Source organism: Mesocricetus auratus, unplaced genomic scaffold (assembly GCF_017639785.1).
Source record: "Mesocricetus auratus isolate SY011 unplaced genomic scaffold, BCM_Maur_2.0 Super-Scaffold_15014, whole genome shotgun sequence".
Taxonomy (NCBI): Eukaryota; Metazoa; Chordata; class Mammalia; order Rodentia; family Cricetidae; genus Mesocricetus; species Mesocricetus auratus.
Window position 1 is genome coordinate 3305212 of NW_024429186.1, and position 143742 is coordinate 3448953.

General features: G+C 48.1%; 2 protein-coding genes across 4 annotated transcripts; both read right to left on the reverse strand.

Annotated features, from left to right (window-relative positions):
• Window positions 1–21621: 21621 nt before the first annotated feature.
• Vipr2 (vasoactive intestinal peptide receptor 2) lies at window positions 21622–102956 on the reverse strand. Its single transcript, XM_005084456.4, has 13 exons — window positions 102769–102956; window positions 100543–100642; window positions 87213–87320; window positions 85235–85332; window positions 52261–52358; window positions 38058–38199; window positions 30900–31050; window positions 30459–30519; window positions 29027–29096; window positions 28540–28631; window positions 25093–25222; window positions 24980–25021; window positions 21622–23999 (listed from the first exon to the last, which is right to left on the reverse strand). The coding sequence occupies exons 1-13, from the start codon at window positions 102814–102816 to the stop codon at window positions 23826–23828; spliced, it is 1314 nt and encodes a 437-aa protein (XP_005084513.1). The 5' UTR covers window positions 102817–102956; the 3' UTR covers window positions 21622–23825.
• A 19378-nt stretch (window positions 102957–122334) lies between these two features.
• On the reverse strand, window positions 122335–137603 carry LOC101842910 (zinc finger protein 391). Of its 3 annotated transcripts, XM_040742327.1 has the most exons (4): window positions 137452–137577; window positions 135835–136705; window positions 127911–128037; window positions 122335–123922 (listed from the first exon to the last, which is right to left on the reverse strand). In XM_040742327.1, exons 3-4 carry the CDS (start codon window positions 127942–127944, stop codon window positions 122382–122384), a joined length of 1575 nt encoding a protein of 524 aa, XP_040598261.1. In that variant the 5' UTR covers window positions 127945–128037; window positions 135835–136705; window positions 137452–137577; the 3' UTR covers window positions 122335–122381. The 3 variants fall into 3 exon arrangements, with proteins under 3 accessions (XP_040598261.1, XP_012979404.1, XP_021091205.1); XM_013123950.3 differs by lacking the exon at window positions 135835–136705 and having other exon boundaries at window positions 137452–137585; XM_021235546.2 differs by lacking the exons at window positions 127911–128037; window positions 135835–136705 and having other exon boundaries at window positions 137452–137603.
• Between the last annotated feature and the right edge of the window lie 6139 nt (window positions 137604–143742).

Here is a 143742-nt window from a genome sequence, read left to right on the forward strand (position 1 = left end):
GTACCACCTTTAGGCATGGATATCTTGCCATGCTAGCCATGGAACTGGGATTTCTTACATGATGTCAGAATGCCAACATTGCATATATCCCTCAGATATATCAACTACCTCCGAAACTTACGCAGTTCAGATTCAGACCCAAGGTGGACCTCTTGTTGCGGATTTCCCATAGCCTCACGTTTTGACATTTTACAAACCTCCTTTCTTCGATGGACAGCTTCAGAAGTCACACTTTCAAGTGTGCTCTCGGAGGAACGAAGCTCCCAGGAATGTTTCATCCCGGTCTCAAATGCCGTACTCCGAACTCTTGCCGCTAGTGTCTCAAACCATGGGCAGTAGCAGTTTCTGTACTTCCCCCTTTGTATGGTCCAAATCATTCGTCTTGCAAATACTTGTTGAGCAGTTGCTTTGTGGTAGACACTGAGCTGGAAAGCAAGGATGTGAGACTGAACTTCGTGTCTGCAGGGATGGAGGAACGCCATGGGTCTAGGCTTGGGCTGTTTCAAAAGGGTCCCAGGCTGGTGAGATGGTCCCTCAGGTAAAAGCACTCGCTGTGCAAGCCTGACAGTCTTGAGTTTGATCTCGGGGGGGCCCATGTCAAGGCGGAGTGAGAGAGCTGACTCCACAAAGCTATCGCGTGGCCTCCGCATGGCTTGAGTGTGTCACTTGCATATATGTTACATACACACACACACACACACACCAAACAAACAAACAAACAAACCAAAGACCGGAAATTATTGTGATGACAAGATGACTCAGTAGGTAAAGGCTTGCTGCATAAGTGTGGTAATATGAGTTCACTTCCCGGAATCCGCGTGGTGGAAGGGGCGCACTGAAGGCGGGGTATTAACGAGTCAACCAGACCCAAGATAAGTGATAAATGGGTGTTTTTATTGGGGAGCGACTCACACAGATAACAGTAAAGGACCGCTGCCGCGGGCCGCGTTCCTGCTCCGAGGATGGAGGATGCAGTCTCTACCCTCCGGATGCGACCTAAGAGAGAGAGAGAGCCCGCCCCTACCTTCTGGCCACGCCCAAAGAGGTGTGGCCACGAACGCAAATTCCCTGGCAAGGGGAGGTGCTTCCACAAGAGAACCGAGTAACTCCACATTCACACTGAGGCACAAACCTCCCCTCCCCGCCGCCAGCAAGTAAGTAAATTCAAAAAGAAAAAAGTGTCCTGGAAAAACCGATCCTTGAGCAATGCAGACTGAGGGCCCAGCTGCTGGTTCCCACTACCTTCCCCTGAGACTGAGGCGAAGGTGTCACCACTGTGGATGTACCCAGGGCCCAGGAACCGTGGCCTGTCTGGTGCAGGTTTTTCCCTGCCTATCTCTGCCCCTTCCATCACAGGTCGAGGTCCAGTGATTGCAGACTTGTTATGAGCTGGCCTTACAGATTCAAGATCACCGCCTGGCCTGGAGGGATTTGGGGTTGGGAAAGCTCCCTCCTGGCGTTTCGGATGCAGAGCCCATGCAGTAGGGAGCCGCTAAAACACTTTCATCTCTCCTTTGAAAAGTTTCCCGGTCAGCTGATAGAAATGATGGAGCCATGGCAAGCTAATGACCCACGCAGTCCCCGTGACCTGCTCAAGGGTACCAGAGGGGACCATCGTCTTACAAGCACGGAAGTGGAAGCTCGTCAAAGCTTTTCCGTCTGTCTCCCACACAACAAAGCAGCGCGGTCGGACTCTTTTCAGGTTGGCAGTGGGTCTGGGAAGCCTGGCTCTGCTGCCTGTTGGCTGTGATTGTGAAGAAAATCCAGGGAAACACTCTAGTTACTTTCTGGTGTGTGGAGTGGAATGTGTGTGCTGGGTGCTGTCTGTTTTTCTGGGCACCCTGACCGGGTTCGGCGCTCAGCAAACACAGCTCCCTCTGGCACAGACTTTCTTGGCATGCTCTTGATGAGACTGTGTATCTCATCACGGCCAAATAAGATATGTTTTCATTCTTTCCACACCACCTGCTCCATTTCTGAAAATGCCGTATTTCTGTTTTGGAACGAGGGGGGGGGAGGGGGAGGGGAGATGGATGAGCACTTTAACGATGTGTTTTCAGGGGGGTTGGCCTGCCCCCGGTGGTGAGAGATGCCTCCCTGCAGAGCTGCTACATCCAGACTACAGTTTTCACACGAATGCCTGCCAGTGCCCATGCCCTCTCATTCCACCGGGCGTCTCTGGGCTTCATCAAGCTTTCTGACTTCCAAGTGGGTGTCGTCACAACTGCTTTACCCAGGAAGTGCCCTGCTCTCAGCACTGGCTTGTGGACGTGACTGTCCAGTAGCTTTGTGGGGCTCAGACTATTGCGTGTGTTGAGTCCTGGGGCCCTTTCTTGTCTGTGCATGTGTAGGCTGACTTCCCTGGGTAGCCATGGCCAGTCTTTGTCCTTAGAGCTTCAGGTTTGACTTTCAGAAAGACATTGGCTCACTCCTGGTTCAGACCTCTGAAGTACAAGAAAGTCGGCTGGCCAGGAAGTCCGCTCCTGGGAGCTTGTCATTTCCTTTACCACATCTTACTCGGCGGGGAAATGAACAAAGGATTGACAACGATGTTGTACTTAGTCAGAATTTCCCACGTTCCTTGTTAACAATGCCCACGATAACAAGGACGCTGTCTCTTTGATCATCCCCCATGGGAGGCCTCACCTTCCCTGGGGAGTGGATGGGGGTGGGTGGGATGTGGAGTTGGTGGGGGGCCATGGGAGGATGGGAGGGAGAGGGAACTGGGATCGGTATGTAAAGTAAGATTGTTTTTAATTTAAATAAAATAAAAAAAAACAAGGATGCTGTCTGAATCTCTATCTAAACAGGCAGCCGTTGGGTGGACAGCCACCAGTGAGTGCCAGGAAGGATGGAAAGCATCTTAATTAGGGTTTCTATCGCTGTGGAGAGACACCGTGACTACAGCAATTCTTATAAAGGAAAACATTTAATGGAGGCTTGCTTATAGGCTCAGAGGTTTAGTCCATTGTCATCACAGCAGGGAGCAGACATGGTGCTGGAGAAGGAACCAAGAGTCCTTTATCTGAATCAAGGAAGAGAGACAGACACTGGGCCTGGCTTGAGCACTCAAAACCAACCTCAAAGCCCACCCCCCAGTGACACACTTCCTCCAACAAGGCCACGCCTCCCCATCCCTGCCAAAGTAGTGCCACTCCCTCATGACCAAGCACTCACATCTATGAGTTGTGGGGCCGTTCCTACTCAGCCCGTCACAGAAAGCTGTTTCATAAGCCACACACGGAGAGAGTCCCCAAGACACCTCCTCTTCTGGGCTGACCACACTCAGTTTCAGAGCCTTTGCTGTCTGGCTTTGATCGTCTCTTCCGAGAGGGAGGGACTCTCTTCACGAGGTGGCCGATAGTGAAGAGAGGCAGCCCACTTCCTCTGCTGGACTCTTTCTCCGCAGGTCCTGACTAGCAGCCGGCTTTGTGTTTTCTGTTGGTTTCATGTGGGGAGCCGCCCCTACATTCTCCATTACAAGATGGTGCCGACACCCAGCCGTTATGCCCTGCAAACGAGTAGAGTGCGCACGTGCGTGGTACTTTTCCATCCCTTACTCTCTGCCTCTCCCGTGGCGTCACATGGGCTGATGAGCAGGAGCCAGTCAGGAGATGACACGTCCGAGGCGGGGACTGCTGGGCTATATAAGGGTTGGGCTTTTCACTCCCCAGGATCTCCGCTCTGTAAGCTTATGCTCTCCCTCTCAAGACGCATTAAAGCTGTTCTGCAGAAGGATCCTAAGTGTGCCGCGTCGTTCTTGCTGGTGAGACGGCAGCACGGGACAGTTTCACTTTTTTGTAGAGGGGCCCTTTGTTTCCTCACCAGACTGTGGCCATCGGTACCGCGGTTGCTGGCGCCTGTCCTACTGGGTCTTGGCTGTCTCTGGGTGTAAACGGTGTTATAGTATACAGTGACACACTCAGGAAGCTGAGAGGACGGAAGGGCAGACGTTGTACCTCCTCTTCATTCTTCCTCGGAGTCCCAGTTTACCCTTTACTTCTCACAGAAAAGCTCTCGTCTTGTCAACCTGGCTAAGCGATAAAAGCATCCTCTCAGATTCAGCAAAGGGAAGCACTGAGACAGAATTCAGGCGAAATTTTCTATTCGCTTCTTGATCCTCACAAGACGCCCTCCTTTCTCCAGTAACCTGCTGCATGGCGCTCTTGTCTCAGGCTCTTAGATTCATTTTACTCCACCTCGTGCTGTGCCTTGAGCCTCAGGGGTGTGGTGGGGGGCGGTCAGACATACATCTGACCATTTCCTTCCATTTATGCATAAACGTAGGGCCACAGCACCAATCATTTAGTCTTAGGAGCTTAACACGCAGTGCAACATTCATCGCAAATAAGAAGTTTCCTTCCACGATGCTGACATGGCAGTAATCTGTGTGCAGATGCACAGTGTTCAGAAGGCAACTTGATGAACACGTCGCATCTATCTAACAAAACAACAGTCATGGTCTGTCCACCGCATCCTATGACCTCACTAGCCATGGGCTTTTAACCCTGGCTTCTAGTACCGCATGTGAGTTCCCTCCTATTGAGGCAGACTTCAATGTAATTGGAGAACAGCTGGTTGCACCAATTGCACACATGGCACTATCATTCCGGTGGGCACATATCGTGTGGAATGTCAGTACTGCAGCCTTTAAGGTTCACGTCTAGCAGAGCTTCCAGCAGCCCACATGGTGCCTCCCAGCACTGAAAGCCAGGCTACCAGGGAAAGGACTAACAGCGGTCAATTAGGAGTCAAATCCCACCCCCCAATATCTTAGCTTATTTAAAGAAAAATAAACATGAAAAATGGTGCTTACAGCAGAGACATCATTCACATTGTGATTCAAGACGGTTTAGCCATGCCCTAACAATCTTTAACATCTGCCTCAGCGCCTGGGGAGGAAATGAGTCCCAAAATGTCACATCAGTGGGAGCTCCTGGGAGTGCTGTTGAATCTGGGGGGGGGGTCACAGCCTGTGTCCCAAGTCAGGTTCAACCGCTAGTCCCCCCCAAAGCCAGCTTTATAGTCAACAGTGGGCAGTAGAAAAGATTCATTCAGTGGTCACACTGGGGAGAGGGGCCAAGAGACACATTGACCCCCTCAGTTCCATGGGCCTGGAGATATGCCCATCTAAGCTGTTCCAGTCAAGGTGTGGTCCCCTCCCACCACCATCCCACCATTGTCTGGGCCTCAGTCTCATCCCGCAGGTGGTCTGGTAAGTTGTTAGAACTGTGTGAAATATCTTTCCTGGAGACAGGTTCATGAGGACTTCTGTCGTGGATGAGCTGTGGCCATCTGGAATGAGTTGGTTCACTTCCATGGACGTACATACATCGTGAACAGGTGTCCCCGCTCCTTCCCCACCGTGAGCTGTGAGCGTCAGAGTCACTGCTGTTGGCCTCCTGCTGAAACTAGCCAATTGTTTTATTTCTGGATGCTCCCTCCCTCCCTCCCTCCCTCCCTCCCTCCCTCCCTGTCTCCCTCCCTCCCTCCCTCCCTCCCTCCTCCCTCCCTCCCTCCCTCCCTCTGTCCATCCCTCTCTCTCTCTCTCTCTCTCTCTCTCTCTCTGTGTTTATACAAAATATTGTTCTATAGTCCAGGCAGGCCTGAACTCATCACAACCCTCCTGCCTCGGCATCTTGGGAGTATTCTTGCACCGCACACATAAAACACATGCATACACCACACATACCAAAAGCCAGCCAACCAGTAACAACAACTAAAAATTCATGACAGGAAGGGAGCCCAGCAAACGGGGCTTCACAGAACCTCGACGGCTAGCCAGTTGTCTGTTTTTCCGACGCAAGCAAGAACAGTGAGAAGCAGGGAAAGGCGTCTGCTGGGCCACTCTCTGCTGTTATACACCGGAGCATCTGTGGAGACCCACAGTACTCTGCCGTTTTCCTAGTGTTGCGGAATTCGCGACTTCATTCTTGTGACATTTCCAACCTTTATCATTTCTTAAAGGTGGCATGAGATCCGGCACCTTGTCGGTTCCGTGGCTGCTGGGGAGTCGCATTAAGCACCCTGTCTGAGACTTTCCTAGCCTCTTTCTGCCGGGCACACTGACTGTAGCCTTCTTGTATCCTATGAATAGCAAGTCATGCCCCTCTTCCTTTCTGCATGTTTGGTAGGTCTGGGAGTGTGTTCTCTGAGATCTGCCCTCCTCTCAGCCAGTCCTTGGTCAACGATAGACTCATGGAGAGGAGGATGTGTACCAAACAAGGGGCTTGCTGAATATGCTAGATGGTGGTGGTGGTTGTGGTGGTGGTGGTGGTGGTGTGTGTGTGTGTGTGTGTGTGTTGCTGTGTGCATGCGTGCACATGTGTTTCATACATCAGGAGGCTACAATTTATAGAGAGAGTCACAGCATCCTGAAGACCAGCACCCAGCCACCTATCTGGGTACAGGTGGTGTGGACTGGTACATTTGTACTCTCCCATTTTTCTTCTTTGGCCCATGATACAGCTAAAATAGTATGAAGATACCTTTTTTTAAAAAAGTTTTATTTTAAATGATTTTTGCATTTCAAAAAACCGGCACAGAGGCTCCAGTTTCCAGTCACTTTCTGTGAATGAAGAATCGACCTTTCAATGTAATTATAGATGCCTTCCATCTTTGAAAACTGGGGGAACAATCTTGGCCCTATAGCGTCTGAGGTGGTGCCTGACTGCTGCCATGAGGAGAGAGCTGAGGGAACCAGGAGGAGCTGGTAGGGCACCGCCCGAAAAGGGAGTCTGGGAGACACACCCGGGCTGATTACAGCCTTGGAAGAGAGAGAAGCATTCTTTCCATATTTCCTTTCTCTTGAGAAGCTTCAGAACACAACTTCTTGCCGTCACTACCCTTCAGGTTTGGGCGTCTGTCTGAAGACTGGATTTGTGAACAAAAGCCAGGGGAGGAAGCAGGTGTTGTGATAAGAAACAGGTTTGCCTTGGACACACGGGTACTTGAGAGGGTATTCAGATGCCGGGCTGGAACACATCAGCATCTGCACCACCTGCTGGTCTCCTCTAAGATGGGGGAGCCCCTGGCTTTCCAGAGCTGGGCTGTTATTTCAGAGGGATCCTCGAGTCTGCTGTGGCTCAGGTGACAGTGGTTCCAGCCTGAGTACATCGTGTCAGTATCCGGCCTCCCTCTCTCTCAATTCCTTACACTCTGCATTCTGTGAGTCCCGAGGCTGCTCAATGGTGAGGCCTCGTCAGCAGCCTTCCTAGACTGAAGCCCTTTAGGGCAAAGACTAGGTTTCCCTGGAGCCCTGAATATAGAGCTGGACAAGAGGCACTGTTCTCTGGGTGCATGCTGTTGATGAGAAGGTCATAGAAGATGAATCCCCTGGGTCTCGTGCGGGACGTCACCTGCTTGGGAGGGGTTGTTGACCCCAGTGCCAGGGCCAGTATGCGTGTCTCGAACCCGGCGCCATCAAGGGTCATGGAGGTAACAGAACAGATAGCTTTTGTGAACTTACTGGTTATCCAATAAATTCTGACATCGTCATCGATAGACACACAAGCATTCACGTGTTTCTCATGTAACATGCTCAAGGCAGCAGGGTTTCATAGATCTCCTCTTTTTACAGCCAAGCCCTCCAGCCGGAGCAAGCACTGAACCATTTTGGTCTGGGGGGGTGTGAGTTGTGATGTGTTGAAGACAGGAAGGGCTATTGCTTCAATAGAAGAAAAAATGGCACATTTAGGTTCCTTACAGTTGTGTGTGATTGGACTTAAATACATACTTACATTCCTTCCTGCTATTCCCCCATGATTCCCCAGATCTTCACAAGTCTCTGTCACACAGGAAAGGTCACACACACACACACACACACACACACACACACACACACACACACACACACACACAGAGCTGCTCCCACTCTCTTAGAATTTCTGTCCTCTGTGGCCAGCTGAGTGCTGGAGTGTAAGAAGACAGAGGTTAGGGGATGAGCGTAGGTTATAATGGAGTGGGTGAGAGGTCCTGGAAAGAACCTTGGGTTTATACCCAAGTATGAGAAGCTGATATTTTGAAGAAGTCTAGACCAACTCCATAAAAGCAGTCTCCTCTGAACACAAATGTCACCAGAGTTTCAGAGGATGTTTTTATGGAGACCACCTTGGTCCTGCCCAACTCTGTAAGACTACCCACTTCTCTGAGTTTGTAAGGAACTCGAGCCTCCTCCAGATAAAAAATATGAACACTGTAGCACTGAAAATTGTCCCAAACCTTTCAATTTAGGAGGCTTGCTCTTAGGAACTGTTGCCAGCATAGGAACTCATTGTAATTTTGTGTAATAAGACGTCGGTGCCCTTTTGGCATGGAACACTCATTCTTGGGCATCTGGCAGCTGACGGGAGAGTGGGAGACCCTACACGGATATCTGTGGGGTGGACGTTAGTACAAAATTATGTAGGTTTTTGTTGTTGCTGTTTTGTTCTGCTGAGACAGGACCTCGCTTTGTAGCTCTGGAATGCAATATGTAGAGCAGGCTGGCCTTGAGCCAATAGAGATCCCCCCTGCCTTTGCACCTCCAGAGTGCGGAGATTAAAGGTACGTGCCACCATACTCAGCTTTTAGCAGCAAACATGTAAAAGAAAGGGCCCTGACACGAAAGAGTCAAACATGCCAGTGCAGATGTGACACTGAGGAAGCCAAGAAGGGAAAAACAGAAACAAACCATAATCTACATAGTCAAAAAAATTCAGAATTAAATTGGGAAGTAACACCAGGGGAGCATCCTGAAAGAGCAGAGCTAAGAGACAAAGTTTGAAAAAAAAAAAGGCTCACAGTTCCAACACCCAACTTTTGGGAATCATGGGAACCAAAAAGAGAAAACAGTGGTGCAGGGGTAGTGGTGTGTGTTACTGAAGAATTGTAAGAAAATCCCCACCATTAAGGGACATAAATCTACAAATCCACCATACGCACCGAATGCCCAGGAAATGAATGAAAAGTTCCCAGGAAAGGGAACCATTGAGCACAGAAGTCAAAGGGATAGCCTTCAAGGTCTGGGGGCAGGAAGAAGGGAGGATAGGACAAATTATCAATTATCAAGGCTCAACTGTAGATTATTCTAGGGCTCAGGAGATGGCTCAGTTGGTAGAGTGTTTTCCATGCAACTGTGAGGACCCGAGTTGGATTCCCAGAACCTGTGTGTACAAGCCAGATATGTGGTAGAATACTATTTTAAGTGTGTCACTTTTGTTTATGCTCTGTGACATTTGTTTAATGATGCAAAGATGTGCTTGATTAAATAAAATTCACCCGCAGTCAAGAGGCTAGTGAATTTGCAAATCTTTGAGGGGAACCTGCAGTGGCCACTGTATTGAACCAGCACAAACCCTATCTACAGTCTGAACAACTGCTCTCTTACCCACAGGCAAGTGTAGTCTTTATACCTCATCTCTTGGAAACGGATGGAGACTCTTAATGTGAAGCCACAACCAATCAAAACGCAGAGTTGTAGGGCCCAGTTCAAAAGCACACATGTAAGGTACAACTCTTGACCTAAAAGCCCAGAGGTCACCGTGCAAGAGCGAGCAGAAAGACTAGGAGCCAGAGGAACAGGAGGTTTGCTGTGAGGTTGTGTCTCCTTGGAATGTCAGAGGCTGCGCCCATAAAGTCTCTCCAACAGGACCGACTAAGCATGGGGTGAACAAGGACGACATCAATATGTATGCTAAGGTGAACGGGGGAAATCTCCTGAGGCCTGGACCTTTACCCAAAGAACTAGAGTTAACTGGGGAATGCTGGAAGCAGGGAAAAACAACTTTTCCCCAGGGAGGAGCACACTGACTGGTTGTTTAATACCAAATGGCCAGCCCTGAAAACATGTACATATAAGTAACATTATACAGACTTCGCAGGTTATAGTTAGGTATTTAGCGTACACACACACACACACACACACACACACACACACACACACACACACACAGACACACACACCATTAATGAAAGAAGAGGTCGTGAATTTTAAAGGAGAGTTATATGGGAGGGCTGAGAGGAAGGGGAAATGATGGGGGCAAGCTCCTTTCTACCGAGACCACGCACGGCATCTTGCTGTGACCTAAATAAGTTACGGGCTCTCAGTCAAGGAGAAATTGGGACTTAGCAAAGTCACGCTTCCCAGGTTTGTCTAGTTCCTTCTATTTTCTCTTATTCTTGGGCTTTCTGGTTTGTGTAGTGAGAAACACAGACATCGGAGATCCAAATGGGAGTGTCTGAATGGGTCTAGACTGCCGCTAATGTGCCAACGCCAAGCGTCTCTCATCCCCGAGGGCACGATGCCTTGCTGAGGCCTCAAAGCCTTAGTGTGTTCCCGCAGGCTCTGCCCTTGTAGGAAAGGGCCTGCAGAAATGGGCCCTCGGGTTCTCTTGGGCCCCAAACCATGAGCTGTGAGGGCAAAGCTGCAGAACGGGTTAATTTTTTTCCTGCGTGTGTCACGGTAAGAGTAGGTTTGCCATTTGGGCCATATGGCCGGTGTACAGTCACGCCCCTCAGAGCTGCATCCGGACGCTGCTGTGAAGGCATTTGTGGACGCGATGTGTTCTCCCTCAGGTTGGCTTTAATGAATTATATAATCTCAGTAAACACAGGGCCTTGATCACCCGGTGGAGAGAGCCTAAAAGACACACTGAGATTCCCATGAAGAGATCGTTGCTGTCTGGAACATAAAGCCTCTGCCTCCTGGCCCGTCCAACTGGCCAGCCTCAGAATAGCAACTGCCGAAGCCAGTTAGTTAATCTGAAGCCAGTCCTGAATGGCTGTCTCTGTAGATGACTGATTCACCGTGGATTATGAAAATGAATTAATATGAAATTATCTTGCAGGTAGTGTCTAAACAAGTGGGAAGGATTATGTATGTTTGCTGGCTTGAATTCTGTGGCTGATGCTGAAGGATTACACACATCTCATTGCTGCTTTGCCTTGCTTTATACAGCCAAGACTCGGAGATCTCCGCACATTTTTGAGGCCCATGGCTCTGGAACTGCTTTTTGGGGCAGGGGGGGGATTTGAAATCTGTGTTTGAATCTGGGAGGTATTCTGCAGACATGCCTTAGATAAACTTGATCTGTGGGAGTGAGCCACCCTCATCATGTTGGCAAACATGTGCTCTGCAGACGTAAAGGAGGCAGTTGTGTGGAGGGGCTACACTTCTCATTAGCTAGGCCTCTGGTGTTGGCTTTATAGAGATGTCTGTGTTGAGTGATTTTCCAGCTGTTACTGCAGGCTGAGTTCCACTTTAGTAAATTATTTTATAAACAGCTTATGTATGCTCGAAAGTGATTTACAATCCTCAAAATAGGACATACTAATCCAAAAACCCACACCACAAAACTCTGGGAAAGTATTCAAATAATATTTGAACAGAGTAGAAAACATTTGCTTCCAAGGCCAGGGTGCTGCCTTGTGACGGAAAAAAAGTGGGCTTTGCTAAGATGGATTGGAACCCCTCTTTCCTCTAAGACTTCTATTATTATTAGGCCCTCTATTACACGATTCGTAGAACAATCACTCACGGTTGTTCTCTCTGGGTTCGAGTTTCACGCTCATCAGGCTGAACCATAGCTATGGTTCACGTGTGGCAAGTGAGCTTTTTTTGACACTGGTGACTCTGTGTCTCAACTTGCCCCTTGGCAAAATGAGGGTTGAGAGGATGTGCCCCAGGACCCGTCTTTAAAGGTCAAGACAAATTCCTTTGTATTCTCAGCTCCCAGGAGGTATCGCTGATATTACAGAAATGTCAGGGAAGGCTGACAGACTGTTCTTGGGCTGTGGGCCTGTCGATGATAAAAATGAAGAACTGAGCTAGAGAAAGAGATTGGCTGTAGATGCCGGAGTTGGAAGAGTCTTCTCCACAGGCCCTGTGAAACCTTACATTCACGCTCTGCTTTAGGAAATTGTAACGTGGTCTTCTGTGTGAACGGCGAGTTTGGACCGGGCAGCTGGTTCTTAGGCCATACTACAGCTCCCAGGAGCCAGATTAATCTTCCTATGCCCCTCCCCCTTTTTTGCCTTTCCTCTACCAGCCACAAGTCTCTCAGGAGACTACAAGATGAGCTGGGCAAGGATGCCAGGGCTGGGCAGCTGCATGGAGCAGCTGCATGGCGCCTAGGGTGGTTTCTGCAGGGTCACTTCAGGGACCTCCCGATTTCTACTTGTCTGCAGGCTCCACTGGGGCGGGGACCCGGTGGATTGGCTTGGGGAATCACTGGTTTCCTTCAGGCCAAGTTCCCAGGAACCCACTCGTGGGTTCTGTCATGGAGACGGCGGCACACGAGACAGGTTCAGCGGCTTCCTTCCACTCTTTAGTGTTGGAGGAAACCTCATTACCTTTCACCGCAGAGAGATCACCCCCAAGCACAGGGTAAAAGGGCAGTCCTTTTTGAGCTGGAGCTAGGACAGGAGCCTGGGGAGCTGAGTTGATTCCCAGCAGAACAGACATACGTACGTACGTACGGTGAGGTTGTCGTTATCTTCCTCCATGCCCAATACTTCCCCTTCGAAGCCGGCCACACTTAGTTGTTATTTTCACTCAGATACCCCTTTTTCTCTTCTGGGCCTCGGATCTTTAAATATATAGTTAAACAAATACCAGAGGTGAGGGGGATGGGGAGTGTGGGGTGGAGGGGTGGGGGGAATGTCTACCATCTGCCAGGCACTCATAAAACCCGGACAGCCGCAGTCCAGCTCTCAGAACTCACGCTGCGGTGGGCACAGGGACAACAAAGGGGCCTCATCTAATGTCCTGAGCAGAGCTGCTTTAAACTAAACCACGTTTCCTTCCTCCAACCCTCTCTTCTCCATTTCTGTTCTTCTGTTGTTGACCAGCTTCGACTCTATCAACTCAGCCTGGGGAGGAGAGGCTCCTCTGTTAGTTAGCTAGTTAGTCAGTCCTGCACACACCACATAACTTTATGTCCCACCAACCTGTGGTGTTTGTACCCTTTGGAAGTTATTTTTTATTCCCCAGAGCCTCTTGCGACCTTGAGGGCAGGGCACTGGCTTTCTGATGTGTGGGGTCTTCGCCCTTAAGGGATGGTTTACGGAAATTCTCCTTTCTGGAACCATCCCAAGGGAGCCACATTCTGACAATAGGCTTGCTCAGTTTGAGGAGTCTTTAGAGGAAGAGTGGAGGGGAACCTGTAGCGTAGTCACCCTACAGAGTCATTGACCAAGGCCAGATTAACCCCCCTGTGCTGGCTAGAGCAGTCACGCGCTGCTGTTCAGGGTCATTCGCACCCCAGACGCGTGGACTAAACCTGAATGTTGCTCCTTTATCCCACTGCACTCCCCCGTTGGCCTTGGCTGTGCTTCCCTCAGTCTCCCCAGAGACACTTGGGGATCGTCCCATGGGGGGAAGTCAACATTCCTCGACTGATGACTACCCACTCTTCAAACTTCTCACAGCTCTCACCTTGAGACGAAGTCCTTGGCCCTCCAGCTGTAAGAGAAGTTGGGATTTATGCATAATCTCCAGTGAAGACTAATAATTCACTCGACGCTTAGGTAGAAAAAGCCAAGTAACGATTAATCAGGCCTCCCATCAGACACACCTCCCAATCGCCAGTCTGCAGGGATTGGCCGTGCCTTTACACTGTCATCCTAGGAAGTAGGTCAGCACTGCAGGAAAACAGCCTCTCATGGACTAGCATCTGTTCTCGCTAATCGCCTGACACAGCTCTGGGTCTTACTATAGTCTTTATTAGTTTTCCCAGCTGGGATTTACGGTGCTGGGAATAAAGGACCAAGAGTGGAAGGAGTTATTCATGAAAGATCCAGGTCATGCCGTTCAGGGCATGGGATCTGGCTGACACAAACTCCTTGCCCATAGAGCCTCAGGGTACCAGATCTTAGCGCTTAGGAAGGAGTCTCAAGGAGTGCATGATTTAGAACTGTCTCCAGGGCTTGGTGCCTAGGAAGTGCACCCTGTTCAGGACTCCCTGGGTGCCAGGTATAGCCCAACACCAAGAGCCTGTACCAGGGGAGCACACAGCTAACCAGGTCCTATGTAAAGCTTATGCTTGGGTGAGAACAGGTTTAATTCTGGGACTAGAAGGGTAGTCCAGGACCTGCCCAGGACTTGTAAACCAAGGCTTTCCTACCCAGTCTTGACTTTCAGAAAGGTACCACTGAATGCTCATCCACTTTCTCCAAAGACAGATTTGGTTCTAATTAGACCCACTTGGTGAAGGTGGAGACTCTGAAGCCTACTAAGGACATTGCTTTGCGAGGAGGGCTTAGAAGACAGGACTAGCCCAGCCGCAGTATCCCAATTCCTATGGCTGTTATAAACCTTGTGCTCATGAAGCCTTACTCTCTGCTTATTCGCACAGTTTGCTGACCCCTGGCGACCGGGGTGCCAACTTGCGCCTATGTGTCATTTGACAACTGTAGCGTGTGTCTGGGGGCATGTGTCCTGTCTCAGAGGTACCATATAGCCAAGTCACTACAGAACACAGGGATTTCCTGACTTGTAACATGCATTCTTCCCACCAGCCTGGTCCCAGGGCCGCGTCAACCCCAAATAACACACAGAGACTCTATTGGTTACAATGCTGTCGGCCAATGTCCAGGGATTCTCATTGGCTAGTTCTGTCTTAAGTATTCACCCATGACTACTAATATACATATATAGTTCTATAAGGTCTTATCTTACTGAGGATGCCAGCCTCATGCGTCCTCTCTTCCCAGGATCACAAGGTGACTCTCTCCTCTTGACTACATTTCCCAGAATCCTCCTTGACTCCTAGTCCCACCTATCTTGCTTCCCTATTGGCCAATGGTGCTTTATTTGTCATCCAACATAACAAACATACACACAGCAGGACTTCCCCCCATAACTCACTTGCTTCTGTTTCTTGCAGGACCTGCTGGCCACACTCTCAATGCCTGGAGTGTTTCCCTTTCTGCATCTCTCACTGCAGCTTCCCTGGGTCCTTCCCTTGCCTGCCTGCTGGCCTCGCTTTGCTTGACTGAGTGAGAGGCTGCTCTGCTCTCTCATTCGGTCTTGTATGTATTAGTCTGGTCTGACTTGCCCAGTGGACTCTACGTAGGGTAGGGACACCCAGGCTACGTAGGGTAGGGACACCCAGGTAGGGAGTCCCAGTAGGCTGAGGCAAGGCTGGCTGGAAAGAGCCAGAGCCTCTGCTTCAGTGATTTCATATCGTCACAGACTCTCCTGGAGAGTGGTGCCTGGCAAACAGCCGGGTGAGCCCTCATGTTGCTTCCGGCCCAAGACACCTACCTCTTCCTTGGTGTTGCACTTTGCCTGTGTTCCCCAAAAGTTCGTGTTTCAGAAGCTCCTTCCCCAATGTCGTGTTGACAATGTTTGACTGGGTTAGCTAAGGACCCGAGGGTGACACTGCAGCTTTATGAGGAGAGGAGGAGAAGGCTGAGCTGGCCCATGTGACTGTTTGGCTAGGGGGATACCACACAGCCCAAGGCCCTCACGGAGCAGAGTGCAAACAAGGTTAGGACAGAGGGTGGGATGATGGTCCAGCGGCCGAGCCCTTGCCTAGCGTTCATGAGGGCTTGATCCTCGGCACTGCCAAAAGTTAGCTGAATTAAAGACAAGAAGGATAGTTGGAGAACGACCCATCAGATTCCTGCAAAGCGAGGGTTGGGACTCCGTGGCAGGTAAGCCTTCACGGCTGGGCCGCTTTCTGAGAACTGAGGCCAGGCAGGGGGTCTCCTGCAGCAGGTCACTTTGCTGTCTGCTCTCGGAGCCTCCCGGGAGTCTACTTTTCTGAGCTGTGGCGACCCAGTTCATGCCCATTCATGCCACGTCTGAGCAGTTACACTAAAAAATCAGCCTTGGACGCCTGCCTTCCTTGGAGTCCCACTTGACCTGCTGGGAAAATCTAAGGAGCTGTCAATCGCCGTTGGTGGGAGTGAAAACTGGTGCAGCACTCTGGAAATCAGTTTTGAGGATCCTCAAAACAACTAAACATAAGCCTATCGTACGGCCCAGCTATATCACTCCTTGGCGTGTGCACGGAGGACTCAACAACCTACTCCGCGTTCGTTTCTGCTTTATTCATAATAGCCAAAAAATTGAAACAACTTAAATGTTCATCAGCAGATAAGTGTAAAGTGAAAATGTGGTCATAGACACAATGGCATACTATTAATCACCAAACAAACAAACAAACAAAAAAACGAAATCATGAAATCTGCCCAACTGTGACACCTAAGATTCACAAAAATGGTGGGTGGTGGTGGCAGCGGTGGCGGCAGACGCCTTTAATCCCAGCACTCAGGAGGCAGAGACAGGCAGATCTCTGTAAGTTCAAGGTTAGCCTATTCTACAGAAGGAGTTCCAGGACAGCCAAGGCTACACAGAGAAAAAGAAATCTATGATCTAACTATAGGCTGTTTATAGGATACTTGCTTTAGGTCAAGAGACACAAATGAGTCCAAAAGAAAAAAGTATAGAAGAGATGTGCCATACCAATAGGAAGCCAAGAGCAGTATGTGAATGAAGCTTGGTAGACTTTAAATCAGAAAAATAGACAGAGACAAAATACAAACTCATAAGGGAGAGAGACCTGGAATTGACATGTGAAGCAACCTTGTTTCTAATTTAAATTTAAAAAGAAAAAAAAAGAAAGAAAAGAAAGAAAAATATACATACTCATTAAAAGTATATAAGCTATATAAATGCAAAAATACAAAACAATTACATACATTTATGACCAATGGCATACCATAAAAGTAAGAGGGAAAATCTTCACAGAATTAAAGGCACACACAGCTGTACCGTAATAATTGGAGATCTCAATGCCTCACTCAAACTCACTCTAAAATTCATATGGAATACCAAGGGACCCTAGCGAAACAGAGCAATCTTGAAAAAGAAAGAAGCTGAGCTTCAAACCTATCTCAAGAACCAATAACCAACAGCACAGTTCTGACATACGGACAGATCCGAGGACCAGTGTCAGAACTAAAACCCTGCAACATGGCTAGTAGTGATGAGATGCTCCTCAGACAGGATGCCGAGACCATCCCATGAGGGATGGTGCAGGGACAGCTGGGTGTCCATATGCAGAAGAATGAAGCTGGTCCCTTCAGAGCTTACTGTGCCACCCAGCGACTTCTGTAAGATCCTGCTCTAGACACAGCCTCATTCTGCATCCTGGGGCAAGGACTCCTTGCCCAAGTTCTTGATGCACAAGATGGCCAAAGCAATATTGACTCTTAGACTAAGTGCAGGTTCACAAAGACCTGAAATGTGTAAACATTTATCTTCAGAAGTAAACAAAGAGCACGCCCATTCCTCACCACTGCTCCCTCAGGATGTAGCTCCCTCGATGCTAAAGAAATTCATGTTACATTGAGGAAAGCCAGAGGTAAGACAGACCACAACCCCGATCACGTATATGTAAGTTCTGTTTACGCACACACTTAGCATTATGTCGTCTCTCTGAAAGTAAGATGCCAAGCCCAGGAAGGGCTGCCAGTGCCAGGGAGGTGTTTATATCGCAAAGGGATGCCGTGCTGGTTGGCGGTGCGGTCTCCGGGCACGAAGATGATAACCCTCTGTGCAGGGTAAGCCAAACGCTCTCCCTCTCTGCAGTTTATCTGATCAAGAGTGTCCGCCCTCCGTCGCGTTGCGTAATATCATTGCTAGGTGAGTAAGTAGATCATGTAATTGGTGCCGATTATTCATGGTTTGCTTGGCAGAGTTAATTACTGTGAGGAATGCAGTGGTGGAAGTCTCGGGCTTCAGGCCGAGCGAGCAGTTTCCACGCTGATAGATGCTCTGAGGTGACACGGTAATAGCAGGCTGGTGCCTCTGTACGGACGGCTGTTTCTGTGGTGCTGGCCTCATTTCCGAGGGAGCAGTGGTGCACACTGCTGAGGGCGTGTGGTCCTCAGAGGTGGCGCACAGGACGTGGGGCTTGGAGTTGCCTTCTTCGCGTGGGCTCCAATGCCAGAGTCTTTATTCCGCATTCTCAACGGCTATTTATTCATCCTTTAGCGACTGAACATTAGGTTACTTTCATGAAGTCCTTACTGAAAGTAACATTGCCATGGCTATGCTTAAACTGGAATATTAAACGAGGAAAGATTTGCAGAAGTGAAATTACTGGGCTAAGTGTGACGTACGCTTTGAAGTTTGTTTTTAAAAATTTAGAGCAAGTGAACTTGGGAGCTAATATGTAGCGTGGGTGTTATTATTATATCATTTTAGGGTATTAACTCATTATACTAAAACCGCCAGATGGTTTTTCATCATAGGGTGCGTAGCTTGAACTTAATCTCACTGCCACTGTGTACATGTTATTTAGTTTTTTTTTATAGGCCACCAGGTTTAATTTTCCTTTACTTATTTGGAGGGTGCATCCGTTTCTTTGTTCTTCCTGCCCTTGCCAGGTTTTGGTAAAGTGCCCATCAACAACTCCATTATAGGACACGTGGTAGCTCTAGAGGTTCAAGGCAGGTCCTCACGGGAACCATGTAAGTGTAGGGCACATTTGCAAGACGCCTGGGGGAAGGTTTCTTTCTCATTATCTGCTCTGGAACGTTAAATCACTTTTGCCTCTGTGCAGGAGTTATCCGAATGAGCTCCTGTAGGGGGCCCAGGGAGCATGGCTTGGTTCACAGCACCCAGAGTCTTGCGGGGTCTGCGTCATCCGCGGTCATCTTCACTGGCACCTAGCTGCAGTCCTGCCCTGGAAATGCAGCCCTGACCCGCTGGCTGTGTGCTCCCAGCAGGGTCTCCCGCTTTCAGGTGCGGCTGCTTTGGCTGCTTTGCCCCGGGAGTACTGGGCAGCCGCAAGGGTCTCGTGGGCTGAATCTGAGAAGCCAGGACTGGCTTGGGATTGAACTCCCGACATGCACACCACCCCGTGCTTGGTGCTGCTCTGTAGAGGTCCTGCTTACTGTTTGCGACTGTGCAGGCTTTCCCTTTTGCCTTTGGCGACCCCTGCACCCCCCCCGCGACTACCAGTATCTTGGGCTCTGCTTTGCGCTGCTGAGCTTGTGTGGCAATGACTCTTAACCTTTGAGGCCACTCTTACGGCACCTTCCTCACGGCCCCACGCGGCCCCTCACCTCTAGCCACTCAGTGTCACCTGAGCTTCACTGGCCCTCCAGCCTTGCCCTTTTTTTTCCTGCTGCCCTTGTTTCCTCCCCCTAAGACTCTCAGGATCACAGCTCATCCATCCCTGACAAGCAGAGCCCCTCGGAGGGAGGGAGGAGGCAGAAGCGGGGAGTGAGGGCCAAGGGATAATGAACTGGAGCCTCTAGGATGAGCAGGGCCTCACCAGGAGTCAGGTACCCGGGGGTTTAGAGTCCCGTGTGCGCGCGCACTGGTCCTCGGGGAACCTTCCGCTCCTGCAGATGCAGGAGTACTTACTCTTGCAATACAAAAGTCAGCATGTAACAAGCTCGACACGGGCGGCTTTATCATCCTGTGTCTTTAAAGCAGAGAGGAGGAGGGTAGTAATTTATTTTATGATTAGAAAACCCACAGTTTACATATCTTACGTACAAGCACATTATTTGAGCCACAATAGCTAGGCTTTTGAAGGGGTATTCTTTTTTATTTCTGTGCCCTTTTGAGATTTTTTTTTTACATGAAACTTCACACGTGAGGACTGAGAACCCTGGCTTTTTAAAAGGAGAGCTGTCCCCGTCTCTGCTTTGTAATTAGCCCTCCAGTGTGTTATCACCAGCTCTTGCGGTTCAATAAAGCTTTTGAAAACGTCCTGAACGGCCTCAAAGAGCAAGTGTCTTCCCTGCAGGGTCCAGAAGAGACATTGTCTTCGGCAGCCAGGTGACCACCGGCTGACGTGGCCACTGCTCTACTTCCCTGGTTAATTCTTCAGGGAACACAAAGGACGGGTGTGTCCCCGTTCTTCCCGTCTAAAAAGAACACATTTCTACATAAAAGATGCCCCAAATCCTTTGTGTGGTCCAAGTCCCCGCATAGCACACTCTGAGGTGCCTGCTGGCGGCGATGGTGACGTGGTGACTGTGTGGAGAGCTGTGGCCACCACTGAGCTGCCCCTCCCGTCGTCCTTGTCCCCGTTTCCCAATAATAGAGGGAGGCTGCCCACTCACCCAGGCCAGAATTAGAGGGGAAATCTGCAGAGATAATGCCCAGTGTCCCTCTCAGTTAGAGACACAGATGTTCCGGTGACAATGTCCAAGCAGCACTAGGGAGAAATGAAAGTACCAACAGGGCTGACTTTCCCAAGCTCATAGCACCTCTAAGTGTGGCAGGGGCCAGCTTTCTGCCAACCCAGGCCCCAGGCCCCAGGCCCCAGGCCCAAGCTTGCCCAGGGATGAGTGCCCTCCCATTTAATGTTCCACCTGTAGCTCACCGTGGGCAAATACTTGAGGTAAGCTTAAAACACAGTTGTTGAGAACATTGTAGCTCTAAGTGAGGCAGTGGAGGGCACACCTCTGATCCCAGACCCTCTGGAGGGTGAGGCAGGAGAAGAATGGAGACTTGAAAACCAACCTGGACTACGTAATGAGACTTGGGCCTGAAAAAGTAAAACTGAAAGTTCCCTGTGTTGACAAGGGGAAGACCTCCACTCTAGGTTGCCTGAACAACGCCAACCTGTAGGCAGCTTGACCTCGTTTCCCTAAGTAAAGAGCCGGAGGGAGGGAGGGAGGGAGGGAGAATTGTCTGTGTGGCGCAAAAAAGACCAGGGACTAGCATGTAAGTTCCTGGTGGCCACCTCTGGGGTTGGAGGCCAGTCTCAGAGCATATCGTTTTCCGCAGGACCACTGCCCAGGAAGAATCAGAAGTTCCCCATCTCTCTTGCAAAGCTCCTATTATCTGAAGCAGCTGATTACAAATGGCCGGTATCCAGTGAGAAGGGAAGAGCGTGTTTTCTCACAGATGGTGGAAGCTTCTCCCTGTGGCTCCCAGCTGTCCCAGCGGGGCTGACCCCCTTGGGCCCATCCACAGAGCTGCCCTGCTGTGAGCGCCTCATTCCAAGCATCCCTAATTGGACAGGACAGCTATGATCCTAGAGGGCTCCCCGCAGAACCCTCTTCTCCCCCCTTCCTGCACTTCCTCTGAGCAAACTCCCCCAGGAGCTCTCTGGATCACGGCTATGCCCATGCTCCTGAGGATTTAATAGCAGCGTACAATGCGCGTGACTGCACGGCCGCAGTGCAGCCAGGAGCATTTCATCTGCCTCGCGGGTTGCTAAGGAACAGAATACATAAACACACCCATGCGCAGACACATACCGGAGCACGCCCACAAGCACACGTGTGTGAACCCCACATACGTTCACGAGCACCCACCCACAAATGGGCGTACATAGTTGCGTGGACAACATCAACATGCGGTTTAGGTACACTAAGCACACATATAACTGTGTGCACATCACACACACACACTAGCCTGCTCCGTTGACAGGGCTCAGGTTCTGTAGGGCTGAGGGAGGAGATCAGCACTGGGATAGCCAGGCATGCTGGGAACATCCTCACGCCTGCCACTTAATACATCCTGGCCACCTCAGACCCACCTCTTCCATGAGGAATCGTAGTAGGCAGGACAGTCTGGGAAGACAAGGTGCTCAAGGGGGTGTGGCAGTGCACACAGTGTGTATTCCAGGCCCTCACCGCCGTCGTTCAGTGCGAACCCTCACACAGGATGAAATCAGGTTTATTGCAGTATATATACAGATTGGTTCCACTCTGCGGCACACCTCGTACACATCTCACATACAATACGGGAGACCACATGCTGGCCTTGTGGTTACCACACCCCTGCGACTGGTCAGTTCTGGCGGTGGCCAGTTTGTGACCGGCTCATCTCTTCACCAGGGAGAAGACCTAGGCCCAGCTCTGTCTAGTGTTAGCACATGCTGGGCTGAGGTGACAGTGTCCACGCACACATCGGAATACTCCATGTGTGACCAGTGACTGCTTATTGGATGATGGCTGCTTGTTTTTCACAGGTCCTACGTGTCTCTTTGGGGTCATGGCAGGGTGACCATACCTGGTTGTTGATAGGACACTTTCAGATATGAAAAAAAAAAACCAAACCAACAACAACTCTGTCTTCCTTAGAACTGCTGTGTTAAGCCGTAATGACTCTGGATGAAGAGAGGCGAGGCTCACGCCAAGGCTTGTAGCGCCCACCTAATGCCGCTGCCAGCGGTTCTTTTTGGGGGTACCTGACCTGCACCCCTAGACCTTCTCTCTAGCCTTGCAGCCCTGGGGAGGTGGCAGGTGAGTGGCGTTTTCTACATCACCTCAGCTGCCCATCCAATACAGTGTGAGTCAAAATGGGGGCTTGCTAAGAGCTGATGGAATCAAAACCCCAGGGGCGGTCCTGCGGGACAGACGTTCAGGCCCAGAAGTCTGCCCACTGGGCCTCAGCCACTCTCTAGATAGTCCCTTCTCTGCTGTCCTGGAGCCACCAAGCGCTGGTTTTATTTCTAGTTAACCGGGAGTGTGTGTGGCTTACTTTTGTGGTTTCCTGACCCTGAGGCCTCTGGCTTTGGCACAACTGGTTGGGATCACTGGCATTCGTGTTGGCTGGCATCTACACGCCACAGAAACCACAGGAAAAACGCTCTGTAGCTCTTGTCCTTGGCGTGGGTGTTGTGTGTTGGGGGGGGCGGAGGGTTACATAGACTGTGCCAGAACACCAGGTCCAGAACCTACAGCCCTTGCACTGGGCTAGGGCAGTGTCCCAGGGTTTCTGGGCACTGCAGGGACAGACATTCTCACTCTTCAGCTTCTTCCTTATCATATCATGTGACCTCCCCAGGCCCTGCCTGTCCACAGCTGCAAATGACAGGAAAAGTAAGGATTATTACTGGCAAACATTGGCTAGGAGTACTTGATGCCATCTTATGTTTTGATAAAATATTCTTTAAACAATTTTAAGGTGATGATCCCCTTCCCCCCCTTCCCCCCAGAAAAGAGTACAGTTTTCTGTTGCCTAGGGAACACCCCTGGGCTGTATGGACAAGTCACCAGGGCCTTCATCTTTGTTTTGTTTGGTTTTTTTTTTCGAGACAGGGTTTCTCTGTATTGTTTTGGAGGCTGTCGGTCCAGCCTGGCCTCGAACTCACAGAGATCCACCTGCCTCTGCCTCCCGAGTGCTGGGATTAAAGGCGTGCGCCACCACTGCCCGGCCAGGGCCTTCATCTTGACGGGCCAGCCTGGAACCCAGAGCTGCTCACCCCATATAGGAAGCGCAGATGCTAAGTGACCAGGAGAGTATGAGCTCCTGGCTTGGCTGCTGAGTCATGAAACATCGCCCTTGACTTGTCTTCAGTCACTACCAAATGGTCCAGGGACTGGCAAGGCTGTGGCTGTCCAGATGCAGAGGCTCATCCCACAGGACAGGACTCAGGACCGAGGGGACCAGGAAGCTTCTGGGACGAGATGGCTGCTGCCAGCCGATTTCCCTGGTCTGTCATAGACTGGGGCGGAATCTCACAGACATCCACAGGCGTGCACTGGGTACCACAGGGCAGTGATGCTCAGCTGATCCTGGACCTGGCTCCTCCTGACAGGAGGCAGGGAGCCAGAAACTTCCTCCTTATCTTCTTCAGAGGTCCCAGGCTCCAGTTTTGACGTCCAGGGCCACTTTGGCTTTCTTGCTGTCTTGGAAAGCAGACCCGCCTCCTATGTGTCCCCAAGCCGTGTTGCGAAGAGGATGGCTTAAAGGCTGGAGTTTGACCATAATAATCAGTGTTCCAATCAAGTTACACACGAGGGTCAGGACCAGGCTGGCTGACCCAGTGAGGCGGCTTCAGATGCCTGGGTAGCGGAGGAAGCCCGCAAACACGTGCGTCAGAACCGGCAGCGCAGTCATTTGCACGGCGAGGACCCTGCTAAATGACCGAGGTCTCTGTCTGCAGGAAGGACTGGGTGCGGGAGCCGCGGTGTATCTGTAGGGCACTTTCTGAGCCATTCCGGGACATGGACCAGCTATGCAGCTGGTAGTCCCGGCTCCCAGGCTGGGTCAGGCACAGGCCTCGCCACCTTCTCTTCAGCTCACTCTGTACCTGGGGACGAGGGTGTTGATGAAGGAAGGGTCAGCTTGGGGGGGGGGCGTGCAGGAACGCATGCACCTTCTAAAGAGATAGGCAGCACAGATTCACCCACTAGACAGCAAACAGCTGGTAGTGGTTTTAGAACGCTGCTCTAGCAGCCAGAGGCAGGATGGGTGCTCTGGGACCCCCCCCCTTCAGGAAGGCGTTGGGTGAGTGAGGAGGGGCAGGCAGAAGAGAGAGCTGTAGGAGATGAGCCCAGCTCCACTGAGTACGAATGCCAGACACCAGGAGGCTATCCTGACGCAGCATGGGGCTGGAAGTAGGTGTGTGTGGGGGTGTTCCTGTGTGCACAGAAAAGGGCATAGCCTTAGGGATATTGGGGAGTCTGAGGCAGCATGGGGCTATGTTTTGCCTCAGCACAGCCCTACGGGGCTCCCGAAGGACCTTCATCGACATCTTTCCCCTTTAAGGACTCTGAGTGAAGAGAAGTGTGGGAAGGGGGCCTGGATGTCGGCTCTGTAAAAAAGCCTTCCTTAGTGACTAGAAGAAGGGCTGGTTGGTCGTCAGGCGAGGTTCACACACAGGAAGAGTCAGCAATACCTAGGGCGGGTGGATTCTGGGGGACCGAAGGGTAAATGGCAGGGAGTGGTCACCTAAGAAGAAAAACGGGGCTCTGGCTCTGTCTTGGGGACAAAGTGATGCATCTCCCAGTGAGGACCAGCACTCCTTCCCCCCAAACACTGGGACATCCTGGACTCAGTTGTGACTTGAAGAATAAGATGATGACCTTGAAGGAGGGACGTTGGTGGGCTAAATTCTTGCTGGAAAGGGGTGGAAGCCTTCCTAAGTGGGGCTTTGGGGACAGGAAGTTGGGCCTTGGTTGTGTGTGGGGCACAGCCAGGCAGAGGTGGGCGATGCGGCTCATTCCCGACATTCCCGACCCACCCAGCGTCAGCCAGCCAGCGCCCAGTTCCAGCCGGCGAAGGACTCACCTCGCTGTTCAGGAAGCAGTATAGCACTGCTACTACCAGGCCCTGCGGAGAGACAGAGTCTGTTAGGGACCGCCCCCACCGTTTGCAGGGCCCCCAGCGCCCCCCACACTCACCTGGAAGGAACCCACGCACAGCTCGAACAGGATCTGGTAGGTGGAGGAGATACCAATGGGGAAGGCGGCGAACACCGTGTAGTGGATGCCGAACAGTGGGATCAGCAGCAGTGTGGACTTGGCGAGCCTCCTGGTAGGAGGAGAAGGACTTGGAGCTTTGTGGCCCTGCCCCCTAACCTCTCCCACTCTGGACCGTGGGAGCCCCCAGAGGCCGAAGCGGTCAGGGAACACACGGGTACTTCCTCTTCTTGTACCTAATGACCCCTCCTCCTCTTTGCGCATTTGGGCGGAATTTGCAAGTGTGGCCTTGTGATTTAACTCATGAAGAGAACGTTCTCACAGGGCACGTCTACGGCACGCCAGCTTCCAGGGGACTTTAACTGTCTTTCATCACCAGCTGGTAGGTAAATTCTGGTAGGGCTGGGCTATATCATTCAGTAGCAAAGGCTCCTATGAGCAGGGTCCTGGATCCCATTCTCAGCACAGAGGGGTCCTCCCTTACTGATACAGGCACTGGTCAGTATGGATCAGGTTTTTCCTGGCAGCTGAGTTATTGCAGTCAAAGCTTCCCAGAGTTGGAACCATGGGGGAGGTCTTGTCATAGCTCAGGCCTCATACGAATTCTGCAACAGGGAACAGCCTGAAACTGCTTTTCTGTCCAGTCCCTAGTGACTTTGAGAAGCACTGCTCTAGGCCTGTAACATTTGAGGCCGGCTGTCCTTCCTCATCATGCTCTGCCAGCCCCATATGCGGGACCAGGTATCTAGCTTAACACCCCCAGGGGCCTCCAAGCGCTCAGGAGTGAGGACTCATGGTGTAGCCTCCTGGAGGGCATGCAGCCCACCTCCTCTTGATTCAGCGAGGGGAGGCAGGAGAGTCCTCCTGCTTCCTGTCCCCCTTGGTCCTTTCCCCCCCTTCCTAGCACAGGGGAGGAAATCTGTAATGTGAGCTTTCTGTCCCGGATGGTTCCGCCACCTTTGAGCCTCGAATAAACACACAAAGACTTAGTATGTTAATTATAAAACTATTGGCCGATGACCAGGGTTTCTTATTGGCTAGTCCTGTCTTAATTACTAACCCGTTTCTATTAATCTAAGTATTTCCATCTGGTCTTATCTTACCGGTGAAGGGTCCAGCGTGTCCTACCTTCCTGGTCTCACGTGGCGTCTGCTGTCTGCCTATACTTTCCCAGAATTCTCCTCATCTCCTAGCTCCACCCATCTCCCAGCCTCTATTGGCAGAGGGGTTTTATTCATCAACCAATAAGAGCAGCACATACACAGAAGGACAACTCCCATCGGAAATAAACTTCCTCTAGCTGATTTTAAAGGCATCCTCTTCAAGTCCACACTGAACAGGGTATTCTGACTAATCATACGCCAACTCCACACAAAGCTGGAGTCATCTGAGAGGATGTAGCCCTGACTGAGACGATGCCTCCATAAGATCCAGCTGTACAGCATTTTGTTAATTAGTGATAGCTGGGGGGAGGGCCCAGATCATTGTGGGTGGGGCCACCCTGGGGCTCCTGGTTCTGGGTTCTATAAGGAAGCAGGCCGAACAAGCCGTGAGAGCACCCTTCCATGGCCTCTGCATCAGCTCCCGCCTCCAGGACTCTGCCCTGTCTGAGTTCCTGTCCTGACTTCTTTCAGTGATGAACGGCTCTGTGGAAGGTGCAAGCCAGTAAACTCTTTCCTACCCAAGTTGCTTTTGGTCATGGTGTTTCATCTCAGCAACAGTAGCTCTAACTAAGAAACAGGTTATGCAAGTTCTAGAACCATGTGTCCTTCTCCACATATTGTGTCCAAGGGTAGGATTCCCCCCCCCCCCCCCCGCTATTTTATAACCTGCACAGCACAGAAGCCTGGCCGTTTCTGTCATGGTCATGGGTGCAAGCGGTAGGTACCTCTACTAACCAGGACGTCACCGCAGCTGCTCCCCGCCTTTGCAAATGCGCACCCCTCAAGACTCTGTGCCCAAGTCCTCCAGCATCAGCACGGCTCCTGAGACCCATTCCTTTAGCTGAGGTTATGAGTGAGCTGCCAGGTCCTGACATTTGCATGGCCCATCTACCCATCTGTCCCTAGGGAAGCGCCGTAGGAGGGGAAGGTCTCCAGTCCTTTGCTACAACCCAAGGGGTGAGGCACAGCCCTCTGCCCTTATCATCACCCTGGAAAGCACAGACTTCATTACCCCCTGTAATTCTGTTTCCAGAATAAAAGCATCCATCTCAAGACCTTCTTAACAAACACTCCCCAGAAACCCAGAGAAAAGGTCAGCACAGACACTAAACAAGATTTGCCGAAAGACCAAATTCAATTGAAGGGCGACTAAGAATGCCCACCCTGCTTTTCAGGCCTGCAGGGGGGAGACGCATGAGGACCAGCGTCTCTTATCAAGGCACCACGTGGGCAGCCTACACCTGGTTATGGGTAGACCCGTTTTCTTCCACAAATAGGAGCTTAGTCCTTGTACTCTGTGCACAGTGGGGCACAGCGAAGACTTAAATGCCCACCAAACCCCCTTCTTGCGTCTCCCCTGCTAGGCACCGAATGTCTTTCAAGGATTAATTTAATTGTCTCTCAAACCGAACAGGCAAATGTCCATTCCGTTTTTTTGCAGGGGAGGGGACAGACTATAGGGACTGTCCCTTGCTGCTCAGCCATGCTGCTGGCTCAGCATCCACGGTGGGTGCTGGACTTTCTTTTGGGGGGGTGGGGGTGGGGTGGGAAGGAACCTCGATGCAGGTAGTCAATTCCAATCGCCTCGGGGCTGGTGACCTGGCCAGGGAGATAGCAGCTCTGAGCCAGCACACCCTCATACGTGCCAAGGCTCCTGAGCTGCACCAAATTACATGGGCACTGAACTTACTACGTTCACATCACACCTGAGCTGGGGGGTGGAGGGGGGTCCTATGTTTTCTTTGTGAATTACAAGGGACTTATGGATTCTTTGGATAACCACAAATTAGCTGGGGAACATTCCCCGACCTCCCCCCTTCACACGACACACAGCCTGTTAGATAATTACTAAGGCAGGTCCATCCGGGCACAAGGTGCCTGCCGTGGTTGTGCTGCTCAGACCCAGGGTCTGGTAGGAAGACAGGAAACAAGGAGATTAACGTGTGGTCAACGGGAGATGATGAGCTGTGATATCAGAGCAGGGACACAGGTTTAAGGGACACCCTCACGGCAAGGCTCTAGCATGCTGTCACAGGTCAGAGAAGGTTCCCAGTTTTTAAATATTAAAAAAAAAAACTTTTTAGCAACCATAAAATCCATGTGGCTTCTCGTCCTCTCCGAGTGCTGGGCCGGCAGATTCTCGTGCCAGTGCAAGCTGTGCCTCACACCACCCAGGCGCCCTGAGGACCTGCTGCAGCCTAGCACTGGGTTCCACTCTCCGCCTACGCCGATGCGTGCTTTTCATTCTGGACTGGCAGATACTCACTTGTACTGTGACTGGTCGTTGCCGCCGACATCCGGGGAGGTTAGCTTCTGAAGCAAGATCCTTATAATGCTGATGAAGAGGGCAAAGTTGACCTGCACAGAGACAACAAAGGGCTACCTCATCTCGGTGGGCGGGGTGCCTTCAGTACAGGGTTTGGGCACCATCTACCCCGGGCACTAGGTCTGCCCACTGCACCAAGGAAGACCTCATACAGGGCACTAAGGGCACTGCTGCATAAATCTGTGGTTTATCTGAGCAGCTGGAGTTGCGCAACCTACTGTCGTAATCTCCTTCAGGTCTAGGCTCTGGTCTTCCCCAGGCAGACTCCACCCTTCCCCCCTGCAACTGCCTTGGAGGTGATGGGGGGCCCTTCTTCAGGAAGGCGTGGTAGCCATTGGCACACGGCGAGGTATGGCAGCTGCGCTCTGCACGGGGCAGGTGCATTTGAGAACAGCGGAGCATAGGTTCCCCATGGGCGGCTACTTACTACAATAGAAATTAGAATGGGCATCCGAATGACCCACCAGGGGATGCTCTGGTCATTTGTGTCCCAACAACTGTTAGAGAGAGAAAGACACTTGTGTCACGCTGGATCAAGCTACCAACCAGGCTCTGTGCAGAGCTGTTTGGCTGAGGACCGACCTCTCACGTGGAGCTTGCAGAACCAACCTTGCACGCCCCTCCTCCCCCGGGCCTCTCATTCCACCTGCCAATCAGAGACAGATTGTCCAGTCACCTCCTACTAGACCTAACTGTTCTGTGCAAAGAGCGGAGGAGCCCTCCCCAGCGAGTCAACATGCCAGTCTGCTAAATGGGACGGTGGGTCGGCGTGTAGCTCCGGGGTCGTTAAGTCTTGGAGCTGTGACTTTTAATCCAAGGCATGGGCTCTTGCTTCACCTGATGTCATGAAGGCATTTCTCCATTCTGGAAAACGTATTCTCCCCTGGTCGTTTGTATCTGTGTCTTAAAGGAGGAACTGGAAACATGCCCCGAGAGTGGTTGAGGGGGGCCTGATTTCCATCAAGGTTTATCTGCAGCGGAAGCTGGGTTATGTAAGGCTTCCTGCTCTGGTGTCTACAGCCCACGGTGGATACTAACTGTTCCAGCAAGGGGAGAGTTCCGCGGCCTTTGGCCCCAGTTTGGCAGTGTGATACGAGCCATTGAACTGGCTCTGAGATCTTAAACTCAGGTTCATCCCCTCAGGAACCCACAGAACGTGGAGAGCCTTCTACCGACACTCCCTCAGCTGTCCGTTCCACTTGACCCAGGGTCAGTTAACCCAGCTGAGGAAAAACCACTGGGGTGGGGTAAAGTCACAGGCTAAACAAGTGGATTGGGTTAGACCGTCCACTCATAGAGCGGTATGTTCTTCAGTGGGCAGTTGATACCCCGGGGGGTCTTTTGGGGGATACATCTAGGCTAGGAATGCCCGGGTCACTACCCCTGGGCTCAGAAGCTCTCAAAGGAGCTGCTGCTCACAGAGGACTCCCAGACAGCCAGGTAGCCTGATCTCAATACAGGTTTTTTATTGTTGTCATTTGTCCCCGTCCCCCCCTCCCCAGCAAACCTGCTTATAACTGCTTGTCTCTTTCGGTGACACCTAGGAGTCATGCAAACCATCACTCATTCTGCCTGGCTTGTCCCAGTTTTAGATAAACTGCAGGCCTGGCTTGAGCCCCACCACCCACGTGGACCATCTTCCCAGTACTGAAATGTGTGGTGAGTCTTGGCCATGACTATCCGTGGGTCCTCTTAATCACGGAAATGTCTAGACTGGCAGCAAGTGTTTCCCTGTCTTTAATCGTACAAGCTTCTTTAGTTCCTAGATATTAAACCAGCACTGGCGGGGGAGTGGGGGTGGGGTGGGGGTGGGAGGGGCTTCTTTTGGGTGTGGACGTGGATACATACACAGCACTCACCCTGTGTCTTCTAAAGAGAGGCGGGTCACTGTCCATGCGCCTATACACACACTGGGGATGCCTGCGGGGAGAGACCCCCATCAGATCGGCTCAATCTCATTAACCAGGAGCAGTGTATTCCCACACAGCTGGCGCTCGAGAGCCTGAACTCTCCAAAGGAGGCTTTGCAACCAAAGGGCCAGGTGGAGGCCCTCATGTCACGTGGTCACCAACAAGCGAAGCTTTACACTTTATTTAGGCGGCCAAGACGAACACGTCTGAACGCTGAGGATCTGAAGAGGGGGGGCCTGACACTAGTCTGCTGACAGGCTCCCTGATGCCCAAGGTGACCGCTTAGCGTAGCCCCCTGGTTCCTAGCCGGCGTCCGCACACTTTGGCCAAATGAGATGGGGATCGAGATGGAGAGGGGGTGGTGGTGGTGGTGGTGTATGAAGCCCTTACCCCATCCAATCAGAAGGTAGGCCAGGAAGCACCTGCTGGGAGGAAGGACGGCCACCAGGAGGGTGTGCAAGTAGAGGCCCTCCACCAGGAGCCAGTAGAAGTTCGCCATGATGCAGTATTGGAAAAACACCAGGCTGAGCTTGCAGCCGACCTGGAACCAGAGGACAGCGAGAGAGAATGTGCCAGTCGGTAAAAATAGTTACGGTAGGCGGAGCCGCCGATCTCTGTTTGGATGACTTGTAAAGCAAACCCGGAGTGCTGACTTGGAGGGACGCTGTTAATTTCTTGTCCTGGCAGAGGCCAAAAAATGTGTTACACGGAGGAGGAGGAGGAGGAGGAGGAGGAGGAGGAGGAGGAGGAGGAGGAGGAGGTGGTGGTGGCAGCGGCATATACAATGCCAGGGACCATACGCAGGGAGCTTCTGATTGTCAGAGAAGTGCAAGCAGGGTTCCTGGGAACCAGCTGCTGGCAACCTTCCTGGACACCAGGCTCAGGCATAACCTCCTCCTCCTCCTGTCCCCTTTACCTCAGCACTTCCTGCACTGCCCATTCAAGAGGCTCACCCTCTCCTGGGCATGCAGCAAGTGTGGGGGAACGCTTGCCGGCTGAGGTGATGGGTGGGACGCTCGCCTCAGGGCTTCTATTGCTGTGATGAAAGACCACAGCCAGATACAACCCCCAGGGAGGAAAGGGTTTATTTTATCTTACGATTCTCAAGCCCGTACTTCATCCCTGAGAGAAGCCAGGGCAGGAACTCGAGGCAGGGACCCGGAGGCAGGAACTGGAAGCAGAAGCCAGGAGGAGTGCCCGCTTCCCGGCTTGCTCCTCCCGGTTTGCTCAGCCGCTGTGCGGGACCGGTTTACACCAGTCATCATCAGCCAAGGGAATGTCTAGCAGGCCAACCCGGCGGAGGGACCCCACTTGCCGAAGGACTCCAGCTTGTGCCAAGTTGGCATAGAACGAGTGTGAGCAGTGCTGTGCACACCTGAGGTATGTCCAGGGAGGGGAGGGCTGGGACACTTGAGGCTGGCAGCGGCTGGATGCTGGGGAAAGGATAGCCTCTGGGCCAGTGAACGTGCAGATCCCTGGCCTCAACCCCCACATCTGAACAAAGGACCAAGACTGGAAAAGGCTGACAGACTGTGGTCATTTCCCTAACGGATAATGGAAGCTTAGGAGGAGAAAACAATGGACCATAGCTAGGTTCCCAGACTTAAAAAGAAAAGTGACAACCTTTAAGTTGATACTCACCCCCTCACCTCAAGGGAAGACCATTTAAAAACTCCTAGGAAAAACATTCCATTTGCTATATGTTTGTTTTACGTTTTGTCTCCAACTCTTAACTAATTTCTCGAAACTTAAATGCCAACTCTTTTGCAATCCTTTTCACGTATATGTGTGTGCTGTAGCCACACCCACCCCACATACAGATACAAATTTGTGCTTACCCATATGAGTGAGCACAACACATCACATGTGTGAGCATATATCACGTGCATTTGAATCTATACCCACTCTACACATAAGACACTTCCAGCCTGCATATAACTACCCAAATTACAAGATTCTCCACATGCAAGTGTTTCTACGTGTGTATATCTGTCAAAGTACACCTTCATAGGCAGAAGAGAGTGGAGTTGAAAGTGATATGCTTTTCCCTATAGAAGCAGCAATTTCCCATTTGCTCACAAAGTTGAGATGCCTGGTTCATGAAAGCCCTGCTTACATGAAGGGAGTGCATGGGTTGAAACATGCTCATTACAGCCTCCATGGCTGTGAGGGGCTTGACCTCAACATGGTGAACCCTACCCATGCCCCAGCCTGTTACACATCGCTCCCTTTTCTTCAAATGAAAAGTAAGGCACAGAAAAACTCCTGTCCCTGCGGACACCAGACACCAGAGACTTCTTACTGTCCGTCTTTACCACCTGTGAAGAGCCCAGCGGCTTCTGGTCCTAATTTGGGATCCTGAGCACAAATGTCACAACTACCCAGCTATGAAAATGGAAAACCAAAGACCCACAGTTTTGTGTCTTGTTATCATTCACTAGGCAGTGGGTGAAACAAATTTAAAATCTTTGTGAGATGAGTCTGGTAGGTGACGACCTGTTTAAATGTATCTTGCTTTTTTGACATTTGATAAAGCCTACCCTACCTTTAAAACACAAAATGAGCAAATTACAAGTGTATTAAAGGCATAAATGAATAAAACTGAAAACAAGTAGCTCTAAATCAAGATAGGAAACCAAATCCACACGTAAAATGTAATGCTAAAAGGCTAGTAGACAATTTTGAGCTTACAAAAGCACTGAAAACTTCTAGGAGGCAAAATACCACTAAAACGCAACTGACAAATGGTGAACCTGGAAATGCATTTGCAACAGAAACACATAAAAGGCTCATTTCAGTAAACAACGATAATAGGCAAATTTGTCAAGGAAAGATAGCGCCAACCTACAACCTACAGCCCCAGAGATGCTAGATAACAAAGAGGGAAGCATGGATTTCCCTGGGAAGGGTAAAGAGAAGAGATCTGCTGGGTAAACTGGGGTGGGGTGGGGGAGATGGGAACTCGAGGGATCCGGTTGGGCAGGTTGGGTGCAGGAGTCAGGTTGGAGGGGGGGAATAACAAAAGAGATGTCTCCATGCATGAACACTGGGGTTAGGGAGCAACCTGGAGCTAGGGAAGCCTCTAGGAATTCGCAATAAATAGACCCAGCCAAGACTCCTAGCAATAGTTGAGAAGGCGTCAGAACTGCCCATCTACTGTAATCTGATTGGTGAGTACCCTGATGGTCATCAGAAGATCCTCTATCCGGTAACTGATGGAAGCAGCTGCAGAGATCCACAGCAAACACTGGACTGAGCTCTGGGAGTCTTGCTGTAGTAGAGGAGGGGGGGATTGTACAAGCCAGGGGGCTCATGACGGGAGAACCCACAGCGACAGCTGACCTGAGCTCGAGGGAGCTCATGGACTCTGGACCAACGGTCAGGGAGCTTCCACAGCTCTGACCTAGGCCCTCTGCATGTGTGTGACAGTTGTGTTGCCTGGCCTCTTTGCGAGGCTACTGAGATCAGGACCTGTACCCTGGTGCTTTCGGAAATGTGTTCCCCATGCTGGATTACCTTGCCCAGCCTTGAGAGGAGGAGCTCGGTCCCGCCTCAACTTGATGTACCAAGCTGTGTTCTGTCCCATGGGAGGCCTGCCCCTGTCTGGATGGAGACAGAGGAGGAGTGGAAGGGGAGCGGAGTAGATGGGAAAGGGAGGGAGGGCTGGGAGGAGAGGATGGAGGGGAAACTAGCCGGTATGTAAAGTAAGTGAAAAATGTTATTTAAGTAAGGTAAAAACAGAAAGAAAGCCTGGGGGCAGAGCTGAGAGAATCCCGGAAGGATGGCTGCCCTTGGCAGTGTCTTTGAAAGAGACACTGGGCACCAAGGAGGGAACATCATGCTGTAGTTCTCCTGGTGCATTAAAAAAAAAAGCCATCGATTCATTTGCTTACAATTAAAACCCGTCCGTCTTTTTTGCAAGTGTGGTGGTTTGAAAGAAAATGACCCCCATAGGGAGTGGCACTCACTATTAGGAGCTGTGGCTCTGTTGGAGGAGGTACGACCTTGTTGGAGGAAGTGTGTCACTGCCAGGGGTGGGGGGGAGGCGGCAGAGAGGAGGGTGAGGGGTGGGCTTTGTCACAGTTCACTCCCCATTGCGTTCTGATCAAGATGTAGCCAGCACCGTGTCTGCCTGCATGCCACCATACTCCCAGCTGCCGCGCTCTCTGCCATGATGGTAATGGACTAAACCTCTGCAACTGAAAGCCGCCACCTCAATTACATGTTTTCATTTATAAGAGTCACCGTGGTCATGGTGTCTTTTCGCAGCAACAGAGAAGCCAAGGCAGCAAGGTACTAGCCCCCCAGGATGTGGCTGAGAAGTGGGTTCTTTATCCGTGACCCTTGTGAGACACCAGATTGGCGGGGCTCTGTTGCTGGACCTTTGTCTCCCAGAGCGGTGAGAGTCAAGCGCCTGCTCTGCCGTGACTGCCCAGGCTGCTGAGATACTGTGAGTTGACTGCCCTGCTCCACTGCACCTCAAGGAAACACTAACACATCGATGCGTGCAAGAGCGTGCCCGGAGACACAACAGAAACATGCAAAACAGAGACTGTGTCCGCGCTGGAGAACCAGCCGGATGAATTATGCCGCACCCTGTGACGGCCGTGACACGCCCTAGAGGGCGGAGAACAGGGCACAGCTGACTTGAGGGCGTCTGCGTCGGGGGAGGCACGGACGCATGCTTACGGCGATCCCGTTGCTAAATGGTATCGGAAACACAGCTTCCCGTGTCCTTCCCTTTGCTCGTTGCTAACGGGTGTGACCTGGGAAGGCCTGAGGCCTGAGGGCCATGGGATCCCCTCACTGGAGTTAACGGGGGTCTGCTGCTGTCCTGCTATGTTAGTGCAAGGATAGCAGGCAAATCAGCAGCAGGCTCCTGAGAGACCAGAGAACTTGACTGGGAGCTTCTGCTTGTGTATATACACATGCGCCTATGTGCGCACAGATAAACTTTGTGAAGCATGTACGTGCGTGTTTGGACAGTATCTTGAGTGTGTGTGTATCCGCACACATTTTCTGCAAATATGTTTGCTCATACCCAGGCTTTTGTATACGCTCTGCACGTGTGTGGGTGATATTGCTCACTGCTTTCTTCTCCACCCTTTTCTCATCCTGACATTAGTTGTGTGGGGTGAGGATCCCTAGCCAAGCTTCCAGCCGGGATCACAGGTCTTGCTGTCCCCGCATTGCCGAAGAGCCTGTCTGTCCAGTTGGCTGTCTGGGAGTCCTTGGTCTGGTGTTTAGGGCTGTGGTCTATCCACCCCCCTCATCTGGGAAGGCAGGGCTCAGGCTGACCCTTAGTTAGGCCTCTTAGGATCTGCAGACCCCCAAGGGAAACCTGTTCTGATGCCCAGTGTTAAACTGCTCTGCCTCGTGCCTGCAAGCAGCCCAGAGGTCGTGGAACCCGTGTAGCCTTCCAGCCTCGGGGAAGAGCTATTTTGCCAGCCTACCCTAGCCAGGAAGAGGCCTCTTCATGCGTGGATTTCATTCTTCTGCCTGGAAAAAGCAATTTGTCACATTGTGGGGAGCATTCCTGGTGGGTTGCTTGGGAGAATAATGTTGGTTTAGTGAAATACAGCCAGGGATAAAATGGAAAAAAAAAAAAGGAATTGGAAGGGAAATTGTTCCCTACTGCTCATTCCGCAATCTGACTCTGTTTTGCTAATGTGCTCAGTACTTTATCATTCTTCAGACAGCCCCGTCCGTTTCCTCTGTTCTCCCCTCCACGCTGGGCTCCGCCTTCCTTCCTTGGCTCCCACTTTTCTCCTTTGTCCCTCCTGTCTGCCTCCTCTGGGTAGGAATCCCAGGGCCGTCGGGAGTGGGGCACAGCTGGATCCTCTACTCCCCAGAGATGGCTAGGTCAGGAAACAGATTGGAGGAACCTGTCCCCATTTTCAACTCGCATCCCCCGCCTTGGCACTGGCCTGACCGTGGGTAACTAGCTGGTACTCAGGTTGGATCCTCAACACCTGGGGAAAACTGCAGGATTTCCCCCAGCCCAGTCTCCTCACTTGCCATGCAGGTAAACCCTGGTTCAGCAAGCACTTACAAGCAGTGCAAGGAAGACTCTCAGCACTGTTGTGGGAGGTGGAGACCCCCCCGGAGGGGCTGGCCATGTGTGGGAAGGCAGAGCAGGGTGGTGGCACCCACGTCTACTTCAGGGGTGCCTGCCACCTTCCGTCTGGCCCTCCATATGGAGGGCCCAGGATTTTTTTTGGTCTCGGTATCAAGGTAGTGTTGAGCATGGCTGCTTCAGATAGAGGTGGGTATTGGGTCATCTCCGGGGATCAGCTTCTTTCTATTTTATTTTGTTTAACATTAAAAAAATATTTTACATACGACCAGAGTTTGCCCTCCCTCCTCTCCTCCAGTTGCCTCCCTCACCTCCCAACCACCTCCCTAAAAGTCTCCCCAGCTCCCCATCCACTCTCCCTCAGCTCCATTCAGAGGGGGCTAAGGAATGAGAGCTTCACAGAGCACCTCTGGTGACTTCAGTGAATGGGTTTGCAACATCCTGGCCTTCACTGCTGGTACACATGTGGCAAGGCCCCCATCTCAGGACAAAAACCTTCAGAGACAGCGAGGTATGCCTGGGGGCCAGACCTTTCCAGGTGGCGGAGCCTGTTTCTGATGTGCTGTTATAACAGATTCCTTTTACAGCCCACCTCTGTATCCTGAGCCTGGAGGATGAATGCACTTCCCTTCAGGGAGAGGGTGATGGTTAGACACAGCTGATGCGCTGAGCAAGCTGAAGGCACTTCGCTGCTGGGCCCAAACCAAGCTAATTAACAGCCGCTCAGGACCCGAAGAGTGACAGCCGATGGCTGATGTGTCTACTCACATGCAGAGGTGGGAGACAGCTCAGGGTCCTGGCTCTTTAAATTACTGGGGCCACAGATCAGGAACGACACACCAACATTCCCAAACACGGAGCATTACATGCTAGCAGAGGAAAAACTTGGGGAGACCGTGCACGCAGGATGCTCTCAGACACCTGTCCAATCTACTTGAGTAGGTAGCAAATTGACACTGCTAACCCCTCGGGCAGAGCCAAGACAGAACGGCCAGGCATGTGAGAGATGTCCCTCCGCATTGCAGAAACCATGGCCAGCATTGTCCGTTCCTGTATCAAAGATGTAGACTGAGTGTGTTTCCCACTGGCAGTGTCCAGGGTTTATACACCATGTGAGCTGAGTTGATCCGGAAAATGGGTGATAGCTTTTACTTCTTGGAATCTGGGCGATTGGGACAAATGTCTGCTCACCTACAAAAGGACTTGTCACCTGCTGCTGCTTCACTCATCCCAGTATTGGTGACCAGGGCCTGCTGTCTTTTAATTTCCCAGCCCCCACAGTGGCTAGACACCACCCAGCGTTCTTGTGGACCCTCCTGGTCTTGGCTGCGGGCACGGGCCTGAAACCACCCCTCTCTCCATTGCTCAGGTATGAGAAGGCCTATGCCACCACCGTCCCTTTGAGAGGAAAGAGTTTGGCAGGCGCTAGGGTCTGCCCCCTGCACGTGGATCTTGCCCTTAGGAAGCCTTACCCAGGAGGCCAGCTGGTCGTGACATCGCAGTGTCCCTGAGCTGGAGTACAGCACACTGTCCTTGACCAGCACTGAGATGGCTCTCAGCATGAAGGAGAGGAACAGATTCAGGTGAATATAGTTCCTGGTACAGTGCAGCTTCCTGAAGAGGGAGAAGACAGAAACTGATGTTCAAATCATCAACTACACCCCTTCTTCTCATGGACTTAGTTAACCATTTACTTAACTTCAGTTATCACAGTACATACATACATACATACATACATACGTACAAACATACATTCATATTTTCCAGTGTTGCATCATGGTAAGAATTTTTTTTTGCACACCAACTCTCCTTTTATTTCAGATTGTTTCCTGAGGTTGGAGTTTAGTGAGAATAACTGCTTTTGAGTCTGCAGCCAAGTCTGCCCTGTCTCCTATGTGGTTGGGGACACAGGACGGGTAGCTAAGTGTGGCTGTCTCATTACCTCTCTTCTGTTGTAGCTTGTGGTCTTACGTCTGATGCTCCCACTTTGAGACAGAGGCACAGCCGTGACTTTACCCACTCCTCAGGTGATACTTGGCCTCCGAGGCTTCAACTCTGATGCATGGCTTTCTGTATTAGGTGGGAAACTGGCTTCTGTCAGAACTGACTTTTTGGCACCAGGGAAATGTCCAGAGATCCGAGAGGATGACCCCCAACTAAGAATCTAAGCAATAGTGCAGAGGCTACCTTAAATGCCCTTCTCCGATAATGAGACTGATGACTACATTAACTGCCATCCTAGAGCTTTCACCCAGTAGCTGATGGAAGCAGAGACAGACACCTACAGCTAAGCACTGAGCTGAACTCCTGGAAACCAGTTGCAGAGAGGGAGGAGTGATGAGCAAAGGAATCAAGATCATGTTGGGTAAACCCACAGAAACAGCTGACCTGAGCAAGTGGGAGCTCATGGAACCCAGTCTGATGTCTGGTGAGCCAGCATCAGAGCGAACCAGGCCCTCTGAATGTGGGGGTCAGTTGGGAGTCCTGGACAGTCTATGGGACCTCTGGCAATGGATCAGTATTTATTCCTAGTATAGGAATGGACTTTGGAATCCATTCCCTAAGAATGGATACTCTCTTAGCCTAGATACATGGAGGAGGGCCTCGGCCCTGCCCCAAATGATATGACAGACTTTGATGATCCCTGGTGAGTGGATGGGGGGTGAAGATGGGGCATTGTTGGGGGGATGGGAGGAAAGAAAATAAAAAAAGGATCGACTTTCTCCTCTTTATATTGACACTAAGGATGGTCCACCCCATGCCTGGGAGTTCCAGCTTGGGTTAGGAGTTGCAGATGGTCTCCTTGTTACACGATAGCCTGCCCTTGCCCTCATCCCCTTCCTGACTGTCCCTTGACAGAAGCTCACTGTCAGCTGAAGGCACAGGTAGATGCTTTCCCATTGACCCCTTTTCCTGGTCACACAGGCATTGACTTACATTTGTCTCTCTCATGGCTTTGACTGATCAGCCATGAGCTACCAGAACACAAATGAGACTAAAATATGGCCAATGGTGGCTGATTTCAAATGTAATTTTAATTAATCTGGAGTTAAAAGCAAAACTATTATGGCCTGACTTTTATTTGCACACGTGTCCTTGTCATGGAAGAGCTGTACTTCATTTTAACAGATATATCATGTATGTATCTACTGGTGTTTGTGTGTGTGTGTGTGTGTGTGTGTGTGTGTGTGTGTGTGTGTGTACCCTCTAGTATTACACACAAGTGAGACATTGATGTAGCAAAGGTTAGTAGATTAATTCAGCTGGAGTTACTTTCTTTTCTATGTACAAATGGGACAATGGGACAAATGTGACTTTTTTGGGGGGAGGCAGAATCAGTTTTTAGTAATAACTGAAAACTCTAATTCAATTTTTTGTGAAAATATGTTATTTTAGTTGCAATTTTGTTTTGCTTTATAAAGTCAGTGTAGGCAAACCATAGAATTTAAAGTCAAGGCATGATGTTGACATGGGAGCACACGAGTTCAATGGCGTTTGGATGAGGATAATGTCACGAACTTCATGAACAGCAGATGCTGTTCTCTGTGGTCAAAGAAGATGAAAAAAACACTCCTTGGGTTAAAAACATGGAGTTAATAAGGTAGAGGGATATTTTTTTTTGAAATTTTCAAAAAACTTTTAATTAAGAAAAGTACAGAAGTAAGCAAATAAATATTGGGATTATATCTCAGCTCTGCATTGAACAAATTAAATACTCTTTTTTTCTTCTTTTTAAATTTAGAAACAATCATTTTATAAATCAACCCCCCTGTTCCATCTCCCTCCCATCTTTCCATGCCCCCTACCAACCCCCAACCCACCCCCACCTGCTCCCCAAGAACAGTGAGGCCTTCCATGGGGGACCATCAAAGTCTATCAAATCATTTCCCAGAGGGTCTAGTCCCTCCTCCGTGTATCTGGGTTGAAATAGTATCCCTCCACAGGGAATGGGCTCCTGAAGTCCATTTGTGCATTAGGAATAAATACTGGTTTCACTGTTAGAGGTCCCATAGACTCCCCAAGCCTTCTAATTGGTACCCACATTCAGAGGGTTTGGTTCAGTCCAATGCTGGTAACCCATCTTTATGACTGGGGTCTGTGTGCTCTCATTAAGTCAGGTCAGTTGGTTCTGTAGGTTTTTCCAGCACAGTCTTGACCCTTTGCTCATGGTAGAGGGATATTTTTTAAAAGATTTATTGAATTTAACAAGAATTTTCCAAAAGTTAGTCACCTGAAATCAGAATTTAAATTCCAACAGAGGAGTCCAGTGAAAACAGTGGGATAGGGGCCTCTGTCCAGCCCTTCCAAGAAACCCCGAAAACCTGGCAAAACGACTCAAATTAATCATGCTGAACTCTGGAAAATACTCAGAGTTGATAGCAATGTGATCCCACCCCCCCGGGTGAGTACACTGTAGGTCAGCCTTGCCTTGGCCTGTGGCACATGTTTCTCTTAGTGCTACCCTGCAGACCACAGCTGATGGCATCTGTGTGGTCTCAGGAATTACATACAAGTACAAGACACTGGCCTAGCAGCTGGTGCAACCTTCCAGGACCCACGCAGACAGAAGAGCAGCTATAATGAAAGCCAAATAGATTCTGGCAGTCGCCTAAGGCCAACATTAACAGTTGAGGCAAATGACAGACATTCTGGAGCCTGAGGAGAAAGGTTGGGAGTGAGGTTCTTGGGGGAAACTAGGGTTTGTGAAAATCTGTCATATGTGCAGAGGAATTTAGAAACCCGCATATGTGCTCTGGACAGGTCATATGCTCCCAAAGAGCTTTCACATCAGGTAATCTTTAGTCTTCGCTTAAGCAAACAGTGACGTTAAGGCAGAGTTGTAAACAGCCTGGCCAAGTATTTAAAAGAGTGCTTCCAACACAGCCAGGTTCCCCCAGATGGGGAATACGTTTTCTTTGCTTCCTGATTCCCCCACCCCTTGACTGTGGACGCCTAAAGAAATCTCCATCAGTGAGGAATTGATAACTAACAGTGTATAGGCTTCAGAGACTAACAGGGCCAAAACAAACTCTACAAAATAGAAATCCTTAGAAAAGTCGCTAAATAAACCATTATAAGCTGGGCCGGGTGGCACAGAGCTGTAGTACCAGCTAACAGAGGCATGAGCCATGAAGGTTTCAAATCCAAGACTTGCCTGGGACCAAGGAGGGGACTTCAAGGACAGTCTGAGCATTTCACAGAGACTGTCTCAAAATAAGAAGTAGATGAAAGCATTGGGTTATATCTCTGTGGTAGACTGCTTGTCTGGCATTTGGAAAGACCCGAGTTCAATCTCAGGTACCACAAAAATGATAAAACAGAATAAATAATACAGAAACACCTACAACTCATAACAAAGGACAACAAAAATGAAAGACAAAATTTGATTTCCAGAGTTATCACATCATTTTATTAAAAATGTCCAATTTCAACAAAAAAGATTATAAAGCATTAAAATGAGCAAGAAAGCTGGATTACTACTAGGAGAAAGAAAATAAATAAAACCTTCCTTTGAAAAAAAATCACACGAAGCAGCCTTACTAGACAGAAGCTCAAAACCAAATGCTTGAATGTGCTCAAAGAACAGAATGAAATAAAAGAGAACCATCTTTCAACAAACACAGAATTTCAACAAAGAAATGAAATTTGAAGAAGTAACTGAATAAAAATTTTGGGTTTGAAATTTGCAACTGGCACTAGAAATCCCATAGAGACAGCCAAGGAAAATCTAGGCAGGCAAAAGAGAGATTCGATAAATCTAAAGATCAAAGAAAACTACCCGGTCTTAGAAGTCGTTGTATATAGTAATTTGCTCAAAATGGAATCATCTTATCTTGGAGGTGGCTCTTTAAAACCATGCAAGTAGACAAAACTTACTGGGCTCAGACAACAAGCACCTCATAGATCTCAGGAAGTTCCTGAAACCTATGATATTCACAAGCACCAGCCTGCATGTTTGGAGAAGGGGCCTCCAGGGACATGGTGCTTGTGAGTTACCATTTGTTCTCAGGTGTGCTCTCTAGTGAAGCAGCTGCTTTTGGGCCATCTATGTTACTGTGGTAACCTGCTGCCCATACTCCTGTAAATGGCCCCAGTAAACCCACCAGTTCACTCAAGTGGAATCATTACCTTGGTCGGTTGTAGGTTCTTATACGTGGCAAATAGGTGTTTGTGTATGTCTCCACAGAAAAGTCGGACATGAGAAGCAGAAGCAGGAGCAGGAGCATAAGGAAGAGGAGGAGGAGGAGGACATGAAGAAGGAGGAGAAGGAGGAGAAGAAGAAGCAGAAGAAGAAGAGGAAGAAGAGGAGGAAGAAGAGGAAGAAGAACTAAGAAAGCCCCAAAGACATGGAGCACTACATATTGCTTTCCCGGGTTCTTATCTAAAAGAAACGTGGTATTGCAAAAGACCTCAAATGCCTGGAACAACCCTAAAAACAAACAAACAAAAAAAGGAACACAGTGGGACAACTCATTTCTGGATTCCACACTTTCTGGAGACTATGGTGATCTTGCTGTCTGGCTCTGCAAAAGGCCCAATGCATTAGACCTAGACCAAGAGGCTTAAAACATATGTTATGAAACCAAGAACATTTAATGGTCTTTTAAGCTTTGAGCTGCTAGGTAGGACTTGTGAGAGAATAAAGCTAGACTCCCATTTCCTAGTTATCAAAAACTAACCCAAAGCGAATCCGTGACCAAAATACAAGAGCCAGAAGTATAAAATTATTTTGGGTTGGAAAAACTTGATCTTGGATACGGCAAAGGTCTCTTAAATAGGATATCAAAATAATAAAAAAATAAAAAGCACAAAAAATAGACAAAGTGGACTTCATCAAAACTTAAGAGTTTTGCTGGGCGGTGGTGGCGCATGCCTTTAATCCCAGCACTCGGAAGGCAGAGGCAGGCAGATCTCTGTGAGTTCGAGGCCAGGCTGGACCGACAGCCTCCAAAACAATACAGAGAGACCCTCTCTTGTAAAAACCAAAAAAAAAAACTTAAGAGTTTGACATATTAAGTACATACTATCAAGCTTAAAGAAAACCTAAATGAAGGTAGAAAACATTTGTAGACTAGTAGACTTATCAAAAGACTAGTGTCTTTGATATATAAAAAATTATTAAAATGTAATGAGAAACCAGACAATTGAATTAGAGACTGGGCAAACATGGGACTAGAGAAAATACAGTTAGAAGGCACCATGGACTCCAGACTCACAGCTGGGGAGCCTGCGTGGGACTGAACCAAGCTCTCTAAACGTGGGTGACAGTAATGTGGCTTGACCTGTTGTGGGGGCCTTGGCAGTGGGCCAGGACCTATGCTGGGTGCATGAACTGGATTTTTGGAGCCCCTTCTCTATGGTGGGATACCTTGCTCAGCCTTGATACATCGGAAAGGGGCTTGGTCCTGCTAGACTTTGTTGACTCCCCAAGGAAGGCCTTACCCCTCCTCTGAGGAGTGGATGGGGGTGAGGAGAGGGGAGAAGGTGAGTAGGGAAGGGGAGGGATAGTCCCTTATCCTCCACATCCTGAACAGTTGAGGAGTACCTGTGTTAACAAACATTCACCACAAAACAAAACAAAACAAAACAAATCCAAAAACCAGCTTTCCTGGCAAGGGCTGAGAACCGTGCTGATCTACGTAGACAAAGACAAGTGTTCAGAAGGGATCTTGCTGGGTAAGTGTCCATTTAGCAAAGCCACAAGAAGTAGGTGTCACCCCCACGGCATGTAAGCTCTGCAACCATAAGTTCTTGGTCAGGTTTACCATACCAGGCATGATGTCCATCTTGTGTAACGGATCTCAAACCTAATCAGAAGGTAGCTGGTTGCCCCTGGCCTAGTTTGCTTTATGTCTCTGCGATAAAAAATACCGAGACAAAAAGCCAAGTGGGGGAAGAAAGGGCGTATTTAATCTTACACTTCCAGGCAATAATCTATCACTGAGGGAATTCAGGGCAGGAACTCGAGGCAGGAGCCTGGAGCAGAAACCATGGAGGAGGGCTGGTGAGTGACTCACTTTCTCTAGCCTGCTAGCTTAGCTTTCTTATACAGCCAAAGGCCCACCTACCAGCGTAGACATGGTGCTGCCCACAATCGGCTAGGCCCGCCCCCATCAATCAACAATCAAGACAATTCCCCACTGACACTGCCATGGGTCAGTCTGATTTGAACTCTCAGCTGAGACTTCCTCTTCATAAGTGACTCTTGATGGTGTTAAGTTGACAATAAACACTAGTTAGGAATCCACCGTAAAAAAAAAAAAAACCAACCAACCAACCAAACAACCAAACAACAACAACAACAACAACAAAACCCAAAGGACATGAATTTGAGTGAGTGTGTCGTTGTGAGTCTGCCAGGGGCTGGAGGCGGGGAGGGCATCGGATATAATCAAACTGTGTTTCATCTATGCATGAAGTTCTCACAGAACACACAAAAACCATCTTTAGTAAGGAAACAACCTGAAACGCCTGCTCCCACAAGCCCCTCTGACCCCCAGAACGAAAGGGATATCCAACGGTAGATCACACTCTGCAGATGACAGCCGTATGGACTGGGTCTGCAGAACCTGTCTAGATTAGAGTGAGGGGCGTGTCATCACGGAAAAGGTGGAAGAAGGGCAGGGAGGCGTAGGAGAACAGGCAGAGAAGGCAAATGCAAGGGAGGATGGTGTTCTAGGGAAGAGACTGTCACGGAAGCAGCTTTTCCAGGAAGCACTAGCCAGGAATTTCTGAAGCTTATCAGAGAGAGCAGCAGACCAGACGCTTCACGACCACGGGACAGGAGGCTACAAAAGCAATGACGCTTAAGTCAGTGGGGGTTTCCCATAGCAGGTGTCACTGGAAGAGATGTGACAGGAAGGGGGAAAAGACCAGGATTTTAGGAACAAGATTGAGAGCCACAGGCAACTTCTCAAGAGACAAAGCCTTAACTTCAGTACTTAGAGACATCCTCTTAAAAAAGCAAAGCAAAATCATCATTTTAGGCCATCAAAAAGCTTGAGAATTTGCTGGCATGAGAATGTCACCAGAGAGATCTAGGGAGGCTCCTGAGAAGCCCAGCAGGAAAGAAAGTGTGGGGGAAATGAGGAGCAATAGGTAGGCGTGCTAAATAAACGCCAACCTAAGACAATAATGTCTGTGGGGTCTCAGAATTAAAATTTACAAAACCAAAAAGGAATGAATGGTACATGGAGTTAACATGTCATGCTCCTGAGTTGATTGGTAAGCAGTGAAAAGCACTTAAGAGGTTAGTTGCTATAAATAAGAGAATGTCTTATAGCCTGGTGGAGGGAGAGAGACAGACAGACAGACAGACAGACACACACACACACACACACACACAGAGACAAAGAGAGAGACAGAGAGAGACAGAGAGTCAGAGAGAGACAGAGACAGAGAGAGAGGGAGAGAGAGATAGAGAGAGAAAGGAGGAAGAAGAGAGAGACAGGAGACAGGGAGAAGGAGGGAGGGAGGGTCAGACAGAGGAAGGGAGAGAGAGAGAGGGAGAGGGAGGAAGATGGAGGGAGGGAGAAACACAGAGAGGCAGATGCAGAGAGACAGAGACAGAGACAGAGAGAGAATGTGTTCTAAATGTCAGATTATAACTGAATGAAAACAGAATCTATAACTAATTGTATAAAAGAGGGGACCAGGCAGGCACAAAGAACACTGTGACAGACAGACAGAAAACAAAGAGAAAGATTAAAACTCAAAAGTAGCAATAAATATTCTAAGTGTGAACTTGACAAAGCTGCCCGTTAGCACACTGTGAGAGATGTCAGTCTAGTTTCAGTCTTCTACGTGTTGGTAGGTAGCCAGTGTTATCAGCACCATGGGATGAAGCAGCTGTCTTTGTTCCAATGTGTGCCTTGGTAACTTTGTCAGAAATTAGGTGGCATAGCTGTGTGGATTTTATTTCTGGATCTACTGTTCTGCTCACTTCAACTACCCGTCTGTTTTTGTGCCAGTACCATCAGTATTACTGTGTTTGTTTGTGCAGGGGGGTGGTGGGATAGTAAGTTAGTACAGCTTCTTTGGGAATAAGCCAGTGTGGGGCTTTCTCAGAAACTAAAATCAACACAAGTAGGTATATACCTCTCTTGGTTAGCTTTAGTTGTCAACCCAACACAAGATAGAGTCATCTCAAGGAGAAACCTCACCTGAGGAATTACCTAGATCAGTCTGGCATGGGGGCATGGCTGTGAAGGACCGCCCTGATGTATGATTGACAGGCTGGCATGGGGGCGTGGCTGTGAAGGACTGCCCTGATCTATGATTGACAAGCTGGCATGGGGGCGTGGCTGTGAAGGACTGCCCTGATCTATGATTGACAGGCTGGCATGGGGGCGTGGCTGTGAAGGACCACCCTGATGTATGATTGACAGGCTGGCATGGGGGCGTGGCTGTGAAGGACTGCCCTGATTTATGATTGACAGGCTGGCATGGGGGCGTGGCTGTGAAGGACCGCCCTGATGTATGATTGACAGGCTGGCATGGGGCGTGGCTGTGAAGGACCACTCTGATGTATGATTGACAGGCTGACATGGGGGCGTGGCTGTGAAGGACCGCCCTGACCTATGATTGACAGGCTGACATGGGGGCGTGGCTGTGAAGGACCGCCCTGATCTATGAGTGACAGGCTGGCATGGGGGCGTGGCTGTGAAGGACTGCTCCTGATGACTGATGTGGAATGGCCCCACCCACGGTTATTGAAGAGAAGGGTCCCGGGAGCAAGGGAGCAAGCATGTTCTTCCATGGTTTCTGGCTTCAGGTTACCAATTGAGAGAGTTCATGAAGCCATGGCTTCCCTCAATGCTGGGCTGTGACCTGTATCTGGAAGCCACATAACCCTCTCCTCCCCTAACATGATTTGGGTTATGGCTTTTACTACGGTAACAGAGGTTGAACTAGGACAACATTGCTACTGGAGAGGTGAGGTTGTTATGACAACCTGATGATTGTTTTGGGGGAGCGCGGACAGGGAGGGTTCAACGTTTGAGCTAAAGAAGCTGTTGAGTGTTCAGAGAGCTTGAGAAGGCAGAGAGAGAGATGCAGACAACGGGAGGGGACCTGTAGGGCTTCCGAGGTTTCAGAAGGGAGTAAAGACTTCCTTGGGGCCATTTTTTTGTGATATTTTACGCCGAGGCTCTGTAGCTTCTGGCTCAGCTATGGCTGAACAATCAATCAGCCGCGATCAGCAAGAGGTGAGCACCACTGAGGTGACCTCCTCAGCGCTTCAACAGGTCAATAGGAAAGCATTTCCTTAGGGATAGCACACGGAAGCTGTAGGTGCTATAGGAGGTGGGGGGGCTGTGTCTCAACTTGACAGTCGAAACAGGCAGCATATAAGAAGCAGAATGCAAGGTTAACTAAAAAGATCAGTGGCCCTACTATATATAGATGATGAAGTGGCTGAGAAAGAAATCAGAGAAACATCACCCTTTACAGTAGCCATAAACAGCATCAAATATCCGGGGATAATGTTAACCAAGGAAGTGAAAGACCTGTATATCAAGAACTTTGAGTCTTTAAAGAAAGAAATCAAAGAAAAATGAATGATCTCCCATGCTCTTGGATTGATAGGATCAACATAATAAAAATGGCAATCTTGCCAAAAGCAGTCTACAGATTAAATACAATTGTTATCAAAATTCTGCCACAATTCTTCACAGACATTGAAAGAACAATAATCAACTTTATATGGAAAAACAAAAGGCCCAGGATAGCTAAAACAACCCTATACAATCAAGGAACTTCAGGAGGCATCACCATACCTGACTTCAAGCTCTATTATAGAGCTATAGTCCTGAAAACAGCTTGGTATTGGCACAAAAATAGACAGGTAGACCAATGGAACCAAATTGAAAACCCTGATCTTAACCCACACAACTATGAACACTTGATTTTTGACAAAGAAGCTAAAACTATACAATGGAAAAGGGAAAGCATCTTCAACAGATGGTGCTGGCATAACTGGGTATTGGTATGCAGAAGACTTCAGATAGAGCCATGTCTATCGCCTTGTACAAAACTTAAGTCTAAATGGATTAAAGATCTCAACATAAATCCAACCACACTGAAACTCTTAGAAGAGAAAGTGGGAGATACTCTTCAATGAGTTGGTATAGGAGACCACTTCCTGAACATAACACCAGTGGCACAGACACTGAGATTGACAATTAACAAATGGGACCTCTTACAGGAGCTTCTGTAAGGCAAAGGACACAGTCAACAAGACAAAAAGGCAGTCCACAGAATGGGAAAAGATATTCACTAACCCCACATCTGACAGAGGGCTAATCTCCAAAATTTACAAAGAACTCGAGAAGCAAGTCTCCAAAACACCAAAGGATCCAATTAAAAGGTGGGGTACAGAACTAAATAGAGAATTCTCAATAGAGGAGGCTAAAATGGCCAAGAGACACTTAAGAGAGTGCTCAACATCCTTAGCCATCAGAGAAATGCAAACCAAAACAACTTTGAGATACCATCTTACTCCTGTCAGAATGGCTAAAATCAGAAACACCAATGACAATTTATGCTGGAGAGGATGTAGAGAAAGGGGAGCACTCCTCCACTGCTGGTGGGAGTGCCAACTTGTACAGCCACTTTGGAAATCAGTATGGAGATTCCTCAGGAAAATGGGATGCCCATGTTACTAAGAAGTGTTTGGTTCAGCACATGAAATACAAGACTGTGTCTACAGTATTGCCTGTGGTATCCTAGCACGCTGTGGGGTTGCAGGGACCTCTGTGCAGTAGCAGTGATTCCTGACGGACTGGTCAGGTGTATGAACACAGAAGGTATCTCCCTTCAACATCGCCTCCTCCTGTGATGCTATTCTGCGCCACCCCCCCCCATGGCTTCTCATGTCTCCAAATCCCATTCCCTTCCCTATTATTTCCTGTTCCTTGCTCCTTGCTCACCCCAGTTTCCATAGAGTGATGGGGATGTCCTTCTGTATGCTATGAATGTTTCTCTTATTGGTTGATGAGTAAATGCTGATTGGCCAGTAGCCAGGCAGGAAGTTAAGGTGGGGCGACCAGACTAGGAGAGTTCTGGGAACAGGAACTCAGAGAGTGGGTCTTGAGGAAGATGTCATGTAGCTTCTGAGGGAGCAAGAGGTTTCAGGCATCACCAGTAAGCCAAGACCACAAGGAGATACATAGATTAGTAGAAATGGGTTAATATTTAAGAGAGAGCTAGCCACTAAGAAGCCGGAGCCATCGGCCAAACAGTTTATAATTAATATAAGCCTTTGTGTATTTATGTGGGACTAAACACCTATGGGATTGCTGGAAACTTCTGCCGACAGCAGGGCGGGGCCATCACCAAGAGGTCATTGTCAAGTGTCACTCCAAGTGCACTCCTGGCTAAGCAGAGCTGTGGTGGCTCGCTCAAGGCGTCCAGAGTAGACACGGTGCATATAGGCAATGCCGATAACCTGTCTGCACAGGCTTTGCCATCACCAGGTCTTCAGTCCTCAAGTGTCTAGTAACCGATGGCCTTTGTTCTGCCGGATGAAACTCGGGATGGTGAAACTCACTCTTTGGATGAAGGCGTGCCCATGAGATACAGTGTAGTGATTCCTGTTGGTAGGAGCTGTCTGCGGTGTTTTTGGATCACAGCTACACTTCTGTGGTGATTCTATAGTGCACTGAGGCCCCTGCATGTGCGTGGAGGGTCTATGCTGCAGTTTTGGACCTGACATAGGACGTGAGCTGCTCCATTTCTCCGTGTCAGTTAAGAATTTGCTTACCCAATGTTTCTGGTTTTGTTTTTCTAAAGGCGTATTAGGGAGAATAAATGTTTGGCAACTACAAATAATCTCATTTCCCTGGGTAAATTAGGACAGTGGAACATGCTGTTTTCATATTACAAATTTTAGAGTCGACCTCCTCCTCAGTTTTCCATGGAAGTGCCCTGAGAATCACTTTCTGACAGACAAGAGGTTGCACGAGCCAAAGGCTCTGAGGTGTGGGATAAAAAAGAAACCCCCAAAGTGACTGGGCTCTGGATTCTGTACCTGGCATACAGTACTAGTAGCCACTAGCAAGATGACATCCAGGGAAAATGGTTCTTTCCAACCACAGAGGTCTGAAACGGGCAGGGGTTGTGTTCACATCTGAAACACGGTATGGCCACCCACAAAGCAAACTATTGCGGATTCTCTGGAAGGTCAAAATCACCAGCACAAGTTCCAAAGGCCTTTGGCTTGGCTGACTGTGCCACACTGTAAAATGTGGAGGGACTCAGGCTTGAGAGCGGCTGGTTCAACATGGGGAAAATAAACAGACACTCTCCAGTCTACGCCACAGCACCTTATTTCTCTTGGATTCCTTTCTTTATAGTCTCCTCTTTAAAAAAAAAGTAAGAACACGGAGATAATTTAACAAATAGTAATGTGCCAGTCACGTTAACACCCCCGGAGGAGGAAAAGTGTGACTCGTCTGTGGTTGCTGGGCTTCTAAGTTGTGTCCCCCAGCATGCCCCACCCCTTCACTGGTTGTTGACAGAAATGTCCCCTTGGCCATTAATGACCTTATCTCACACAGTGGCAACACTTGAGCTTGTCCTCAGCAGAGAGAAGAAGACAGAGGTGACAGGAGCTCACCCCAAATGCTCACAATGCTCAGTGTGACCATCCCACAGGGCTATCTGCTTTTCCTATTGAGGGTTCTCCTGTGGACTGAGGTTCTCAGCTGTCACCCTGAACAACCGCTGATCACAGCTGAGACCTGAGCAGGGCCCCGGTGGTGACGGGGTACTATCTGACTTCACTACCAGAGAAAGGGCAGGCATGCCGGTTTGCAGGGCTCCTGTCCTAGGTTTGTGCTACCCAAGCTCTTCTAATCGACGACGGCACTCCAACTTCAAGGGCCCCTCTCAAATGCTTCAGTTTGTATCCACATGTTATAGATGCACGCAGGGGTTGTACAATTTGTCCAAGGTCACATAGTTACAAAGAGGCTAAAGAGGATTTGAACCCATTCAGTGTGATTCCTGTCTTCAAGCTCTTAGATACAACACATCTCCATAGAGCACCCAGCAGCTTCCGAGGGGCAAGGACAAGATCATCATGTATTCATAGTTCCATGTCTTCGCATAACACCTAATTGTTTAACAGGTGGTAGCTGAGCTAAAGGGCAACATCACCTGCTTACATAAGAAATGCAAAGTGTGTACATAAAAAGTAAATGTCAGTATTATATTACTTTATTATCTATGTATCTTTATATGTATCTATGTATCTATGTCTGTATCTATGTATCTATCTATCATCTATCTTCATCATCTCATCATCTATCATCTATCTTCAATCTATCTATCTATCATCTATTTTTGTGCATATGTGTAACCAAATGAGTTTTTGTGTACCATGCATGTATGGGAATCTTCAGAGGCCAGGAGAAGGCAACTGAGTCCTTGTAACTGGAGTTACAGATGGTTGTGTGATGTAATATGGGTGCTGGGAGCTGAGTCCCAGCCCTCTGCAAGAGCAAGTGCTTTTCACTGCTGATCTGCCTCTCTAGGCCCCGATGGTGCTCTATCATGGCACATGGAAGGACTCCAGATCAGGATCCTAACCCTCTGTGGTACCAAAAAAAAAGTACAGGTAAAAAGTTTGCTGGTTTCTTACTGTTTGCAGAGCTGCTTGGTTTTTCTCCTTACCTGAAGAGGCAGATAATTACGCTTCCTGTTGTAAGAGACATCAGGGAAACACTGTAGCCCAAGGTATAAATGGCCTTCACCAGAATATAAAACGTAATCTACAAAGAGATAAAAAACACATCTGTAAGCCACTAGTCAAATTCAGAGGGAAACAGGACATTCTGAGGTCCAATCTCTCACCCATGCAGAGTGTTGGAAGACAGGAGTCAGGGTCATTTGTATGATCCTATGTCCATCTGGAGTCCAGAAGGATTTCCATTTTTGATCATCTGTCTTTTCTTACAAATTTGTAAGAAATATTTGTAAAGAAATATTTCAAAGGGAATTGTACTGGCTACTACCATCAGGGCCAAGAAAAAGGAAGGCCAGTATGAGTGGGACTTGTGGGGACCCTTTAGTGGAGTAGGAATGTGACAATTTTCTAGGAATGCATTTCCAAACAAGACCAGGTAGACACACGCATCTGAACTCATGGGAAATAACTTGGCACCAAAGGTACATGACCGGTTACACAGAGAGGCGGTCTCTCCTTGTAGAGTGCCTGCATCTTGCAATTTTGTTTCTGACACTTAGGTTAGTAGGCTCTATGGTTGGAATCTAACATCTGTGCAATCATCAGATATTGGATGGAAGGCCCATAGGTACTGCTATAGAAAGTGTGTGTGTGTGGTCATCAGAGAGAAAACCAGGAGCTGGCAGGATACTTGAATAGGCTCTACCACCCTACATGCTCGAGGCCACACCTGCTCTGTACTTTCTGGTAAAATTAATTCTTGCATGAAAACGGAGAATATACCAGTGAATTTTATTTTTGTCAAAAAGTCCTAAAACAGGCGTAGCTACTGCTACCAGACCTCAAGATTATGGTACAATGAAGACTTTTTTCAGGTACGGTGGCACAGGCCTGCGATCCCAGGGCTTAGGAGGTAGTGGCTGGATGATCAGGAGTTCAAGGCAGCCTTCACTGCATAGAGAGTCCGAAGCAAGCTTGGACAACATGAAGCCCGGATTAAAAGTCTTTATAGGAGAACATAAAAAGTTTGCATCTTGCTGTAATACCAATCTGCTAGGCAAGTTGTATCCACTAACGCAACGGCGGCATGATCTTTATGGGGGAACCAACTACTTTCTTACTTGAGGTCTTCTCCACAGGGGAGATTTCATGTCTGGCACCGTGAACCTCGTCAAGAGCCTATGACTGGGGAGACCATAAGCCATATGGTGAGGAACCTGCTGGTGTTTCACTGAATGGTCGTGCTGTCAAACTGCCTTCTCAATATGCCTATTGCCATAAATTCATGCTGCTCCCAAGATTTGCCAGAGAAGCGTCTTTTTGCAGCGGGTAGCATGGTCAACACAGAGACTCCTAAGAGGTCAGAGCGCCAAGATAAGTAAACGTGAGTATTCAGTTTTAGATGGCTCGTCTCTACCTATTTCCATCCATTCAAGGCTCAGGGGACATTGAAGAAAAAAAAAGAGAGGTCATAAAGAATGTAATAGCCAGGGGATGAGTAGGAAGGTTGTGAAATACTGACTTCTGGAAATGACCTAGCCATTGCACACATCAGCTCACAGCAGCTGTGGTTGCTTGCACAAGCCTTGCCAAAAAAATGAAAAAGTCAAGCCAGCCAAAATTCCTGCACAGATTGGAGAGGGCTCCCACAAGGCCCCACTCTAGTGGTGAAGCTATTGGTAGCTGATGGCTGAGGACAGAGGGAGTCACTTTCCTTTGGTAATATGGATGCTGCTCATGCCCGGTGCACGGTAACACACTCATGCACCCGTGGTCAGCATTAGTTTGACCCAGGGACTGATGATGATGATGAAAAACAGAAAACCCAAAGTTGTAGGGGAGATGGGCCAGGGAATCCTGGAAAAGTTGGGGAGAGGTTAGCGGGGATGGATATAATCAAAATGTATTTTATAATGTGTGGAATTCTTAGAGAGTAAAAGACTGTAGTGTCAGAAGCTACACAAGGGTCTGTTAGGTTTGCCCATAGCAGTGTTGCATCGCCCTATTAACGCTGAGCTGCAGGGATTCTCCTTGTTGGGACTAGGGCCTACCACAAAGTGCAAGGTCACAGGAAAGCAGACAAAGAGGCGTCCAAGAAGCCGTCCCCTATCTTCAGGGTGGACATCACTGCCTCGTCTCTTCCTTCTCCCTCCTCACGAACCCCTCACGCTTTACTTCCCCATTTCCCCCACCTCACCCTCATATCTCATCTCCCCTTCCGTTTCGTTCACAGAGGCCCCTTCACCTTACCCTCCCCTGTCTCCCTCATTTCCCCATCTTACCCGCACCCCCATTCCTCATAACCCTCACCCCATCCCCCTTCTACTTACATCCCCACTTGTCTACTCATTCCACCCTGTTATCCCCCTCCAGGTCCCCCCATTCCCACCTCTTTTTGTTTTCTTAGTTACTTCTCTATTGCTACGAAGAGACCATGACCAAATCAATTTATAGCAGAGATCATTTAACTGGGAGCTTGCCTACAATTTCAGAGGGGTGAGTTACAGCCACTGTTGACAGTAGCATGGGGGTAGGCAGGCATAGCGTTGGAGCAGTAGATGAGAGCTTACATTTTATTTACGAGAGAGAGAGAGAGAGAGAGAGAGAGAGAGAGAGAGAGAGAGAGAGAGAGAGAGAGAGAGAGAGAGAGAGAGACTGGGCCTGGCATTGACATTTGAAATCTCAAAGCCCATCCCCAGTGACATACTTCGTCCAACAAGGCTATACCTCTTAATCCTTGCTAAATATTGAATCAACTGGGACCCAAATGATCAAATATCTGAGCACCGTGTGTTTGGTCAGTGTATTGTTAACCCGAATTGTTGTGATAAAGCATCATGACCAAGCAGTTTCTAGAAGGAAGAGTGTCTTTGGGCTTATGGCTTCAGAGGGATAAGACTCCATCCGTGAGAATCATGGAAGCAAGCAGCAGACACGGTAGGTGGGACAGAAGCCGAGTGCTCACATCTTTAGCGGCGAGCGAGAGGCAGAGAGCAAGCTAGGAATGACGCTTGACTTTCGAAACCTCCAAGCTTGCTCCCAGTGACATTCTTCTTCCAGCGAGGTCACCCCTACGGGATAGTGCCACACCGACTAGGGACAATGGGGCCAACTCAGTCAAAGCGCCCTGGTCGGGTTCCCATCTGTGAATCCTCTTGGTGCCGACATACTTGATTGTACTTGCAGTGTTTCTAGAAAACCAGCTGTGGTTAATAAGAAACCTTTATCTCACCTGTACCTCCTCACCCTTGTCTGGCCCACGGCAGTTGGCAAAGCAGGACTCTGGAGTGCTGTTACACAGTGTGGCCCCTTGGCCCTCACGGTATCCTGTCTGGGAGGTCTGGAGAGGCCATCTGACCGGCTAAGTGTGGCTAGGGGATCTGCATGGTGTGTTCTGGGGCCTACTACGGAAAGTGAGAATGCAGAACACGGTTCACACCGGCTGCACTGGCTGAGGCCAGCGGCTGTCATGACACCGTGGCTAGGGTGAGCCTTGGGAAAGAGGGGAGGAGTCTGGTAGAAGCAACGGCCCAGTGCAAAGGCACTATGGTGGAAAGGGATGGCAGGAAGGTGCGGGTCACACAGGCTGTGAGGTCATGAGGCTGCGGGAACAAGGTAACCTCACGGCATCCCCGTGGAGTGAGGCAGACATACATGGAGGGGGCGGACGTGTCGAGGGCATGTCCCAGTGGAACACTGATGGCAGTCTGCATAACCATGAAGAGTACTCAGAGGCTACCGGATGGTAACACGAAGGCAAGGCCAACTGTAGAGTGCAGCCTTCCCCGCCATCTACCTGGGCCCTGCCACAGTTACAGTCCCCAAATAACACACAGGACATTATGTTAATTATGAAGCTGTTGGCCGTTTGCTTGGTTTCTTACTGGCTAGCTCTGACTTAAGTATTTAACCCATAATTGTTAATCTGAGCGTTTCTCTTACGGGAGAAAAGGGTCTGGCCCCCTTACTCCTCTAGAGGCTACATGGTTGTCTCTCCCTGCCCCTCTTTCCCAGAATCCTCCTCGACTCCTAGTCCCACCTATCTTGCTTCCCTATTGGTCAACAGTGCTTTATTGAACAACCAATAAGAGACAGATTTCAGAATGACCTTTCCCATCAGCCAACAAGACTTCCTAACAGAGAGACTGGGAGACAAGGGAATCCAAGGGATTTGGTGGAAAGGTTGGACCACAAAAGGCATGGACCAAGAAGGGGAGGAACAGAAAGAGCCATGGCTATGTCTGATGCCCTTATGGAGACACAAGGGCTCCTTAGCATCTGTGGAGGTAGCTAGAGTCAGAGAGAGACCTGGATCAGACGACTGTGAGGAGTTCTCAGCCGGAGATGGAACTAAAGGCTCTGAGACTGGGTGTTTATTTACCAAGAAATGTAATGAGAAATAACAGGACTTGTGATTGGTGAGACGGTGGAGTGGAGACTCAGTGAGCCCATCACCTGGCGAGTGAGTTTGCAAACACACAGACCTGAGGACCCTGAAGACGATGGGAGACACTTTTCAGCCTGACACGGGAAAGAGGTGGCCTCTATCTCACTGGTGGGCACCATCTGCATGGGTGTAGATCTGAGCCGCTGGCTCGGCTGAGCGTTCTCTCTGACCTTACATAATGAGTGCATGGAGAGTTTGAGCCAGAACACGAAAAGATGCAGGCTACTGGGAGCTAAGGGTCAGGGTCCCTGCTCTGCCCCAGAGTCGAATGGATAGGAGACATGGAGGCTGCAGAGCTCTCTTCACAGTTATGTCTGTGCCCCCTTGAGTTCATCCTGCGAGCACAGGGATTAGCAGCAGTCACAGTGCATATAGTGCAATTTCTGATGAACTGAAATCCATACAGAAAGGACACCAAGTGAGAAACTTCAATGGCCAGGAAAGACGTTAGCAGCAGAGCACTTGCTCAGTATGAATAAGTGCCCGTGTTCCGTACTCGGCAGCAGCAACACACACACACACACACACACACACACACACACACACACACACACACACAAATATGCACAGACACACCAAACAAAACAAAGCAAACAAGCGAAATAGCTCTGCCTCAACACTAATTAGAGGACAGAGGACAGCACAGGAAGAAGCACTGAGTATTTCCAACACACCTGCAACCGCTGCATCTAAGTCCCCATTTCCCTGCTGGTCCGTTGGAACTTTTGGCTCCGGACACCCGGGTTTCTCCATCACCTGCTATTCTCATCACAGCCACATTGTCCCTACAGAGTTGCTAAGGCCTTGGATGCTCAGTGGGCACAGGGACATGGTGTTTAGCCGGTGAAAGAAACATGAACCGTGGATGTTTAGACGATTAGTGCCGCAATCATTTGGCCCAGGAAGCTGAGACGAAACAGCTGTCCAAGGTGAGCAGGCTCTCTTTTAAGGCCTTGGCTCTTGCCTGGGCTCAGTCTGGGGCCACAGGAATGGGCAGCCTTGCCTGACAATGCCATGGACCAGGCTGACTCTCATCTCTCATCTCTCTCTCTTTCTCAAACCCAACCAAGACCTTGGTCTCCAAAGGAAGCTTCTCATGTACACAGGGAAGGACTCACGTCGGGGCTGGAAGGGTCATTCTGGTTAATGGTTTGTGAGGAATTTAAGTAGGTTAACCCAACTCTGACTTAGCTCAGGCGATCAAGATGGGCATACATTTCCGTGTGGCAAATCAAGGCGCTGGGTGAGATAGTAGAAGAATTTTTATTTCTGCCTTATTAAGTCTTATCAGTAAACCTTGATTCCAAGGCAAGGAACATTCGATGCTTTCAACCTGCCTCTTGCTGGGTGAGCCGTCTAAATTAAATTCATTAAAGTTAAATGAGGTTTAAACTTCAGTGACTTGGTTATACTGGTCACATTTCAAGACTCCAAGCTACAGTTGCCAGTAACCTAAACCCTGGACCAGCAGAGGAAGAGCTTTCCCATTCTGGCAGAAGGCCCGAGGCACATCACCCACCCTAAGCTGTTACCTGCTTCTCACCAAAGCGCCACATCTTTGCATTAGACTACCTGAGGTGGCTGCTTCTGCCTTGTGTGACTTCACGTTCCTTCGGGATCTGTCCTCTGAGACATCACACTGGTCGCAGAGCCATCCCTTGTCAGACACAGTCCTAATGCCACAGGACACTGGTCTCATTACCTCCTCCTCCTCCTCCTCCTCCTCCTCCTCCTCCTCCTCCTTCTCCTCCTCCTCCTCAGGTCCTTCCAGCAAGGAAGTATGAGCTCAATGTGAGTGTCTGCATCTCCAGAGAAGACAATAGCCCTGGGAAGGTTAGGCCCCTCGTAGGAAGTGTGTGTGTGTGTGTGGAGGGGGAAGGGTACCTTAGAGCCCTGGATGGGGCTGGGGAAGTCCCACTGTGCTAAACAAACAAACAAACCATGTGTCATGGTCAGAAAATGCCTGATTTCCTGCCAGAACCTGGCAGAAGAAGTGCAAATGGCAAGAACAGGCTGGGAAACTGCATGAGCAGCAGCTAAGCCTCTGGAGTAAATTCTAGACTTTTGGGAAGCAACATTTTCAGAGCCCTGGAGTTAGGTTTTTTCCTTGTAGCTCTGAAATCCTGCAGCAGCAAACAGCAGCGAAAGAATGGCTTTGAGAGGTTAACATTGCATTTGACCTTTTTTTTTTTAAGTATCTGACGGTGCCACGAGGCAGTGGCTTTTGGTTAAGCAGAGTGTTGTGATGGAGATGTTCTCCTGTGCATACGTTTTCTCTTATCGGTTGACGAATAAGGCACTGTGGCCGATGAGGCAGGATGGTAGGTAGGACTAGGAGACAAGCAGGATTCTGGGAAACTGTAGGCCGAGTCGGTGGACATGTAGGATGCCAGAGGAGTAACACCATGCCGGACATTCCTGGGTAAGCCACAGCCTCGTGGCAATACATTGATTGACGGAAATGGGTTAGTAATTAAGAGAGATGGCCAACAGGAAGCCCAAGCCAACGGCCAACAGTGTTATAACTAATGTCGCGTCCGCGTGCTTCTTTGGGGCTGATGCAGCACTGGGACCAGGCTGGTGGGAAGAATGCTAGTAACAAAATGGTGCTGGCAACATGGTTGGCACCAGTGCTGTTAGACATGGGTTAAGGAAGTGGCTTCCTCTTTCAGAGGCTTGACTCAGAAGACCCAGGGTGATACTTCACACGGGATAGGTGACCATGCACGGGTTCCCAAGCAAAGACCTCTGTGAGAGACTAAATATGTTGGAGCATGTGTCGCTCTCCCATCCGTGGTTAGCATCAGTACTAAGTATGCCACAGTCACGGAAGTGAGGGTTGAACCCAGGTTCTGTAAAAACACAGCTACTGCCTTTCACATGATTTGTTTTTTACTGCAGGGAACTAGACCTGATTAAAAAATAATTTCAGGTCTATGTTGACAGAGCCGTCAGCCTGGGCCCCAAATTCTTTCTTTGAGATCTCCAGCCATGGACTTCTGATACATGCTCTTGCAGCAAGAGGGACTTGCTGTGTTCAGTGGCTAGTTTTTTTTTTTTTTTTTTGAGATTCCTTCCAGGAATGACAAGACATTGAGTAACAGCCAGACGAAGGGAACAATAATAAAAACACAGGAATGGGAGGACCAGAAAGCCAGCTCTTTTCTGGAAGCTACATTCGTCGGGCTTTTGTTTTCATTTATCGACATGTGGAAATATCTACAACAGAGCTGGTGCACAGCAGTGCTCAACAGATGCTCCCAAAAGGCCAGAAAGCAGCTGCATTTGTAAGCAGTTCTACAGCAGTGTAGTTTCGGTACAGGGCAACGCAGTGGAAGAATTCATGAACTACTAAGACAAGAAAACAAACGAGAAATGAGCATCCGATGTGGCCTGCACGTGTCCACGCATTCTAGTTAAAGAATATGTCTTGTCTAACTCTGTGCTAATAACACCAACAGCTCAAAGAACTGGGTAACAGTCTGCGCTGTAGACACCCCCCAGGCTTGAATTAAGCTCCAAATACCAACAACCACAGCTTATCTAAAAGCTGGCGAAACAATTTGTGAAAAAACGTGACTGAGTCTGGCTGTTGCCACACAGATGACTACTATATCCCAAGAAGCATATCACCCCGGGTATGCAGAAGTCACTCCAGCACATACCAACTAGTAAAGGAGACAAATGGCATTTCATTCACCACGCTAGCTGAAGTCTGACATGAAAGACACCAAGCACAGAAACAGACAAGAAGGGCAAAATAAGCATAACCGAAAACTAAGGCTAATTCCATTTGTTAAGTACAGAAGGGCAGAAATCTCCAAAATGCCGAGTTGTATGTTTAGACAAGTAAAATCACAAACATGCATGTCAACTACTTTCCCCCAGCACACAGTATCATGGCACACACGACACTCTATGCCACACAGCAAGAAGACAGTGTCTTCCCCAGAGGCTACTATGCTATCCTTGCTAGTCTAGATGGATAGAGTTCCGATTCATTAGATCCCCTCGGTCAAGGAAATGAACCCTAGGCACAGGCAGCGAAAACTACCGGGTGGACTAGGACAGCACTCAGACTCTCTTCAGTCGTGGGGCTACTGGATCATCTCAGGAAAAGGTTGGTGTTTTCCCACGAGCCCCTCTTCTGCAATTGCCCCCATCAGGGTTAGGGATGTGCCCTGCTGCTTCTAAGAAAAATGTTTCTCAGTTTTTACCCATAAAATAAGATATAAAGAATAGCAAGCACTTCGCTCATGAGAGAGAGAGAGAGAGAGAGAGAGAGAGAGAGAGAGAGAGAGAGAGAGAGAGAAGCTCAGCTGCTGCTTGGGGTGGGCGAGTAGACATCCTTAGAAAGACACAAAGCAACTGCAGAAATAATAAAACCATCAGCTGCACACGCGGCAAAATGCCTATAAATAAACTTTAAACAGTGCCCCCAAGGGAAGGAACTGACAAGAGTACAAGATACATACCATGTCAGCATGAGGACTCTGCTGTAGGGTTAAGACTCATATTACAACCAACAAATCCCACTTGGGGCAGGAAATCCTGGGTTTCAAGGGAACAGACACTAAGATGGAGAAAGTCCAGCTGAGGGTTGGGATTCTGCTGTGAAGACTGAGAGCCCAGGGTGGGCTTCCATGGGATGGGAAAGCAGGGAAATGGATATAATTCTGGGAGAGCGATGAATTTCTCAGCGAGAAAAATTACATCTGATCCACCAGAGTTCCTGCAAGCGCTTTCCAAGTATTTGAAACATCGTTAAGAGGAAGCACAGTGTGTGGATGGCCAATGGACAGAGGGAAGCAGGAGCCCATAATGTAAGAGGCAGGCAGAGGGTGTGAGATGTACTACCAGACTTACCATATGCAGACTATGGAGACCGGTGTGGGGAAGTGTGTCGGGGAAACTAAGACCAGGTTCCACGTGGATGAAGTAGTGAGTGAGCAAGGGGGAGGGGAAATGCCCAGAGGAGAACTGGCAAAGGAAAGACACCAACTCCAAATAAGAAAGCGAATGAAGAGTAACCGAGGAACATCTTCCAGCCCCATCAGAGAGTGATCAGCAAAATGTAATCAGACTTGGTATCTTTTTTTCCTTCTTCTCATAAATGGAAATAAATGCAATTCTGTGTCGGTGGGCGCTTCCGGCCTCAGCGTCTGCTGTCTCCAACCCCCATATCCACAGACTGAATCTTTTAACAATCAGGAGACAGAGCCTTGCTGGGTGGCTGGGTCCTGAGGGATGAGCTCATGAGGGAGGGATGGGCTCTTTCTCTGAGCAACTCCAAAGGGATCTTATCACACCTGACACAGTGCCAAATTAGCTCTCTTGGGGTGAAGGGGGGTTAGTCCCATCAGACCCAGCATCTGCCAGTGCCCTGACCTTGAACTTGAACTTCTAGAACAGTGAGAAATGGGTCTCCGTCATTGGCAAGACACCCCCAGCTACGGTGTTTTGCTATAGTAGCCTGGACCAAAACAAAGTCCTCTTAAGTCAGAATCATGCGGGAACTTGTCCTATTCGAACCAACGGACAGGAGGCCAAGAGACGGAGGAAAGACTGCTTCCCGGAATTCTGTCCCTCTTAAATAGCATTCGTGGAGACAGTGGCTGGAGGGCTTGGAAGGCAGGTGACGGTGGAGGACACAGCACAAAGCTAACTCCGGGGATGCACCCGTCAGCCGACTCCTAGTAGCTTGGATGTCGGAGCAAGATGGGCTTCAATCCAACCCGGGCCACACTAACAAATGGCTTATTTCATGTTAGCCTGATTTCTGGTTTCCACACATGGCCTTTGCAGATCCCTATTAGAGTTTAGGAACTACGGTTAGCCGGTTAAGTAGCAGTCCACAGTACCAACCGGCCAACAGAAGTAGGGAAAGTATCTGATTCCCTGAGCTTTTGGTCAGGGGCTGGGCTAGGGTATCTTAGAGCTTTAAGGCACTGATGGTTTCTCTCTCGGCCCTGAGCCTACAATACACCAGAGTTTTGTGCCTTCTTGGAAAAAGGGGTGAATTCTGAACTTGGACATGTTCTGGCCCCGAGGGACCATCAGCTTAAGGCTGTAACTGGGAAGGCTTGCAAGAGGGTCCTGGTCTCATGGGGACAAAGCTCCTAAAGATAAAGTCTCTGAAGGGACCCCTGTGATGTAGAAATGTTTTTAAAAATCTATGGTGGAGAGTGTTGCGCATCTGAGTGATTTGTATGTTTCAGCTTTCAGAAGCACGGCCCGGACCCAGCTACTCTGGATGAATCACTGAATTCTTCGTTATAGCACTGACACATGCCTGATATTTGAAACGGGCAGCTGCGAGGTCTCTGTTTCTGTCTATATGTAAGGTACCTTTTACCCTTAGATGACAGGGTAAAATTACTTTTCAAAAGAGTTCTACTCAGCTTAAAGAAAATACTTGTTTATACTGGCAAACTAAGCAATAGTGCAGAGACTACACTAATAGCCCCTCCCTGATGGCTACCCTGTATGCCATCCTAGAACCTTCATCCAGGGACTGATGGAAGCAGAGACAGACACCCACAACTAAACACTGAACTGGACTCCTGGAACCTAGTAACAGAGAGGGAGGAGTGATGAGCAAAGGGGTCAAGACCATGATGGTGAAACCCACAAAGACAGCTGACTGGATAAGGGGGAGCTCTTGAATCCCAGACTGATACCTGAGAGGCCAACAGGGGACTGATCCAGACTCCATGAATGTAGTGCCAGTGAGGAGGCCACAGAAATCACTGAGGCCTTGGGTAGATCAGTGTTTACCATGGTTTATGAATGAGCTTAGGAGACCATTCCAAATAAAGGGATGCTCTCCCAGCCTGGACACATGGGGAAGGGCCTAGGACCTTCCCTGGATGAAATGACAGACTTTGGAGATCCCCCCCCCAAGGAGGGCCTCAACCTCCCTGGGGAATGATGTGGGGATTGGATGGGGGGCAGGGAGTTCTGGTGGAGGGACAAGGGAGGAGGGGTGGGAGAGGGAGCTCGGGTTGACATGTGAAGCATTCATGTTTCTAATTTAAATGAAAACATAAAAAAGAAAATACTTGTTTATATAAGTATTTTTAAAAAGTAGAAATTAGAAATGAAAAATTACAAGTTAGCTCAGAAATCTTTAATTCTCTCTGATCTGGATAATCTTGAGTAAATAAGAATACTGGTTTGTTTTTTTGTTGTTTGTTTTAAAAATACATATTCAGAATAATCAGTATCACACGTTGCAGACACACAACTTTTTTCAGCCAGTCAAACTGAGTTTGTGTTACAAAATTTCTAAGCAATAAAATGAAAACAAACAAATAAAAAAACCAAACTGATTAAGTCAGTATAATCCCAGACATCAGGAAGTGTGGATACATCAGCTGTTAAGCTTATGTTTATCTACTTTTAGACGCAGAACTGAAGAGAATTAGTTTGCTAGTCAACAGCCCTGTGCCACATGAAACAGACAAACAAAACAAAACTCCAAAACCCAAACCTGTGTTCACAGCCAGATCACCCTCAGAGCTCCTAGGCACAGCAGGAGGGAAAGATGAGGGGCAGACACAGAAAAGGGCAGGGAGGACCTATTAGTGTTTTTAAAAATGAGCATCATTATAAAATACATTGGGGTAAAATCCAGAATTTGTCCTTTGAAAAGGTGTAATACTGATCAGTCTTTCCCTCTTCCCCTTCTTCTCCTCCCGTTCTTGAGTTGACAGTGACTACCAAGGTGGCCTTGAACTCAGAATCCTCCTGCCTTCCAGTCCTGGTATTACCAGCGTGCTCTACTTTTTCCCGATCTTACTTTTTTTGTGTGTTCAAGTGTTGATGGAACCCATGATCTTGAGTACATAGGTGTGTGTAGGCAGGACTCCACCAGAGAGGATCATCTCCAGGGGAAATGGTCAACTCATTGAGGGGAGATTCTGAAGGCTTTTCTTTGCCTTTTGAATATTCTGATTAGGAAAGGTCACTTTTCGTTAAAATGATGTCTTATGGTTCACTGTTAAAACATTACATTTCTTCCTCCTTTAAATAACTATGTAACTTTTTGTATTGGGTTTTGAAATCTGTCACTGTTTTAGGCAGACCGCTGCCTCTGATCCTATTTAAACAATGCTTTTACATTTTTTTTGGACAAACCTCTCCAAATTGAATCTTACTTAAAGCCTTTTGATTTCAAACTGACGTGGGTTTTCCCAGAGGGCTCCTAGCAAGCTCAAAAGAATTTGTTCTTTCTGTCTAGAAACACTGAGAGAGATTGAATTAATTAGGCTTTTTGCATGGGAAGTAGATGATAACTGACTTTCTTTACCCTATATCTGTGTGGATGGATGTCATTAGCTTAGGCCTGCCAGAAAGTGTATGAGACTTGGAAGCCCAGTGTGTCCCATGACCATGCTGTCAGGCCAGTTCTAGTTACACACTGTTTATACTGAGCCTCCACCAGTCCTTAACCACAGCTGTTCTCTTTGCTGTTTCCAAAAGGTTCTGCAAGGCGCTACCATACACATTGCAGGAGGCTCTGTGGGAGATGGGGAAGTGCAGTGTCTGGGGGCAGCTTCAAGGTCATGGATTAGGTTGGATGGGGATTTTCAGAGTAGGGAAACTGACCGATCTGGGAAATAACTTTTACGATTTTTTTTATTGTTGTTTGAAACTGATTCTTTGATGTCCCGTTTCCTAGATTCGAGGAACGCAGGTTGTCTTTTCACTGGTGCTCTCCGAAACTTTGGCCAAGTGTGCTTTTGTAAACAAAATGAACTGAGAGGCCTTTACTACGTAGTCTAACTTTGGAGGGATGTTGTGACTTGTGTAAGTTGATCGAGGTTCTGTTGTCCGCTAATAGGACACATCGGGTGGGTCCTCGGCCCAGACGAGCTTTTAAAAGTCTATTGTGAGATTCCTTGTTTCCAGACAGTTCTAATAGGCTACGGTTGACCTTAAAGAGCCAGTAAGCCTCTTGGGATATAACTGATGCTGACTTGAAGGTCCTTTGTGGGAATGGGCAAAGGCTGTGTGAACCATGAGCCCAAGTTCGATGAGATTTACTCTCAAACTGCTTAGTCATCGTGACTGTCTCTGGCAGGAGCAGGTGATTTCAGAAAGATCACTGCCCTTAGAGAACTCCGACGTCCCTCCCCCCCAACAGTGACTCCCAATGTTTTCATTTTATCTCAAAACCATTTTTTTATTTCAACATCTTTCTATGACTTTTCAAGCCAATGTTTCCATTTTTATTACACTCCTCTTATTTGCAGTCGCTGAGATCTGGGGCTGCCCCTTTCTGTGAGGGCCTCAAGTTGGATCTAGAAAAGCTACCACAAGCTTTAGAGAAACCACCACACACCCTTGTTTGCTGACAGGGGTCACACAGGGCTGTATAGCCACTGTCCTGGGACATTTGAAGACACCACCAAGGATATTCTAGCTGAAGCTTCAAGAGGTACAGGCTGATACTGCCCCCACAATGTAGAGCTGGTGGGAGCTGGAATCCAGAAGCCTTCTCCTGTGGTTTTTCCCGGTATGCCGTTTGTTCCTACTATTGACCTTTGTTTTTCTTTTGTTTCCACTAACTTGGGTGGAAATCCTGCCGTTAGTGCTGCCTCTTGAGGTGGCACCTGTACCAAGTGTATGTGGCTTCCTTGTTAGTATTCCGGCATCTGCACTGGCCTGTCCTTGGGGTCCTGACAGGAAACACCCTCAGCTGCAGCCACTAAGAGCACCGCCTGTGCACATTGACTATGTTCCCTTTTAAAGGGGCCCTGCCCGCCTCCCATCCCCCTCTCTCCCTGCTCCTGTCTCCAGAGACCAGTCTCCCCCCTTCCCTTTCCCCTTTTTATGATCCGTTTCCCTAATTAAAAAAAAACCCTCTGCTTGAACCCTGTTCCATGTCGTCTTTCTGTCACGTGCCGCTTTTCTTAAGTTACAACGTTCTTCAGCTAAGGCAATGTTCACGGTCTGCTTCTGCTGGTCACAGTGTTTTCTGGGAGAAAGCGGTGTTGCCCAAATATCAGAACTTATTGGAGAAGACAGCAACAGGATAATGCACTTGTGCCTCATAGGAAGAGACCTTCTCTGCTGTGGCCTTTGTAAATGGCAACAGCTAGATAGGTAAGACACAATCATAGGGCCACAGGCTGCTTCCTGGATAAGTGGGAGGTAGTATGTTCTGCTACCCCACACTTGGGAAGTCTGGGGAAAACCTGAGCCTCAACTACACTTTGGGAAGATGAAGTCTGGCTGGAGAAGCATGTCTTGACCCAGTGGTCTTCCTTTTAATTACATTTAGGCAGTGGGTACTCAGAACTGAGCAGCAATCCCAGGATGGTGCCTTGTTGATTCCTTAATTAAGATTCACCAGATTACTCACTGATCTTGAGAACCAGACAACCAAACCACATGACCACAGTCACTCTGAGACTCTACTGGGATCCTGGTTTTTGATGTGCTGGGTATGCAGGAAAGGAATGTGAGATGACCATGGGTAATACCAACAGCTGGGAGACATTCTCAGTTCACAGAGGAATGGCCAGAGAGGAGAGTCAAAAGAAAGCAAAGTTAAATATCGAGGCCAGGATTGACCTATGCCTGAGTTGGCAGCTGACTCAGCCGAGACACTCACAGAGGCTGCTTTCTTAGCAGCTGTGACAGCTCTAGCCTCAAGCCATGGATGACAGCTTGGTATACTGTAGCCAGTGAGCCACAGCTATGTGGCTCTCCATCGTAACCAGTGAGAAAACCATCTCCGTCGACGACACGCCCAGCACTGCGGAAGCCTGCTGGCCCCTCTTGTGGGAATGTGTTGTCTTTGTCTCCTTGTTCAGCAACAGATGGTTTTTCCACTTAACAAAATTTTCACATCAAGAATATCTCTCTGGATTTCTTTTGACATTGCTGGCCTGTTTCCTGCATGTGCTGTTACTAGTTACTGTTACGGGCTGGCTCTGTTTTCTCCTGAAGCCCGTGTAATTTGTTTATTGCTTTTGACAGAGAGCTGACATTTACACCCCTGTATCCACCATGCCCAGTGTGCTCCTTAGTTTTGTCAATTCGACACAAGCTTGAGTCACCTAAAGACAGAGGACCTGGGCAGGGCAGCGATGGTGGCGCACGCCTTTAATCCCAGCACTCGGGAGGCAGAGGCAGGCGGGTCTCTGTGAGTTCGAGGCCAGCCTGGTCTACAGAGTGAGTTCAAGGACAGCCAAAGCTGTTACATAGAGAAACCCTGTCTCGAACCCTCCCACACACAAAGAAAGAAAGATAGGAAGGAAGAAAGGAAGAAGGAAAGGGGAATCTCAATTGAGGAATTACCTCTACCAGATTGATCTTTGGGTGTATCTGTGGGGGCATTTTGATTAATGATCAGTGTAAGTATGTCTAGCTCACTGTGAGCACCACCACCTCTGGGCATGTGGTTCTAGGTGGTAAAAGAAACCAATACGAACAAGCCAGTAAGCAGCATCCCTCCACGGTCTCTACTTTAGTTCCTACCTCTAGGGTCCTGCCTTGGGTTCCTGCCCTGGTCTCCCTCGATGATCGACTAAAGCCTATAACATGTATTAAGCCCTTTGCTCCAGCATAGCAACAAAAACAAAGCAGAAAATGAATGGTACCGGAGAGTGGAATGTTGCTGTGATAGACTAGCCTATGTTTTGGGCAAGGATGCTAGGAGTGGCTGGAAAAGCCACTGAGCTTTTGGAGCTCGATGGGCTATCGTGGAAACTTAGAGAAGATAATGCTGAGAGACACGAAGACGGTAGAGGCCTGGCTTGTGAAGCAGTCAGAGGGCAACAAAGATTCTCTCAGGGCCCTTCAAGAATCTTTAAATTAAAAAAAGTGTATTCTTCTCTCATACAGTATATTCCTCGACCACAGATTTCCCATCCCTCCATTCCCCCCAACCTCCTCCAACCTCTGCTCTTTCCCAGATACACTCCCCTTCTCTCCCCTCCCCTACAAAAAGAGCGGGTCTCCCAGGGATATCAACCGAACACGGCACAACAAGATACAATAAAACCAGGCACAGACCCTCACTTTCCTCAAGGCTAGATGAGACAACCCAGCAGAGGGAAAAGGGTCCCAAGAGCAGGCAAAAGAGTCAGAGAAACTCTGACTTCCACTTTTGGGAGTTTCCCCTGAAGAAATGGAACCTTTGCTGTCAACACTGCTTAGCTGGGGCCAAAGACTGCAGTTAACAAGAGACCAGCTTCATTTGGGTGGGGCATTCTGGGAAGAATTTCCTCAGGGTCAGCACACTGAAGCTGTGGCCCAGAGGGAGCCAAGGCTGAGTCTCAGGCTGGTGGCTGAAGTTGGTAGTGTGCAAGATGTCTCCCATGTGGTTCTGGCTTTGGCTGCAGGACTGAAGGGGCCATCGAAAGAGACAGAGGCTCTGCACTGTGTGGGAGGTCAGGGGAGGACCATTGGTGCGGTGGGAACGCCAGGATTGGAGGTGGGGGTGGGGGGGTTCCCGGCAAGAGGCTGGGGCATGGCACTAACAGGAATCTCCGAAGCAGCTAGGAGAAGCCATTGCGGAAGATGCTGCCTCAGTTGAAGTGAAGGCCTCAGCGTATCTGAGATGCTAGGGCTGTGGGAGGACCACCAAGGAGAGCAGCAGGTGTGGAGTGGAGCTGGCCTGAGCCTAGTAGATGAGCTGTGTGTGCTGGGGACGGCAGAGCTGGGGGAAGGGCATCTGCTGAACTCTTCAGGACCCAGAAGATTGTAAGTGTGCTCTAGATTTTGGACTGAACTATTTACATTGTTGGAGTTTGAGCTTACTTAACTGTTATTATTCTTATGTCCTGGGTATTCTCTTTTGGAGTAAGAAATTATTTAACTTTTTTTATTTCATAGGAACCCTACAATCGGACTTTCGGTATTTTAAAGTATTTGAGGTTTTTAAAGACCAAGGGGCTTTAAAAATAGCACCGTGTTTTATATTGTGACAGTAACTTGATATCATGGGGGATAAACAAAAAAGGGAAGGTTATGGTTTAGTAGTGACGTGTTTGCATGTCATGTTGACAATGGGTCATTTAAGCTGGTTAGGTTTTGTTGACACAAATGAAAGCCATCTGGAAAGCGGAACTTCAGTTGAAGAGCTGGTTAGGTGTTTTGTTGACACAAATGAGAGCCATCTGGAAAATGGAACTTCATTTGAAGAATTGGTTCCATTAGATTGACTTTTGGGCATGTATGTGGGGCATTCTCTTGAATAATTATTGATGTGGGAGGGGCCATCCCACTATGGTTGGTAACATCCCTGGGCTGGTGTACCTGGGTTGTATAGGAAAGGAAGCTGATAATATAGGTTGCTTCACTCAACACAATCTTTCTAATTTTATCTACTTGCCTGCAGATTTCACTTTTCTTTACAGATAAAAAGCATTCCTTAGTGTATATGTACCACATTTTCATTACCCATTTATCAGTTGAAGGACATTTAGGTTGTTTATGCTTCCTGGCTATTGTGAATAGAGTAGCAATGAACATGGCTGAGCAACAAATCCCATGGAGTAGGCTATGAGCCCTTGGTGCACACACCAAGAAGTGTATCTGGGTCATATGGGAGGTTTATTTTAGTTTTTGAGAATTCTCCTTTTTCATTTATGATTTCGTTTATTAGTATGTTCTCTCTCTCTGTCTTTTGGTTAGGTTTGATAAAGGCTTGTCTATCTTGCTGATTTTCTCAAAGAACCAACCCTTTGTTTCATTGATTCTTTATATTGTTTTCTTTTTTTCTACTTTATTGACTTCAGCTCTCAATTTGATTATTTCCTGGCATCTACTCCTCCTGGGTGAGTTTGCTTCTTTTTGTTCTAGAGCTTTCAGGTGTTCTGCTAATTCTCAGTTTCTTCATGAGGGCACCTAGTGCTATGAATTTTCCTTTTAGAACTGCTTTCAAAGTATCCCAAAGGTTTGGGTATGTGTGCCTTCATTTTCATTGAATTCTAGGAAGTCTTTTATTTCTTTCTTTATTTCTTCCTTTACCCAGGGGTGATGCGACTGAGCATTGTTCAGTTTCCATGAGTTTGTGAGGTTTCTGCAACTTGTGTTGACGTGGAATTCTAATTTTAAGCTGTGGTGGTCCGACAAGATACAGGGAGTTATTCCAATTTCCTTGTATCTGTTGAGGTTTGCTTTATTGCCAAGTATGTGGTCGATTTTAGAGAAGGTTCCATCTGGTGCTGAGAAGAAGGTATATTCTTTTTTGTTTGGGTGGAATGTTCTATAGACATCTGTTAAGGCCAATTGGGTCATAACTTCTGTTAGTTCCATTGTTTCTTTGTTAAGTTTCTGTATGGTGGACCTGTCCAGTGGTGAGAGTAGGGTGTTGAAGTCTCCCACTGTAAGTGTGTGTGGTTTAATGTGTGATTTGAGTTCCAGTATTGCTTCTTTTATGAATGTGGGTGCCTTTATATTTGGAGCATATATGTTCAAAATTGAGACTTCTTCCTGATGGATTTTTCCTATGATGAATATGAAATTACCTACTTCATCTCTTTTGATTAATTTTAGTTTGAAGTCTATTTTTGTTAGATATTAGGATAGCTACACCACCTTGCTTCTTATGTCCATTTGGTTGGAAAGTCTTTTCCCAACCCTTAACCTTGAGGTAGCGTCTGTCTTTGAAATTGAGGTGTGTGTGTCCTGTGTGCATCAGAAGGATAGGTTCTGTCTTTATATCATTCTGTGCCTTTACTGATGTCACAGCGGCTGCACCAAGACTTTGCATTCCTACCCTTTCTCCACAACCTCACTGCCACCTATTCTGTGGATCTTAAACATTTTTAGTGGGGCGGGATGAAATCTCAATGCTATTTTAATTTACATTTCCCTGATTCTAAGGATTATGGACAATTTTGAGGTATTTGTTAGCCATTCCAATTTATTCTATTGAGAACTCTTTGTTTGTATCCCTAGTCCATTTGTAATTGGGTTATTTGTTTCCTTGACTCTTTGGTTTTTGAGGTGTGGTTTTTTTTTTTTTCGTATATTCTGGTATTCTCTGTCAGATGTGTAGCTGGCAAAGATTCTCTTCCACTCTGTGGGGGTCCTTCACTCAATTGATTGTTTCCTTGGCTGGATAGATGCTGTTTGCTTCATGAGGCTCCTATTGTGGGCTGCTGGTCTTAGTTCCTTGGCAAACAAAGTCCTATTCAGAAAATCCTTTCCTATTGTATCTGCCAACTGTACCGTCTGCGTGTTATGGCAGACGTAGTGTTTCAGGTTTCAAGGTGAGGTCTTTGATTCACTTGGACTTAGTTTTTGTGCAGGATGATAGAGAAGGTCTAATTTCATTCTTCTGCACGTGGAAATACGGGTTTCCTGGCATGATTTTTGAGGATACTATCTTTTCTCCAGTGAGTATATTTTTTTGCCTCTTGGTCACACTTCAGGTGGCTGTAGTTATGAGTACTCATGTTTGGGTCTTCTATTTTATTCCATTGGTTTACATATCTGTTTTTGTGCCAACATCAGATTGTCTTTATTGCTATAACTCTGTAATATATCTTGTAGTCTCTAAAATGGCAATTCCTCCAGCGTTCTTAATTTCTGCTAAGATTGATTTGGCTGTCCAAGTCTTTTCTGGTTCCATATGAATTTTAGATTTTTTTCCTGTTTTTGTGAAGAATGTTTTGGGTATTTTGGTTGGGATTGTGTTGAACCTGTAAACTGCTTTTGGCAGGATGGTCATGTATTCCTTGTTTGTCTTTCAGGGTTGAGGTTTGGCCCTGACTGCTGAAAGACACCCCACACTTAGGTCAAATGGCTTGGATGGCTCAAGCTGGATCTGACCTGAAAGCCTCCTTCCTGTGGTTCTGCCTCCACAGTTTTGGAAAATACCATACAAACTTCCAAGGGAGGGAAGCAATTAAACTGTCCTATTCATCTGCAACACGTGTGAACCACTGTGATCCCCAGCATAAAGGTGCAAGACGTGGCAGCCAACAACTGTGTAATTGGACTTACGGCCCACTCAGCCAGAAGCAAACCGTGCCCGGCGCTGGGATTCTGCCAGCCTCCCAGCATTAGCGAGGGTCACGGGCCTTAGGAAAGAGTCCACTACCACCACTTTGCTAGATCATCACAATTCCTTATACCCACAGACGAGCGCAGCGGCTACCCCCCCGTTAAAGAACTTCTCTTTACAGCAGGTGGAGATCGCAGAAAAGTCACAACTGGACACAATGCAGAGGTCAAGAGATACCGGGGGAGTCCAGCCCTACAAGACATATCCACATTAGAGCTCCTGCATCCATGACTCAGAAAATACTGTAGAAGAAGGGATGGGAAGGTCGTAAGAGCCAGAAGCCCAGGAAGCCTACGAGAAATGGCCGCACAAACAAGACCTGCACAGCAGCAATACCAACGCACAGGTTACTGGAAAATCTTGTGGGTTGCCACCCCTCAACAAAGAGCTAAAGCCAACTATTCCCTACTTGGAGAAGGAGAACTGGTCTTTCTCTGGATGAGACCCTATTGGTTGTTCAGTGTTGTGGCTTAAATCCATTATGGGATGCATGTTTTGCGTTTTGCCTGCTGCTCATGTGAACTGCCCACTGTCTACCCCCTACTTTTACTATGCCCAGGTTCATATAATTGCGCTTCAGGTGCAGCACACCCCTTCCTGAAATGGGGGACTCCCCTTGTTCCGATGATTTCAGGAACTGCCCTATCCACTTAGGGTGTAGTGTTGGAAACGATCACGTAACTTAGTTGGGATAATGACTGTCACGTGTGAGCACGTGTCTGTGAAAGAAGAAACCACTGAGGCCTCATTACCTGACCCATCTGTCTCCTTTGAGTTTCCAATAAAAGGGCAGGCTGCTGTGCTAAACAGGGAACTAGCAGGCAGCAGACATGCAGACAGGGGGACGGATAGAGAGATAAGCAGACAGATGGAAAGGCCAGGCAGACCCTGTGTGGCTTTAGGGGTCACAGACCCTGAGATGGGAGATGGCTGAGCGCTTCTTGACCCAGTTGTGGCAAGGCCAACCACCAGACTCCGGAGCCTCATGGCAATATACACTACGATCTCTATTTACATAATATATATTATATATATATATATAATTATATAACAGTTAAAATGTAGACGGTTTAGAAGAGAACGAAGCCAGGGACACAGTGTTGAAAGGCTTGGCCCCGATTGTCACACCCCAGCTCCCCTTCTCCTGTTGCCACATGTCCGTATACCCCTGCTTCTCCCACCTGCCCATCAAGCGCTCACGTGTTATCTGTCCTGGATGGGCTCTGCCCCCCGCTCTTACTGTGTCCTAAGTCTCTCCACTCTGCCTAAGGCTCTGCTCCCTCTGGTTCTGAGTAAAGAGCCTCCCTTCTTTCTAAACATGCAGGAAATGCCTCCTTCCTGTCCTACTGTCCTGCTGGTCTGACATTGTCCCTGGTCCCATGCCTATTTCCCCAGGGTCATCCTCTCTCAAGCTGTACTCAGGCCCAGGAATATTCACCAAGGACCCTGCTGCCGCCATCCTTCTGTCCCGCCTTGGATACATCATTCAGTGTCTCCGCACTGTCCCTTCCCTCATGCACTGCCATTTGCAGGGAATGTTCCACCAAGGGCATCCCATCCTCCAGCCATGGATCAAGCCCCTTCCTGTTCCCCAGGCATCAGAGGTTCCATACTGGGTGTCAGCACCATCTCATGGCTGACTGAAGCGTGTGACTCGGTTGGGAATGCGAGCCGCAGGAAGAATGGGAAGAGGGAGGCAGTGCATGAAAACCCACACTTTCAGTGCTCTACAGTTTCATAGATACAAAGCCCCATCTGAAATTAACCTATCAACTTGAGAAAACACAGGGATCGGTGCCAGTCTTGTGGGTGTTGGGGGGGGGTTACCTCGGTGCTAGAGTCTGTGTATGGATTCTGAGCGATAGCGTTACTGTGCAAAGCTGTGAAGAAAACAAACAAACAAACAAACAAACAAAAACACCGTGCCATGGTTAGCCGGCAGGATGTAATTCCAGTTCTCAATACTTGAAGCATCCTGGCCCCTCCAAGCCCAGCTCACAATGTTGGCTTTGCTCATACAACCTCATGGTTTCAGGCAAGGCCCGAAAACCAAGAGAAACCCAGCACCACTGTGCCCCATGATGCAAAACTCATTTCCAGAGATGCTGTCCCTCTTTCAAATGGCCATCTAGACGTGGCCCCAGCTCTCCACTAAGAGTAGACCCGTGTAGGCCATAGACTCTAGCCTTGTCCTCCTAGCAAGGCTGAGAACTCTGAATGGGTGCCTCCTCTCTGGCTTCTTCAGATTTCTATCCATGACTCAGGACATGGATACATGATTAGATATTGATTAAGTTCTAGATAATCATATAAGGAGCATAAGAGTGATCAATTTGTCTTAAATGAAAGGAAGTTTTGGGGTTTAGTTATAATCCAGAAGTTCGTCCTCAGATTTCATCTTAGACGGTGTTAGGAACATGCTCATGTCTCCTTATAGGGAATAAACAACTGTATCACAAGCCGCATAGAAAGGGAATGGATTCTACAGCTGATGAAAAGAGACAAACCTAAAGCCTACTCACTGTCTCCTGTGCCATAGTCCAGACTGCCTTCTGCCACAGAGGAGCAGTGGGCAGGGCTCAGAGGCATCAGTCACCTGCAAATATGACACCTGGGAGATGGGCTTTCAGAGACAGTGGCTCCTTGAATATAGCAAGGTTTTCCCACGAGCCAAGTGGCTGTTGCTCCATGTGTTACTGGTTGTTATCCTTCTGTTCTGGACTGTGGTTCTATCCCAACAAGCTACATAGGAGAGCTGTAGAACAACAGTGACACCCATAGTACCAGTCTCTTTCTATGTCCTCTCCATGTAATCCCTTGCTCCCAAGAAGGACACCTGTCAGTCACAACATCTACCTGTGCAGCATGCTGTACTCTTGGGAATACAGCCCCAAAGATAGCATTCCTGTGGGGCGCGCTGTACTGTTAGAGATACATCCCCAAACATAGCATTCCTGTGGAGTGCGCTATACTCTTAGGAATACAGCCCCAGACACAGCACAGAATGCAGACTAGGAGAATGCTGGGAAGAGGAAGGCAGAGAGAAGCTGCCTGGGAAAGATGCCTTGTAGCTACCTGGAAGGTAGGATGTCCGATCATTCTCCGGTAAGAAAAGGCCACGTGGAAACAAATAGATTAATAGTTATGGGTTAATAATTAAGAGAGAGCTAACTAGGAGGAAGCCTAAGCCATTCGACAAACACTTTATGTGGTTTGGAATTACAGCCCACGCCTGGGAAACCGCTACATCATGTGTTATGTGGCCGTGTAAGAACTCTGTACACATGTTCAAGCTTCCCCTTTTAAGGAAGCTCCTCCCACCCCTTCTTTCTCTTCCATCTCTGTTCCCAGTTAGCTAACACCTACCCGTCTTTGTTCCCTTTGCCCAACAAACTCCATGTGGGTTATGTTGACTTTTGTGGTTCCTGTTTCATCAACTGTAGCGGTAGCTGAAACAAAATAACAACAAAAGGGGCCACAGGACCAGGCGGGACAGATAATACTCTGTCTTCAGTCTGCCAACAGCAAACCAGAAGTGAGAGCTAGGGTCCCAGTTATACTTTGAAGAAGGATATTTATTGACTTCATTTTTTTGTTTTTAAGATGGAGAAGCAAACAGTTGCCTACTTACCTCAGATTTCTGCACTGAGAAACACATCTACACCTAGGATACACTAGACACCAGTCAGGGTAGCAGCAACCGTTCTTAGAGCTTATTCTGGTGGTTACTATCTTACATGGGTGGTCCAGATTCTCAGTAATGGAGGAGTCTGTGGCTCATGCAACTGTTTCCCCGCCCACGGTAGAACGGAGATGAGAGCACTGTATCTCGGGAGAGCTAATTCACAGACAGAACTGACCGTGGTGCTGACGTTTGATGTGCTAGGATGAAGTCCACCACCGGCTTCATAGCCACTGTTTCAATTTTAATGGAGATGTCCACACTGTCTCTGGGGACAGCATGAAGGGGTGACCAGCCAGGCTGGCACAAGCTCTGACCTGGAGAAACATGCTCTGTATAACCCCTCGGTAACAGTGGGGACCACTTCCAGGATCCCAGGACCTAAAAATCAGCAGATACTCAAGTCCTTTATGTGAGTGTTGTAGCATTTACATATAACCTACGCACATCATCTCCAGGTGGCTATGCTATCCGGTACCATGGAAGCCCCAGGTAACAGCTATTAGGGGGCATGGTTTAGGGGGGAAATGTCAAAAGCCATCTGCCCGTGTCCAACACAGGCACCGCGGCTGAGCAGCACAGCAGCCATGGGACAGTTTTGCACTCGGTCTAGCTGGATGCAAGGGCAAGGGACCCGTGGATATGAGGACAGAATCCATATCCAGGATGACTGCATCACTCATGGATGAAAGGACTACGGTTACCTTACTCACTTATGAAAAGACCTCACTTTCCATAAAAACGGCCACACCTCTCTGCCGACACGTTTTCTCGCACTGAGTACCTCCAGAAGCGGAATCCTGAGACTGAAGTGAACTTCTGTTCTTCTACAGACTGCAGGAGACTGTGGTCGGGTAAGTGGACCCCAAGAGGCTCCGTTTGGGAGGGTGGAGTGTCTTATCCTGCACGCACATTAGCTTCCTGCAATAGTCCTGATTTCCACCCCATAATGCCTCTTTCGGTGGTCTTGGTTAAATCTGTCTGGGTATCTTAGAGTCAGAGTTGGGGAGGTATCCTGAGCTTGGGCTTCTACCTTGCCAATGAAAGACAGTTCCAAAATCTTGGGAGGAGATTTCTCAGTCACTCAAGGGGCCATGAGAGGTAAGAGGTAGACCATGTGTGTTAGTTTGAATATAATTGTCCCTCATAATCCCAAAGGTTGTGGGGCCTTGTTGAAGTAGGCGTGGCCTTATTGGAGGAAGTGTGTCACTGTGGGGGCAGGCTTTGAGGTTTCTTTTGCTCATGCTTAACTCAGTGTGACACACAGATTCCTTATTTTTAACAAGAAGAACTGGGTGTTTCCTTCTGATGGTGGGAAGGACAGGGAGAGCATTTTATTTTAAAAGCCCAATATAGATTTTTTCTGGGGTTATGGAAATAATCAGGGATATAACTGCTAATAATCACATTATCCTGCTCTACACACGGGCAGAGTTTGTGATTTCTAAACCGAGAGGAAGCTGACCCAGAACTGGCCGTCTTTGCTTTATTACAAAATGTTCTCACTTTTGCCTTTAAACTCATGCCTGGCAGATCATCCAGATCTAATTGCTAGAAGACCCTACCAAGTCCTGCAGAAGCCCATCCATGCAGGGGGCATCTGGTGTCTCCAGACGTTGGTGCTCTGACAGGAAAACAGATAAATTTTGTTTTTTTTTTCAGGATTAGAGCCTGAAGGGCTGCTTGACCTGGCATGACCTAAGGTCTTCTAAGTAGAAGTCTTTAGAACTCTAGGGAGATGGGGAAGAGCTGGGAGCTTAGCTCCCTGGACGTGCTGGACTGTCTGTCTGTTCTCATGTGCCTGGAGAGTTTGCCACCTTTCTGTGGATGACCTGCACCCACCACAGAGAGTTGCTGCAGGCGGGAGAGGACCAAGACATCATAAAATGCTGACATCCAGCAGACTGTGTCTACTCTGTATGGGGGCTCTTGCCCTATCTTTCCCAGTACTTTATCTTAAGATAGATTTTTGTTTTTAAAGAAAAATGTATTTTGACTTAAAGCTCCAGAGGGATCAAGATAAGCTCTTAAAAAGGAAATAGGGGACTCTGGAGGCTGAGGCAGAAAGATGAGGTGTTTAGGGCCCTGGACTGCAGAGTGAGGCTCTGTCTCAAACAGACACAAACAAACAAGACAATGGAGACCCAGGGTGCCAATGATTTCCCCACTGTCCCAGCATAATACAAGGTTAAAAGACAAATGGTACAAATGTTTTAAGTATTATCTTCCAAGGACCTAAAATTTGATTTTGTTTAAGCACAAAAATAATTCTTGCAAATTGTTTGCCTGGAACCTATTCTGAGGTCACTGGAGGCCCTCATCACAGAACACTCTGGAAAGCAGCCTTTGTTTTCTGGGGCTTTAATAAAAACCCAGGTTCCATGAGAGAAACCTATTTGTAGACTTGTGCCGTTCTTTCTTAGGACCTTGCGAGGCTAGTCCTGAGATCTATGCTGTGCATCCCTGAGAAGAGAGAGAGACCCGTGGTTCTCAGAAAGAGAGAACCACGATGAGTTCTCTCCAGGGCCTCTCTTTCCTCCTGGAAGTCTGCTCACATACCAGCATGGAGAAGGGAGGCTTGAGGGCAGGCACCCCCCACCGTTCCCAGATAGCACCCTGCATAAGGACTTTTGTCGCCAGCTGGGACACTCAGGCTAATCCAGACTCCGGCATGATCCCGAGGAATCCCCACATTTTTAATGGTGAGTGTCTGGACTCTAATAAGTACGTGTGTGAGTGTGTTTGTGTGTGAGTGTGTGTTTGTGTGTGTGTGTGAGTGTATGTGAGTATGTGTGTGTGCTTGTGAGTGCGTGTGCTGTGGCGTGTTTGTGTGTGCATGTGTGAGTGTGTGAGTGTGTGTGAGGATGTGTGAGTGTGTGTGTGCTTGTGAGTGTGTGTGCTGTGGTGTATGTGTCAGTGTGTTTGCATGTGAGTGTGTGTGCTGTGGTGTGTGTTTGTGTGTGTGAGTGTGTGTGCTGTGGTGTGTGTGTCAGTGTGTTTGCATGTGAATGTGTGTGAGAGTGTGAGGATGTGTGTGTGTGTGTTGCTGTGGTGTATGTGTCAGTGTGTTTGCATGTGAGTGTGTGTGCTGTGGTGTGTGTGTTTGTGTGTGCTGTGGTGTATGTGTCAGTGTTTGTGTGAGTGTGTGTGAGTGTGTGTGCTGTGGTGTGGTGTGTGTGTCAGTGTTTGTGTGAATGTGTGTGTGAGTGTATGTGAGAATGTGAGGATGTGTGTGTGTGAGTGTGTGTGAGAATGTGAGGATGTGTGTGTGTGTGAGTGTATGTGAGAGTGTGAGGATGTGTGTGTGTGAGTGTGTTGCTGTGGTGTATGTGTCAGTGTGTTTGTGCGTGTGTGTCTGAGTGTGTGCTTGCAAGTGTGTGTGTGTGGTATGTGTGTGTGTGCTTGTGAGTGTGTGGTGTGTGTGTGTGTGTGTGTGTGTGTGTGTGTGTGTCCCTTTGAGCCATGGCTGGCTATCTCATGTTTTTGCTGGGTGGCTGTCTTCATGGACCTTTGTCCTTTCATTTTCAGGTTTGCATCCCCTGCCAGCTTTAGGATGTACTTCTCCAAGGAAGGGCTTTAAGAATCTAGAGAAACAGCCTGTTCCTGGGCAGCCTTTCCCTGTCTTGTTTCCCCTTTGACCTTGAAGAGAATCAATGGTTTGCTGCAAAGCACCAAGCCCATGTGCGAAGCTTCTGTTGAACTGGGAATAAGCATGACTGATCACTGAGTCTGTCTTCACGAGGCAACTTCAGCCTTAGGTCCCAGTGGGCAGCAGTAATTCCAGCTTTCTGCCGCACCGTTGGTGGGGGTAGCTCCTTGCCTAGCCTTTTCCAGTTGCCAACCCCATCTTGTCCACAGCTAACTTCTCCCTGCCTTCCCTAAACCTTTTCTCCTCACTACTGGATGGCATTAAGCCTGGCACACAACGTGCCTTAAACACTACGAAGTGCAAAGCCTTCTGATGTGACACTGAAACCTGGAGTGAATATAACCTACAACAAAATGAGCAAATTGCCTCTGTCTGCATGAGCTCCTGCTGGAATCTGTCACTGGGTGAGCGCTGGAACCGATGTCCATCCTGACACATCCCTGTGGGTGGCAGTCCTGGGCAGGTGTCATAAAAGGTCTCTATGGGATTCTTCCTTCCACTCCCAAGACAACAGTGGGATACCACTAGGCTGTGATGGGTCACGTGCATTTGCCTAGTGCCAGAGGGTTGGCTGATGTGGCCTGCGCCATCAGGTATAAGTATGAGGAACCCTATTTGGAAGAGTGGCTACTGTGGAGGATGCCGGGAGGAGAGAGGCTATAAATACTTTTAGGAATATCAAATAATATGGAAGAAATGTGTCTACTTGACACGAGTGCCAAAAGCTCTCTCCTCTAAATTTAGCCAAAGTGTTCCTTTATTTGCGAGCCAGGTGGGAAAGGCGTAACAGAGACGGCCCCTTGTTCTCAAATGAGCTATGACCGTATAGACAGCTCTGGGCGCTATGCGGAAGCCCGAGGGCCTCAAAGCGATTCCTGGCACTGTCCATTTATCTTTTTATTCTCCCATACGTAGACAAGCTCATGGTTTGGGCAAAGCCTACTTATTTTTCTTGAACTTAATGTATTTTTAAATCAACGATGATCACCCACGTAGCCCTCTGGGAGAATCTGACTACGTGTGAGTGGGATGCCCCCTGAGACACAAGTCTGAAGAGAAAGGGAGATGCTGAGGCAAAGGTCAGGCTTTTGCAGTCAAGAAGGGCTGGGTTTTCCCCAGGCCATAGCTTTTCTAGTTTTAGGTTCTAGGCCACTTGAGCAGTGCTAGGCATGAGTTCCAGCTTGTGGAGTAGGTCCTAAATCCAATTAGAGAGTGGTAAACTCAATGGTGGTTCTGTAGATTTTTCTTTGTCTCATATTGATTTGTTGGGGACATTTTCTATCTTACTGGTCTTTTTCATGTATGTTGTGCTGTCTTTCCTTTTTTCTTCTTTTTTTGTTTTTTTTTTCAAGACAGGGTTTCTCCTTGTAGCCTTGGCTGTTCTGGAACTCACTCTATAGACCAGGCTGGCCTTGAACTCACAGAGATCGGCCTGCCTCTGTCTCCTGAGTGCTAGGGTTAAAGGCGTGCTCCACCAATGCCTGACTTTGTATATTGTGGTTTTTAACTTTGTGTTTTCCTGGGTTCTGAGTCTGTGTGTGTGTGTTTCCTATTTCTCTTCCACTTTTTAAAAAAAATTCTGTCATTTTTTTTTTTGCTTTTTAAAAAATTGCCTGTTTATTTTCTAAAAAGAGAGAGGAAGAAGCCGGGAGTCGGATGGACGGCAGTGTGGCGAGGACCTGAGTCTTGTGGGGGAGGAGAACCACTATGAGAATATGTTGTATGAATTTTATATTAAAAAAGTAAAGACAAAAAAAAAAACCAGAGCTAGTCTTGAAAGGCCCAGCTTGGACAGTGTGTGCCCAGAGCCCAGCTGGAGTCTGTCCTAGTGCTCAGGGCATCTGTGGGGGCGCTACACTTGCCATGGTTTCATATTTCAACGAGTCTGTGAAACAGCCCCGAGTCTGAAGTATTTAAAGGGTGGGAAGTACAATTTGGAAGAATTACTCATTTTGGCTTTGGCCCATCACTTCCATTGCCTTTTGGGTTAAAATATTTTGACTTTTTAATCCATTATTATAAATTTATGCTATTTGAAGAATCTCTGAAATGTTTAATTAAGGACAAAAATAGTTCTTCAGAGTAGAATGCACGAGGGATCAGAAACGGTGCCTCACACAGGCAGGGTTTAATTATAGCCCCCCAACTCCTGGAAGCACCAGATGGGCCGAGGAGTTTCCAGGGTCTCTAGACACACCCTTCCTGAGTGTGACCTAGGAGAAATCAAGGCAGAGGGAGGTCTTATTCTGCGAGGACGCACTGGCGCCTCCCGCATCCCCGGCAGCCTTCATAACCGGGGAGGGCTCAGAACGTAGGCTCCCAGAGATCTCTGTCCACAGAAGGCTTGAGCGAGTGTCTGGCCCGTGCCTCCCCCAGGGACCTGCACAGGGGGCTAGGATGATGGTGCTGACAGTTTTAAGACACAGCTCAGCACCCGCACATCTGGCTATGTTCAGATATATGAAGCAAAGCCCATACGCAGGCTCGTAGGGCAGACAATCCCATCTAGATGTGGGAATCCTCCCAAACTTACACCCTCACGGGAACCTCGAGACTCATGGCCGCTTGACCTGCCCACAGGGCCCCTAAGCAGGTGATGTGTCTATGTTGATCAGCTTCACAACGACAGAGCCAGGGCCCCTGCCCCACAGCCGTCATCGCTGGTCTGTATCAGAACGCGGGACACTCAGCACAGAACCAGCGCTTGAGCTGAGAGGATGCCTCACTCCCAGGAGGCGAGGACAGCTTCTTGGAGACAACCCACTAAACTGCTTCAGGGCAGCTTGGGACTATCTCAGGAGCCCCGACTTTATTCCACACACTTGAGTTCTCAGATGGGCTTTTGCCCATCTTCATATCCAGTGAGAAAGGGGCTACTAGTAATGCCGACCTCAGTGGTACAGGCCAGGTCACTCGGCTTCATCTTTTGCGCTCCTACCAAAGCCTCTTGTGGGATTGGGGGGATATATTTCTGGGAGCCCACATATAAAAAGGGTGAAACACTAAACGTCATTTGGCAGCAAGGTGACATCAAGGACGTTGCCACTAGCAAAAGGGGCAGAAGCAGCCATCTTGGGGGGTTGGTAGATGAGGAGGAAGCAGGGAAGTCTGAGGGTTCTGGACTTCTAGTCACAACAAAGGATGCAAGCCACCTTAGTGACCACCCATCTGCTTTAGTCGTCTCTCTGCACCTGGACTCCAACTGCACCCAAAGCAGCTGCCATTTGTCTGTCTTCAGGTTAGCGAACCTCCACTTGGGGTTGGTCTCCAGGACGTGTGGGTGGGGCTCAGTGACATGAAATTCAGAACACTCTGTAATCACTAAGTCTGGATCACACAATCGTCCCGTGCGCTCGGCACCAGGCTCGACACGGGGCGGGGGTGGGGCGAGGGAGTGAGGGGTGCCACCCACGGCTTTTCAGTAATCATAGCCACAGAGAACATGGGATGTGCTTGTCACAGAGAAGCTAAAGGCAGTGATTATGCACAACAGAACAGGCAGGCAGGCAGCGCCACGGCGTCACCGTCCAGAAAAGAAACCCGCTTCCTTAGGGCGGGGCACCGAGGGATGCCGCACAACAGAATCAGCTGTGTGAAGCCTGGGGGACGGGAGGGACATAGGTTTGCCCTTCCCACGTCTGACCAGGGGTTTGTGCACAGGATCCTGAGTGGGTGGGGTAGCGGGTAAGAAATGAGCTGGCGTCTGTTCGAATGAGAGGAACCGTGGCCTCCAACACACTGCTGGTTCTCTTGTCAGCTTTGTTTCACTGTGCAGGGTGTGCAATGTGGTACCCTCTCCATGGTGTTCTGAGTGTGCTAAATGGCCGGTGACCCAGCCAGAATCCCAGCCCAGAGCAGAGACTTCCAATAACACAGCTGAAGAGGATAGGAGGAGTCCAGTGGTCCCCTGTCTAGTGGAAATGTCAAAGCCAAGTGACTCAGGTGGATGAAGGCCAGCGAATTACAGAATTCCTCCAAGATTGAGCACCCACCCGTGGAATTGGTGCCATCAAGCCGGAGAGATAGGCAATGGTATTTTGCCTGGCTCACAATACACCTGCAGCTCTGAGGCTGCTGTGCCACTAACTACGGGCCGGTGTGTAGGAATGCTGCCTGCCCTCCGCCAGTGCAACACTGACAAAGACACGGCATTTTCTGTCCTTGAGTTTCACAATCTGCTGGCTTTAAATTGTAAATCTTAATGAAGAAAGGGAAGCAATTAGTCTGGGGGAAAGGAGCAACTGGGCCAACTCCCCGAAGCAGCACGGCTCACACGGATGGTGGGGGAGCACTCGTGACAGGCATCAGTGGCGGTGCTGTGCCTGGCTATGAGTCTCTGTAGAGTCTCCTCTATAGCCGGTACCTTACTGAGCAGTCAGCATGTCTGAACATACCTGACTGTGCGTTTGCAAGGAGCTGAAGTCCTCCTTGCAGCGAGAAGCTGACCCAGGCTGTGGAGGAGACAACGATAAACACACGACGGACGGTGCTACAGACATGCCCTAGTCTGCCGGAGTTGGGATGGAGCCAGGCAGAGGTACAGGCCTGATTGTGGGTGCACTCTCATTAGGAATGTCCCTATCACCAACCATTGCATTCTTACAGAAAAGATCTGCCCACAGATGTGGTACTCTCCACCTTAGAAACGGTTGGGTGAGTGCTGTAGCTATGACCGGAGGGACTCTAGGCGCTTGGCAGGGGTGACCTGAGATGAGACACCAGCAGCTTGGACACGGCCTCTGAGCTTACAGAGATGTCTGGCACTGTACTCCTATCTCTGGGGGTCAGACTAAGCACCGTTGAACCAGCTTCCGGGGAACCCAGGTGGTAGCAAAACTGTAAATGGAACGAAGAGACACAGACAGCAGGGGGGGGGAGGGTGCCTTGCTCAGGAGGCCCTAGAAGAGCTCGTCTGTGGCAGGGATAGCTCACTTACAGGAGACTTTACCAGCCAGACGTGCTGACAGGTAAGGAGAGAGGCCTTCCTGGGCCTCCAGAATCATGCAGAGCCAGCAAATCCCGAAGGCCGGGTGGTATCAGTGGGCGAGAGGGATGGAGAAGATGCACTGCTACAGAAGGAAGGAGGGCCGCGGAGGATGTTGTCTGTTTGCAGTGTCAGTGAGCGGAGCTTGTGTGGCCGTCGGGGCACCTACCTTACTCTCATCCTCCGGGTCGTTGTAGCCACATGCATCGATGAAATCTGGAAATGTCTCCGACCACCCATCACTAGTGCAGTTTTTGCTTATGTTTCCTGGAAAGTAAAATTCAGATGTTTGGCCCTTGCAAAGCAGCCTCATGATGAAGGGTGAGGGGACAAGCTGAAGCCCTAATCAGCAAGTGACTGAGACCACCCAGAAGTCCTTGCTCGGCTGCCCTGCACTGCTTACTCCCTGAGACATGCCTGCCAGGGCCAGGGGAGACGGGGGGGGGCACGGGAGGACGTGACACAAAGTGGCCACAGTGTATCACAAAATGGTAAAAGCAGAAGCAAGTGCTGATTACAATTGTATCACAATAGTTACAACCGCTGAAAGTGCAGAGCTGTCTTTCTTCAGCCTAACCTAAGGCCCTTCGCAGATTCTGACTTCTGTGCCTATTGGAGTGGTGGCGGCCAGGCCCTGGCTCTTTGGAGCTAGCTAGCTCTCTTCTTTAGCTTTAAATCCTCCCTCCCCTTTTCCATTTGGCCCGATCCCCACCCTTCAATGCCTAAGAAGCAGTGTAGGGCAGTTTTCATGTGGCTGTCAGCTGGAGGAAAATCCGTGGTTAAGGTTTAAATAGCAAGAAAGCATTTTTGTTCCTAAATAATCTCAAATTTGTGGTAAATTCAGAAACGAATCATTCACTCTGTTTACAAAGAACGCGGCAGATGGCCACCGAGAGCAGAAAGAATATGAAGTTCTGGACAGACCTGGTGGGAAAGGGACAGACGAGGACAGTAGAGATTTGAACTGACCAGGCCAGATTCTTATTTCGGGCACCCAGGGAGCAGGAGATGGGCTTTCTGACTCAAGGGCCCTGCAGTTTTTCCTACATGGTGCGGTGACCCATTCACTGGTCCCGAGCAGTCTGCAGGCACCGAGAGCTCATCCCTTATCTGGCAATGTGCATTATAGCAGCTCCCTCCAGGCTGGTGAGGGACACACCGCTGGGCAGACTCAATTCCATAGTCTCTGGAGGATTCTAGGTCCTAGTCCCCCATTACCATCCTTGGGGACCTACTAGTGTCCTTCCTATGGACTCTGACTCAGGCCCCACCTGACCTGTAGATATTCATGGTGGAGCGTCTCTTGTCCCTTGTGGCCAAGCCCCTCAGGAAGATGCTGATGTCTGGACTGGGTGCGAGTTTGTAGAGGACAGAATCTTGCAAGTGGCTGATCCCCGCTAAGATGACAGTGAACGACCAATGAGTTAGGTTAGAGACACAGTTTCCCAGTGGGAGAACAGGCCTCTCCTCTCACAGCTTCCCTCCATTTCAGTCTGTGTTTACTACTCTACACTTTAACATTGGCATTCCTTAAAGTTTTTTTTTTTGCCTCTTAGTGTCTGACCAGGTGAAACAAAATATCCAGTTTTCCAAAACATTGCATTTTCCTTTTTTTTTCCCTCTAGCTGTGTCTTCTAATCTGTGTTTTTATAGACAGATTCCTCCATGTTGTAAAAACCTGGATCCTGTGCCACGGACGAAAATGACACAATGGAAGCCCAGATCCTGAGACATTCTTAAAGAACAACATAGCACAGAGAGGCTGAGATGGCCCCAAATTCTCTAAACCCCAGTAAACAGAATTTACTCAGCAGGAACATACGTTGTGTGGTGGCCCAAATTCTCTACCTAACCTTACAACCTTGTGAGAATCTCCCTCAGTCTAACAGTAACCCCCCTCCCTAATCCCCATTATCTCGAATGCACAGTTCCCTGCTTTGACTCCTGAGAGCTTGCAGGGGATGAGCTACTCCTGCTTCCTTAAAAGAGAACTCAGCCAGCATGGGCCAGACATTCTCTGGCTCCCTTAGGACCAGGGAACACAAAGCCACCAAAGAAGCAAGGCCCAGCTTCTTGCTACTGTAATGGAAAAGCTGACCCTCAGACACAAACATCTCTGATCCCAGGAAGCAATGCAAACACCATACCTGGTCTGCTGTAGAAGTTGCTGAACACCTTGGGGCAGGGCACCGTGACAGTCTCTCCAATGTCTGCAGGGCGCCAGCAGGTGATGTTGTCCCAGACACCACTGCAGTCTGGAAGGAGATGCGAAGAGTTAGGTGCAGATCATGAGAACATACTGCTTGGAAGGATGGCTGGAGAATGAGTGTCTCTATGTAAATGTTCTGCGAGAGGAAAACTGGCCATTAGACAGCTGTCAAAGCATTTTTTCCCCTATGAGATACTCACATGAGGCTGTTGAGATAGGAGTAGCTTGTGTGTTCATTTTAATACCTCCGAAGAAAACAAACAGGCCTGTGATAGAAAGTGTGTGAATAATTCAGTGTGCACTGTGTAGCTTTATTTACTTTTTTAAACTGAAGGTTAATAATTGTATACACTTATGGGGTAGATTAGACGCTTTGATACAATGTATGTTTTGAAGGATGGGTGAATTGGTGTATCCATCACCCCAAATGTAATTTCTTTGTGGTAAGAACATTAAGGATTAATTATCTTAACATTCTGGTTTACACTAACTATAGTCACCCCTCTATGCAATAGATCACTGGAACAGGTTTTTATGGCCCAGATGAAACTTCATGCCATCTAAACAGTGGCCAAAGTTGGCCTTTTGGTAACATCATTCTACAATTTGCTCCACGAGACAGAATTATATTTCACACAAGTTTCCTCTTTTGCAATGCTGAATTAGATTCCAGTGTATTCAGCCAGGCGTTGGTGGCGCACGCCCTTAATCCCAGCACTTGGGAGGCAGAGGCAGGTGGATCTCTGTGAGTCTGAGGCCAGCCTGGTCTACAGAACGAGTCCAGGACAAACTCTAAAGTGATACAGAGAAACTCTGTCTTGAAAAACCAAAAAAAAAAAAAAGTTTCCATTGTATTTCTATACCACATAAAAAAAGATTCTATTGTGTTTCTATACCACATTTTTTAAAACAAAAGAGACTGGTTATATTTTTCTTGCTGATTTGCACCTTCAGCGTGGTAAACTGGGCTCCTCATGGCATTAAGTCTTGTGGAGACCTAAGTCTGGGACGACTCCAGGGTAGAGCCTGTGGTCTGGTGAGCTGAGCCTCGTTAGAGCAGGGGTCATCATTCACCCACCTTAAATATTTTCAGATGCTTAAGATATTGGATGACACTCCCCTGGGTTTGGTGGACCTGGGATCTTCCTGTGTCATCTTCCTGGACATCCACTTGGGAGTTCTATTCTCCCCGCAGTTGAAGGGGCCGACAGAGCTGGGGGTGCTAGGTCTTCTGCCATTCTCTCAGCTCCCTTTCTGTCTCCCCGAAGGGCTGTTGGTCAGTTTCATAGACTCGAGTCTCAGCTTCGCTTCCTTCAGTCTATTTTCCTGCTCAGTGAGGTGAGGGGCAGGTTCTGCAAACTCAGCAGGTTACTATGGGCTCCGTCCATGGCAACCTGAGCTTGCTCACACACATGCTGGGATGTAGGCTTGGACCTGTGTACCTAGACATTATTCTCCCCTACAATGGATTGCTCTGGGAGGGCTGGGCTCACTAGTGTGAAGGAACCCAAGGGAGCCATGTGAGAGCTGTGTGGCTGAGAGAGGCTCCTGGGTTGTGTCCACTGTGTGCAGTCAAGAATGACACTAGCCAGTGTGAGCAGTGCCACCAATAGGACAGCAGCAGGGAGGGACATATCTTCCATTCCACATTCCGGGGGGGAGGGGGAAACAAACAAATAAACACACCCAAGTTTAAAATCACAGAAGCAAAACTTCTTGCAGAAATGAGGCAGGGCAGGCTGGCCCAGATAGTGCTTGTGGCAAACTCAAACTGCACAGCCTTCCCAGTCTCTCGTCATCCTACAACCAATGCCAGGGCTGAGGGATGAATGCTCCCAATCCGACATTGTCCAAAGATCTTCTGACCAGTCACTCGTACGGGATATTTAAGTACCTCCCATCCCTGTGGTACGGGATATTTAAGTACCTCCCATCCCTGCGCCCCTGAGTCTTCAGACACCATTCTTTGCTGTCCCCGCAAAGCTGTCCATACAAGCAGCCAGACATCCCCCCTGAGGATGATGTCCAAAGGACTCTCTATTGCCTAGCATCGACAGAAACAGCCCTGGCTACAAATGATGCTGATGTAGCAGAGGGTCCCTACACGTAGGCCCTGCCTCAGCGTTACCCTTTGGGCATGTGTCCCACCTGAGCAGTGGGCTTGCGGCTGCAGGAGTGCTTTAATGTGAGGAGATGAGAAGGGAGCAGGAGAGAGACAGCAAAAAGCCATTGCCACTTACGGGTAGGAAGAAAAGTGGTGAGGGCCTCAGCTGTGACAGCTTAGCTCAGCTGACTCTTGATGGAGACACGAGATAAAGGCAGGTTTTTATTATAGAGAGTGTTTTCTTTTTATTTTCTTGCCTCAGGAGGGGCCAGACAAAGTACTTCTTGTACCCTGGCCATTCCTTGCTCAGAATTTGCTGTGGCCAGAACAGCCATCTGGCAGGACACAGGATCAGAGTTCCTCTTGGATTCTATGGCTGTGCCAGGCTTCCCAGGTCATGATCCAAGGAGGAGAGTCAGGAGCAGAGAATATCCTCTGAGAGTGCCCCCTAAGTCCTGTGCAGGGTTACTTGTTCTATGGTTCACCTTCATGGTGTGTAATATATTGATTTCGGGCTCCTCTGTGTAGGGTTCACCTATCCAGAGTGATCCAGTGTGAGGCACACCTGCCCAGGACACACCTGTCTAGGACACATCTGCCCAGGACACACCTTCTCAGGACACACCTGCCCAGGACACACCTGTTCAGGACACACCTGCTCAGGACACACCTGCCCAGGACACACCTGCTCAGGACACACCTGTTCAGGACACACCTGCCCAGGACACACCTGCTAGGACACACCTGCCAGGACACACCTGCTCAGGACACACCTGCTCAGGACACACCTGCTCAGGACACACCTGCTCAGGACACACCTGTTCAGGACACACCTGCCCAGGACACACTTGCTCAGGACACACCTGCCAGGACACACCTGCCCAGGACACACCTGCCCAGGACACACCTGCTCAGGACACACCTGCTCAGGACACACCTGTTCAGGACACACCTGCCAGGACACACCTGCCCAGGACACACCTGTCCAGGACACACCTGCCAGGACACACCTGCCAGGACACACCTGCCAGGACACACCTGTCCAGGACATACCTGCCTTGCCCAGGACGCACCTGCTCAGGACACACCTTCCCAGGACACACCTGCCCAGGACACACCTGCCTTGCTCAGGACATACCTGCTCGCCTTCTTGGGAGCTCACTTGTGCAGGGTGTTTACTGGGGGGGGTCTCTTGTGCAGGCACACCTGTCCAACATTCACATGTGTTAGGCACATCTGTGCAAAGGGCCCCTTCCTGGAGCTCACAGGTGCAAGGTGAGCTTGTGCAGTCCTTAGTGTTTTCTCAGGTAAAGTGCCTGTTGAACAAGGAGGCCTTGGATTACCCTAAAAGGCTCCACTTTTAAAGCAGCAGAGTTTTGGAAAAACTAATCAACATTTTTGCCATTAGACCTATAGGTCCTCTATGCCTGTCATCAATTTAAGAGACACAGAGCTGGAAGGAGTTGGAAATTGAATTGGGAAAGATAATTTTTACAAGTGTTTTGTCCTCCTCTGAATTATGCCAGCCTATTCTGACCTGAATTGCCCTAGACTCCTGCTTGTTGGCCTCACAAAGACACTACCTTGTCTTGATAAGGGAGGGCGTTGTGCTCATGAAAAGTGATGTTCAGTGGTCTTCTGAAGGGTCAGGATGGCTGCTTCCACACTCGACTGCTAGGCACAAAGACCGTAGCGCAGGCTGCTCACCGTCTAGAGGCCGTACTCTAACTGTGCGGAATATTTACTCACAGCCAGCCACAGAGTAAGAGTGAAAGTAAGATATACGGAAGTAAGAAAAGGAAAAAGCCCAGAGGCAAAAGGTAGATGGGATAATGTAAGCTAAGAAAAGCTGGCTAGAAACGAGCCAAGCTAAAGCCTCTGTGTGTGTTTACTTGGGAGCTGGGTAGTGGGTCCCCCTGAAGAGCAAAGAGTAAAAAGAGTAAACCAACAACAGCTACCTGAAAACTATGCAGGCAATTCCAGTGTTGCTGCCTCAATGATGCTCTCACAATTAATCCTAATAAACTTAACGGTTCATCAAGCTGGACTGCGAGGGGGACAGCTTCTTTTGTCTGTTGTTGGCACCCTATCCACCAGGGTGAATATGTTTGTTCATCCCCTCCCCCTAGTAAGAGTCATACAAGACAGTTTGCAACCAAGGCTTCCTGTCTTACTGCTCGCTGTACAGGAGGCCTCAGAGCAATAGATACATCTACCCAGGAGGCATGATGTGGACCACCTGGGCCCAGGCTTCACAGCTCCTAGGAATGTGAATGTGATGTGCTGTCTTTCCAGCCTGGGGATGCCTGTGAACGTCTGAGGAGCCTGGCTACTCCAGTGGCTACCCAACAACCCTTGCTCTTCTGAGTGCCCTAGGGTCCCAGTTAGACACTCTGAGGGTAGAGCATGATTCTCGGAGTTTTGCAAGCGAGAAGCTCCATCCTTTTCTTTTGTTCCGAGGACGCTTCCTTTGCTCTTTTAAAATATTGCCAGTGAGGTCAGACCTCCATCCGTGCATTAGCTCATCTAGGTATGCTGCCAAATGCCATTTTAGGAAAGCCGCAATTAGGAACAATGACAGTCACTGAACTGGGAGAAGCAGAGCAAAGAAACCCTTTGAGGGAAATGCCCAAAGCAGTAGCCCGTCAAGGCTAATGAATGAAGCACTCTTCAGGACGCATGAAGCTCCCAAGGAAACGGTGCTGTTCTCAGGAGACAGTTAACGTGGGTGTAGGTGACCACACGTGAAAAGATGATTCATGGGACAGGCTTAGGGTCTGTCAGGGACCTAACCATCCACAGAGATGGATGCTAGCAGGCATACCACTTCCTTCCTGTTGACCGTGCAGCTTTTTAAATGAGTTGTGGCCGTGCTGCATGAATGCATATATATATATATATATATATGTATATATATGTATATATGTGTGTGTGTGTGTGTGCGCGTGCGCACGCGCGCACATATATATGGAACTATCAGGCTTTCAAAAGAGTGTCTCTGAACAGCTACTTGACTTAGTGACACGCTGCAAACAGAATGACACTGTCCCCCAGGGGCTTCTTGACAAAGTTCTTCCTGCCAGAAAGGGTGGCAGAGGCTTAGCACGTGTGTGTGCTGGTAAAGGAGACTGCTCTTGGTACGAGAGAAACTGCTGAATCAGGTCAGGCTTGAAGGTCCTACCTACAAGTGCTGCACGGCATTGTGCAGGAACCAGGAAAAAAAAAGGCTCATATCATAGCTAGGGTGTGGCTAGAATCTCGTCCCTGTCTCTGAGGCGGAGAATCAGCTACCAACCGAGGCCTGCAAACATCATTTCCAGGACACTGCTGCCGGATGTCACTAGGAAGCCAGCTCATATCAGGCTTCTGGATCTAAAAGAAGCAGCTTTGATCTGGTGTTCAGGCAGGTACCCGAAGGTGGGAACCAGGCTCTGGAACTTGAGCTGAGTTTGCAACCTGTATTCAAACCCTGAAGCAACCCAAGCTGCTAAGTGAAAAAAAGGATTTTTCCAAAGTAATAATTGGATCTGGGACTGGATAGAACCTACTTCATTTTTTGGAGCAGGGTGGGGGGAATTCTGCCAAATCCAGTAAAACTCCAATATCATTACATTCTGAAAAGAGTCACTGTAATTCATGTGGGGAGACCTGCTCAGTCACTGTCACCTAACAACCGAGAGTAGAATCTAGTTCTTAAGGTAGGGCATTGTTTCCTACCGGAAGGGCCCGGGGACCCTCACACGGCACCATGTGGACAGTGGGTACTAAGATGACATAATGTGGGTGCCTGTTTGGCAAACCAACGTGTGTGCTGGATATTCGCAAAATGTTGATCCCCTGAGTCGTCAGGGTGTTCACAGTGCTTGTGCCGAGGGCATAAAAAACTGCAGAAGTTTTTCTCCAAGTTCTGCTGTGGGCCAGGGCCTGCTGTTACCTCAGGAAGTTTAAGGCTGGGCACCGTCGGGTGACATTATTCATAGCAGCAGATCCCATCTGGGGACTACATCAGCGGCTTGGGAAACCCTGCCAGTGGATCTCAAGGCAATCTCCCTCAGGTTTAGGATCAGGACTTAGGTGATTTCCCACGACCATCCCAGGACATCTCCTGGTAGGGGCTGATCCAGATCTAAGCAGGAGCTGACCCAGGCAAGGAGACAACAATACTGGATACTGCAGGCAGTTGGGAGACCAACCCCTCATGGAAGAGAATGCCAACCCCTCATGGAAGAGAATGCCAAGCCACCATTCAGCTGTAGCCAGCACGGGCTTGTACCCACGGAGAACCAGAGGACGGTGTTTTCCAGGGTGCCTCGGCCCTGGAAGGTTGGCAGCCTTGGACTAGGATCCAGTGATGCTATCCCACCTGCTTGGGAACAGACCTCCAAAGGCCAGTTCTGAGACTGTTCTGCTCTGTCCTCTGTCATGAAGGACTGGCATCCCCCGGAGATGACTGGGGCCCTGTGGTGATGGGGGATGTTCTTCTGTGTATGTTTCTCTTATCAGTTAATGAATAAAACACCGATTGGCTGATTGGCTGGGCAGAATCAGGATATAAGCAGGGACAAACAGGAAAGCTCTCTTCTCTGCGGAGACGCTGAGCAGTCGTCATGTAGCAGGCAAAGGAGTTGCAGGTATGACATTCCTCGGTAAGCCAAGACCATGTGGAAATACTTAGATTAACAGAAATGGGTTAATAGTTAAGACAGATCCAGCCAATAAGAAACCTTAGCCGACGGCCAACAGCCTTATAACTAACATAGTGTCTGTGTGTCTACTTGGGGCTCAAGGGCTGTGGTTACACTGTAGCTAGAACACTCCCTCCCCAGCTAACTCTGAACCCTCCTCCCACACTGCGGAGTCTGAGTGTTGTCTAACACTCCTTCCCACCTCCTGCTGGGCATGGCCCCTTCCTGATCTCCCCCATCTATTCCTTGAGCTGTGCTACTGCAGGGGAAGAGGCTTAGGTATCCCCGCAACAGGCTGTTTCCCCTAACTCTGAGCAGCCTTCATCCGTGGAGCATCCGTGGGGTGGCGCTGCACATTCCAGCCGCCGGGTGGGCCTTTCTGTTCTTGTCTCCTTGCGGTTTTGGCCTCTTGCTTCCCGATCTGTAGAAACGGCTTCTGGGGAGTTGCTGTCCCCCCACCAGCTCCCACAAGGAACATTTTCATCTCTCCCCTGGAAGGATACCCCGACCTTCCGAAAACACAGCTCATCCTGAGACGCGGTCTCTCCAAATGCCCTCAGTGTACCCCTACCCTCACGGGGTACACATATACATTCTTCCCTCTTTCCCCATCTGCGCTTCTGCTCCTAGTCTGACACAAGTCTCTCAGGCCAGTACCTAAGCCCCAGTTAGAAATTCCCTCTCTGCTTCCTCGGAACTGCCAGTAGGTTTTGGTGCAAGGAAACCACGAATGCATACTTCTGTGTTCCCAGTGTTAATCACTGATTAACCTCCCGGAGGCTTCCTACTTCATGGTGGGCATGTATCTCATTTTTATCCACAATATGTAGCCTACTGTTACTCTCAGGTCTTCTCCAAGCAGCTCCTATCCTCCAGAAAGCAGGGCTCTAGGGTAAGGCTGGGCAACACACCATCCCATATCTGAGTGGCACAGACTCTAGGGATCATTGGTACCACCTCATATGGTGTCTCTCCCGTGAGTTGTCTCACCTAGAAAAACCACAGCTGCTCCCTGAGTCCAGGAGCCTTAGCTTACACCCAGAGAAGATGTCAGGGGCATAATGTGAGAAGCCACTTTGAAGAGTAAGCTGAGCTAGACCTCAGAGAGAACACAGGGACCTCAGAAGCCAACACAGGTCTAAGAAAAGAAAGCACTAACTTCACCAGGCAGGTGGTGACCTGGCAGAAATCCTCGTGTGCGAGGCAGCTTTGGCTGAATACACAGATGAAGGAGATAAACAGGACTTCGAATCTGTGAGAGACTCAGCAGTTGAGTGGAGCTCCTAGCTTTAGGCAGACACTGAAGCATGAGGCAACGTCCTTCTAGAAAACGCTGTTCTGTCTCCAACAACCAGTGCGTGCAGAACCAGCAGATGAAGAGGGTCTAGGGCCTAGAAAGCCCTACCTGGACTTAATGTCCTTAATCCAGAGGTCCTGGCTTTCTGGTAGCAAGCCCAGGACCCTCCACTATGACCAAGCAGAGAAAGTCTCGGGTACCACAGGAGTGGGCACTCCCCTTGTTCGGAACAACAGCATCGCCACCCTGCAGCGCCTGTTCATGACACACCCTTCCTGGGCCTCAGCACCTGGTGGAACCCCACAGGTTGGTTTTCCTCTTGGTTGAAGCTTTCTTCTCATGGTTAAACCCTCCCTGACCCAGGAGAGCTGCACCACACCGACCGTGATCCTTTACGGGGTCCTGAGATGCTGATTTAATTCACGATCAGTGACAAGAGGTTGGTTACTCGCATGCTGATGACATACTGTATTCCCAAGAACATCAGGGCACCGTTTCTAATTAGCAAGATATTGCCACCCAACGAAGCATTCCATAGGTGAGAGGGACCAAAGGAATGTGTGGGAACACCAGACCTTGAGCAGAGACCCACTTCCCCTTCTGCCTGGGAGTAGGCAGCTGTAAGACAATGTTTAGTAAAAACATGTTTACTAAAAACGATACAATAAGTTCCTGGAAAAGGCCTTCCCAAGGAAACCGCCCTGACCTCGACCTTGTCCAAAGACTAACCGCACCTTCAAACCCACACACATCCACCTCTGGTGGCAGAGCAGAACCAGCCAGGGTAGAGGCGAGAGCAGAAGCTTCTCTGGTGGGAGCTTTTCTTAGGAGGTTTTCTTGAACCTTTTTGGAGCCTGTTTAAACTTTTCTTTATATCGTTGAACAAGTCTCTGTGTTGTCAATCCCCGACACCCTCCGCACGTTCTCGGACACAGGCCCAGAAGCAGACGTGACAGGAATGTGCTAGATTATCACATAAATTTGAAGGATAAGTCAGAGCTGACGCAGTCTCCAGACATAAAGAGAGAAAGGAGATCAAGGCAGAGGCAAGGGCAAAGATCATCCGTGGTTGGCTCTCGAGGGCACTGTGCACAGGCACTGTCAGTCTCACAGAGTGAGGGAGGACCGGCATGGGCATGCTTCTCACACTTCCTTAGCAGTGTTATTCTGTGTGAGTAACGACTAATCACTAACACTCATTTCTAAAGTAAAACTGTTCACTGATTCCTTCAGCAAAAGCTAGTCAAGTATTTTTAAAGGCACGGAGCATTTGGGAGATGTCGCAAGACACAGATATGCTCTCTCGCTCTCTCTCTCTCTCTCTCTCTCTCTCTCTCATAACACAACCAACTAATGTAGCTGCATAGTGGTGGTGCACACCTTTAATCCCAGCTCCCCAGCTCTCTCTCTCTCTCTCTCTCTCTCTCTCTCTCTCTCTCTCTCTCTCTCTCTCTCACACACACACACACACACACACACACACACACATACAGAGCCAACTAATAAAGCTGCATAGTGGTGGTGCACGCCCTTAATCCCAGCACTTGGGGAGGCAGAGGCAGGTGGATCTCTGTGAGTTCGTGGCCAGCCTGGTCTACAAAGCGAGTTCCAGGACAGGCTCCAAAGCTACACAGAGAAACCCTGTCTTGATAAACCAAAAACCAAAAGCCAACCAACCACCAACAGCAACAACAAAAAGCAAAACAACTAATGATCAGTGTGCCCTGGTCACTGGTGACCACACACTGTGCCTGGATAATGAGAAGAAGATGCCTCAGTTTGCCAAGAGTTCTCCAGTGTGGGCCGCTTAGGCCCCTCTATGGGCATCTTCTGAAGAGACTCTGCCTGTTCACATCCACACCTTTCCTGAGGCTGTCGGACACAAACAGCATTGGGCACCACAGACTGTGTTCCTCCGGGTAGCATGGCAATTCAAACGCGGTCCCTTTGACTCCTCAGCTGGCTGCCAGGATTCTAATGACCCAACCCTCTGTGGACACCGGGGATTCCTAGGGTGGGGCTATGACCAAGAGGCATAGGCCTTGGCTCTTAGGCTCTTAGTGGCTTCCAAGACGTACAGGAACCCTCTCGAATGTGAAGCTGTGGACTGTGTGAGAAGCAGGGACGTCTGTCTCTGGCCTGGCGTTTCCCATCTTCTGCTATTACCGCAAAACTGTGACTGGCTTCTGTCAGTCATCTTGGGAATAATCTCAACCACACACACCCGGAAGAGTGCAATACTCTTCGTTTAAAGCAAACGAAGGCCCACTGTTCAGCACCCTGCTTGACCTGGTTCTAAGCTGACTTTAACCATCACAATTCCTTTGGCAAGCACCATCTAAGTTTGTAGGAAGGGAGTCACCAAGGCACGCCACTCTTACTTACAAGTCCTAGAGTGGCCACAGCTGAGGACTTGAGGTTATACGAAGCCATAGGAAGGCTCCTCTATTGACTTCCTGGAGGACATGCCTCCACCCTTACACCCTCAAGTGTCTGTGGCCTTAGGCCCCATGTTCACACACTGTCAAGAGTAAGTTGGCCTCAGCAGTGTGTCAAAATTAAATCACAGGACTCCAGATACCTCCACAGCTTCCGGAGTGAGTCCTTAGTGCCGTCCTTTCGAGAACTGACAATGGTTTCGGATGGATGCATCTCATCCTTTCGCTCTGTTGTCTTGGTGTGTCTTACATTAAAGTGGAAGCATTCCGTGTCAGGGTTGTGGAACGTTGCTTCGCTGGCGTTGAAGCTGCTTTGTTTCCGACGGCCAATGTTCTTCCACGCCAATCTCACACTGCCACGGAACATGGAAGCAGCTCTCACAGACGCCAGGAACTCAGCGGTGTCACTTCTGACCCCAGGAGGCTGCGCGTCCTGTGGGTCTTGTCCCACCAGACGCCCCCCCCCCCCCCCCCCCAGTGCTGGCTCTGCCGCAGCCTCTGGCTGCCATTGCCGGCAGCATCTTCATCCTGGTAACCTTCTGCTATTTATATTCTTGGCATTGGAACCCTGCATATTTCAGAAGGCAGACACAGAGCTGGGGACACAGGCTGTCTCTTCCGAGAGCTGCACAGTGGCTAAGCCCGATGGTCAGCTCTGCTCTCCTGAGGGTGGCTGGCCAGTGGCCAAGAAGGTCTTACAAAATAGAGAGGGGTGGATGAATCAGACGCACACACACTTTTTTTTTCCTTCTGTAAGCTAATACTGAAAATAGAAACCCTCAATGTAAAATGTCCGAGTAGGTATCCATTCTTGCAAGAAAACCAGTGACTTTTTTTTTTTATCTACCCACCAAACAAGGGGGTAGACTTGATCTACCTGACCATGCCGGCCAAGCAACTAGGAAAGATAAGTAGTTTTCACAGACTCCACCTAGGCTGCTCACACAGGTTGCTCTCTGGAAACAATCCAGGAAGCCTTGTCTCAGGTGCCTTCTTTTTTGGTTTTACGAGACAGGGTTTTTCTGTATTGTTTCGGAGGCTATCGGTCCAGCCCAGCCTCGAACTCACAGAGATCCGCCTGCCTCTGCCTCCCGAGTGCTGGGATTAAAGGCATGTGCCACCACCGCCGGGCTCAGGTGCCTTCTTAGAGAGAGCCACCCAGCAGGAGTCTCCAGACTGGGAGCCCAGGCATCGCTGGCTGCAGAGGTCTGCCCAGCTTCCATAAATGTCTTACTTTAATTTTATTCTCTTAAAAAAAGATTTGTTTCTGATTACGTGTATGAGTGTTTGCCTGCATATGTGGATGTACACTGCATGCATGCAGAAGGGCCCGAGTCCCTAACAGGGCACTGGATACCTTAGAGCTGTTGCTATCAATGTTTGTGATGCCATAGGTGCTGGGAACCCCAAAAGTGCTTTTGACTACACCAGCCTCTTCCTTCTCCTCTTCTCCTTCTTGTTATTTTTATTGTTGTTGTTCTCTCCCCCCCTCTCTCTGTGTGTGTGTGTGGGGTCTTTGCCACAGGATTGTTTTCCTGAATTCTGAATTTTTACTGAACAGAGCCAACCTCAGTGGCCGCCAAGCTGACCCTTTTCGTCTCAACCGTAGTCAGTTCTCTGGTGCTGGCCCTTCATGGGGGTGGGGGGGTGGGGGTGGGGGGGTGGGGGTGGAAAATGATGGACTGCATTTGTATCTATGGACTGAGGTCGACTAAGACAATCCGGGGGACATTGCCTTCAGAACCACACGTGTGCTGTAAAGTAACAGGCCTTTAAGGGAAGCCAGAGGAAACAGGGGTTCAAGGCAGGCAAGGGAAAGGTGGCTATTTGCGGCCCTTCTGGTTAGTGTGGGAGCTACTGACCAACCTGTGATTCTGGAGGCTTGAGAAGTATCCCAAAAGTCGAGGTGCTAATAACGTTAAAAATAATGCACTGTGGTATAAGACTTAATACAAATAAAGAATGAAGAGACAATTATTTCCTACCACTTATGAGTGAAAATGATAATTAGATAAATTAGGTTAATAGAAAATACACTATGAAAATGGATCTCACATTTTTTTCCTTGCTTTAATGTGGCTGCTAGAAATTTCGCATCAGTGATATCGTTATAATGCTGTTTTGTTAAGTAAGAGGTTCAGAGCAGAGTCTATGGCCTGAGGCCTGCTAACAAACACACCTCGATTTTAATTTCTTTCATGAAGAGGTCGTACACATGACTATAGAGAAGAGAGACCTAGGACTCTGCTGTCGATACCTGAGCTGGTACCCAGGGCCGTTTGGGGCTGAGGACATGGAGGGGGCATCCATCAAGGCCTGGTGTCCCAGAAAACTTTTTGTCCATTCAGAAGACAAACCTGACAAATACACGGTATTTACAACAGGCATGTCTTCAGAAAACCGACATCCCATTGCCCTGTTTGCTTCTGACAAGTCTCTACCATTCTTTGTTGACCCAACATCAAGGGTAGCTAACATTTAAAACAGAGCCACAATATTATGTTAGTAGCAGCTGCCTCGCCATGCCAGGGAAACTGCTGGTGTTAAGAATTGAGGTTTTTCCTTTCCAAAGGTTTGGTGAAATCTCCACTGGCACAATGCTACACGAGTCTCGCTTGTGGACCACCAGAACCGTGACAAGTGAGACTGTCTTTAAGGTGCAGGTAACCTCTAACCTCCCCGGTAGGAGAAGTGCAGACAGCTGGACTATCCACCCGTAGCCCAGACTTATTCCCCAAACCCACCTCTCTGCTTTTCTGTCTGGCTGTTCAGCAGCTCCTCACATTTTGTCTCTTCTTCCTGTATTTCCAGATGAAAGCGACATTCTGGATGGATGCTGCTCACCTGTTCAAGTTAAAGAAACAGAGTAACTAAAAGTTACACAAGAGGAGTTAAGCAAAAATCTACAAGAAGACCCCCCCAAAGCCTCACAGTTCTGCACTTCTTTCAAGATGACATTTATTTTAAAGTAGCCATCTTCATTTTCCTAGTGTGACTACTAAAAGAAAAGAAAAACCTTACTATTTATTTTGTGACACGAGCATAGAATCCTGTAGAATGCTATTCCTGAGCAGGGAACTAAACTGGAATTCTATATTGTACATTGTTACTACCAACTTAAGAGCAATTGGGCTCTAGAAACTCATACTCTCAGAACTGAAGAGCTCCCATTTCACAAGTCTGTGGCTTGCTGAAGTACAGCAAGTTAACCCTCAGTGGCTGTGGGCCGAGCACAGCTGCTCTGCGATCACCCCAGAGTCACAATAGCCTAAGTGAAGCTTCACAAGCTTGGGAACTCATTAGAAACGTGAGTTCAGATGACATTGCGAAGTTCGGTGTGAAGCACCTTCTTTTACAAACAAGAGGGATTGGAATGGAGAGGAAAAGCAGGGAGAAAGGGACTTATCCCAAGGAGCCATGGGAGGTTTCTGGCAAAGCTTTCCTAGGGTCCTTAGACCCTGTAGACACCAAGAAGTAAGGAGAGAGCCCTGAGCTCTCAGCCCCAAAGACAGACTTCTCTGATCTGTGTCCTCCTAGGCTGGGCTGCTTAGAGAACACTTGCTCTCAAGACTTGTCCTTTAGTTTTCCTCTCTATGTCTCCTCTCAGCCCCTCCCTGTCCCCATCGTAACTTGCTTTTATAAGACAGTATTTGCATAGGAACTATGCCAGGTTAGGTAGACCAGTTATCCTGCTGTTGATATAGGCCAGCCAGCATCCCAACAAGGAGTGCAATTCCCTGACGGAATCGAGGGATTCGGAGCTGAATGTCGGATTTTCCTGCCACATCCACTTTGTGTAAAGACCACCCGGGACGCCTTAGTTCTGCTACCCCATGACAAAAAAAAAAAAAAAAAAAAAAAAAAAACCAAGTGTAGAGATCCCTGATGCCAGGCAGCAGCAACTCATGGACCTAAACTTCAGAACTGACTGATGAAATGATAAATGAAGGTACTAAAAGCAACGAGCTCTCAGACAACGCCGGAACAGAGGCAACACGGAGAAACGTGGGACATCTGTGTGGTTAGAGCGGTTGGGAGTCCCGAGGCTTGCTCCCCTCAGCTGCCCGTGGGGGCGGAGAAGATGCGACCCAGAAAACTGAAATTTCATCAACGATGATGGATGGATTTGCTTGAACAATCCCTCCCTCTTTGCTGCAAACGCTTTGCTTCATTGGCTCCCACACCCCGGAGGCCTAAAAGTGTGGAAACCTTGCACAGGGACACAGTTCTCGGTGCAGGGAAGGAAAAGCCAGAAATAAGACTCACACCCGTCTTTTCTTCCTTAAAAAAAAAAAGAAAGAAAAATAGAAAAGACTTTCAAATAAAGGGTAGTGTTCTGGAGAACTGCACAAAACCAGTGGAACCCATGTGGCAAACTTCAGTTCAGGGTTTCCTTCAGCTCTCTTAGAAAAAAAACCAAAACACCAAAAACAAAAACAAAAACAAAAACAAAAAAAAAACCCCACAAAACAAAAAGCCAGAGTATTTCCAAAAGGAAACTTTCTTAGTCACACCACGCTCTCTCCTGTCACATACTAAACAAACACAAGGACCAGGAGACGGAAAGAAAATATTTAACCACACAGCTGTTTCCCTCAGGAGCAAAGCCAGAGCAGGTGGCCCCGGCAGCGGCCACTCTTCTTGCAGGGTGCTAGGGATGTCTCCAACTCCAAGCGCACAGTCAGACCAGGACCCAGATCGTCTCCCGCTGGGGAAGTCGAGGAGAACCTGGGCCCCACTGCTGGCGAACCCGCGACGGTGGTGGGAGTAGGAAAAGCGCCAAGGAGTCCAGCAAGCCAAGGGTTAGGTAAGACTTCAGTAGGACGCCTGGGGTCCCGGTGCATTCTGCTCTGGATCCTCCCCGCTTGGCTGCACGCTCCACCCGCTCGCTCGAGCTGGGACTCGGGAGGTGAGTCCAGCTGTCCACTGCAGGACGCACCTCCTCGGGCAGGGGGCGCGGGTTCACTCACCGGCACCAGCAGCCAGCAGCAGCAGGTCAGCAGCACCGACGCCCTCATCTTGGGCTCAGCGCGCTCGCCTCGGTCCTAAGCGCCCTCAGCAGCACCGGCCCGGCTGGGCTCGGGGCCTCCGTGCGAGCCAGCGAGCACAGATTTCCTCAGTCTCTGCGCCTAACGCCCTCTCCGCCTTCCAGGCTGCAAGTCCCGGCCCCGCCCCTCGGCCCAGTCCCCGCCTCGCGCCCCCTCTCCCTTCAGCAGAGCCTCTCCCTGGCACTCGGGTCCACCAGGTCTCCGTCCAAGCATTCCTCCCTCCACCAGCGCTCCTCCCTGCGGTGCTGGGCCCTGAGCTGCACCCCAAAGCCCCTCCTGGCTGGGGTACTTCCCTTGTCAACTCTGCTCTCTCGCACCCCTTCCTGCAGGGCTGCCTTTGATAGTCCTGCGGCACTGCCCCCCTCCTCTGCGACCCCACTGTGGGCTGCCTTGCCCGCGCCTTTGGAGGGCTGGAGGCTCAGGTGGTAAGCACATGCCCACAGCACGAAGGGTATTACCCAACTTCAGATAAGGGAACTTGAGCGCTGAGTACGCACTGGGCACTGACTTCCGACGAAAATGCGAAGTCTGCATGCAGCGCGAGGGAGAGCTCCAGAAAGTCCCGCTGGACGCCCGTTGTAGGGGCTGCACTGGTGTGAACCAAGAGAAAGATGGAAACTCTAAGGGTTTCAAACCCGGGAGCTCAAGGCCGAGTTGAGAGCAAAAAGCAGGAACTTCACCATGGCAAAAGTGGGTCTGCCCCTTGGTGCCAGGACAGAATTGTCTCCCTAGGCCTTCAGGTGCCACGTGTGGTCCACTGGACACCAGGCCTAGGGGGACACTGCCACTGCTCAGCTGCGGTTTGGCTCTCCACGGGCCAGTTCTAGGGAAGAGTAGAAAGTTACCAGCAGTTGACCGCAGCACCAGTTGAAGCAAAGCAGGCAATTTTAAGCCTCTTGTTCTGATGTTATTTTACACCCAAAGCTAGAAGACCGAAAGTAGTAGAAAATGCACCCTTCGAACTTTTGGGTGTCTGTCTGGCCACTTGCTTTCTCCTCTTGGAGTTTATCGTGTGCTCTGTGACACCAGAGCCCCGTGTACCCGAGGACCTAGCTTTCTGTCTGTTGTGTGACATTCTTCCATCGGGGAATCGCAAATGGTCTGGGCACTGGTTTTGCAGGCTGAGGTCTGGAAGCATGGGCTCTGGTTCGGTCCGCAAATACTCACTGATATTACAGCCAGTGAACCTCATCCGCCTGCACGTTTGTTAAGTCACAACAATGACCCCTGTCCTTCGCCTCGGAGAGTCACAGTGAAAACTAGGAGAACAGATTCACATGAATAGCGAGGGCCTGCACTCCAAAATCACTTCTGGATAGTCTCGGTCAAAAAACCCCCCCACAGCAACAGAGAATTTGACGATGCGAAGTGACCGTTCTGGCACAGGATTGATACAGGCAGGGGAAATCAAGAGGGCCTTGTCTTTCCTGGGAGATTCCTGCAAAAGTGGAAGTCCCAAAGAGACTGGTCACCAATGGAGGTGAAAAGGAGCCCCCACGAAACGTGACATCCAGCGGTCAGCACTGCGGCAGCTCAGAGAATCAAGGCACACAGGGATTGGGTCATTGCTGTCTAGAACCGTTGGCTCACCCTCAGAAGGGACACCCGTAGAGGCACAGGAGCCGGCTCTTCTGGCTTTGTCTGAAGTCCTACTATAGATTAAAAAGGGGGCTGGGTTTCTCAGTGAAACTGTACTCTGTATTTCAAAGTCTCTCCTTTCTTCCTTCCATGCCACCCCTATTGGGATAAGCAGAGAGAGAGAGAGAGAGAGAGAGAGAGAGAGAGAGAGAGAGAGACAGAGAGACAGAGAGACAGAGAGACAGAGAGACAGAGAGACACAGAGAGAGACAGAGACAGAGACAGAAAGAGAGAGACAGAGACGGAGGGAGGGAGGGAGAGAGAGAATGCTATTCTAACAAGGCAAAGATGTGTTACATTTGTTTATGCTGCAGAATAGCAGAATATTACTTTAACTGTGTCAAGGCATGTTGCCTTTGTTTATGCTGCATTGTTTAATGATGTAAGGATGTGTGTTTAATTATGTAAAGATGCGTTGCATCTGTTTCACCTTGCCTACCTAAGGCTCCTGATTGGTCTAATAAAGAGCTGAATGTCCAATAGATAGGCAGAGAAAGGATAGTCGGGGCTGTCGGGCAGAGGGAATAAGTAGGAGGAGAAATCTAGGCTTAAGAAAAGAAGGCAGAAAAGAACAGAGAAGGAGAGAACGAGGGAGACATCCAGGGCAAGAAGCCAGGCAGACGCCAGCCAGCCAGACACAGAGAAGCAGAAGTAAGAAACAACATGCCCGGTGGTAAAAGGCAGATAAAGAGACACAGGTTAATTTAGAAGAACTAGCTAGAAACATGCCTAAGCTAGGCCAAACATTCAAACTTAGAATAAGTCTCTGGGTCATGATTTGGAAGCTGGGCGGTCACCCCAAAGAAAGGTCTGGTACAGGGGCTCCCTTGTGCTTATGGGTGAGTCTGCTTGGGTCTGTGATGGGATCTCATGCTATTCAGAGCCAGGATCTGAACCTGAGTATCAGACTTGGGCTGTGCCCTCCAGCGTCCCTCCGAATCCACTCTGACCACTCCCCATCAGCATCTCCTCCTCCTGATGTCTGGGCACCTTATCCCTCCGGCACTGACATCCTCTTGAATGTTGGACAGTTTCCTGGTCCCTCCTGGTCCCTCAGTGCTGCTCTGGTTTCCAGACAAATAAGCCACAGGCTTTCAGTCCTAGTTATCCCAGAGGCTTCTTTCACCCTCAAAGCAGCATTTGGGGCAGCGCTTTTCATGTACCATTTTAATTAATTAACCCTTTTGGTCTCTTAGTATGTGGTCACTGATTTCTTTTCCTTCTTCTTCTTCTTCTTCTTCTTCTTCTTCTTCTTCTTCTTCTTCTTCTTCTTCTTCTTCTTCTTCTTCTTCTTCTTCTTCTTCTTCTTCTTCTTTTTTTGCCTGTGAAGTTTAGCCTCAGCAACAAAGGCCAAAGCTGGGGGCTCAGATCCCGTCGTGATCAGCTGGCACTCTCCAAGATCTTCATTGCGTGGAGCTGATTCAGTGGGACTTTATCAGAAACACTAGAAGCCCCTATGAGCACATTAGAAAGAGGATCCGCAGTAAATGACAGACGACACCCACTAACATCCGCTGACTCTTGCTCTGTTTTCTTACCGGGGCTTTGTGTTCAACTACGACGATCTTCAACAACAAGAACGATCAACAAGAACGAGAGTGATTGTTTCGGCGCTATTTGTCTTACCTCTGCAAAATGAGACTCTTTCTCGGTGCCTCTTTCTGACACCGCCCTGTAATGAGGGGAGCAATTTCAGGGGAGTACACAAACTGAATCTGTTTGCCGCACCTAGAGGGCATGGTTATGAGAGACACACGACCCATTAGGGGGTACAACCTCAGCCATCTCCGGGTTCTGTGCAGAGAAGGAAAACCACACACTGCCAACTTGTAAAGTGCAAACCTCCTCCTTTGCAAAATGTATTAGACGGTGGGTTGGTAGCTCATCCCGGCTCCCTTAGTATCCCGCAAAGCAAACGAAATTCTTGCTTAAAATGTCAGATGTGCGTGATTGCATATTGGTTATGGGTCTTGAAATGTAAAATGGAAATGCAAGAGAATTTTGCCTATTCTTGCGTCAAGGCTGGGGGAAAACACCCTTATAATTTATTTCATTGCACAAATTTGAAAGGCAAGCCTTCACGCCTGTTCTCATGGCGAAAGCCGGCGAAGGGGGCCTGTCTTCATGGCTGCCCCACATCACTTCGAGGTTTGACCCACTCAGGGTCAGTTCTAGGAGGGGGAGCAGCTCATAGCACCTATAGAAATGTATTGTCTTTCATTTTAATTTTTCTTATAGTTTCTTTTTTATATTAAGCTTAATATCGGTTTGCTAATACATCTTGTGTTGAGCATAGACACCTATCCAGATTCTGCGCCCAGCCGTCCCTTCCTGGTCAGAGTTCTTGGGGGTGGGGTGGGGGCGGAATCGAGAAGAGAGAAAAAGAAATCCTCCAGGGTTTCGTCTCACAAACGAGCTGCCTACAAGCCGAAGAAGGGGAAAGCTGGTAGCTGAATGCCTCAGACCCAGAGAAGCATATGGAGCAAAGGGTGGGAGCTGATAGGCCCAGAGTCCAAAATTCTCAAGAACCCGGAATTCTGATGCTTAAGGCAGGGGCTGGGGCTCCTGAAGAGGAAGCAAGAATCCATCTTTTCTTTGCATTTTCAGCTCATCTGGGCTCCAGCTAACTAATGGCGCCACACACAAACTCTTATCCAGATCGACACCCAATGACAAACCCAGGTGTGTTGCTTGCTTGCCAGCCGTCTGCCCTTTCCTTAACCCAACTCCCCTTGGCTACTGACGTTCACCATCACGTGCATCGCACACTGAATTTAAACGGGAGAAAGTCTCATTCTCCATCTTTTTTACAGCCGTATTTATTAAGACTTGGGGGGGGGCGTTCCGCTTTTCATTGACATGGAGCACTTCCTGTACACAGAACAAGGAACTCGGAGTGCTTCCTGAACACGGAACAAGGAAGAAGGAAGAGGGTTAAGATGAGTGTGTGAGGGAACGAACACTGGAAGGAAAACCTCAGTTTTTTTTTTAATTTCCCTGAGCCATTCAGCTCTTACTCATGATGCTTTAAAAAAAGTCAAAAATTATTAAATTAATTGTTATTAAAGACTAGGATGTACTAACCTAAGATAATTTTCATAGTATAAGCACATTTGGAGTGAAGCATCTATTTTGACAATTGAAGAGCATTTAAATGTAAAAATTCCCTGATGATGCTAATTGCATCAGTCATGGTTTTGCTGTAATCTCAATGTTTTATCCAAATAAAAGAAACTAATTAGTCCTATTGAAAGAAAATAGAAGTAATGAAAACAAGCAATATAACTCAGGCACAAGCTCAAAAAAGCATCTATTATGGGGGGGAAAGAATTTTTGTTTTGTCTTTTTTGTTTTTCCCAGACAGGGTTTCTCTGCGTAGCTTTGGAGCCTATCCTGGAATTTGCTCTGTAGACCAGGCTGGCCTCGAACTCACAGGTTTCCGCCTGCCTCTGCCTCCCGAGTGCTGGGATTAAAGGTGTGCGCCACCAACGCCCGGCCGGGGAAGAATTTAATATCTTTATTCTTTTTGCAAAACTCAGATTTTAAATTCATATAATCCACCAGTGAGAAGTGGATTATATAGCAGGTGGTAAGTTCTCTTCTCAAATCAGTAGAGGGGAAGGCCGCTGGAACTTCAAGAATGGGGGTAGGGTGGGGGTGTGCCGAGGCCGAGTTCCTCTGCAGCCACCTCTTGTAGCCAGATCTGAGCTCATGGGCTTTGGTTGAGGTTCAACTCAATTGTGTAATTGTCTGTACTAAAAAAAAAATAGCGTTGCTCTTCAAATCTTGAAGCTGGAGCATACGTTAATACAGAATAAATAGCACAGTTCTTAGTGCTAAGTTTTTCCTACACACACGCCAGAAGAAGCAAATTCTACACGAAGATTCAGGGCCTCGCAGAACCCAGGGCCTCTTCCTCCCATCTCTGAGCCAAGGCACTACCCCTCCCATACATCTGTGGGTTACTTTGTTGTTGTTAGGAGTTGCTGGCTTGTTTTTTTAAAGCGATCTCATGTAGCCTGGTTGACCTCAAGGTCCATCAATTGGCTAAGACTGGCCATGAGTTTTTCATCTGTCCTCCTCCATCTCCTGAGCACCGGGATTACAAATGTGTGCCGCTATGACTAACCACACACTTATGTTTTGCGCTTGAAAAGTCACTGCACCCGACATATCAAGAAGCCAGTCCGAGTGAAGTTAGCAGAGGACTGTTGTGTCCCTGTTTCTGTCACCTAACACGGGCCAGTTTGCACAGAGCTCTTGTACTGTTTCAGGCTCACAGGCCCCCAAGAGTTTGCAAACTTACTGAGCACCTGTGACCTACCTGTGTCTCTGCAGTGCCTGATTAGAGAGCTTGGGTCTGGGGATCTGGGCTGGAGTGTTAACTAGCAGCAGCCTCTTTGTTCCCTGGCCTGTTCCTAGACGATCGTTCAGAAAGCCAGAGTGTCCTGTAGATCATTCCATCAAAAGCATGCACCTATGCAGTACTAAGTGTGTTCTGGGAGCAGGGCCAGGCCATGAAAACAGTGTTCTTTAGGAAGGGTGGTGTCTATACAAGAAGTCACAGGGCAAGCCAACATGCTTTCTTGCGGCTTTTGCTCTAATAAGCCAAGCCAGCTAAACAGATGGACAGATAGTAAGTAAAATAACATCGACCTTTCACACGCACATAAGCCCTTTGAGTGGATGTCACAGCCCAGTGATCCACTTCGATGCTGTGTAACCCAAGAGCAGGAAGGGTGACTAGCCTAGGGGGCTGCCCACACTTCTGCTGATAACTCCTCTTTGCTATCATGAAGGATGATTGACGGATGGCTTTGATCTGTCTTCCTCCCCACAGCGGCCACATGCTGCTGTTCGTCTCCACACAGTGAAGTTGCCCTCTGTGCCAAAAAAACAAAAAAACAAACAAACAAACAAACAAAAAAAAAAAACAAAAGGTGGGTTAGCAAGCATGGTAAAGGAAGAATGGGAAGAAACCAGAAGGGGGAACTAAGAAGCAAAACTCGGACACGACGACGATCCAATCATGTTTGCATGTTTTGTTTTTCTCTGCTGTTAACAGTTGTCAGGGAGTTTATCAGAAAGACAGTTCGTGTGTGTGACAGCCATTGATCTATCTGAGTTTGGTTGGCTTCGTGATGTATTTCTTGTCCAGGGATTTTGGGTGCCTTTATAGTGGCCTCTGGAGCCCCATAGTTCACGGAGTTTAGAGCTCACGGGGACCACCTGCAACATCTGAGTGTCTCTCAGCATATGGTGAAGAGCACTTGGGGAGTGGTGGCAGCAGGAGCAGAACCCCCTCTTTTGCTGAAGAGCGTGTCTTGTTCCCGTGTGAATACTGATGCTTTTAAATGTCCCCCCTCCCGCGCCCCCACAATCCCAGTGGACAGGTGCGATTGTCCCCAGGTGGTTGATGTTCTCTTCTTCAAGGAATAATGACTTAAAATTGCAACCAGAGTCTAACGATGCTAAGTTCTCTCTCCACACCAGGACGGATGAGAATACCAGGGCTAGCTAGTGGAGTGGAGGTGGCCCCTAAGTGAGGGGGACTCCATTCACATCAGACTGTACCTTGTCCACCAGATACTGGCCACCACGTCTATCCAGTGGAAGAAAAAGATCATGTTTTAGTCATAATTTATTTTGCTATCAAAGTGTGTAAAACACCAAAGGATGAGTCAGCCCATAGCAAACCTTCAATTTCTGGCTATGTGTGGGGTTCAGGAGCTCCAAGGCCAACCTGTCTGTGCCACATTCTCTTTGAATGAATTCAGGGCTGGGAGTCAATGGTGAATACCTGTCTGGAGTTCATGAAGCCCTTGGTTTCATCCCTGATGCTGCAGAATGGGAGAAACATCAACAGTTAGTGTTCTGACACGTCTCACGAAACGCTCTTTTAAAAGGAATAGCTTTATGTGATCTTTTAGAAATTAATTTTTTACTTTTTTATTTAAATTAAAAATAACTTACTTTACATACCAATCCCATCTCCCCCTCCCTCCTGTCCTCACATTCTCTCCATCTACTCCCCATCCCACGCCCCTTCTACTCCCCAGGGAGGGTGAGACCTCCCATTGGGGATCATCGAAGTCTGTCACATCACTTGGGGTAGGAACTAGGCCCTCCCCCGTTGTATCTAGGCTGAGAGAGTTTCCCTCCATAGGCAGTGGGCTCCTGAAAGCCCATTCATGCACTAGGGATAGATACTGGTTCCACTGCCAGAGGCCCCACAGACTGCGCAGGCCCCCCAACTGACACCCAGGTTCACTGGGCCTGGTTTGGCCCTGGGCTGGTTCCCCAGCAGTCAGACTGGGGTCCGGGCGTTCCCACTTGCTCAGGTCACCTGCTAAAAACTAAATTCTTAAGGAAATGTAAAAATGAAGTCTTGTGAGTCACCGGCCAGGACAGCCCGGGGGATGAGGTTAGAGTGACATTTTTGGGTGGCTGTGCAGGACACGAGTCCCTCTTGTCTCCCTCTTCAGAAGGGAGAGCAGCCTCTGAGAGATGGGTGGGCATGCTGCACCGCAGCTGCATCACCCACACCCAAACTCCGGACCAGGAACACTGGCTGTGGCAAAAGATACCCGGCTCATCCCTGGTGACCTTGCTCCCAAGCTTAAAATACACGGGGTGGATGCCTCCATCCCCAGTCCAGGAAGTGCTCCTCAAGTCATTTATGCTCAGCAGACCCTCATGCTCCCGCCCTTGAATAGAAGGCGCTCAGGCTGGAGCAACAATCGCTGTGTGTACTTGGGTGGCGCGGGTCCACGAGTGTGCCCTTGTTCACAATCAGGACTGCGTGGTTGTGCCCCGCCCCTCACCTACTCCGTTCCCTCTATGCGATGCGGTGTGTGAAATCTTCCCATCTGGCTTCTCTCACAGGTGCTTCCCGAGGCTGTGGTGTCCTGACCAGGGGAGCACTGCCCCTCAGTGGACAAAGTCTGCCTCACACTGTCTTCCAAGCCAGCAGCTGCCCAAAGCAGAGGTGAAACTAGGCGGTACCTGTGCACGGGGAGGGGCACTGAAGGTGCTGCCTTCCTGGTAACGGGGATAGAGGGACATCGCTGTCCTTCATGAGATCTGGGAAGCCAGGGCCTGCGCCAGCAGTTGCTAGTGTCATTCAGGAGGAACCTGCCGTTTCCCTAGCAGCAGGGCAGCATGGTATGTGCGACCCATGCACCGGGGCCTGGGTTTCGGGCTCTCTGTTGTGAGCTTCAGGCAGCATTTTTCGGGGAAGGATATCAGCCAGATATGAAAGAGGGCAGTGCAGAGATCTAGCTGAATGTTGGCTGTGTATCTTGGGGCTGTGACACTACAGAGGAGGAGTGCCACCAGATCATCTGTGCCCCCCCCCTAGAGGTGCTGCTGCACCAAGAGCCTTGATCGCACGCAGGTCAATGATGATTCTGGGAAACTGACTAGCAGTGGTAGACTCAAACGCAGTAGATCAACACAGTTGAGTATGACACATGTCCTTATAGATCAAGCGCTCAGGACAGGACATTAGCTTATGTTTGTAACTGGTATGGTACAAGTCTGTGTGTATGTGATAATGTGTGCACATATGTATGTATAGCTGGTATGGTGATATGTCTGTATGTAGTGGGGCATGACTATATGTGTGCAGCTGGTGTGTGTGTGTGTGTGTGAAGTTGGTGTGGTGCATGTATTTCTGGGTTGTGTTGTGTGTAGCTGGTATAGTGGGTATGTCTGTAAGGGTGGTGTAGCTGCTGTGAGTATGCGTCTGTGTGTGATGAGGTATGTGTATGAGCATGTGTCTGGGGGGTGATACATGTATCTATATGTGCTGCGGCATGTGTAGCTGGCTGGACGCTTGTGAGTGTGTGTGTCTGGTGAAACTTTGTCTGTGCTGTAATGTGTGTATGTGTATCTATGCATGTACTGTGATGTCTGTATTGTGGTGTGTGTGTCTGCATGCTGTGATGTGTCTGTCTGCGTTGTGGTATAGGTAGCTGGCAGCTTAGGGGTGTGTGTGTGTGTCTGTCTGTCTGTCTGGTGTGAGGGGGGTGTGCTGTGGTGCATGTGTCTGTGCTTAGTGTGTGTTTGCACATTTATCTATGCATGTGTAAAAAGAAACCACTTAGCATCAGGCTTTGGAAGTTTTGACCGGCACTGGCTAAGCTGTGCTGACCCACCCTCATTCGGATCATTTCGCCGCCGGCCACAATGTTTGCAGGGACCCCCCGCAGTTGTTCCCCTCTGATGCCCCTTGCGAGTCTCCGTAGTCCACATTGCTGCTGTCTCCCAAGTGCCTACTAGGATGGCCCGTTACGCCTTGCTGACTGTGATCATGCACTTTCCTAGTAAAAAGTCTCAAACTCTTCCCTATTCCTCCAAAACCCATCACCGCCAGGCCAGTCATAGCAACAGCCCTGCTCACTCCCTGGTACCGACCTCTTTCTTTTTCCATTACTGTGATTAAACACCGTAACAAAGGCAATTGACAGAAGAGTTTATTTGGAGCTCATGGTTCCAGAGGTTTGGAATTCATGGACATCGAGGCAAGGGGAACATAGCCGGCACTCAAGGAGGCGCGAAGCCGGAACATAGCGGAGAGCTCACCTAATGAGGCACAGCCACAAGGCAGAGAGAGGTAACTGAGAAAGGCATGAACCTTTGACACTTCAAAATCTGCTCCAGTGACAGACCTTCTACAAGGCCACGCCTCGAATCCTTCACAAACGGTTCCACAAAACTGGGGGCCAAACATTCCTATGTATTAGAGCATGTTTTTTTTTCCCTCATGCAAACCACCACAGTGGCATTAAAAAAAATCCTGTATTTGTACTTGTTGATACTGTCACCTATATATTTTTGTGACAATTAACGTTGTATTCTGTCACTGAATATTTTTCCCAGGAAGCTCTTTGGATTTGCTTGACATAAATGAGGTTTTAATTTCTAAAGGTATTCATTTTCCCCAAAAGACATGGAAAGAAGCTTTCTTTAGTGAAGAAGGCGAAGCAATGACAGTTGTAATGTGAGGTTCCTGAAGCCACTCTGCCCCAAATAAACACAGGGATGCTATATTAGTTATGAAACCGCTGGCCGATGACTAGGGCTACTTATTGGCTTGCTCCGTCTTAACTATTGACCCATTTCTATTAATCTGAGTATTTCCATGTGGTCTTATCTTACCAGAGAGGGGTCTGGCCACATTTGCTCTCCGCCTACGCTTTCCCAGGATTCTCCCCATCTCCTAGCCCCGCCTATCGCCCTGCCTCTGTTGGCCAAACAGTGTCTTATTCATCAACCAATAAGAGAAACATGTATATGGAAGAAACATGTACATCTCATACAGTCACGGAGTGAACAGGTCTCTGATCTCGGTCATAAACGACTGATGGGTTCAGAGTGTGTTCATAGATTATTTTTTCCATACACAGATCCGTGTTTGCTTTCTGTTGCTGGGAGGAACACCATGGCCGGAAAGCGACTTAATGCCGAAAGCGCTTATTTAAATTTAACCTCCAGCTCTATGTTTGAGGGATGCTAGGGGGGATCCCCAGAGGCAATAACCAGGAAGGAATGCTGGTTACCGTATTGCTCACTGTCTCACATTCTGAGAGCTTTCTCATCCATCTCAGGACCGTCTGCCCAGGGGCGGCACTGCCCACAGCGTGCTGTGCCCCTTAGTCCCAGTATCAATCAACCGTCAAGACACTTTCTTGAAAACACAGCCACGGAGCAATCTAACGTAGGCAACTCATTTAAGGTTCTCTCTTTCCAGGTGAGTCTAGGTTGCATCCAATTGACAGTAAAAACTAACAGGGCAACGCTGGAGTCCCTGGCAGGTGTAAGTGGGTGCTGAACAGGTCAGTGTTTTCCAAGGGTGTTCTCAGGTAAAGCAGTTTCACTGATCCTCTGATATCCGTCTAGGTGTATGACAGGCCGGGATGCCTATACAGCCTATTTACCCCTTGTTTGGGACTCAGCAAGGGTTCGGTGCCTTGTTCCTGCAGGTTCCATGCTTGCCTTCAGCCTGAGCTCAGCCAAACAGACCCTACAGGAACAGTGGTTGTCTTTATTGAGTTCATATCTTCCTCCACGATGTTGAAAGGAGGCCTCCAATCCTATGCTGGTCTTGTCATCATGTGAGTTTGATGCTTATTGGATAGAAATTGTTTCTAACTTACAGCTGCGATCACTGAATCGTCTCAGCTCTCAAGCAGCAAAGACTTTTCTCCCCAGTTGATGGTCATGCCTTATGTTTTAGGACTACCAGTCAACATTCAAATTATTTTGTTGGTGTAGCTATTTCCCTTAGGTTCAGTAGGGATTTGTTCTTGAGCTGTGTTGTATACAGCTCAGTAGAAGAGTGGGTACCAACGTTCATAAGTTCATTGCTTTGATCCAAAAAAAATAAAAAACAAATATGCTGTTAGTTGAGGTGATTATATTGTGGAGACTTGAACTGGAACACCTCAGGTCAGACATTACCCAGTATTAGTGAGCATCTGCTGGAAGGAATGGCTGGTCACCTTGTCTGTGTTATTATCCTGATAGGACCCTTGTACTTTCAGCAAGTAGAGGGTGGTCATTATCTGACAGCCTTAATGCTTTGAGGTAATTTCAGGAACTCAGAAAGAGGGTAACCACCCCCTGAACTGCAGACGAAGATGATGATACATTATTGTCTTGGTTTCCTAGCCTCCAAATGCTTTTGAGGGTTTAATCTGAAGTTTTTTTTTAATCCAAACAAAAAAAGCAAACAACAACCCAGCCTTTTCCGAAGCACAGGTATGTCTGGATGGTAGCAGAAGCTCATTGTCCAGCATTACCTAAGTTCACATTTTAAAAGTGTACACGGTCAATTGTTATTCTTGCTGCAGCTAAATAAGTAATAAAGCTGTATGAGTTTAAATGAGAATGCTCCTCCATAGGCTTCCATGTTTGAACACCTGTCTCCCTGTTGGTGGTGCTGTGTGGGAAGGTTTCACAGGTGCAGCCTTGCTGGAGTAAGTACTTCACCGGGGACAGGCTCTCAGATCCATAACCCTTCACATCCAATTTGCTGTGTCTGTTCATTTAGTGCTTGTAATTCAAGATGTGAGTTTTTAGCTTCCTGCCCCCCACTACCATACCTATCTCCACCATTATGGGTTCCAGAGTTCTGGAACCATAAGCCAGACAAAACAAAATCAAAACCAATCAACCCCCAACTCTTCTTTAAGTTGTCCTGGTCACGGTGTTTTATCACAACAAAAGCAACCCAGTATAGAAGTTGGTATCAGAGAGTAGGCTACTGTTGTAAAGAACCTGGACACATGAGGTTTTAAAGGAATGTGGAAGACTCTGGACCTTTGAACAAGAAAAAGCAGTTGAATTCTGCAAGCAAAGTTTAAAATAGACATTTTAGTGGGAGCCTGGAAGACAGTAGTTCTGAGAACAACGCAGAATTTAGAGTCTTGTCAAGAGGTTTGAGAGGGAAGAAAGGATCTTAAAAGCCGGGCTAGAGGCCATTTATATGTTTGTTTTGGCAAAGAATCTGGTCACTCTCTTTCTCCTAAGAACTTGCCAGAGGGTAAATTAAAGTTACGGACTGACTTCTTGGATGTGGCATGGCTATTACTTACGAATGGGTTATGCCGGTCTACAACATAGAAAAGGAAATGGGGCTCAAAAATAAGAAAGTGTAGTTTGCAGAGAAAAAGTGCACCAGGGGCAGCCAAAGAACATGCTGAAGGAGGCAAGGTTAGTGCCTTTCTGGAGAGGCTTCTCTGCATTTCAATAAAGGAAAAGGTGTTCTCAGGTCCAGAGCCCATCCTGCTGAGCTTTTAATTTGTGAAAGAGCCTAAGGCACTTCCTGCTCCCCCCAAAGCCAGTGAGTAAAACCGCTTCAGCCAAAAAGAGATGCAGGAGGGGAAAGATTCATCCCAAGCGGCAGGCATGACTTGGCGGTGTTTTCTACATACAAAGTGCTACCTTTAAAGGCATGGAGGATGCAGGAGGGAAGGGTTCGTGTATTCTTCCTCCATTACTTCTGAGAGCCAATGAGGCCCAGCAAAATCTGGTAGGGAAGACGCCACGTGAAATCCTTGAGAGGTCAAGAGGCTGTGAGATGCTGTGTAAGTGAAGCCTGGTTTGGAGTGGAGACCATGGACCTGGTAAGAGCCACAAGGTATCCGTCCAGAAGAGCTGCGTATGGAGTGAAAACATCCCAAGAGGGAGACATATGTTGTGAGCAGCCAAGCTGGAGGGCTGGGGCCATCTAAAGTCCTTGATGTTACAGTCCCAAGCACGGGGTATGGAGCAGTAGAATTTGGTGTTTGTTCTGCTGGGCTTCCGTCTTGCTTTGGTCTGTTATTCCCTCACTATGCCCCCAATTCTTCCCTCTTGGAACGACCATTTCTATTCTGTATTATAGGTGAGAAGTATGTAAGTTGTGAGTTTTTTTTCTTTTTCCGATAGCATGTTTACAATTAATGCTATCTTGAGTCTCAGAAGAGACTCTAAGCTTTTAAATAGTGCTGGATCTGTGAGAGACTATGGGGACTTTTGAAGTTGGGCTAAATGCATCTCACGTTAGGACACAGTGAGCAGCCCACAGGAGTTGGGGAGTAGAATGTAAATGCCTGAATAAAAATATCCCCCCAAAGGCTCCAATATTTGATACTCGGTCCTCAGCTGGTGGCATTGTCTGAGGGAGGTTTAAGGGGTACAGTTTGTGTGTGGAAACCTGTCACCTGGGGGTTGGCTTTCAGAGCTAAAATCCACTCACTGCTTAGAACTCCGTCTCAGCTTTGCGCTTTTGGTTCGAGATGTGAGCTCTCAGCTTCCCGTGCCTGCCACCTACTTCGCTATCCCTGCCATTACAGACGTCACCCCTATGAACCTGTAAGCTCAAAGAAAGTTTTATTAGTTGTGTAGTTGTGGTGTTCTAGCACAGCAACAGAAAAAATAAGTAATACATAAATTAGGTCTAAAACTTATTGTTCCGACAATTTGGTCTTACTCCGATTTCCTTATTATTTTTAGATGTTTTATTCCTGACCTTCCATGTGCAGATTTCTGTATCAACTTTGCTGCCACTCTCCAAAAAATACTTCCAGCTTTCTCCAACTATTCTGACTTGGTATCATGAAAAACAAACAGTTGAATCCTAGGAAATAAAGCTGACAACTGACACAAGACACCGAGGCAGATTACCCATAAAAACCTCTTTGCCCGTTTTCGTGTGAACTACTCAGAGAGTTCACTGGCAAGCGTGACTCAAATTTAATATAGAAAAGTCATTCAGGTTGTTATCATTGGCTTTCACTCGAAATACTAGAGCCCAAGTCTAGGAATGTTCTCAGCTGACAACCTATCAGTTTCAAGTCGACTTCTTAGACGATGTCAAAAATGAATTTTGCCTTTCTTTAGCTTCCAGGAAAATTATGCCTTGCTATAAATCTGCTTGGGCCATTGAGGGGCCAACTTGTAACACCCCTCATTTGAAGTCCCATAGCAATGAATCAGACTCCACCCTCTCAACTGGACTGATATTTCCCCAGTGATAGCGGACTACAGGTATAGTGAAACAACTCTATTTTAATGTTGGGGGTCCAAAGTGTGGAAGTGTGGGATACCTCATCCTGAGTATGTTCTTTCATATATTTTAGTTGGCTGGATACTATACACCGTATGCATGTGTCCTCATCCTGAGTGTATTTCTTTCATATATTTTGAGCTGGTTGGATATTATACACTGTATGCATATGTCCTCATCGCGAATGTATTTCTTTCATATATTTTGAGTTGGCTGGATACTGCACACAGTATGCATATGTCCTCATCCTGAATAAGTTTCTTTCATATATTTTGAGTGAGTTGGATACTATACACTGTATGCATGTGAGCTACTAACTTTGACCCTCATTTATGTGTCCAATGACACAGGCTAACCCAAAATAAGCACAAAGTTAATATAAACTACGCAAGTGAAAATAGTTTCTATAACTGATTATTTTTCTCCTATTTTACTTTCTTCCTTTCTGGTCATTGAACAAGTGGATATCTAGACTGAAATATCTGCTTCAAATGGATTGTCTGACGAATATAAAAACCATTGTGTACCCACTCTTTCTGCAGAGTTAAGAAATAGTCCAAGTGGTTAATTGTTACTTCACATTTAACTATTTTTCTTTTTTTTTTTTTTTGCTGTATAAACTGGACATGCAGGACCCACAGGAAAGTGACTGCTAAACTCAGTCTTACATGGTTCCTGCTTCATGGAAGAGTCTACCAGACTTTCTGCAGGACACAGAAAAATGACTGACAGACTGCCAATGCAGATGGACAGTTTTGAAATTTCCTGCTTGGCTGAGAAATCTTCTGGATACCTTGTGGCCTATGGGCTGAAGATGGATGCCCCAACGTTACAGTGGAACTTCGGGTGACTGTCCAGGTAGCAAGATGTCTCTGTCAATCCTAGTGTTTATATATTATCCTTCTGTGGTCTTTGATGGAGTTGAAGACAGATAGTTATAATTATAGTTTTCCTTAGTTATGATAAAAGATAAGCTACATATAGAACTTTGGACTCACAAGGATGGGATGGATGATATTTTCTTGAAGTCTTGCTAAAATATTGTAACTATGTTCTTATTTGATAACTGTTCTGTTATACACAATTTGACTGTGTTAAAGTTAAGACCTTTCTTTTTGTTTAAACAGAAAAGAGGAGATGTTGGGGGAAGTCCTGTGCATTTGTCAATAAAGTACTGTTGAGCCAATAGGAAACCTAGATAGGAGGGACTAGGAGTCGAGGAGGATTCTGGGAAGGAGAAACACAAGAGAGTCAACATGTAACCGCCATGGGGTAGGAAGCCCGGAACTATTCTCCGGTAAGAGAAACATACTTAGATTAACAATTATGGGGTAATTACTTAAGGCAGAGCTAGCCAGTAAGAAACAAGCAAGGCCAACAGCTTCATAATAATAAAAAAAAAACCATTGTCCAAGAAATAGTCCAAGTGGTTAATTGTTATTTCACATTTAACTATTTTTCTTTCTTTTTTTAAGATTTAATGTGTTGAATACCAAGATGGGTACAAGAAAATCTCTATGATAGTAGACAGTAATCTGTGCCCCCCCCCAAGAATGTCATCATGTACAAATACACAGGCAATGTTTTATTTTAAAAAAATAGGATTTGGGGAGATAGTGCAGTGTTTTAAGAGCATTTTTTGCTTTTTCAGAGGTCCTGGGTTCAATTCCCAGCATCCACATGGTGGTGCAAAACGATCTATAACTCCAGTTTCAAGGGATGCAATAGTCCCTTCAACTTCTGTGGGTATCAGACCCACAAGTGATGGACATACATACATGCAACACTTATACACAAAATAAAAATAAACTGAAAATGAAACCCAGCCAACCTTCACAGCTAACCCAAACAGACCTCATAGTTTCACACCACCATACTCCATCCCTTCTAATAGTTTTCTTCATTGCTTTTATTGCTACCAAGTACACATGCGCTCACCTATTTCAGGCCTCATTGGCACAGATGCTATCAGATTCATTTATTAGTCTCATTTAAATACTGTTTAATAGGAACCACAGGCAGCTGATAGGACCCTGCAAACCTATGCAAGGAACTTTCTCAAGCTCTGCAACTTCAAGGGGTTGGGCACACCTACACTTCATTTATCGTGATTGTTATTCATGATTATGAATAACGAAACATAATCATTGTTTCTGTGACTCTCTTGCTAGAAGGCCAAACGCCTTTGAACTCTGTTGTTTTGGATGCTTGATTGACCCAAGGACCCCGTATTGGTTTCTTTTGTGTTGCTGTGATTAAAAACAACGTGGAGGGGAGGCTCAGCAGCAGGAACATGGAGCTGCCCCAACACTCAGGAGGCAGAGGGAGGGAAGGAGTTAGTTCTAAATTGTACAACTTCAAAGCCTGGAGGACCCTTGTCATCCCCAACCTATAATCCTTCCCCATGTCACTTCCAACCTCTTTGCCAGCCAGATTCTACACTCTTCACCAGGACAAGTCTGGCGGACTCTTCCCGATATTCCCTTCCGCCCTGACCTAGCCTCCATCTCACATACAGTGTCCCCAAATAGACTGGGCACCTCTTGGGATGCCCCCAAAACCTGAGGATCAGGTCAGGACCCTTGTGGCATTACCCCAACCTAGAGGCGTACTTAACACCACACCCAATCTCTTCACTCTCCACGTCGTTCATCAGGGCTTAGCTAGGTGATCCCCCTGCGCCCTCCGTGTACCCTGGTCTCCAGTGCCTTTCTAGAGGAGGAAAAACCAAGGGCTCTGATGCTTGATGCATGACTGTGAGAAAAGGCCAGCTGAAGTTCCAAGAGGGTGGCTGTGTCCACTTCAAAACCACCATCACCTCTCATCTATGAACACGATTTGGGCTAGTAAAGAAACAAGTCTCAGGTGCTTGTGCGACCCTGGCATCCTTTCTTTGTGGACACTGTGGAGTGTGTGGTCCCTCCTGGTTTCCCAGTTAGGTCAGTGGCACGACAGCACATTGGTATATCTTGCAGGCGGCACTAACCTGGAACGGCCAGCCATTTGCCTAAATTTTTTGCAGTGGACAGAGAATCTGTGTGTCCCACCAGGACGACTGACTCTGGATGGTAGCAGCAGCAACAGCAACTGTTTTATATTGAGCTGCCATGTGGGTACCACTTTTTGGTCTGTCCAAGACCCTCAGAGCTGCTCTCACCCTTGACTTGTGGCCTTCACTACGTTTAACAAGGGTTGGGTGTTCGGCAAGCCTGCATTGGAGCTGCTCACAGTCAGGTGCTGGACTGCACGAGAACCTCAAGAGTAGTTTTCTCCTTCCTGTCCTAGGCAGACAGTGGGCTTACTCCACAGTATTCTGAAACCTCTTGGCCTGCCTCATTTTGTCCACTTAGGGAAAAAAAAAATCACCTAACGACCGTGGGGGAAATGAACCACAGAGGCCATTCTATTATATACTAGTAATATTTGCCACCTAGAACTTAACCCTGAATGAGGAAAATGTGTCCTGTGGTCTTTGGAGAAACACTCAGCACAAACGCTCAGAGAGGAGTCTTGTTGTTCTGATATATATGTGAAAATGGTGCTCTTCCAAGTTCTCGTGAGTGAGCACACTGAGACTTTTAATATGTAATACAATCGCATCTGAGAGTGAGTTGTTTGTACTTGAGAGATATGAGGTTTTTTTTTTCTTCTACCAGATCAATTAGCAGTGTCTAGTAACTTTGAAGCAACAACAAAGATTTTACAACCTTATTTACATTTGTGGACCTCTAGTATCAATTGCAGAGAGAGCCCATATAAAAAGGTTCTGTTACACTTTTTACACATGCACAGAATGTTAAGTATTTTACTTTTTTTTTTTTTTTTGAGTTGAGCATTTGGGACAAAGGTGAAAACTTTACTGTGCTCTCTAATGCTAAAAAGCTTTCTACTTTGATCTAAAGGCTTTGACATATTTGGTATGTTTACAGCTTTCCATTCTAGTGTAAACTCTGGTGTTAAGGTGTGCAAAATGGTGACAGTCTTTGGCACTTTTTTCCCCTACACTTGTAGGGTTTGTCTCAGGTGTAAATTCAATGTTCAGTAAGGGGTGGGCAACAATTTAGATTTTTCCCACATTAAAAAAATATCACTTGTGTTTCTTTCTAAAGTGACGGTGGTGCCTAGCAGAGGATTATAAACATTTAAGGATTTGGTATTGCTTGTATTGAGAGGGTTTCTCTGCAGGAAGAATTAATTCTCTCACAGTGAGAAACCTGTGAATGAGTCACAGACTCTTCTACGTTTGCCACTTCTGTAGGACACACTTCCACTTTGAATCACGACAATAAACACGCTTTTGACTGTGGGTACAGATTTACTACATTGTTCCCATCTGCTGGTTTTACTCATGTATATGGATCCTCTGATGCTTTCTGAGGTTTGAACACTGACTAAAGCATCTCCCACACTCATCACATCTGTAGGGTTTCTCTCCTGTATGGATTCTCTGGTGCTGAGTAAGGTTCGTGCAGTGGATGAAAGCTTTGCCACACTCTTTACACCTGTAAGGTTTCTCTCCCGTGTGAATCCTCTGGTGCTTAGTAAAAGATGAACGGCAGCTGAAGGCTTTGCCGCATACCCCACATTTGTAGGGCTTCTCTCCGGTGTGGGTTCTCTGGTGCTTCCTGAGGCTTGAACACTGGGTGAAGGACTTCCCACACTGTTCGCATTTGTACGGTTTCTCTCCGGTGTGGATTCTCTGGTGTTCACTAAGTGTTGAGCTTTGGGTAAAGGCTTTGCCACATTCGGCACATCTGTAGGGCTTCTCTCCGGTGTGGATTACCTCGTGCTTTCTGAGGCTTGCACACTGGGTGAAGGATTTCCCACACTGTTTGCACTTGTAGGGTTTCTCTCCGGTGTGGATTCTCTGGTGCTGACTAAGAATTGAGCAGTGGTTGAAGCTTCTGCCACACTCTTCACACGTGTACGGTCTCTCTCCGGTGTGGATTCTCTGATGTTTTTTAAGGCTTGTACACTGGGTAAAGGATTTTCCACATAATTTACATTTGTAGGGTTTTTCTCCCGTGTGAACGATGCTGTGTTTACTGTAACTTGAGCAATACTTAAAGGTTTTGCCACATACATTACATTTGTAGGATTTCTGGGCATACTGAATTTTATGTGTAGTCAGGTTCGAGGTTTGATTAAGTGTTGACTCACAGTCTATATGATTGTAATGATTATCTTGAATATAGTTACATTGATGGACAGTAAGCTTTGAGTCCTGGGAAAATAAATTTTCATAACTGAAAACGTTCTTTTGAAACAGAGCACAGTAATGTTTGTTGGGACTTGAGCCATGGTCAAAGTTGTTATGTACTTTGTTACACTGACCAGATTTCTCTGGAGCCGTGGCAAGCAATCCACAGTCATTAGAACTGTGCATCTGGCCGTAGGAAAGATCTACTTGCTGACTGAAGAGTAAGGATCTTTCGGGATTGGAGGTCTCTACCTGATCAGTTATAGAGACTGGTTCTCGGTTTCTTGGTTCTTTGTCTATGGAGATGTCTGAGTGCAAGATTAATCCCTCTTTCAGATCTTCCAAACTTCTTTTCAAAGTTAAGTTACGCTGAAAAGTGTCCCGAGGAGTCTTTCGTTTGCTGATACGTGTCTTGCTGAAAGCGCCTGCCCTAGCACGAGTTCTTTTCGCAGATGTTTTCTGTTCTTGGTCTCTGTTGTCAGTGACACCCTTGCTACTGCTGGTGGGCACCCATTCGTTATGTCCACCACGGCAGGCTGTTTGACCTCGATTCTCATCTGCTTCTGCCCAATTTCTTAAACTCTTAAGGCCGTGACTTCCGAGTCTTCCATTAGTTGCTCTTTTAAAGGAATATTTTAGGGTCTGTTCTGGTGGAAAGTTCTGGGAACAATGATGAGAAAGGGCTGAAATAAATGAAAACAAACAAATTAATTTAATAGATTCTTGTGATTACAGTTTATAAATATATGTCAAGGTGTACTAGATTGGAACATCAGTGGGAAACCACAGGACCATTACCCTCTTGCACATTAACACACATACATACACACACACACACACACACACATACATATATATATATATATAATGATATATATATAAAATTCAATCCTCCATCTCCATTGGGAGAAAAAATATGAGGTTTTTTTTGGGTGGTGGTAGTAGGGGCTGTCTGAAATCTGTCTACCTAAAATGACAGACTGTAGGGGGTATCAGGTGCATATCTATCTATCTATGTATGTATTTAATCTTTTGAGTCAGTGTTTCTCTGTGTAAGCTTTGTAGACCAGGCTGGCCTCGAACTCACAGAGATCCTCTTAACTCTGCCTTCTGAGTTCTATTCAGTTGCACTGAAACTAACCTCTGTGTTGGCTACTTTGAATCATGCTGCACTAAACGCTCTATTGGCGATCTTCTTAACAGGGTGACTTGACACTGATTGCCAAATATTCAGCCCCTGGGGGGTGCTGGGACACATGCACCTTTGCTATTTTACGGTTTCAAGGTGCCCCCATGACTGTTATACTCTGTTGCTGACTCCTTTTTCCAAAGGACAAATTTCAGTGAATACTAACTGTACACAAAGAAACAGGGTGATGGGTCTGTGGGATAAACATGAACAAGCCTGCTGACTTAAAAAAAAACTGATTTATGAATCGTATAAACAAAACAACCATCTGAAAGATATTAGTAAACTGAAAGATATCAATAAACACAGAGAACATCAAAGCCAAGAAAATGGGAGTACAGACAAAGAAACAGATATGGTAATCAAACAATATGGGTGATGAACTTGGTAAGAAATCTAAAACTAAATCTAAAACTAAAAATGAAGAGACACATCAGAACACAAGCAGCTTCATTAGTGAGGATGCCACACACAATGGAGTCTACGCTTCACAAGTCACAAAGGGCGCTCTTGAGAGCGGTGGAAGTGATGTGTTCTCTCTGAGATGCCCCATGCGACCTCAGAGGGAGCTCTTCAAGGAAACACTGTAACAAAGACACAAGATACAGAGCACCGAGCACCGTGTACAGGCTGAAGGGACACACTCCGCCCAGCCAACCCATTCTCCAAAACGAAAGGAAGAGTATAAGCACGCTAAGTGGCCATCGCCGCTAGATTGTCCTACTGTTACAAGGCAACACAAGAAACAAAATCTCAAAGCCCTGTGTCGATGCACAACCCACTTTCAATTTCTGAAGAGTTTAAAAGAAGCTTTATTGTAAGTCCCTGTCAATGCACACAGACACATGCTGAAGAAAACAGCTATGATCACTAATATCACAGGAAAAGGCAATGGAATTACAAAGGAGATTCGTATGGACTGGAAATTCCATTGTCATTAGTGCATACCAAAAAAAAAAAATAGAGTAAAATTATGCTGTATCGCTGGAAACTCTCTTAGATGTAAGGGTTCAGGCATGCTAAAAGTCATGAAGTAAGGGGGCAAAGAGAGCCATAATTATAAGAAAATACACTTTCAGTCAAAAACAGTTACGTGACAAAGAGGTACAATTCAAGTCAGAAACTGGGATGAAAGAAAATAACCATGCCGGCAGGTTCTGTTTTCTTTCTTTTTTTTGGGTTTTCGAGGCAGGGTTCCTCTGTATTGTTTTGGAGGCTTTCCTGGAACTCGCTTTGTAGACTAGGATGGCCTCGAACTCACAGAGATCAGCCTGCCTCTGTCTCCCGAGTGCTGGGATTAAAGGCGTGCACCACCAACACCCGGCCAGGTTCTGTTTTCTTAATCAATGAGACTGAATCTGGAGTCCCCCAAGAGGAAGGAACCTCAATCGTAAAAAAAAAAAAAAAAAAAAAAATGGCTCTATGACATTGGCTTGTGGATAACCCTGGGGCGGGGCGGGGCGGGGCTGGGCGGGATTTTCACGTCTGATGACTGACATACAAGAGCCCAGCCCACTGTGGTTGGTGCCATCCCTGGCAGGTGGTCCAGGGTATATATGGACACAGGCTGAGCAGGCAATGGGGAGCAGCCCAGTAAGCTGGCCCACACCACAGGCCTTTCCTGCCTCCAAGTCCCTGCCCTGCTCCTGCCCTTCCTGCCCTCAGTGATGAGACCGTGACCGTGACGTGGGACTGCTGCTTCTGGGCGTGGCATTTTATCAAAGCCACAGAAACCTGAGTGACGATAATGAACACGATGGCCACTTTTCTAGGAGAGTGCAGCTGTAATAAATACACACACACAACGCACTTCCCACTTCTCAAGTACGGGATGTAAACACTGCAAATTGAAGACGCTAAACGCTCCATCACAGTCCCGAGTTCATATCCCTGCTTTTCATACTTTGAAATAAAGCTACACTGAGGACTAATTAGGAAACAAATCCAGAAAAACACTATAAACATCAGACCTACAGACACAAACACATATTAAGTTGGATTACCTGGTACGACACGACACATTCCTAATACATAGGAGAGTACTGAAGTTCCTTTCTAACTATCATAAAATAATAGACAATGGATGGAAGAGGAATAAACAAACAAACAAACAAGTAAACCTAAAACTGTGTGTCCTATAAAGGACATACTCTTGACTATGGTATTATTACAGAATGAGAAGCTAAAAACAATATGACTGTCATATCCAATATAATCTAGAACATCTGTTTGATCTCTGTCAAAACCTGAAAATTACTTTTAGCAGAAGTGCCTAGGGGGGCTGGAGAGATGGCTCAGAGCTTAAGATCATTGGCTGCTCTTCCAGAGGACCTGAGTTCAACTTCCAGCAACCACAAGGTGGCTCACAACCATTTGTAATGAGACCTGGCACCCTCTTCTGGCTTTCTGGCATACAGACAGAGGCTGTGTACTAAAAAAGTAAATCTAAAAAATGTTAAAAAAAAAAAAAAAGAAGCGCCTACAGCGAGATTCAAAACATCAGATGAGTCTCTCATGCTAACGAAGAGTTCCATACTCTCAAGAAGAAACTGGGAAACTTCAGGTTTCCTGAGCACAAAGCTGACTAACAACAACAGTAATTAAAACGGTTTATACTAACATAAAGCTAACCAAGTAGACTCATGAAAATCAGGATTGCCACAATACCCAGGTGACGGCCAAACGAAGACGTAGTTTCACTTCAACGTTAGCTGCAATTATTACTTATAACGGCAAATAGGTGACAGCAACCCAATTCCACTTGACGGTAGCAGGTAAACACATAATTTGGAACGTGCACACGGTGCAGTATTACACCATCCTGTAGTGTGCTCCTCGACCTTTGCCTCGGTACCTGTGTCCTCTGCTTCATTCGTTCCTACCCACCTACTGGGGACACTGCCATTGTTCTTAGTCATTTTATATCCCAGGGCTCTTTTTGTTGGTTTCCAGAGAGGTAACCAGGTATGACCTGGAGAAAGTTAAGACCTGATTACTGGAAAAGAGAACAAGGCCTATACTGGAACTGAATGCATCTGTTAACAAATGAGGTCCCTGGTCTCAGTGGTTTGCTCAATAGAAAAGAGAAGACTCAGCAGGGGATTCAAGAATAATGTGGTTTCCCAAAAGACATATGAGACCACATTCTCAGTTCGCAAATACTGAGCGCCACTTCTGACTACGACCAAGTCGGAGCTGGAGAGGAGAAGCTCGGCTTTAAGACGTAGACCAGAATGTTGCGTGTCATACAGGTGATGTAATTACCACCAAAGATAGGATGCATACTGCCCACAGCACGAGGAAAGGGACAGGGACGAGAATAAATGGGAACACTCTTTTGTGTGCCAAGGACCCCACAGCTGTTCCTTAAAGCGCAGGTCCGTATTGGTCACGAAAAGCACAGGCTATGGCAGACATGTGCGAAAGTAAACACGTTAAACACTGGCAGTGTGTCCGGAGCTCTGCAGGAACGCTATCCTCACCCACAGACACCAGGTTTCTGTAGTTCTCCAACATCACGTCCCTATACAGAGTCTGCTGCGGAGGGTCCAGGCATTCCCACTCATCCGGGGAGAAATCAATGGCCACATCGCTGAAAGTCAACTGGTCCTGAAATAAAACGAACAGAAATAAATACCACACCGCCGATCAGCTTTGGTCTCACCCGAGACAGTTAGAATCGGTGATGATGCAGGCAGTTGAAATTGCTCAGGAAGGGGCTTTTTATACCACACTGATATTCTACAACATCTTACCTAGCTGAGCTTAAGAATGACACAGCATTTGCTAAGCCAGTGTAAACATTCCAACTTTAGGACATTTAACATATCATAAAGCACCGCTATCAAGATATGTGCTATGTAAACTAACACACAACACTGTGCATATTTCTTAGATGAGAAAGGTAGGGTGAATCACATGGATATTTTTTCTGACTTAGGAGGAGTTCTGGACTGGAGTTGGGCTTTCTGGGCACAGATCAGTAGTAATGCCGATGCCAGTGTCCAAGTGCTGTTTGATTTAAAAGTAATTATGCATTTGTTACGAGAGGTCCTTTGTCCCGGCTGGTCTTGCTGCCCTTGAGCCCCAAATAAACACATGAATGCTATGTTAGTTATAAAATTGCTGGCCGGTGACTTGGGCTTCCTACTGGCTAGCTCTGTCTTAATTATCAACCCATTTCTATCAACCTATGTATTTCCACGTGGTCTTGGCTTACTGGAGAACACCTGGCATGTCCTCTCTTCCCAGGCTCACATGGCGACTCCGTCTTGCCTATGTTTCCCAGAATTCTCCTCCTCTCCTAGTCTCACCTTTCTCCCTGCCTTGATTGGCAGTATTTTATTCATCAACCAATAAGAGAAACATATATACAGAAGAACTTCCCCCATCATGCATTGTATTATAATAGGAAGTATAGTAAGAATAATCTTTTTGATTATTTAAAACTACTATTTTGGATCGGAATGATTTTATGTTTCTTTATTTTTCTGTATCGTTTTGTCAAACACGCAGCAAAAGGTCAAGCCTAGGTTCCAACCAAACGGTCCAGAAATCAGATGGAAACACAAAGTTAACATAACTAAAGTAACCTGCAAGCAGCTTTCACATGAGACTGGGAATGTGTTAATATGTTACAAAGGCAGCAAAGCAAAACTGATCAGATTAATTTTATTTCTACACATAAAAATGGAAGGTATAAATCCAAAGCAATATACTATGGCTGTGTATGTTTCCTAGTGACAGAATGCTTGCCTAGTAGACATAGGTCCTGGGCTCCTCCTGAGGACAGATTAAACACACATACATGCACACACAGACACACGCATACACAGACAGACATACACACATAAATGAATACACACACAGACACACACACACAGACGCACACATGAATACATACACATACAGACACACACAGAGAGACACAGACACACACACACACACACACAGACACCAGAACAAAGGAGTAGAAATATTCAGGTCAAACATGAGAAATACAGGTCTGGAGATACAGTTCAGTCTGCAGAGTATGCCTAACATGCACACAGATTTGGGCTGACTTTCCAGTGCTGCTTAATCCAGATGTGTGTGTGTGTGTGTGTGTGTGTGTGTGTGTGTGTGTGTGACACACACCTTTAACCTCAGCATTTGGGAGGTGGAAACAGGAGAATGTAAATTCAAGGCCATCCTTAACTCCACACTGTTAGAGCCAATGAGTGCAAACCTGAATTATAATCTACTTAGTGATTTTTTTTTTTAAATACAATACCACTGGGAGCATATTTAAGGATGTAAAGGTACAATCAGAGCTATAGCTTTGTGGTCATTTATTAATTGTTTTGTATGACAAGCTCTAATTTGAACACACATGGAAATACATATTGCTGTTTCTCTGGCTAAAAACAGTGATGAAGAAGTATGTATATATGGATATTGAGGTGGAATGAATGAAAGCCTACTGTGCTATGTCTGTCTATTTCATATTTTGAAACACGTTCCAACCCTAGGAGAAAACCAAGTAGCTTAAAATAACAACAAACAAAACCACACTAACCAGAGGTCAGAAAGGTGGAGAAGCCAAGGTTTGCAGGTACTGAACACAGGGTTCCACAGCCCCCTAACCAGAAACACATACCCCTAGGAATCTGTCCTTCTTCCCTGAGATGCTTTAGCGCCCAGTCCTAGACCTCAGACTTGGGATTCTGAAGTACATGCAGGGCTTTAAATGACAGAGTCTTCAGGGTTGCAACAGACCATTCAAAACACTCAGTGTTCAGAGCAATAAACAACCTTCTTAAGAACCCCAAATGAACATTACATTATTCTACTCTTTCCGGAGAACGTAAAGTTCTTTGCTTATGACATACCGGATAAATAATTCAATAAGCAGTCCGTCATATGTGAAATGTATAGGAATTACGAAGTCAACTCCCACACAATTTAGAGTATTAGAGAGCAGGAAAGCTGAGTGGCTGTCACAAATCTTCCAGGAATGCTTTTGTGAAGGTCCGTGACGCAACGATTCCTATACTGTACTTCCCTGATGGAGCACATCCATCCCACTGTAGGCACAACTGGAGAAAAAGAAGAGCTTCTCTGCTCTTGACACCACAGCTACTGCTAAGACTCAAGAGTTGCATCTGGGATTCTTTCCCCAGGAAGCCTAGCAAACTCATGGTGGAAAAAGAGAATAAATTATAATTTGTAAGCGCTAAAACTCAAAATATTTTAGTCTCCCAGTAAACACCTCTGGTTTGCATTTATAACTACTTCCTTATAGTCTACTCACGTCTGATACAGTAATAAATGCAGGGTGGAAAAACAATGTCGGGCTTTAGTTTGTCAGCGGAAAGAGGGAGGAACAGAGTCCTAGATCTCAGTTTGTTTGTTTTTTCCTCTCATCAATTTCAAAGACCCCAAATGGGGATCACCCTTGTGTGGAAACGAGGGCCTCAAGTCACCTAGGACCTCAAGGCTACCCACAGAAACCCCACGTACCCGCTATACCGCACGTGTAGGAACATGGGTCAAATGAACGACACACGGTGGACAAATGCCTTGGGGACCTGTGAGAGGGGCTCCAGGATAAAAGGCAGAAGGCCTTTTACCTCAGGCACACTTTGTTCCGCGAGTTGTTCTCGGACAATTATTTCATGCCTCCCGCGACAGACATTTGCATTCGATTTGTAAGACACTGAATGCTTACTCTTGCTGGACTTCAGAACGCAGCTACGGAATCCAACCTTCAGTGTGCCCTCAGTCTAGGTATGGCCTTTTGCCTTGCCTTCGTGCCTTCCCAGAGAGAATCTACAGTACATTCCAGGCACCGTGTTTAAAATACTCCGTCCTGAGAAAGTTCTGGTCCGGGGCTGCTCTGTTGATATTTGGTGTGTGCTTACCGACCACAATTTACATGTTTTTTTAAAAAATGAACTCACACAGCCTTCCCTGGATCATTGCCTTCTTCCTCTTCTTCCTTGTGACTTTCATGTATAAGATACACTGGAACTGAAGTGAGGTTGTCGCCTACGGCATCAGACCATTGTCCTCTCCTCTTCCGCTTTTCGGGTCCTCACATCCTAGGTCTCGCAGACGCCCCCGCACAGGTTAGTGAGCGAGAGTCAACGTACACGGATTCCCCCTTGATGACATGTCCTGTGGAAATCACATGATCTGGGAGGGCGCGGCTGTGCCCAATGGTACCGACACACGTATATTTCCTGAAGAAAACATGTCTTGCCTTCAAAGAGACTACACCCTCTTGCAAGCACGTCGGCAACATGCCTGCGAGGTGACGGCTTGAGACTGTGCATTCAACTTGCTGTCCTGCCGTGTACGAAGCCTGCTTAATCACCCTGCCTTTAAGAAAACCAGGCAGCCAGCCGTACTACGCCGTGTGTCTCACGTTATCGGCGTTTATGTCCCAAGCTGAATGCACGGCTATAATCTGTTACGTGTATCCCTCACACCCCCCCATCCAGGGTAACTGTATGTGCGCACAGGTAGCTGTGCTGTCATCTTTGGCTGAAAGCATCCAGCAGCGGGAAGCAGTCTTAAACAAAACAAAGATCCCATAGGCGTGGGACGCATCGAGCGGATATAGGTCGGTAAGCCCTGTCAGTGGTTTCCAGTTCTGTTCTGAGTCGTCTGCAGCTGGGTTCGGCACAGCAATTCCCTCCTTTGTGAAACTCTGCTAGAGGTACCAGTAGAAAAGCATTCCTCATTCCCTTCCCATGTCATGGTTTCATTCTGGTTTTGAAGAACTTTAGTGTGCGTGCGTGCGTGCGTGCGTGTGTGTGTGTGTGTGTGTGTGTGTGTGTGTGTGTGTGTGTGTGAACAGGTCATCAGATCCCCTGGCCTGGAGTTACAGCAGCCTGTTGCCCTTTCAGCCACCGAGCCATCTCTCCAGCCTCCATATCACATTTCCTATGCTGTCCAATAGACACAAAGCAAAGCCCTTTGTTAGGGATAGACATCACAGGCAGGCAGGTAGGCAGGCAGACAGGTAGGCAGGCAGACAGGTAGACAGGCAGACAGGTAGACAGGCAGACAGGCAGACAGGCAGACAGGTAGACAGGTAGACAGGTAGACAGGCAGACAGGCAGACAGACAGGCAGGCAGGCAGGCAGGCAGGCAGGCAGGCAGGCAGACAGGCAGACAGGCAGGCAGGCAGACAGACAGGCAGGCAGGCAGACAGGCAGGCAGGTAGACAGGTAGACAGGTAGACAGGTAGACAGGTAGACAGGTAGACAGGCAGACAGGCAGACAGGCAGACAGGTAGACAGTTAGGTAGGCAGGCAGGCAGGCAGGGTGCTGGAGAAGTGGCTGAGAGCTACATCCTAATCTACAGGCAGAACTGAAGCAGGCCTGGGCTTCTGAAACCTTAAACCCCACCCCCCTGGGCAACGCACCTCCTAATCCTTCCTAATAGTTCAACAACTGGGACTAAGCCTGGGGGGGGGGACATCATCATTTAAACTACCACGTCAAGAATCCCAGCTACTGTTCCAGGCCCCCCCCACCCCCCAACGCACTACAGAGGGGTCCTAGGGTCAAGCTTCGCCTGCAACGGTCTCAGATTCCCTTAGTCTGGAGATAACTGCAATGGTCCACTGCCTCCGCCGTCGTGTGAGCTTGAACCAACAAACTTCCCATCTCCACACGGCGCTCAGTACTTTGGGTGACATGTTGTCTCCGGGAATCTGGACAACAGTCTGTCACAGGCCAACAGTGACACTATTGCACCTCAGGAAGAGGACACCTTGAGCTCCTGCAGACGGAGAGAGACAGGAGTCCTGGGTGGCTAACGCAGAATCCTCTTTTCTGTTTCACAGGTGGTTCTGCCTGAGGCTAGGGTTAGACCAAGCTGCAGACCCTACTCCCACCGGTCTGATGACAGGAGATGGGATCAAATCCCTGGCTGGCTGGCACCATTATGACAAGTTTTCAGACCTTTTCCACCAGCATTTTCTCATTACGAGAGGACCCTGGCATTTTGGCGGAACCTGGTCCCTAGCGTCTGGCAAGGTCATCGTTTCCCCTTTCAGTCAGGGACTCTCCATGCATCTTCCTTTTGAATACTGGGTCACAAATATGTAGAGGAAATTACATGCTCAGTGTCCACGTCCAGCCTCAGAGAAGGGGGAGCGCCCAGGCCAGGCCCAGCTACGTTTGAAAGGAGGAAGTCAGGCATCAGCGATGTACCATGAGATTGACGGTGGTACGGAGAGATCTAATGACAAATTATCTCTCGATGCCTACTTATTTTAACCCATAAAAACTAAAAAGTCCCGCCACCCCAAAGGAACAGTTATTAAATTCATGGCAGTAATATTCAAAAGAGGAAGTCAGGGCACAGAGGGAGCCTGCTTCATGAACGGTTCACAAATAAATCATTCAGGAGAACAACATCTCCACAATTCTGAGTACCCAGGATGACGCTGAAGTGGAGCCCTAGTCCCAGGGTGATGACACAGCCATCAAATCAATGCGCTTTTCCCGTCTTGTACGGCAGGAGCAAGAGAATGGCTAGCTGAACCTCATGGAAATTCAGAGAAGCCCGTGACATAACCTTAGAGAAAAGATGCATAGTGGGCACGAAAGGAGGCAATTAATGTATGGAGGTGGTGTTTTGTTGTTGTTGTTGTTGTTTTTTGTTTTAGACAAAAGACAAAAACAGTTGCCACGCAAACACATTAGCAGGAGAAAGTGACAGAAAAGCTTTTGGGACGGAGGGGACAACACAGGGACATGCCAGCACCACTCTTCACGGAGATAAGGAACACGCACCCACGTGGGTCGAGGGGAGGCTGTGCTGGCTTGACACAAGCTAGCGTCATCCGGGAAGACTTAACTTGCACCGAGAATGCTTTCATACAAGTGACCCGCAGGCGAGCGCGTGAAGGCATTTTCTTGATCAGTGACTGACGTGGGAAGGCTCAGCCCACTGAGACATGTTACCACTTTCTGGGCTGCCAGTTCTGAGCTACAAAAGATCAGGGGGTGGGTTGGCCCACGAGAACAGAATCCCCCTGGGGGAAAGATCTGCTGCTTTAGGGAGTTTAAGGTTCCTGCAGTCTAGAGGCCAGGCGCGGGCATCAGGCTGCTCCAAGTCACTATGCAGTGTGCAAAAGGAAGGCTTCCAAGCTGTGTCTCGCCCCGAGTGGCTCCATCTTGAGTGAAAACCCAAAAGCAAAAATGACCCTGCGGCTCACCCGCACACCGACCGTCAAGCAAAGACTGGCAACTGTTCATAAGTAAAAAAAAAAGGCTTGATCAACTATTACTTTACCTTTATTAATTAAATTATCTGTTTTACACCTGATCGGTCCCCCTATCTCCCCTCTGCCCACACACCCAATCCACTCCTCCTCTGTTTCTGTTCAGAAAGGGTCAGTCCTCTCAAGTATATCAAGTTTCAGTAAGATTAAGCACCTACCCTTGGGTTAAGGTTGGGCAAGGCAACCCAGTATGAGGAATAGGTTTCCCAAAACCAGCCAGAGCATGAGGGACAGCCCCAGCTCCCAGGAGGAGTCCTGCAAGTAGACCAAGCTACACAGCTGTCACACATGTGTAGATGCCCTACGTCGGTCCCATGCAGGCTCTCTGGTTGTCAGTTCAGACTCTGTGAGCTCCTATGAATGAGCCCAGGTTATCAACGATAAATTTAATGAGGTGAATTTATAAATTACACTGCCCTGTGAGCCTATTAATAGTATGTCAGAAAAACCAGGCCCGAGAACTTATCTAGAAGCAGGAACCAACTCATTGAAAGGACACCTACCACTGTGATGGAAATGCCACCGGACCACTCAGCATGTGTCAAGGGACCACCAAAGACTCTCAGACAGTTCCCTGCATTTCCGTTCTCCATGGAACCCCACTCCATGACACGGACCACTGAAATCATCTTTCTCTCTTGTGCACGGTCCTGCTCCTTAGCAAACACCAGCCATGTCTCCATGGCAGGGCTCTCCTGCTTCTCCAGCAGCTCTACTCCTGGGCTCACTAATACTAAACTGAAAAAAAGCGGCAAACAAGGAAAGCCAGAGGAGCCCCTCACGGAGTCTGCTTGATGTGTCTACTCAGAGTAAAGCCATACATTACAGCAGGACAAATGCTACCATGAAAGCTGCTTCCGTAGAGACACAATCCTTTTTATATGCAGATAACTCCAAATAAAATACCCAAACAGCAATGAACAATGCTTAAGACCTAAATATAGTCAACCTCCAAATAGGTCCTTAGACTTGCCCAGGTTATTTTCTGGGAATTTCACAAGACTATTAACTTTTATTCACATTAAAAAAAAACAAAAACAAAAACAAAGACAAAAAAACTCTTAACTATTCAAGGAATCCTCACGCCTAATGGTTTCACCTCATAGGCTGTAATGTTACCTACCTCATCTCAGGAACTAGCCCAAGATCTCCTTTAACGTCTTCAGCAACCCTTTGAGATGCACGTTCAGACGGCACTGGTGTCTTATAAGTAACTTTTTTACCGTACAGTAATCACCGGAGACTGTGAAGAACTCTGCACTCACACACGGATGCACCGTCCCCCTTCTGAGAACCTGCTTCCATTAACCTTCACGCTCAAGTCCAGGTGAAAACCTCTTCCTAGCAAATCCTAAGTCGGCTTCACCCTGGCCCATCCAGAAGTTCCTTTTTTTTGTGATAAGGCATGCCAGCTCTACCAGGGCAGAGGTCTCTGAGAAGAATTCCTCCTCTGCTACAAGAATCAACTCTTGAAAAGCGGAGACTGCTGTTTGTTGACTCCGGGAAGAAGTTTACAGTGCATCCAGCCAGTATGGATTCTAGTGACTTGAATCAGTGACCCCATACACAGCTAACAGGTTGACAGGCCAGCTTCAGGCCTAAGTGTTCCGTGGCCCACAGAACCAACCGATGAGGGTTCGCGGAGGCACACAGACCCTGAAGGGACACCCAGGTCCTCTGCCGCACGTAGGTTATGATTGTGTAGGTTATGATTGTGTAGCGTGGTGTTCTTGTGGGACGCCTAGCAGTGGGGGCAGGGGCTGTCTCTGACTCTTCTGACGTGGCCCTTGCACCCAAAATGTCAGTAGCTGTGATGGATGAAACGCACGCGGCCTGCAGAAGACTGGACCTGTCAGTACTCCGTGTGGGAGGGCTCATGAGGCCTTCGCCCCTCCCTGAGGGATCTGCGGCAGGTTCCAGTTGGTAACGGGTGGAGAGGTATTTTCTCTACAAGTGTTGCCACTAATTAGATGCCCAGGCTCCGGGTAAATAACCTGTCAGTAAATAACCCTAATGAAGCTCGCTGGTTCACCAAGACAAGATTACCACAGAACTACCAGGGAAGAAGGGGACTAGTGGGAAGGGGGACGGCAGAGAGGTAATGGTGGCTACGTTTAAAATACACAAACACGTATGAAAATGTCACAGTGGCACCCATTAGTATGTATAATTAACATACACTGCTACAAAAACTTTTCAGAACGGCAACAAAGTGTCATTTACTGTCTGGAGAAAAGAATCACAGAAGCTGTCTGAAACACACGCAACAGAAACACGCCAGTTGGCAACACTGTTTGGGGATGACACACACATATTTGGGATCTAGGATTTAATGACCAGCCCGAGGCCCTGTAGGCTGGGGAATAGGTTTTGGATCTGAGCTTCTGCTTCTGGCACCATTCAGAAAGCGCAGGGGAGAACTCTGGGGGCAGCAGGAGGAGGAAGAACCCGGAGCCCAGGCGGCAGGAACCTCCCTCCTCCTTGGAGACTGCGTTTTCTGATTGCTCCTTCATCTGCAGCAGTCGGCAAAGGCTGGCTGCAGACACCGGAGAGGCCGCCGCAGGGGAAGGGGCTGGAAGTAAAAAATCCGTGCCAGCCCAGTTCCGCCCTTCCGGGGCACCGGAGGACACTAGGTCCTGCATCCGCCCTAGGCCGAGGGCACCTGGCGCGGAGCCCCCGGGAGCGCAGCATCCCCTCCTAGCTAACCCTCCGCGCAGCCTCGCGACCATCGCTCGCTCACCGTCTCCATGGCCCACGTGCATCTCCAGCAGCCGCAGCTCGCCCAGCAGCAGCGATCTCATCAGGACCACCGGGGGCTCCCCGAGGCTGGGGACCACCCTAAGACACTTTAAACACAAAGGCCGGAGACAGGGCATAGGCTCGCGAGACCGGCGAGGCCCGCCCCTTCGCCCCCTCCCCCCCTTCCGTTAGCTTGATTGGCAGTTTCTCCACCAACGCCGCCTCCACTCCAGCGACCGCCCACAGGCTTTGATGGACATCAGGGAGCACCAATGGCACCAGACAGCACCCAAGGGCGGAATGAGGTCCGAACGTATTGACGAGTTCCAGGCTGGACCAGTTTCAGAGGAGCGTTTTTTCTGAGGACTTTTTTTTTTTCTTCTATGTGATGACGCCACGTGGGTCATCAGTCTGTACGTGTATGCACACATGATCCGCCAGTGCAGAGAGCATAACGGCGGCGGTTTCTCCATCCCCCTAGAACTTGTTTGGACTCTGTTCGGATGGAGACTGCATCCTGGGCTTTGAGATGGGAGGCCATTCCCAAGTCAGTGATGTCCAGTACAAACAAACGAGGGGGGGGGGCGTGTCAATTTAAAATGTTCTAGTGCTTTTTTTTTCACTTTAAGAAACTAACAGAGCTACTACCCATGCTGGGCCATGCTTCTTACCCAAGTGCTAAACAGGCATTCGCTTGCTCAGAGGCCAGCGAGGACGGACCCTTCCTGCGTAGTAATCAGCTTAGGAGGTGATCCCCCTCTTTCCCTAGTAACTTCAGTCTTAAGAAAGGGAAGTGTCACATGGGTGCTGCAAACAAGCCTGGGAGAGCAGGATCGCACCTAACATGATGCTAGCAGGAAAGGGAAGGTTTGCTTTATGCTTGCTTGAAGATGCTGCATTTTATTTCGGATAGGGCAGTTTCCTAGTGGAAAAACTATCAAGGCCCTTCAAGATTAATGACACCTGCCGATGTATTAGTAATTTATTTATATATTATATGGTATATATGGATTTATAATTTAGATATTATATAGTATATATTAGTAGCTTATTTATATATTGTCAGTATATTTAATAATTGGTGATCGATTTATAGACTGTGGCTAGGAGGACAGTTTAGAACCCAGAAAGGGCTCATTGCCTTTGGTCCCTAAATTCTCTCATAATTTTAATGGAAATACTAAATACAGAAGGCTGCTGCACTGTTTCTTGTGTAAAGGAGCTAAACCAAAAGGAAAAAAAAAACTCGTTGAAACGACAATCAAGTTATGTGCTCACAGCACAGCAACATAACGATATTTCAGACTATCTGTTCTATGATGAAGATAGTCAATGAATGCCGTATCAGTTCTCTAAAAATTAAAATAAATCTAAAACCAAACCAGATGAGAGTAAACGAAAAAAGAGGAGGGAATTTCAAGAAACAACAGACAAGCAAGAGACACCAAGGCCACGTCTTCTGTAGCTAGTAGCTGGCACCGCTGGTCTAGTCACTGTTAGTTCAACTCAGGGGTAAAAAGTACCCGTTCATTCTGTAAGTCAGTCCAATAGACTCATTGCTTTCCCAAAACAGACTTCAGTGGAATGGTAGAACAGTCAGGCATTGTTTATGTTGACCCAGGGAAAGAGATGCTGGGGCGTATGACTTCATTGAAAAATGTCTCCTATGCCTTTAGAAAGGAACTACTTACCTTCTCTTATACCCATGTGCTGGATAGTTTTACGTTAATTTGACACAGGCTAGATTCTAGAGGCTTCTGAAAGGAGGGAACCTCAACTGAGAAAATGCCTCCCAGATAAGACCGGGCCGCAGGCAAGCCTGCAGGGCATTTTCTTAATTAGTGATTAATGGGGTAGGACCTGACCCACCCCTGGGCTGGTGGTCTGGGTTCTGTAAGAAAGCAGGCCGAGCAAGCCACGGGTAGCAAGCCAGTAAGCAGCACCTCTCCATGGGCTCTGCATCAGCTCCAGCCTCCAGGTTCCTGCTCTGCTTGGATTCCTGTCCTGACTTCCTTCAATTACCTAATGTGGAGGAGCAATTCAAATAAACCTTTTTGGCCATGGGGTTTCATCACAGCAGTTGTAACCCTAACTAAGATACCCATGATTCTTTATTTGTATATTCATTTAATTTAGTTTTCCGTAAAGTTTTATGTTTTTAATTTTTCTCCTCTTATGGGAAAATAGTTTCTTTTCAGAGGAGGACATGGGGGAGCAGGAAAGCTGAGTCGGGGAAAGAATAGAGGAGAGCAGGAGGAGAGATACCACAATAGAAGGAGCCTTTATAGGTTTGAAGAGGGATCTGGCACTAGTGAGATGTTCAGAGGCCTACAAGGATGACACCAGCTGGCAATCCAACCAATAGTGGAGAGGCTACCTTTATAGCTGCCCTTCTTGATAATGAGATTGATGACCTCCTTGTGTGCCATCCTAGAGCCTTCATCCAGTGACTGATGGAAGCAGAGGCAGACACCCACAGCTAAACACTGAACTGAACTCCGGGAACCCAGTTGCAGAGAGAGAGGAGTGATGAGCAAAGGGGTCAAGACTTGGTGGGTGAAACCCACAAAGGCAGATGACCTGAACAATGGGGAGCTCATGGACCCCAGATTGATAGCTGAGAGGCCAGCATGGGACTGATCCAGACCTCCTGAACGTGGGTGACAGTGAGGAGGCCTTGGTATTCTTTGGGGCCTCTGGTAATATATCAGCATTTATTCCTGTCATTCAGGTGGACTTTGGGATCCCATTCCACGTGGAGGGATGCTGTCTCTGCCTGGACACATGGGAGAAGGCCTAGGCCCTGCCCCAGATCATATGACAGACTTTGGAGATCCCCCATGAAGGGCCTCATCCTCCTTGGAGAGTGGAGTGGGGATTGGGTGAGGGGTTGGAGGAGGCTTGAAGGGGGTGGGAGAGTAGGGGAGGGAGAGGGAGCTGGGATTGACATGTGAAGCAATTGTGTTTCTAATTTAAATAAAAATGCTGGTGAAATAAAAAAGAAATATTAATATGATACCTAATCCACATGGTAGTGTACATTTGAAATAAATTAATTCTACTTAAAAAATCTTGTGATCATTTTGGGTATGTTTCTTTGCCTTATGAGGTCAGTTAAAGAAGAGGAAGAGAGTTGGTCATGAGGGAACAGGAAGTTGAGTGGGTGGGGGTAGAATAGGGAGAAGAGGGAATCATAGGTTAGAAGACAGATCAGGCACCAGAGTGACCTCGAGTGATCTAAAGGGATAACACCAACTGGCAAGCTAAGCAATAGTGGAGAGACCACCTCGAATGCCCATTCCTGATAATGAACTTGATGTCTATAACCATCTGGGAGCCTTCATCCAGTGATTAATGGAAGCAGAAGCAAACACACAATTAATCACTGAACTGAACCCAAGGAACCCAGTGACAGAGAGAGAGGAGTAATGAGCAAATTGGCAAAGAATGGGCTGGCAAAACCAGCAGAGACAGCTGATCTGAACAGGGGAGAGCTCTTGGACCCCAGACCGACAGTGGGGAGGCCAGCATGGGACTGATCTGGACCCCCCAAATGTGAGTGTCAGCGAGAAGCCCTGGGCAACCTATGGGGCCCTGAGCTGTGGATCAGTGTCTATTCCTGGAATACAAACAGTCATCGTGTACCTATAGCACAAAGAGGGATGCTCTCTCAGCCTGGACTCTTAGGGGAGTGCCTGGACCCTACCCAGAGTGAAATGACAGACTCTAGATATCCCCTATGTGGAAGGATTTGGCAATAGGGTGGGAGGCTGGGGGGGAAGGGGAGTGCGGGAGGAGGGGAGGGAGAGGGAACTGGGATTGACATGTAAAACAAGCTATTTAAAATTAAAATAAAAAATGATAAAAAGAAAGAAGGAAAAAAAAGAAATAAAATAATTGACCTAGAAAAAAATTAGTTTCTTTTCCAATGCATTATATCTGGCTTTATATGGAGGTTTTTGATTCATTCTGAGTTGAGATTTTTGCAGGGTGATAAGTATGGGTCAATTTGGATTCCTCTACATGCAGCCATCCAATTTGACCAGCGCCGTTTGTTGAAAAGGCTGTTGTTTTCCAAGTGTCTATTTCTGGCTGCTTCTTTATACAAGAAGTCAGGTGTCCATAGGCGTGTAGATTCATGTTGGGTCTTCCCTTCTATTCCACTGGTTAACATGTCTGTTTTTTATGCTGACACCATGCTTTTTTTTTTAATTTATTACTATAGCTTTACAGTACAGCTTGAAGTTGGGAATGGTGAGACCACCTCCAGTAGTTCTTTTATTGTTCAGGATTGTTTTAGCTCTTATGTTCCCCCCTTCCCCCCATAGGAAGCTGAGAGCTGACCTGTGTTGGAACTTTGACAGGGATTGCATTGTTGGTCATGCCAGTTAAAGGTCTCATACCAGTTCTAATGAGGTTATGAGTACCCTCCCCAGCTACCATTAGCAAGTTGTACGGTTTCCACATATGTGTTGTGCAGGTATTCACTAGCAAAGTGTTGTGCAAACCACACAGCAGTCTGTCACATACGTCCATTCTTTGAAAGAAATCCACCTAATTTGTCTAGTTTGCACATCCCCTAAGTGTTTCAGATTTTGTGGCAGTTAGGCTGGTTTGAAAATTCTTAGGAAGTTAAGTTGAAACTAAGTATTTGGCTGTAAAGAGAAGCTTTTTCTTTGAGAGAAGCCTTCCCGCCAGCCTGATCCGCATCAGTCCCAAATAAACACACAGGAGGCTATATTAATTATGAAGCTGTTGGCCTTGCTTGATTCTTACTGGCTAGCTCTGACTTAAGTAATTACCCCATAATTGTTCATCTAAGTATGTCTCTTACCGGAGAATAGTTCCGGGCTCCTACCCCATGGCGTTACATCTTGAATCTCTTGTGTTTCTCCTTCCCAGAGTTCTCCTGGACTCCTAGTCCCTCCTATCTTGGTTCCCTATAGGCTCAACAGCGCTTTATTGACATAAGACTTCCCCAACATTTGGCCGTGCCGAAATTGTTGCAAGTTAATAACCTGTCTTTTGTGTCCCATTAATCTGGAAGCTTGGTGTGTGTCCTGGCTGGATTCGCCCTGACAAAAGTTAGAGTCATCAGAGGAAGGAGCCTCAGCTGAGGAAATGCCTCCATGAGATCCAGATGTAAGACTTTATTTTTCTCAATTAGTGATCAATGGGGGAGGACCCAGCACATGGTGGGTGGTGCCATCCCTGGGCTGCTGGTCCCGGGTTGAACAAGCCAGAGGAAGTGAGCTAGTGAGCAGCTTCCTTCCCTAGACTCTGCATCAGCTTCTGCCTCCAGGTTCCAGCCCTGTTTGAGTTCCTATCCTGACTTCTCTCAATGAGGGACTGTGATCTGGAAGTGAAAGCCAAATAAACCCTTTCCTCACCAACTTGATTTTTGGTCATGGTGTTTTATTGCTGCAGTAGAAACACTAACTAAGACGGTGTGTGTGTGTTTTGGAGATAGTTAAAACTGTAAGTTCTATGGTAGCAGCAATATCAAACTGAAGTAACTGTTTTTCCACGTTTTGTCGAATGGGGAAACTAGGAATTCTGTAAGACTGAGAAAATTTAGAACATTTGTGGTAAATGCTCTGTATATCAAAATATGTTTCAGAAAAAATACACACTGGAGCTGTAGAATATTACAATAGTCCTATGTTGTAAAAGTATCACTGTAGGGTTCCCGTGTTCTAAGACTTCAGGAGAATGTTGTCTATGGGTGTATCCTGGTTTTCGATGTTTAGTGCATGATTTATCATCTGGTCACATCCCCTGCTCATTATCTCACAGGGTCCAATCTTCCCCAACACGCAACCTGTGAAGGGCGTGTATTTAGAAGACACAGGTGTGTCAAAGTTGTGGGAATAGGGAAAGCCTGTGGGTGGTACATGTGTTATCCATTGCATCTTAGTCAAATCACCCTTAAAAGGCTGGGTGACATTAAATTTATAAGAACATGCAGTTATCAAGCTAGCAATTAAATCATCATAGTTAAGTCAAAAGGATTCTCCCCAAGACACTTTATTTTGATTGTGCTCACCAGGTCCTTGTTACAGGTTACAGTAGGATCATCTGTAGCAATGGCAGTAAGGTAGCTCGAGTCGTATTGAGGTGACCCGTGGCAATTACTGTAGTTGAATACAGATGACGAGTCTTCAGTTACACTAGCCAGTTCTCATACCATTTATGGCACAGAGTCAGAGTACCCTAAACTTCAATGTTTTAATCCCAACGTCACCAGGGAACAGGGCAAAGACCATCTGGATCCTTTGGATGTAGTTGGGGT

Bases quoted from the DNA above. Each gene is read 5' to 3' on its own strand.
- LOC101842910 (XM_021235546.2), bottom strand. From the start codon at position 137,587: ATGCCCTGTCTCCGGCCTTTGTGTTTAAAGTGTCTTAGGGTGGTCCCC. The intron at 123,923-137,451 runs GTGAGCGAGCGA...CATTTATTTCAG, and splicing joins GCACGTGGGCCATGGAGACG to CCCTTTCTCATCATTGTTCC.
- Vipr2 (XM_005084456.4), bottom strand. From the start codon at position 102,816: ATGAGGGCGTCGGTGCTGCTGACCTGCTGCTGCTGGCTGCTGGTGCCG. The intron at 29,097-30,458 runs GTGAGTGCTGTG...TCTCTCTAACAG, and splicing joins CTCTCTTTAGAAGACACAGG to TTGTTGGGACACAAATGACC. The intron at 25,022-25,092 runs GTGAGTGTGGGG...GTCTCTCCGCAG, and splicing joins TGTGCGTGGGTTCCTTCCAG to GGCCTGGTAGTAGCAGTGCT.